Here is a 144179-nt window from a genome sequence, read left to right as displayed (position 1 = left end):
GTCTCTATTGCAGAGCAAATATTGTGCTTACAATATTAAGAAATATTAATAACAATACAGTTGTCAGCTGTAAAAAAAAAATTGATTACAAAGTCTGGTCTGAATTTTGGCTTCAGCTTCTACTAATGCATTTGATACTTCTTTGGGTCTAATTAACCCGAAAAAGAAATGAAAATTCTGTCTGCATTCCTTGTTGTTTCAAGCATGTTAAAATTGTGACAGTACAAAACAAGCTATGGAACCACTGTTGCATTCGATACAAACTACCACATAAGTTCTGCTGATATCATAGGAGGGTCAGTCTGGGTCGGTTTATTTGCTTAATCCCTTAGTGGGGAGATCCTCTCTGGGTACTCTGCAGTTCCCACTGCAAAGGGTTTAGTATTAAACCTCGGACATTTCTGAACTTGAATCTCGGTCACATTAATTGCCTAACATGCATTTTCTTTTTTTTTCTCTTTTTTTGTTTTCCTCTCCATATATAAACTGGTGTTTGTGCTAGAAATATATTAGGCGACTTAAGCTTTGGCCAGTCAAGATTTCATCTTTGATATGCCAGGGACTTTAAAATTGGTAAAATATTTTAAAGAGGAAAAACAGGGCAACTCCTACATATGAAGCAGTTGTAGCTCTGTGATGGATGGTCGGTGCTGCTTAGAAACCATTGGTGTTGCCTGTGCGCAGTGCCGAGCTGCCGGGGCTTCCTGTGGGGCTTCCTCCTCCAGGTCCTCCGGAGAGGAGTCGGGGTTGAATGTCTTGTGCTATTAATGACACCAGAACTGAAAGAACTTATTTCTTTATACATTTTTGTATGGTTGACGGAGTTGTTCTCTGTTTCAAATGCTTTTGTTCTTACTTTACTTACTTTAATGATACTGTTCATATGGCCAATTTGGCCCTCAATAGTGTCACACCAAGATCAAAATTAAGTAAAAAGAACTCTCTCTCTCTCTCTCTCTCTCTCTCTCTCTCTCTCTCTCTCAAAACAGATATCTAGATAATCAGTAAGAAAATTAGTACTTTTTATTTTATTAGTACTGCTAAAAGAACCCTCAAAGTATCCAATTCACTGATTCCCAGATAAAAGGTTTTATCCAATGCTTTTGTTCTAATGGTTTACCTTTTTAAGCTGCCATGCGTGTCGTTGACCATTTTTAGTACAAATATGCTTTTTAATGCAGAATATCAGTAAAGATACTTATGGCACCTTAAAGACTTAACAAATGTATTATCCCATGAGGGCAAATGGAAGAGATGCATTTTCATCAGATTGAGCTCTTGGTGTTTACTTATCAAGTCCCAAGTTTATATCCCACGTCTCAAGTCTGGACCCAAGTTTATACCCAATGCGTGTCCACCTTCACTTGTTATCCACTGGTCTCTAGGATACTGTTCTCCGTACAGACCTATATTAAAGGTGAGTGTGAGAGAATTCCTCTATTCATTCTTATTTCTGAGTGACTTATATGTGCTCCAAATTCAAATGGGCAGTCAAAAGAATTGTGTGAATATTACCTTTCATGTGACAATACTCTGTGCATGTTGTTCAAATGATACCCTGATTAGTTATCAGCTAGAATATCTCTCTCTTCATCCCATTTTTTAATATCAAGTTAATCACAAATATGATGACTCTCATAGAAATGCCATTACTGTGTGTTTCCCTTTTGAACAGGGTAGCCCTCGGCACGTGCCTCACCAGACCACCTTCTGTCGGCCTCTCAGTGGCCTCTCAGTGGAAGAGCCTCTGCTTGGCATGCAGAAGGTCCCGGGTTCAATCCCCGGCATCTCCAGTTAAAGGGACCAGGCAGTAGGTGATGTGAAAGACCCCTGCCTGAGACCCTGGAGAGCCACTGCTGGTCAGAGTAGACAAGACTGACTTTGATGGACCCAGGGAGGTCTGATTCAGTAGAAGGCAGCTTCATGTGTTCATGCGTATGTTCCCTGAGGCTCAGTCAGAAACATGATGCAATTCTAGAATTGTTATAAAGTCTTTGATCGTAAGACCTCAGACTTTTGCATCCTGACTTCTTTAGCTTCCTTGTCCTTCCATAGTGCTGGACAGCTGCATACGCACAGAGAATGAGGCTCTGGGAACATTATTTTCAGATCTACATGTTTGAAAAAGGATGCATTTCATCGGAAAAAGGAACATGGCTGCAGGCGGGGGCTTGAACGGGTCCACCCCCCCCCCACTCGTGCCACAGCCTTCCTTCCCTATGGCTCTGGACTTGGCCAGCCCTGCCACCAGCTTCATGGCTCCAAGCCTGCTGAAAAGGGCCCAGCCTTGTCTCCCTCTGGCCACAGGCTACATGGCTGATGCCCCATGCCCCGGACGCCCCTCCATTGAACAACAGGCTGTTTGGGGAATGGCCCTTCATCCCGAGGGGCCTCAGGGCGCTTGCAATGAGCCCTGCCTCTCTTTTAACAGCATGCACGATTCCTGCCAGCCCGAGTTATGGCCTAACCAGTCAAGAGACCAGGCCTATTTATAACACAAACACACCCCAGCAACAACATACATGGAGCGGGTGAAAGAATATTGCCCATGAGGTAGTTTGAGGGGAGTAAAAAAAAAATCCCTGCTTGGCCCTGAAAGATGGGCAGCTAAATCCTGGGCCTCTGGGGTTAGGGTGGGGGGCAGATGGGTCAGCAGCACGTGGGCCAGTCCCTGCGAGAGCCAGGCAGAACCCGCTCAGAAGCCTCTCTGTCAAGCCTTCCTATCGGCTATGCTCCAGCCCCTCTCTGCCAATCATCTCTCGTGCCATGTTTGGGGATGGTCCAACGCCCTCCCTGCAGGACCAAAAGAGCCAGGAATGAACTTCTCAGCTTCCCTCTGTTGGTTTTGCAGATTTGTTTGTGTTGTGTATGTTTAATCACTTTTCCAGAGTCAGAAATGGTCGGGGGTGCATTGTGTACAATGGCACTAATGTATATAATTTTGGTTTATGTAAGCGTACGTAACGTTGGAAAACACATACACCAACAGTTTGGTGTGAGGAAACACAAAATACTGGGAAAACAAAAACTATGGCCACCAGAGGGGGGTGGGGGGGTAGGGTTGCCAGCTCCAGGTTGGGAAACTCCTGGAGATTTGGGGTGGAGCCGGGGGAGGACAGGGACCACTTCAGTGGGGGCACAGTGCCACAGAGTCCACCCTACAGAGCATCTTACCACCTTCCTATCATAACAGCTGTAATTCCAGGGGATCCTGAGGTCCCACCTGGGGGCTGACATCCCTAGCCCCCCCCCCACTTGTTCACAGTGTGTCCCCTAATTCAGCCCTCATTCTTGCAGCTAAGCAAAGCCCGTCAGAGGAACCAAATGCCCGTCTCCACCAACGGTCTTTCTCTCACTGCTCGCCATACCCACAGCTGCCGGGGGCCTCTTCCGACAGGCAGTCTGTTTCCTCTTAGTCTGCAGATCTTCTGCCAAGTGGACCCCCCCTTTTTTCTTGCCACGAAGGACCAAAAGTCCCTCATAGCAGCCTCAACTTTCTCTAGCTCTCACGGTACTGTGATAGCTGGGTTTTTTCTCCCTCTGAAAGAGAACCGTCATCCCCACAAAGATTTTTCAGCAAGCGGGAGGAGAGTTCAGCACAAAACCTGAAATCCCTTTCACATCTGACTGTCACAGTGATGTTATTTCAAAAGTCATTATAAATAATTAACAGATGCCTAGTTTATAGGTTACAGTTCAAAGTATTGTAACCTGTGGATCCTCCCCCCCCCCCCGCAAATTAAAATGTGATCCCTCAGTCACAGCGTAATAGAGGGTTGCCAAGTCCAGCTGGGGAAATTGCTGGGCATTTGGGGGCAGATGTTTGCAGAGGGGGGATTCTGTAAACCTAGGGGATACCACACCATTTTGCCCTCCAAGGTGGCCATTTCCTCCAGGAAACTGACCGCTATAGACTGGAGATCAACTGTAATTCCAAAGGAAGGTTTTGGAAGGTGGGGCTCTATGGAATTACACCCTCCCCTCCCCAAATCCTGCCACCCCCAGAAACCACCCCCACATCTCCAGGAATTTCCTGACCTGGAGTTGGCACCCTAGCACCGCTCTACTCTCTGTGCTTCAGTGTACCACACCCCCGCCCATCCAGCTCTTTGCTTCCAAGAAGGCCAAGCAGTGAGTGCGTCAGGATCCCTTGCGAGTGCAGCCTCAGCCCCGGCTCCGGCCTCCAGAGGAAACGGTCAGCTCCCCCTGAGCCCTCACGAGCCCCCCAAGCCACGCAGGAGTAGAGTGGACTCGTCCCAGGACGACGCAAGGTAGTTGCTGGTAGGGTTGCCAGGCCCCTCTTCGTTACTGGCGGGAGGTTTTTGGGGCAGTGTCTGAGAAGGGCAGGGTTTGGGGAGGGACTTCAATCCCATAGAGTCCAATGGCCAAAGTGGCCATTTTCTCCAGGTGAACTCTGATCTCTGTCAGCTGGAATTAAGGTATAATAGCAGGAGATCTCCAGCCACCACCTGGAGGTTGGCAACCCTAGTTGCTGGGCTGGTTTCTGCTGAGATAACAAATGCCAGTCCTTCTTGCCTATCCTGTTTTTCAGAGAATAGTAGCCAGCTCGTGCCCAAATAAATTAATCGTCAAATCCTCCAACTTTGCAACACGCTGCTCGTGTAACAGAGCAATTTTATCCTCATCCGTCCACAGAGTAGCACCGTAGTCCTAGCAAAAAAGTGACAGCTAAAGAAGCAATGTGGTTTAAAATTCTCCCTGGGATCCTTTCACTGTTGTCACTTGCTGTCTGACTGTGAGCTACCAGGCAAAAAAGGCCTGAAACCTTTTGAGTGGTTAGTGGCTCTCTCCATTTTATAATGGACACTCTCCCACCTTATTGGGACTACACTGCTAACACACTTATTTTGGACCGGCAGTGACAAATAATTTCATGCACAACAGTGACAATAGCAATGCAGTACGGAGTTCCTCATGTTGGTGTGGCTGAGACATCCCACTTGCCATTTATTCTCCCAGAATAAGTTCATTTCTTCCCATCCAGCTCAGCCCTGTCTGTCCTGGCGGACGGCGGCTCTCCCAAGGTTCAGGCCAGAGTTTCCCCAGCATGGTGTAGTGGTTAAGAGCGGTGGTTTGGAGCGGTGGAGTCTGATCTGGAGAACCAAGTTTGATTCCCCACTCCTCCACATGTCGAGGCTAATCTGTTGAACTGGATTTGTTTTCCCGCTCCTACACATGAAGCCAGCTGGGTGCCCTTGGGCGAGTCACAGTTCTCTCCAAACTCTCAGCCCCACCTACCTCACAGGGTGTCTGTTGTGGGGAGAGGAAGGGAAGGCGATTGTAAGCCGGTTTGAGTCTCCCTTAAGTGGCAGAGAAAGTCAGCATATAAAAACCAACTCTTCTTCTTCCCATAAACACAAACACAACCCATAAATGGGAGGTGCCACTGCCAAGGATTAGACCCACAGTTAGGGTTGCCAACTCCAGGTTGGGAAATTACTGGTGATTGGGGGTGGAATCTGGGGAGGGCTGGGTTTGGGGAGGGGAAGGAACTCACTGGGGTCTGCCCTCCAAAGTAGCCATCTTCTCTAGGGGAACTGATCTCTGCCTCCTGGACATTAGTTCTTGGAGATCTTTTCCCTCACCTGGAGCTTGAGAACCTTATATAGGGTGGCCAACTCTGGGTTGGGAAATTCCTGGATATTTGGAGGTGGAGCTGGGGAGGGTGGGGTTTGGGGAGGGACCTCAGCAGGTAGGATTGCCAACCTCCAGGTGGTGGCTAGATATCTCCCAGTATTACAACTGATCTGCAGGAGACAGAGATCAGTTCACCTGGAGGAAATGGCTGCCTTGTATGGTGGATTCTATGAATCCCCTCCCCAAACCCCGCCCTCCTCAGGCTCTACCCCTAAATTCTCCAGGTATCTCACAACTCGGAGCTTCCACCCCTTTCAGCAGGTATAGTGCCATAGAATCCACCCTCTCGAGCAACCATTTTCTCCAGGGAATTGATCTCTGTAATCTGGAGATGAGCTGGAATTCCAGGAGATCTCCAGGCCCCACCCAGAGGTTGGCAACCCTATAAGTTGCTGCTGACTGCATGGAAAGCTCGGGTGACACTAAACTTTGTAAGGGAGACCTTGTTCTTTCTGCCTTTTCCCTGCCCTACTTTCCTTCTGCTAGGATGTACAGCTGGGTTTTCTCTCTCCCCTTGACCAGGACTTTTTCATTTAGCCATTTTACGCCACTTTCCTCCCCAGCGAGACCCGGTCCGTATTACTGGTTGTCTGCTAAGGAAAGAAGGAGGGCCTTCCTTGAGCATAGAAAGAACTTGATTTTTTGTGCCGTCAGCCTATGGGCATGGAAACATTTCTAGCTGTCCCCTGTGAGGGAAATGATGTGCCAGTCCCCGAGGAGCAGCCCCCCGCCCCGCCCGGCTGTCTTGGCCCTGTGTTGCTGAGGGCCGTTTCGCAGTGTCAAGGGTAGGCGCCTGCCCTTTGCCATTCAGTCTGCTGGGCAGCGCGGGACCTTCCCTGTGTAGCGAGACTACATGAATGAATGCTTTTACAGCCCTGAGTTAATTGTCGCCATGATTGCTATGATTTGAATATTCTGCTGTCACTAAAGGTAACACACGCACAAATCTAAGAGCAAGATTAGAATCACACAGAATTCCCCCCCCCCAAAAAATTTTGCAGCTGCAAAACTTATGTACTTTACTGTAAATACAAGGAGGCTGCTGCAACTCTATGCTGTACTGTGGTTGGGAGCCTCATAGGCTTTGTCAAAAAGAGCAACCACTACTGATTCCCTATGGCGGTGTTATTGTCCCAAACAATACACAAACACTTCTGGACCCATTTAGAACTGCCTTTTAATACAATTTATATTGTTCCTGTTTGCAAATCTTATTTACTCTCTCTGCCATAGTGTCAGAGATTTTCAGTCCAGAGGGCTATCTAGAATACTAAATGCAGACAGACGTTATGCTCAGCTCTTGCCTGCTCTAACGGCTTGGGGTGGGGGGCGGGGGGGGGCGGGCACACCCTGTCAAGGTCTGAAATCGCCCCCCTGGGCAATACCGTTGCATTTCAGAATTTTCCAGTTCTTCATCATTGCTAGTTCTGCTTGTGCTGCAAAGAACAGCCGCTGCAACAAATCCTACTCACAGGTCGACAGCATAAACCTCACGGCACTTAATGGCATGCAGAATTGTAGCCTGTATTTTTAAGAGCTTCAACTTCCTTCTATTACCAACCAAACTCACATCACAATATCACTCTACAAATGGCCAAGGGCTGCTTTTAATAACAATTTCAGTCCATCCACACTGCTCAATTCCTTTGCAAAGAATTATTCACAATAAGCGTAAGTACAAATAAGTATTTGTGTGGCCACACGACAGATTAGTATGTAAACATGTTAAATTAACGTTTAGTAGGTGTTACATCTATGCTACTTTAAAAACACAAATAAAAATGTAGCCAACAATATACTTGCTTGAGTCGTACATGGATCGGCTAAATGTCTGTGGTTCTTGGGGAAACCAAATGACCTCTTTCTACAGATAGTAAGATCAAAGCACTCAGTTTAGATACTCCAGCTGTCTCTCCCATTGGCATTTGACAAGTAACGGGCCATTTAAATTCAGGGGGTATGTAAACATTTTAACCCTTGGCAGTGGCATCTGAAAAACATGCAGGCAATAAAGGGGGAGGCCGGCTTCCTTGGGCTGGATGTGCGCTTGGGGGCCTCCGCTTTGAAGTCTAAGGAATGACGCCAGCCAGTGAGCTCGGCTAAATGACTTTAATGGAAACTATCTGATAACAAAGTGCCTCCCTGCAAAAGGAAACATTAACATTTGGAAAGCACGCATGCACCCGCCATTATAGCCTTCATATTTTGGGAGGGAAATATATTGCCGGGGACACTGTATTAAGGCTAGTGGTGCCCAACAGAAATAATTGCTTGGTGGCTCGAGGGAGATCCTGTCAGTAGCCTAAATCCAGTTCCCAGACGACTGACCCAAACGAGACCACGCTTGGTAAATGCACCACTGTGGTTGCATAAAGCCCTGCTTGATAGACCAAAGATTGAGTTTACAACAGTGGCAAAGGGACCATTGCTGTGTAGTGTTTGCTTGTGTAGAACGACTTTTGGACTGATCCGCATGGAGGCAGACACGTCCAAGATATTACCCTGGAACTGGCCCTCTACATATTTTATTGTCCTGGAAAGATCTCCTACTGTTCCTGCTAACAGATCTTTTACAAATGACACGTGGAAAAACAATGTTTCACTTCTGCACACCCATGATCCCCCCATGGAGCACATTATATCATGAGAAGCACAAAATTTTCTTCACACACACACACACACACACACACACACACACACAATACCTGTAGCTTATTGGAACAGATCTTAGAAAATCATTTTCTTCTAATCAGCTTTTTCAAACAGGGCGATCTCCACCTAATATGCCACAGTGAAAACAACAAGGAGTTTTGCGGCACTTTAATGACTGATAGAATTATAGAGGCACAAGTGGGGACCTGCAAGAAACCTGCTGGAGCCACCCCATTCTGCCCCCTCCCCCCATGGTGTGGTGGGTGAACACTGGGGATGGGGTTTTTCTGTTGTGGTGCCTAATCTGAGGAATGCCTCCCCCTCCACCACTCGATCACCGAGGTCCAAAAGCCTCTTGAGCTTGAGGCTTCCCTGAACCGTTTACTTGTTGTTGATTTGGTGAGTTCTTTATTGTGATGGGAGAGCTTGCTTGGCTTGGCTCTCCTTCCGTCATACTGACAAATTCATCTTTTTTTCACTGTTTTGGTCTACGATAATTTCTGCTGTGGTTTAATGGATGTCAGGGCTGGTTTTGTCCATTTGGCCTGGGATTCTGCTGGCATTTTGGGACAAATGACTCAGCTGCGCGGGTGAGCTGCATGTCAAGGTTTCCCTGACTGTCCGCTGCTTGTTTTCTGATGTGGCTCGGTGGTAGAGCATCAGCTTTGGGCACAGAAGGGCCCAGGCTCAATCTCCAGTTAAAAGGACTGGGTAGTAGGTGAAGCGAAAGACCTTCCTTTGCCTGGCACCCTAGAGAGCCGCTCTCAGTCTGAACAGACAGCCCTGACCTTGCCGGCCCGATGGGTGGATCTGATCCAAGGGAGTTTCAGGTGTGAGTGTTCATGTGTCTGGTCACAAGAGCCAATTCTTTCTCTGCCTTTCCTGATTGTCGGGGTCCTCAAAAACAACAACAATAACCCAGTCCTTGGCCCTCTGTAATTCTTTCTTCATCTTGTCCTTGGATAACATCACCCAATCCCAGGGCTTTCACTACACGTTGGTGATGCCTCTCAGCTTTCCCTGTTCCTCCAATTCTGCATTTTCAGTTAGTTGCCTTTCCTCTTTCTCAGCGCCCTCTTGAACCGGCTACGTCCAGTACTGAATTTCTCATTCCTGTCCTTGAACACGTCCCCGTATCCACTGACCGCATCATCCGTCCACCCAAAGTAGCCTCTTTCATCATCCCAACCCTTTCATGGGCCTCTTCAAATCGCTATTTGTACACACTTTTAACACTTTAACCACCCCCACCCCACCAATCTGCTGCTTTCTATAACGTTTATACTGCTAATTTTATTGTTTATTCTTTTACTGCTGAGGATTTTATTGTTGAAATTTTATAACCACTTCTCATTGTTTGGATTTAACGGTATGATTTTATTGTTTATTTTTGTTGTTAGCTTTTTTACAGGGGTGGGATGGAAATACTCTGTATACCCCCTCCCAGCTCCCGGTCCACAGCACAACTCCCGATCCCCACTTTCAAAGCCCTCTCCCGTATGCCTCTCCATGCCCCCAAATGGGGCCATCCCTTTCCCAGGAGGCCTCGGAAGTTCTCTTTGCACTTGTACCTCACAAACCCTGCGCAACACTGCCTCGGTCCTTTCCCATGAGACCTTCTTTGAAACCTCTCTTAGGCCATTTATGCAGGGCTGTTTCCCTCATGGTCACCCCTGCCAACTGCTTCGGGGCTTCCTTTTGATTATGCCTGCCCTTTCCTGACTGTCAGAGGTCGCCACGCTCTCCCTGCGCGCTTTTGCGTGTTTTCCCCGTGTTTTCCAGATGCTGTTTTAGCAAAAATCCACCCCCAAAGTTAGGCAGGATCTGCCATCTTGTCTTAATGTTGTACACACATTGCAGTCTGCAGAGTACAGACAGATCACAGTGCCCCAGCGGGAATGGGCTCCACTCACTCAAAAACAGACAGGCAAACTGTTAGCCAAAATGCTATCCATTTCATAACAAAACGGCCTTGGTTCATGTGATTTTGCCATTAAGGAAAGATGAGAAATTCATAGAGCAGGAAAAGGGTTTGGGTGGTGGAAATGCCGCTGCCTGTGCCCATTTCTGCATGCCCAATACGAGATATGCTCTCATTGATGCCCAACTGCATATTATTATTTTTACATGTTATTTGTGGCCACTCTGCCGTGCTTTGCTTGGTTGCCAAGTATCTGCTTCCACCCAATGCATGCCATCATAAGCCTCTTGGAGGGGGCATGGGCTACAGATAGTATACAACACGTGAAGAAATCAAGAGCCTCCGCCCACCGTGTAACATGCGGCTTTCCACCCGTGAACCCAGAAACACTTTTCCCATCTAGGGTTGCCAGGTCCCTCTTCACCACCGGTGGGAGGTTTTTGGGGTGGAACCTGAGGAGGGCAGGGTTTGGGGAGGGGAGGGACTTCGATGCCATAGAGTCCAATTGCCAAAGTGGCCATTTTCTGCAGGGGAACTGGTCTCTATTGGCTGGATATCAGTTGTAACAGCAGGAGATCTCCAGCCATCACCTGGAGGTTGGCAACCCTATTCCCATCCCATTAAGCACCACACAGCAGAGGCTCACGAAATCCACGCTGCCACCATGCTAACTTGATCATGGGAATTTGTCCTCAGCCTGTCAATGTCAGATGCTTGGTGATATTTCTTTTTCTCATTTGCGGAATGAAGGATTTAAGTATTTTTCCCCCTTGTCAAGGTCATGGAGAGACTCAACCTCTGAAATCCTTTTATTGTCCTCACTGTTCCACGACTCAACTATTTCAGCCATGCTGTCTGATGCATCTCCAACTGTTCAACTTTTTGTCTTCAAAATTACACCCAAAGACAAGTGGAGGGCCTTTAATCCAAAGAGACCTCAATCAGCTTTTGCTATATTTGAGTTCTAAAGGCAATGACAGCCCCTATTAACTATAAATAAAGCTGTTACTGTTATCATAAGTGCTGGGGAATGCATTTGCATTCAAAGTCTATCATCAGTAGTCCAGAAAACATTTTACGCTGACAAATGATCTTAGGGAAACTTGATCCAAGGTGCACCCTGAATGGGTGTGAACGTAAAATAGTATTAACATCGGACATTCTTTAAATTATTCTCTTTGAACAATTGGAGCCATAAAAATGTATTCTTTGCAAGTGTAGGTTTAAAAATAAGTTTTCACCAAATTACATTTGGGCACATATGTAAGTAACCACTAAGGTAATCAGTTGCAAAAACAAGACACGTTTATCCGATTTCAGAAACTGATCAGCTTGAGACCTTTTCCATTAACAACATTATTCTAGTTTGTCTAACTATTTATACCTATGCTGTTATTTCTGCTTTCATGGTATGTTATACTAATGTATAGTCTGTGTGGATCACAGCTAGGGAGAATTGACTACAAGTGTGCACAGCCTGCATGTGATGAGAGCATTTTGTTTGTTCAGCCAAAGGTGATGGCCAGGAGCAGTGCAGTCTACCCAGCATTCCAGGGTCCTCCTGGTCAAGGGCGAGTGGCAAAGAGGGAGGATGGATGGGGGAAATGGTGGCCTCGGGAAGCTCTGCCTGTCGCTTTCCTAGGAGGACACAGGCTGCGCTCGGGTATTTCGGTTTCATGCGTGCAACATGAAACAAAATAGGAAATGGTGCTGTCATTATTAGTACCGATATCATCATAAACGTTTTTATGTGCCTAGCATGAGTGGAAATGGAAGGGAAGGGAAGGGGCCTCTCCCAGCAGCCCTCCTCCCACAAGGTAGTAGCAGGGCATGTTCTGGGCAGGGGTCAGCGGTATATTTCCCTCCTGGAGCCCACTGAGCCAAGGAGAATGAATTGGCTGGCCCAGCATTCCTGATCAGATTGGGTAGGAGAGCTTTCTCACTTTCCCCTATCCTCTCTGTCTCCCAGGAAGCAGGGAGAGGAAGCACGCCCTGCCCCCCAGCAGTTCCATGGCCCTTTCCAAAGCAAGACCTGGCATCTGGAGGCCAGAGGCCACCCAGTCACCCACAGAAGCAATGGCCCTTGGAGGTTTAAAGGGCCAATGTGTCATGGAACACCTGGGGGCCACCTGGGGGTGTTCCCCCCCCCCATCCCCGCTCTTGCTTTCTCCCTGGCTATTCCCAATTCTGATATTACTGAGAGTGGAAATATCAGAATTAGGAACAATTGAAGGGAGGGATTTCCACCATCTGATTTTGCTGATCTGATCTGATCCTGGAGTTATCGGGCAATATCCGACGGCACACACACACATACACCCCAGCCTCAAGGCAGAAGTCAGCACAGCCAGCTCTGAGGATTCTGGTGGGAGAACCAGAAGCACATCCACTTTCCCCAGGTATGGTGTGCCTGGATTTTAGTGATGTGGGGAAGGAGGGAGGGGGCCCTGTTTGTTCTTTGGGGGCTAAATGTGATGGTGGGAGGAGGGATGGGCCAAGCAAGCCAGTGAGATGCCGCAGCAGGCGGTTTCAGGAAGGGGAGTGGGAGTTAGGGTTGCCAGGTCCCTCTTTGCACCCTCTTAGGGTGGGAGGTTTTTGGGGCAGAGCCTGAGGAGGGTGGGGTTTGAGGAGGGGAGGGAGAGTCCAATTGCCAAAGCAAATGAAGAACAGTAGGGCTTAACTGGATAAAATAGTCACTCAGGCCCTGTGGGGAGAGAGTACAGTAGGGTGGCATCCCAGCACCAGGGGTCCACAGAAGGCTTATGGGCATCTAGCAGCAATCAGGTCAAACTGGCACTTGTCTCATCTCTGACACAGCTACTCCGTATGCGGTGTGGTTTTAATACTCCCCACCTGAACAAGATCAATAAGGAGCTTCACTTCCCCCTTCTTTATTTGGAAGAATTTTGTTAAGGTCCACAGGAGTTCAAATAGCAGAACCAGAATCTAGTCTTTTAGCATAACATTTGAAACCAAGTCTTTGTAGTCGTTATGGTAAATAGTTAGATTTATGGTAAATAGTTAGATTTATTCCTGATGTAACTCTTTGGGCGTTACACCCGGGGGGGGGGGGACATACTTGAGCCAGAGATTCTTGAAAAAAGGATTTGCAAATGAACGCACCACTTTCAATTAAGTGCAACATCCAGAGATTTCCTCACAATATTAATAGTTACTTAATCCTAACTTATTATTTCCCTGTGCCAAAACTCTGCAGTTATGACATGCCCTCAACAGCTCAGCATTAGTAATTTTGGAAGGCTGGGCTGCCACCACAATGGAGTTGGAGCCAGCTCCAGAGTACAGCCAGCTCAAGAGCTCGTTTCTCTGCATCTTGAAGACGCTGGAGCATTCCTTTCCATAGCTGAGGACTCTGGTTCTTAGAGCAAATAACAAAACATCTCCCCCCCCAAGAACCCCCCCCCCAAAGAGACAAGGACTACCCCTTGCCAAAAACATATGCTGGAGAAAGTGCTGGTTAAGTAATACCTCATTTTCTGACCTCCTACACAGATGAGAGTGATGTAAATGAGCTTGGTGGTTTTAAAATGCCATGTTCACATTTTTGGCAGGCCTCGAACCAAAGGGAGATGGCCACCAAGATGCTAGAGACATTTGCTTGGAGGAATATAGCCACAGTTCCAGAGAAATCTGGTGATCTCAGAGATGTGCAAGGTCAGACTACATAGGAGCATGTCACCATTTTAGACAGGGAAAAGCTGCCTCTAGAGCAGTGATCAGGAAGGGGAAAGCAGCTGGTCACCACCTTCCATTTTCCCACTACAAATTCCTCCCCCAAGTCATGGGGAAGCTGCCTTCTACTGAATCAGACCCCCCTCGGTCCATCAAAGTCAATATTCTCTGCTCAAACCGGCAGCAGCTCTCCAGGGTCTCAGGCAGAGGTCTTTCACATCACCTATCTGCCTAGTCCCAGTTTAACTGGAGATGCCGGGGATTGAACCTGGGACCTTCTGCATGCCAAGCAGATGCTCTACCACTGAGCCACATGCAGTTCCATGTGCGTTTTCCCTTAGAACCGAAGGCATCAGAAAGAACCGTATAATTTTTGATGCCAGCAAAGTAGAAGCATGTCTGATCCATCTATCCATCTATCTATCTCTTCAATTTCTAGCCTGCCCTCCCTGGCCAAAACCAGGCTCAGGGTGGGTAACAGCAATAAAACCCATACATCTTACAATATAAACACCAATAGAACATTTTAAATGATGAAAACATAATAACAACAATCACCCGGAATTATTAAAACCTATAAATGGCATACAATTATTATAGCACTCACCGGGGCAAACAGGCTTGCCTGCTCAAGGGGCAGCCCTGGCTCTTGTTGAGGACAGCCGTAAACTCTTAGGGTCGGGGACCACCAGCAAATTATTGTCAGAGGAATGTAACGTCCTTTGTGGGGTGTACCTGGAGAGGCGGTCCCAAAGATATGGGGGTCCCAGACTGTGTAAGGCTGTAAAGGTCAAAACCAGCACCTTGAACCTGATCCGATACTCCAGCTGGAGCCAGTGCTGTTGGTGAAAGACTGGCTGTATATGATCCCGCAGCAAGGTCCCCATGAGGAGCCTCGCCGCCACGTTTGGTACCAGCTGGAGCCACCAGATCAGTCTCAAGGGCAGCCCTACATAGAGCAAGTTTCAGTAATCCAGCCTAGAGGGGACCGTTGCATGAGTCACCGTGGCTAGATCAGGGCAGGATAGGTAGGGCAGCAGCTGCTGGGCCCGGCGGAGATGGGGAAAAAACCACCTTGACCACGGTTGTTACCTGGGCCTCCGTGAATAAGGAGGCATCCAGGATCACACCCAGGCTCTTGACGGCAGGTGCAGATGTTAATTTCACACGGCCACGAGTCAGGAGCCGGCACCCCACCCGGAAGCTGCCCTGACCTCTGGGCAGCTTTTCTATTGTGGTTTCAGTATTCTGGACCACAGGACCATCTGGAGAGGGGAGGGAGAGAGGATTATTAAAGATACGGAACAGGAAACACCCCCCATCCCAAAAGGGCAGGAAAAGAAAATGTTCCTAATAATCCTGGCTATTGTTGGTAACAAAGAGTGTCATGGGTTTATTTTAAGTTCCATAAAACAGGGAAACTATTTTTATCCTGACCAGTATAAACCTAGAGGGCTCTGTTGAGGATATAATTAGATCTAAGCTTTCTTCTGAAGTAGACACTGGGCTACGACTTAATATCACCCTACGCTAAATATAAGACAAGTCAGAAGACACGTTCACGTTGTATCACATGTGTGTGCGTGTGTGTGTATAAAATGTAGTGGGTTTTTTTTTTTTTTTTTTTTTTTTAAGATTTCCATGTCTACCTTAGTGCCTTTGGTCTAAAAATTCAGATCTATTCAAATCTGTTCAAATCACTACATTTTTTACACTCGAGTTTTAAAATTCATTTTATAGTCACTGATAGCACTAAGGACAATTGTTTTCTGTGATGGTTACTGAAATCCTTGAAAACTTTCTCTGCTTTCATTTCCTTTTGATCCCTCCGTGATACCACAGACCTTTCTGATATGGTTACCACCTAAACACCTTCTTCCAAGGGGGAAGGAGTATGCGCACATACCAGAAGGCAACACTTGTGTCTTCTTCCTAGTCTGGCTAGCATTTCATAGGACTTTCTCCTTCATCCATCATCACCATGACAAAATCTGGAGATGCTCTCAGTGCCATAGACTGTGAGGCATTGGCCCATTGGTTTTGTCCACCAGTTATAGTACAGCTCTGTTTTAGGAGACCGAAAAACACACATTAACATTTATTTGTGTGTGTGTGGGGGGGGGGAAGGAGTTCTCACTTCAGGAATGGAAATTGTGCTTCACCATTCATTTTTGTGATGTGGTTTGTGCCCAGATATTCTGCTTTATCTGGAAAGTAATACATTTGGCATAAAATCCTGGTATCTGGAGGCCAGAGTGGGAGTTAGGACTTTGGTGTCTGTGTGGATTCTTTTGTTTTCGATGGCTGGTGTTCCTGGGTAATGACTGCCCAAATGGCTCTTTGTGTTAGGTACTCATTAAAGTACTTACCCAATAAAGTATTTGCCCTTCATCCACCCTGCTAAGTGGATGCTTGTAGTGGTCCTAGTGGTTAATGTGCCTCAACAGGATCTGGAGACCCAGGTTGAAGAAGAAGAAGAAGAGTTGGTTTTTATATCCCACTTTTCTCTACTTTTTAATGAGGCTCAAACTGGCTGACAATCTCCTAACCTTCCTTTCCTCACCACAGACACCTTGTGAGGTAGGTGGGGCTGAGAGAAAGAGAGAACTGTGACTGGCCCAAGGTCACCCAGCAGGGTTCATGTGTAAGAGTGGGGAAACCAGTTCTCCAGATTAGAGTCCATCGCTCTTAACCATTACACCACACTGGCTCAAATCCTCCTCTCTGCCATGGAAGTTTGCTGGGTGACCTTGGGCCAGTCACTCTCTCAGCCTATTTTACCTCACCAAGTTGTTGTTGTGAGGACAAAATGAAGGCAGGGAAAATAATGTTGGAAGCCATTTTGGGCTCCATTAGGGCAAAAAGTGAATGAAAAGTGTCTACACTTTTATAAATAAATACTACTTATGAGGCTCTAAAGAGGCCTCATCTTGGTGTCATCCTAACTATCCCCAGCTGGTCAATTTATGCAAACATTACCAGACTCTCTCCAGTAAGTCAGGGCCTATTTTATTTTATTGGAAGCCAAGCCATCTATGAAATTGTTTTCTCTTTTGTTATGCAGCCATTTTGGAAATGCAAGTAATAATTTCCAGGCCGTGTGACTGCCAGGAATAGAAACACTTTGCAGGGATGTGGAAATTCGGCTCCTGGGCAGGGCTCTCAGCATCGCTACAGCCTACTAAACCTTAAATTATTTGCAGCTTCTCAATAAACTTATAGGGAAAGGGAAGGGAAGCCTCACTGAGCTTTTGGAAATAACTGCATTCTGGTTCATTATATCCCATTTCACATCCTAAAGGTCTGTGCAAATGAGCTCCATCGCTCTGGCATTCGGGTCTTGAGCCTCTCCTTCTGCACAGCTGTGGCCTTTCATACTGAGACCACATCTGAATAGTCCCTCTAGTCATGGTAGCTTATGTGGCGGAACATGACACAACTTTATGAAGTGGTCCGTAGCGCTGAGAGCCGTTGCTGAGCCTCGGGGCTTAAAGCCTCCGCAGTTTGTGTCCTCTGGATGCTGTTTCAACACCAAGCGCACATCTGAGCGTACTTATAAATTCTTGCGAGCTGCCTGGCATGTCCATATTTTCCCCCTTTGTGACGGAGGCTCACGTCTGGCCTCCTACCAGGTCCTTTCCTCTCATCCACTCAGTTGTACTTAGAGGGAAAGTTTCCATCACTCAGCTGACCCACCAGCCCCCTCCTGAAAGACGGGTGGCTGGGGAGGCTGGGAGGTTCTCCTAAACCCTCACTCCTTCATCTGCGCACCTGACCCTTTTAACTTAAAGTGGGTTAAAAGCTCCACTTCTGTGGCAGGAAAGCTATTTATACATTTTTGAAAGTTTAAACCTGCTCTGAAGTTGGATTAGCAGCGGCAGATTCCCCACTAAACTCAGGACGGGCAGCTGTCCCTGGCTGGGAATCCGGCTCGAAAATCCACTTGATGTACATACATGGCATCTTGGCTAGCCCCTGGGCACCCATCTGTCATGATGGCACGGTGCCTGCTTCGCCGTTGGTCGGTCCTTTGCCCTTGGGTAATGCGCCCGGCAGTCCACAATGCGTCACATGGCCAGAAGCCTCTCCTTGAAGAAGCCTCCTCCTAGGTGCTGGTGAGTACTACGGGCCCAACCATGCCTCCTCGCCCTTCAGCCACACCTGTTCACAGCAAATGCCCGGCTACAAGGAGAGGCAAACAATAGCAGCTCTGGAATCCACGGGAACTCGTGGCTGTCAACTCTCAGACAGGTTCCGTTACGCTGCATTCTCGAGATGCACACAATTACCAATTGGGACGGTAACATTAATATACCCACCCCTAGTCCGGCACCGGGGCCACCAAGACAAATCAGATTTCAAAGGAGTGAAGGCAGCTGACGCTCCAGATACCACTTGTAGAGGCGTCTCAAGAAGAGGCAGAAGAAAGGCCCACACCTAACGGGCCCTTCTGCATAGCGGGAAGATGAACGCAGATTATCTAGGGAGAGATCAAAGGCAGTGGGGACCGTCAATGTACCTTTAAAGGAAGAGGCACGTGAGGGAGGAATCTCTTTCGGCCATTTAGGACCTGATCCAAAGGCCTGCAAAGGTAATGGAGGACTAAATTTACTGAGCTTTGAAGAAATAAAGCACCTTGCACGTCCTCTTCAAATAAACACAGGGTGTTAACGAAGAGACTGACAGCTACGGAGGGGGGGGGCGCACCTTGCGTTTGGTGACCCTGGGATACAGCAGCATGAGCCCGAGGGTCTTCTCTCTCCAGCTTCTCTGTCCCGTTGCCCGTTTTCCTCTGGCAGCAGAGGGAGATCATCTCCTTTATGTCCTTCTCGCTGGATGTTTTAGCAGCATAGTAAGGTGTCTGGAGGAGGGCAAACAAGCTGAATCCAGTCATGGTGGCTGAAGGGCCCCAGGACATTCGCACTGCAGTCCTGTGTGAGAAGTTTGGGCCTGGGGGTTGCCAACTCCAGGCTGGGAATTACCTGGAGACTTTGGGGGGTGGAGCCTGGGGAGGGCCGGGTTTCAGGAGGGGAGGGACTTCAATGGGGTATAATGCCATAGAGTCCACTTTCCAAAGCGGCCATTTTCTCCGGGTGAACCTGGTCTCTGTCGCCTGGAGATCAAATGTAATCCCAGGAGATCTCCAGCCACCACCTAGAGGTTATACAATTCCAAAACGGGGGGAAGAACCGCTGCAGCACGTAGATATATGAAAACAAACAGCAAATCAGGCTGCTACATACAGCAATGCCAAGAAATTGTATTCACATTAAAGAATCAATCACGACTCACAAACCAATGATAAGCAAGACCTTATAAATATTAAACTCCTTGTCCGACTTTTGTTATAAGTTGTATTCCTATACTGTTCCTATAAATCCCATAGCTTATTATTCTGTGTAAATACACATTGCCCCGGTCCATCTCATGTTCCAGGTTCCTATTATATGCGTCAAACAGCTTTGGACTTTCCTTCTGCATCCATTCACAGTAACAACTGAACTTCCTTTCTGCTTTAGCGCAGTTGCATCATTAAGAAGAGTAGCGCTGTCCTCCACTCTTCCCCAGTAGCTGACTGAGTGCCGTCCGACCTGGGGGGGTCCCACCTTCCAGCACTCCAGCTTTTTTCTTTTTGGATTGTTTCATCATAGGGTTTTTGAGGCAAGGGTTGGTCAGGTCTACCGTAATTATAGACTGGAGAGAGAAAATATGGTTATATATGAGGACGGCCAGATCAACGGAATTTTTACATGGAAAGGATATGGAAGAATTTAAACAAACATGGTTTAAGGCCACCTCATATTGGGAAAAGATGGCAAAAATGGATTTTATGATGTTATTTAGTGAGTTATAGAAAATAATTTTTTGAAATAAAGTTAAATTTTAGACAATCGATACATAAAACTACCAGACACTTCTTCGGAAGTCTGGTGATGGGTCACTTTTTTTCCCCCGGTGGGTGGGGGGGAAAGGGTATTATTGAATACTTAGATTGACGGTATTGAATATTGAATTGTATTGAATATGTTGTATCAATACCCTTCTTTAATTCTCTTTTTTCTTTTATTATTGTATTTTTACTTCTTTTTTCTCTCTTTTATATTGTATGTTTTGTTAAAATTCAATAAAAAATTATATAAAAAAAAGAAGTGGTCTACCGTTGCCTTTTTCTGCACGGTACTAACCAGGGTTAGCGGAAGTGGGGCTGCTGTTGCCTATGAAAGATCCTCCGCCGGTGACAACTTATGCAATAAATGGAACATCTGGAATGGAATCCCCAGTGTCTGTTCTAAAGACAGAAGAACAATGAACAAGGCTCAAAGAGAATTAAGCATGCACAGACAAGTTGGCTGCCATGGTCAGAATCCAGAACAACAAAGTAAATATATTTCATTGGATATCAAGCCTTCATTAAGGGGCACAAGACAACCAAATAGAGTTCCTCAAAGACAAAATCCATCCCTGAGGAACACACACTCTCTCTCTCTCTCTCTCTCTCTCTCTCTCTCTCTGTGTGTGTGTGTGTGTGTGTGTGTGTGTAAACCTGGTACTGTCATCACCAGATGAAATTGCTGTATTGCTTTCATGCAGAGTTGCTATTAAAGACTGTTCAAAAACTTCAGCTGGTCCAGAACTTCAGCTGGGCAGAATTCTCTTCCTGACGGTTGTGCTTCCATGCAGCCTGAGTCCACAGCCTCTAAAGGAGCGCCTGCATCTGCCCGACCCCATCCAATCTCCATTGTGTGGTCAAGTTAAGCCTTGTATCCTTGCCCAAGAACTATAAAGATCCCCACAGCCCAAAGAAAGCTTCAGTGAAGTGGGAGCTAAAACAAACCAATTACGCCACCTCATTTGTCTCCTAACTCTGGGGTTGGTGAATGATTCCACACCAAGAAGTATAATTGAGCTTTGGCAGGCTACCAGATCATCCTTGTTCATGTGTTCGTTCAAACCCACTCAAAGACCTCCAAAAGGTTAGTGAAGCAGAATCTCTTGATACAGAAGTCGTGCTGATTTTGCCTCAGTAGGCCTAATTTCTATGAAGTGCTTAATAATTCAGTCTTAATAATAGTTTCTACCAATTTACCTTGATCAGATGTCAGGATCTCTCTGGATTCCTTTCTTAAAACTGGTGCTATGTTTGCTACCTTTCAGTCCTCTGAAAGGGAAGCCAGTTTTAGTAACAAATCACACATTTTTGTTAGATCAACAATTTCACATCTGAATTCCTTGCAAATCCTTAGCTACATATTGTTTGGGCCAGTGGCTTGTTAGGATGTAATATATACATTAGCCCTAAGAACTTTCCCCATTGGTTGCACTCCTTATTTCTTTCTTAATTTCATGCTCACCCCCAGAGATAGCCATATCCTACTGGTTCTACTGTTCATATCCTACTGTTCTAGCATCTGCATGTCTTTTGTTTCCTCCTTCATCCCTTCACCTTATGGCCCTTAGTTTCCCTTAAACAGGTGCCAACTTCTGGCACGTTCATGACCTCTGGCCTATTCCTTCTTCATTACCTGGACTAGTTAACTCCCTTAGGGCAAAGTCACCGCACACCGGATGCACTCCAGCTCCTGTCAGCTTTCCTCCAAGAGTAAATTTGAAAGTTTAAGGTTCAGATGGAGTCCGTCTCTTTTGTGCATGGTTAGCTTGTCTCAGAATGTCACACAGTTCCTAACACATCTAAACTCTTTCTCAAAGCACCACTATCTCCTCCCCACATTGAGATCCATAACCTCTGCCTGTCCAGTTGACCCCACATGTGGGATCTGTAGAATATATGATACTGCTCCCTTGGAGGTCCTGGACTTTTGTCTCCTGCCTACCAACTGACAGTTTCCCTCTAGAAATGCACAGCTGTGGTTCCGCATCTGCACAACCTTGCCACCAATCTATACCGCACATACCACCAGAACCTTTACCACAAGCAGGCAAATCATCATGCAGTCAAAATATATTTCACAGACTCATCCCTCGATGTTCCTAAGGATACAATCTGCCTCTGCCTCCCCCCATGTTCTCTTCAGCATGAGAGGATATTAGCTCATCGTCTGAGGAACCAGTTGCCCTCCACATTCAGACCCCCATCTGGCCCAAGACCTTAATTCTCCTTGACAGCTGAAGGGCTGACGCTACAGAAGAAAGACACCTTTACCAGATCCCTGAAAAGTCCTGTCTTCCTGTTTCAGCTTCTCCAGGTTAGCAGCCTTAGCCTCTGAAGTACAAGCTCGTTCCCTGAGAGGTAAGCACTGAGAATGCCCTCAAAATGTCTGACCAGCACACCGATAGTAAGACATACAACACACAGTTCACTACTTTAGATCAGTATTCTAGGAAGGGTACTGTCACAAACTCCTCTGGCCAGCTCAGTGACTGTGACTCATGGAGGGTATTGAGGAGTCGGCGGCTGAGAGTCTGGTTGTTGAGTTTGTGAGGGTGTGACCGGACTAAGGTCATCAAGCAAACTTCTGTTGCAGACTGGGGTTGCACATCCCAAAATTTCTGAACCAAAAATATACAGTACATGAAAATCACTTGGGTCATTACTGTGATTTCCAGGATAGTAAACACATATCTGGGAATCTTAAACATTAGGAACCCACCTGAGGATGGACCAAGGGTCTGATTCAGTATAAGGCAGCTTCATGTGTTCACCCAAATCCCTGTTTTTTTGTATGCTCAGGTGCTTGCTATTGCTGTCAGCAGCAGTGTGGTGTCTTGTTTTTCTTTGAGTCTCCTGATTTCCAGGGCAACGGCATTTCTCCCTTCCAGCTGGATCCTTGCACAAGATCGAGAGTGCTCCCTGCCAATCACCATTGGAGACAAACCCCAGGGAAGGAATTTTTAAGCCCCGCAGCTGCTGCTCTGAGCTGGATGACACTTTCCAAGGAATGAGAGACCCCACCCACCAGCAGCTCCTTTACAAAGTAGTAATTAAGGTACCCTTTCAGCGGTGCCCAGCATGAAGACGTGTCCCAGAATAACTGGACAATTGATATTGTGTTCAAAGATTCCTGTGATGGTGTGTGTGTGTGTGGGTTTTTTCCTTGAAGGAAGTCTCCTTACTTTGTGAAAGAAGACAAGGGACCACCCAGGGAAGGGAGGGTTTTTCTGTGTGAAGGTTTTTTAAAAAATCCAGTCCCTGTCCAACTATGTAAAGATCCAGCTTGCATAAGCAAAATGTACTCAATTTGCTTAAGGCTTCAATCTCATGGACACTTACCTGTGAGGAAGGCTCCATGTGTGGGGTGGTGGTGAGGCTGTCAGACTCGGATCTGGAAGCCTGCTGAGTGGCCTTGGGCCGGTCACACACACTCAATCTAAGCTACCTCACAGGGTTGTCGTGAGGAGAAAATGGAGGAGAGGAGATGTAAACCATTTTGGGGCCCCATTGGAGGGAGAAAGGCAGGGTATGTGAAGTAAATAACTACAGTGTGATGCATTTCTTTTGAGTAATCACACTGATCAGACTGCAGGAGAGAACAAGATGCCAGCATGGTGTAGTGGTTAAGAGCGGTGGTTTGGAGCGGTGGACTCTGATCTGGAGATCCAGGTTTGAGTCCCCACATCTCCACATGAGTGGCGGAGGCTAGTCTGGTGAACTGGATTTGTTTCCCCACTCCTACACTCGAAGCCAGCTGGGTGACCTTGGGCTACTCACAGCTCTCTTAGAGCCCCCTCAGCCCCACCTACCTCACAGGGTGTCTGTTGTGGGGAGGGGAAGGGAAGGTGATTGTAAGCCAGTTTGATTCTCCCTTAGGGGAGAAGTGGCAGAGAAGGTCAGCATATAAAAACCATCTCTTCTTCTTCTATTCACAATCTCAGCCAACCCAGAGACAAATGGCTGTCTAAACCACCAGTCCACCACCCAATAACCAGTTAATCTGCTTGACGCTGCAAAGTCTTCCAGCATTCCCTTCACCTCATGAGAACCCTTGTGGAGTTAATTTGCAGCTAAGAGTCAGTTGGAGGTGAAGGCAGATCCAGGCATTTGGAAGGGTTCTTCCTTCCTGGAAATTGGAGGCCAGGTTAAGAGTTTTATTAAGTATTGAAGCCTATGGCTTAAATAGTTTGTAAAAGGGATGTTCCCCATGATGGGTGTGGCAGTGTAGGAATAATACAGAACGCAACCACCACCTTCACAATAACAAGGAAAGGTGTGGCTAAAACACCAACAAACTAGTCTGTCAATTAGCCACCGTGGCTTTCTCTTCTGTTCCTTGCCTATTTCATTGGCTCTTGCTGGAACCGTTTAATGCTTCAGCTGGGCACCACCATTCTGTAATCAATACAACATCTATAGGGTGACTTTAGAAGTATGTAACTCAGCCCCACAGCCTGGACCTGAATCACAGCTAGGAAGCCCCCCTGTGAGGGCAGGATCTGGTAATAATTCATCCAAGATCTCCTACCTTCCCCTCATTTTGAGTTCAAGGGCACAATTCTGCGCAGGTCTCACCGAACTGAATTGGGGTGGTGGTGGAGAAAGAGCACGGTAGTACTGAACTGTGCACTAATATAATTGCATCCACATAAAAACTCTGTAAATTCAGATGCTCAGAAATTCTATTTAGGAGAGGCAGCATTAGTGCCAGGTGGATTCAGCATCCATTCAAGTAAGGGAAGCGCAAGAACTAAAACAGCAAAGTTTAATTTGAAATTCAACCACTGCTTAAGAGTTGGCCCACCTCTAACGTAAATCACTGTGGAGGTGTATGAAAAGCAACAGCCAATAGCTTAGAAGGATGTCTGCCTCAAGCAAACACGGAGCTCAGGTCAACACTAAAAGTGTAATGGGGGGCCCCAGACAGACACACAGAAAGGCACTCCAAAGACGGAGGGGGTGATGCTGCACCTCGGTGTGGCCTTCCACATTTTGCCTTCGCTTTAAACAGCGCAGAGATGACATGTATAGCAAGAGAGCACAAATCCCTCAAAGAATGTTGAAAAAGAACCCTATAAAATAGAAATGTCACAAAGTTGTTTTGGTCAGCGGTCTGGCGGAGGTGATGCATTACTCATGGCTCGCGATGTCAGATATCCTGTCCAAACCAGGTACTTCTCCCGACACTCAAATGCCTCTCAAGTTAGGCAAAAATTGTATTTCCTCAGCATCAAGATACTGTTTAAACACTGGAAAAATGAAATAGCCCAACAGAAGGGCTAAAATATGATCGGGTGGCTCTGTGGCAGTAATTAATGGCACATTTACGGCGCTATCCTATGCAGGAAGGCTGTAACTCTGCACAGGATTGTACTATTATAGCACTTAACAAAGAGTCTTCTAATGTGAGCCAATGGTGCTAAGTTCCATACAGATTAATGGATCATCTCTTATGCATCCTTACAATCTTAGGTGAACCAAAATTTTCTTATCTTCTTATCTTCTTATCTTCACAGCAATAAGCTCCTTTTTTGGAGTGAAAGCATTAAGCATTAAATTCTTCAAATACGTCTTTCTGCTTGAGGCTGAACAACGGTGATTACTTTGCTTTCACGGGCCCTTCTTTTAACAACTTCACACAGCCCACACCAGTACTACAAGAGAATCGTATCATTTTCCTGGAACGTTTGCAGAGCAAACTTTTGTGAAGACAAACGAACGCAGCAGAAGAAAGTCGGAAAAGGAAGAGTGACGGGACAGCTGCTGATAGAATACGGTAGATGAGATACAACAGAACTGGGGGTGGGGAACTACCTATTTTATATTTCAGAGTGTGGCACATATTAAAATTGAACAAAATCTTTATTTTTGATCAAAAATAGGTATTGAAATGCCTGTTCTTGATGAAATTATACATTTTTCTCTTTTTTTGTTTTAACAAAATAAATTAATATACATGTCTTCTGTTTAAACTCTATATAGAATTAAAAAGATTTTAGATTTTTGACTGAATTAACTTTGAGTCCAGTTGGGTATTTAATATGGCCCTACTTTGCTTCCTTTTCCCCTTGAAACTAGACTGAAATGAAATTGCATGAATCAACAAAACAGATTGAATCCCCCCACCCCCACCCCATCCAGAAGTGCACATTCAGCAAATTTATTTTTCTCTGGAGACAGGTTTTGTTCCTCTTTCCCAACTGGCTTTAGCCAGCTTGGCGCACCCCCTCGCTCTGTGGCCCAGACGTTCGCCCCCTGTTAACCATGAACTGGTTTTTACTTCAGGGAAGGGCAGCAAGATGGGATCCATAAAAAAATCCAGCAGTTTATTATTATTATCATTATAATAATTAAATATAAATATAAAAGCAAGTTGTACAATGTCCTTTGTGTTTTTGGCAGTTGGGGGAGGGAGAGCTCAGTCCTTTCCAGGAAAGCCCCCCGGTGAAAAGTCATCACTAGCTTGGTTATTGCTAATTATCAGGCAACACTGGAAAAGTTCACAACTTTAAATAAAAATATCCCCCCCTCCCGGGAAACCAACAAATATGGTACTTTTCTTCTTTGGAAGGCCATTTGAAGGCTCTTGACGTTTTGGCTCTCAGCAGCGGGTGCCTCCTTGCTCCCATCCCCTGGGAAGAGGCGCCCCGAAGAAAAAGGATCCTTGGGGTTGGCCCTTCCAGGAGCTGACCGGAGAAGAGAAGCAGCGGCGGACAAGCTCCTTCTCCCGCCTCCTCTCGTTTCCATGCCAGGAGTTTCTGACTTCTCAAGGGGCGCAAGAGGTCGCCGTTGCCCTTTGGGAATTCCTTCATCATTCCTTGTCACAGTAGCAAAACAGCAGAACACCCACGTTCCACGCCTGTCTCCAAAACGCTTTTGTTTTTGGTTTGCTTTCACGTTGGTTTCTTTCCCTCCCTCGGCGGTGCACGCTGCTGACTCACATGGCCCAGCACGGAGAGGGGCTGCCCCTCAACACTGGAAGTGAATGTGTTGGTGCCGGTGAACTTTGCCTTCCACATGGGAGTGTGTGTGGCTGTGGATGTCCGTGAACGTCTTTGGGTACATTTTGGATGCCACAGCTGAGGCCAGGCCAGGCCCCTGGGACAGCAAGTGCTGCTGCTGCTGCTGCTGCACGACGTATTCCTCGTAGTTAACGGAGGACAGGCAGTCTTTGTCTGGGACCGGGGCCACGCAGACCCTCTCCCGGGGGTGTGACCTGTGGATGGGGGTGGCCACTGGAGGAGAGCAGGGCTTCTTCTTGGTCTGGCACAGCCACAGGAGAATGGTTCCAAAGATGAAGGCCGCCCCAGAAGGGATCCCAATGATAACGGGCCACGGAAGACTGCTGGCGGAGGAAGGAGCTACAGGCGGGCTGGGCGGCTTGGGATCTGGTAAGTCAGGAAGAAAGAGAGCAAAAAAGTTAGCAGGAACCAGTCATGGGAGATTCTTACCAGGCGCCAGACAGAATGCTGGATTTTGGAATCTGCTGTCATTATAGAATCATAAGAGTTGGAAGGGACCACCAGGGTCATCTAGTCCAACACCCTGCACAATGTAGGAATTTCACAACTACCTCTCCCTCACACCCCCAGTGACCCCTTACTCCATGCCCAGAAGATGGTCAAGATGCCCTCTCTCTCGTGAACTGCCTCTCATGAACTGCCTAAGGTCACAGAATCAGCATTGCTGACAGATGGCCATCTAGTCTCTGCTTAAAAACCTCCAGGGAAGGAGAGCCCACCACCTCCCGAGGAACCACTCTAACTGTTAGAAAATTCTTCCTAATGTCTAGATGGAAACTCTTTTGATTTAACTTTAACTCGTTGGTTCTGGTCCGACCTTCTGGGGCAACAGAAAACAACTCGGCACCATCCTCTATATGACAGCCCTTTAAGTACTTGAAGATGGTTATCATGTCCCCTTTTAGTCTTCTCCTCTTCAGGCTAAACATACCCAGAGCTCCTTCAACCTTTCCTCATAGGACTTGGTCTCTAGTGCTGGCTAACCTTCACCCCAGCAAGTTGGAGTTTGGGGTGAAAGTTAACCAGCACTGGTAATAAGCAATCCTTGGTGCTGGTTTCCTCTTTGAAGCATCCCAAAACGATGACCAGACCATTGTCCTTTGCCTTGAGAAGGTGGATTCAGAAAAGGAAGAGGCACCAGAGGCAATATTGCAAATTTATGTTGGCTACTGGAGCACACAAGATAATTTTAGAAGAAAATCAGCTTGTGTTTCATACAGCAAAATTACAGCAAAGCTGTACAGCAAGATTACAGCAAAGCTGTAATGGATTATAAAAACTGAGTGGATTATAAAAGCTACGGTTGGTTTTAAAAGAAATGGGTGTGCCACAGCATCTCATTGTTTTGATACACAATCTGTACTCTGCCAAAGGTGTCAGACAAGGATGTGTTTTGTCTCCCTGTCTGTTCAATCTGTATGTAGAACATATCAAGGAAAGATGGATTAGGTTTAGATGAAGTCGGACTGAAAACTGGTGGAAGGAACATTAACAATTTGAGATATGCAGATGACACCACATTAGTGGCAGTAAATAGTGAAGATGTGAAATTACTATTGATACTGGCAACCAAGATAATTCATACCACAGTATTCCCCATTACTAATTAATTCTCATCTACATTTCCAGCCAACTATGCATTTAAAACATTTCATTTTCCTGAAATTCCAATCTTGATCTGTTATGTATGTAAGACATGGCAGCATGTTTAGCTAATTTGTTTATCCATTCTTTTAGAGTTGGGCATTTATCTGTTTTCCACTTTGCTGCAAATATTGTTCTTGCTGCTGTCACCATATATTTGAATAGTTCATTATATATTGTTGGTATATTACTTGGTAGTATAATAACATAATTTTAGGGTCCATCATAAACTTAATTTTAAAATCTTTTGCATTTCATCATGGATCTCTAACCAATATTTTCTTGCTCTCTTGCAAGACCACCATCTATGACAGAAGAATGCATCCATGTTTTGACATTTCCAACAGTTCTCTTTAGGGTTACTATTAGTTTTCACTGAAATATACCATCTGTAGAACTTTTTATACCAACTCTATCTTAATATTTGGCATTCTGTGAACTTTAGCCGATAAATCCTCCCATGGCTTCATATGTATGTTTTCTCCGAAATATTGCATCCATTTTATCATACAGTCTTTTACCTGCTCCATTTCAGTATCATATTGCAGTAGAATTTCATATTTTTTCCTTGCAAATGTCCTGTATTTGTGGTTATTAATTGTTCAAAATCTGTCTTCCTTCTTAGTTGGCCTCCCTCTGCAGCTATTTGTTCCTGTAGTGTGGTCACAATTTGATAAGAGCCACTGAATATTCTTTCCTACTTCTTGATTTTTTGCCAGGTTTTTATTTTTCCTTGATTATCAATCATATTCTCATAAGTTATAAGATTAGTTATCCTTCTTATGCTTCTTTCACAGTAAGCATCAACTGGGGATATCAGTGGCGAGATTGGGGGACTCGGTTTACTTCTGCACTGGTACCATATTCTTAGCAGACTATCTCTCAAAACATGTTTCTCGCCTTGAATTTGAACTGTCCTTAATGATTTCTGGATCCAGAGATCGTTATGTATACCTTCTGTAACATCTATTATTTCCAATTTTGCTGTCCTTTGGTTGGGAGCTTCTTGTGTGGCTGTCTTGGGTCTGTTAAAGCTGAATTAAATGTTATTGTGTTTTAGATATTAAACATATTTGGTAATATTTTAATCCTTTATTTTTTATTTTTTTATTTGTTAGATTTATAACCTGCCCTTCCCGGCCAAAGCAAGGGCTTTTACCTTTGGTATTTGGATGTCATTTGTCTAAAAATCACTGTACTCTATAGACAATCCTAAACAGTAAGTAGAGCTCAGTAAAGATCTAACCTGAAAATTTCAGCGTCTTAAACTTGGGAGCAGGAAACATGAGAAACTGGCGAAATAGGCGTTACAAGGAATGGCCGCCTTGGCTAAAATTAAGTGAAAGTGGAACAGGAACCAGGCACGTTGTTAGGACCTGGGCTTACCCCGCCCTCTGCCCCCTCCCTTTCCACGCATAGCGCAATGAAGGAATCCTGGGTAGAAACTAACTCTGTTTCCTTGGTTTTGGAAAAAAAAGTTCTGCTCTACACAGTCATGTCAAGACAAAACAGAAGGGAAGTTTAGTAATCCAGCCAATAAGCAAAAGCGTTTCCCCCTCACCTGGCAGCACCGTCAGGAAAGCGCTTCGGAAGCTGTATCCCATGGTGTTTGCACCCAGGCAGATGTACATCCCGGCATCCTCCTCCTTGGCTCGTGTGATCATGAGTTTGTTCAGGTAGGAGCCATCCGGACGGGACCAGACCTCCCCAGTCGGCAGCACTACAAACTTCTGTCCCCCGACATCGATGGTCGAATTATACTTGTTCTCGGTCCCGTATTCCACCCTCTTCAGCCACTGGATGACGGGCTTCACGTCACTCCTCACCTTGCACTGGAAGGAGGTGGTCCCCCCATAGTCCACCGTTGTGTTCACAGGGTGTGTCCCTGTAAGAATGGGTTTGGATCTTGTTCTTTCTGGAAAAAAGCAGTAACCCCCTTTTTTAAAAAAAGTCTTTCAGAAATTCTCTTTGTGCAGGCTAGCCTGACCTCATCAGATCTCAGAAGCTAAGCAGGGTCACCCCTGGTCAGTACTTGGGTGGGAGAATACCAGGGTTGCTACACACAGGCAGCCAATGGCAAACCACCTCTGAACGTTTCTTACGTTAAAAACCCTATGGGATTGCCTTGAAAACCCTACAGGGTCACCATAAATCGGCTGCAACTTGACGGCAAAAAAAAAAAGTATAATGACACCCCAGAAATGCTTTCAAAACCCTAATAAATATGGGATTAATCCAGATGGTTCAGGGCACCCTTTTGCCCAAAAGTAAGGCCTTTTGAATCTCAATAAATGCAAAGGAAGAACAATTGACATACATAATTTTCCCATTGAAGAAGGGAGACTGAAACTACATTTGTCTGATTCATGTCCTCTATTATTTTCTGTAGAGTACTTATTTATAAAGAAACAGTTATAAAAAAAGGTATGAATGGTGTTTTGCTGGGCTGTTTTTTTTTGCATTCCAGAGATAGTTATTTGTGATATGTTAATTTTTTTTGGTCTTTTCTTTCCCCTGCCTGTCAGTTTAATTAAAGCAGCAGCTCAGCTAATTCATTTATTTCCATACTACATTTTAACCAAGTGTGCAGTTTGGAATATGGAAATATTCTGTACCACTGTATGCCCTGGGGGCAGCCACATCAGCATACATAGAACTGTAATGTTGGGATTGGCCCCCTGGGCCTCAGAAGACCGTCAAAAGCACTGTGAGTCCAGCATCCTTGTTCAACCAGGAGACCATCAGGTGCCTCCAAGACCCATAAGCTGGCCACAGAGGCCAAGCCCCCCTCTGCTGCTGCGGCACCCCCCTCCAGCCAGAGGTGTTCAGAGGTGCTTATGAACATGGCCCTTCTATTTAAATATCAATGGCTTCTGATGAACTTTACTCTCTGAGAAATGGGCCCTGATCACTTTTTAAAGCCCTACGACAGTTGTGTTCCATAAGCAGATTCCACTAGGTGAGTGAAGAATTACTTCCTTTTGTCTGTCCTGAATCTAACGCTCACGTTGGCCCCCATGTTCTAGTATTCTGGGAAATAGAGAGAAAAAAATCCTCTCTCCCCACTTCCTCTATATCATATATAATTTTAGAACCTCTTTTATAGAAACCTAAAATGGAACACACCTTTTTTACTAGAACCATGTGGGATGAAAGGCAGCCAGAATGCTTACCAAACCATGGAAGGGCCCTCCCTGAACCATGATATGTTGGTGAGAACATGGCATAAAAACATTTTCAGTTTATGATCCCTTATATTACAGTGTTTCCATGCTTTTTGTTTAGGGGATCTGCTTCCTTCCCTCCCTTCCCCAACACAATTTTGCTGATGGTTACGAACTCCTTTAGAGACCTCCGATATGGCCTGCTGCTGCTCCCAGGCGTACGGCCCACACCCCATGAGCAAGTTCCCCAGGGGCCACCACTGAATGTCACCAGGGTCAGCTCACTTCCCACCCCAATTCTCCCTAAATTAGAAGCTGGGGAGGACAGAATACAGCACAGCGTGGTACATTCAGCAATGATGATAGTGAACGCAGGAGGAACTGTCAGTTTGGGGTGAGAAACAACAGTGGTCCTGACCTCTGGGGCCTCTCCCTCCCACCAGCCACCCTTGTGTGGGAACCTGTGCATGAGACTCAGAAACCACGTGCCTGAACAAGAGGGGGAGCTGCGAGGGCTTCGACTGTCCCCCTCTCTCCTGTGCCACCAGCTCTGGTTTCCTGGCCGCCAGCTGCCCCCCAACAGCTCTAGTTCACCTGCCCTCCCCCTTCCCGTTTGTCCCTTCACAGCCCTCACCACTGCTTGCATGCGGTGGCAACCAAAAATCCCATCTACGTTGCTTTATGCCATCTCGGTGCCCGTCCAGACATCCCAGGTCAGGCTTTGAAGGGTTTCAATTCCAAATTAGTTTTTAAACCATAAACACAGAGTTACCTGCAAGCCCTGGGTAGCCTCAGATTTGCAGAGCTCTGCCTGGCAACCCCAGCTGGCTTTGTTGCATGACTTTGGCCCTGTCTGCACAGGGGTTGGACCTTCCCTACTGGATACAGCGACAGTCTCTTTGGTCACTGGCGTGTGCACATTTAACACAACCCCCATCACAAAGAGCTCAAGGAGTGGGTGGTGAGGTGGCAAATTACCCCAGCGTGTCCTTGGCAGACTTAGGGAAAGACCAAGCAAGGGGTAAAGGAGGAAAAGGGGAAAGAGCTACGTTTTGAGCCACAAGTGAGCAGGAGATGAGAGGGAAGATTTAACGGAGCAAATGGGATAAGCGCAGAACCGCCCCCCCCTGGCCTGCTGCTCAAACAGAAACCATTTGGAGCTTTATCTGCCTTGGTCTGGCACGCATTTACGCCTTAGCCTACAAAGACTAATGAAAACAATGGAGAGCTTTTGATAAAAAGAAGCAGCAACATAAATGGGGACAGAAAATAACTTGTAGCAAAGTTCTCCCTGGTTTTAGTGAAGTGGAAACGCCACATCTGACATCGAGATGAGTCTTGATTCCTTTCCCTGTCTCTGCTCCTGGTTTTAGTGTAAACACATGTTTCTCCTGCCTCCACACAGCTGCTTCTTTATCAGTCCCAGATGTCCAACAGGTTTGTACACTCTATCCACCAACAGAACCCCTCCAGATGTGCTTTTCATTCCCATTTTTCTACAGAAAGAGAGTTACTTGAGGTCGATTAGGGCCTGGGGAATGTAGGACTAAAATCCAAAGGTGCAAGTCCAATCTGTTGAGATCAATAACCGTTTTGTTATTAACTTCAGCTGCCCTGACTTGGATGCCCATGAGTGGGGCTGTCCAGCCCCTACCATTGGCTCTCCACCATGCACATGGGATGCCCTTGGGGTGGGCTGCCACGCCCAACGTAAGGCCATGCGGTGCAATGGTGGTGGTGGGGGAAACTAAAACCATGCTCCACCTGAGACCTGGGCTCTAACAGACGGACAGCATGATCTTCAGGGGCTGCCTGTTTAAACATACCAAACATCCAGCACTGCACTATCATAATAACTTTGGAGGCAACATATGCCAAAAATGTTAGATTTTGTCTTCAGCATGGAAGAGGAATCAAGCGGAGGAGCCAGAGGCAGCACACAGAACCACGAGAGCCCAGGACGTAGAGAGGCTGGAAGGCCAAGACGGGAGGAAACTGGAAGCCTTGAGAGGCGCTGATGACAGTAGGCAAGAAATGTTATTTCTCTGCAGCCATCACATCAGCTGGTTCCTATCCATCGCCACTTTTTAAGATATTTCAGTATCTGCTGAATCCTAAATCTGAGCCTTTATTGTCTCAGGAACAGACAATTAGCTGTGATGCCCCAGGCCTTTTCCAGGCCGGGCTGTGGGACACAGAGATGGCCCTGGTGGCCTTCGCTGACAAACTGTGCCTGAAGGTAGGCAAAGGCCACGCCTCTTTGCTGCTCCTACTGGATCTACCTGCAGCCTTTGATACACCAGATCATGCCATCCTGTTGAGGTATTTGGAGGCAGGAGGAGGTCTCGATGGTGGTGGCGGCTTGGACTGGTTTAAATAGTTCCTCATGGATCAGACTCAAAGGGCGGCTGCTGTAGATTAGCTATGGGTGGGTGCTCTCTGGTGCAGTTCCCCAGGGTGCAATCCTTTCCCTCCTGTTATTCAACTTCTATGTGAAACCTTTTGGAGAAATCATTCGTAGATTTGGAATTAGATGTTATCACTATGCGGATGACACTTAGCTCTGTGTCCATCTGTCCCGTGGTTGAGGAGCCACCTGCCAGGCTGCTGTGGTCAAATGGTTTGAAGTGAACAAACTGAAACTGGACCCAGACAAGATGGAAGTGATGCTGGTGGGGAAGGGGGAGACCTCGAAGGACAGACACTGTGCTCCCCACCTTCGATGGGGTTCAGATGACCCTTGCTGACTTGGGGAAGGGAAGCCAGTTAATGCAGCTGTAAAAAAAAAAAGTCTTCTTCCAACTTAGTCTAGCCTGGAAGTCTTAGCCTCTACCTCGATGGAGCTGATCTGCCCACCTGGATCCACTCCACAGTAACCTCCACAGCCCTCCATGGCCTGGGTCCATCATATCTGTGGGACTGCCTCTCTCCCTATGTTCCACCACAACAGCTCTGCTCATATGAGCAAGGCCTTTGGCCAAGTACCACCCTTCCAATGGGCAAAACCAGCAACTGCCCGTACACCTGCCTCCTCTGTTGTGGCCCCCACAAGAGGAACGGCTGGCTTGACGAAGTCAGGAAGTCTCACACTCTCCTGGCTTTCTGCAAATTATGCAAAACTGAATTATTCAAGAGGTCTCTTCAGTTACTTCTACCCATTTCAATTATTTTTCTGTAATTTCCTCCAGTTTTCCTACATACATTACTAAAATTACAAAATATCAAGAATGTAAGAATGTAAGAATGATTTCTCAATTTTATCGATTAAAAAAAATCAGTAGTAACGATTACCAATTCTTCACAGAATTTTTAAAATAACCACTTCATTTGTCAATATTTTGGTAGAAATTTTAATCAGAAAGCGGTCCATGACTGACGTTTCTGTCTGCAATTCTCATATGGCCCACCACACTTTCTGCTACTTTGAACGAGGGGAGTACTGGAGCCGTTCCAGCCGGGCCTCTGCCAGTTGCTCAGCTCCTCTTCATGGTCAGGGGAGAGCCCAGAAGCTATCCAGGTATCTGGTAGACGTCACTCTAAATTGACAACTTGGACTTAGTCGATAAACCTGCCTATTTATAGGTAGGGTCCACTCTACTACTTACATTACAGAGTTGTGTGACGTTTTTTGGGGGAAAAACCACCGTCTGTATTCTGCTGCTCAGTCCAAAATGCTGACTTGGGAGCCAGCCCACCTGGGTTCAGTTAGGGTCGGAGCCTTGGCCAGTCTAAGGAGGAAAACTGCTTCCCACCTCCAATCTGAATTCGGTACTTACGGATCACTTCGACCTTGTAGGTAGCGTTGATCTCCCCGATTCTGTTGAAGACTCGGCAGGTGTACTTTCCGCTGTCTTCAGGCTTCAGGTTCTTCAGGTTTAGAGTCCATTTCTTCCTTTTGTTCTCCCCGATCTCCTGTGGGGTGAGGGGCTTGCTATCCTTTAACCAGCTGATATCAGGCCGAGGATTTCCACTCGCCACACACTTCAGGCGCACGGAGCTTCCCACGGGTCGGGCGATCACCCTCCGTCTCATCTTGGCCGGCTGAGTGAACCGAGGTCGAGCTACAAAGATGAAGTCAAAGGGCTGTGAAAGGGAACTTGGTCAGCCGATGCCAAAAAAACAGAAACGGCAGTATTAAATTGCTATGATGACTCAGGAGCAGGAATAACTATTTCTGTACTGGGCCAAAGCGTTGTGTCTCTGGGTCCAGTAGGAATGGGTAACATGTGTGCTCGCCATACACACTGCACCACCTCTGAACTGGGAGATGTTTTCAGTGCCGGTACTTACCTTGAAAGCCAGAAAGGGCTTGGGTCCCGGCATTTGAAAGGTGGCCACCAGACGTATTGTCCAACCTGCCCCACAAGCCCTGCTCTCGGTGCCCCCACCTTCAGAGGTGAGGCGGACAGTAACCAGAGAAGGGGCTTTTTCAGGAGTGGCACCTACGCAATGTCCTTCCCCTTGAGACATCGCCTGGCACCCACTGGACTATCTTTTAGGAGCCAGGCTAAAATCTTTCGGTTTATCCAGGCTTTTAATTAAGAAGCTGGTTTTTAAACACCTTTTAATAGAGGTGTTTGCCTGAAAAATGTTAAATTTATTTTAGCTGCTAAGTATTTTTTTTTATGTGGTGGCTGGGCTTTTAATGATAGATTTCAATTAATAACTGTTAATTTTTTTGTTGTGTTTTATTTTGTAAGGCATCTTGGGCAGGTTCCCTGGAAGCTTCATGTGTTCATGTGATCTTATCACTCCAGTCTTGGCCCAACTACACTGGTCCCCAATTTATTTCCGGGCACAATTCAAGATGCTCCTGCAGACATGTAAAGTCCTACCTGATGATGGACCAACATAGCTGATGGGCCACCTCCTCTCTCATGAAGCCACCCGACCACTACACTCATCTTCGGAGGTCCCTCTTCAGGAGCCCCCATCTTCTCGGATTAGAAGGGTATCAATCAAGGACAGGGGATTCATGGTAGTGGGCACCAAAACTGGGGAACTCTCTCCCCAGGGAGATTCGTCTGTTCCCTTCTGTCGCCATCTCCCAATCATTGGGTGAAGACTTTTTTGTTTCTATGTGGAGGCAAGCCCCTCACCTGCAGCCCCTCACTTGGCTTGGGGCTGCCTTGCCCGACAGACCTTCCTTCTGAAAGAGGCCGTCCCATTTTAAACGCTGTATTCTGGATTCCCCAGTTTTAACTGATGTGCGCGTATTACAAGCAGGTGGCCAAATGTCCTTGAGGGGCAGGATTCTGTCCGTGGGCAGGGCCCGCGCTTCCCTCCCCACCCCCCGAGCCCTCTTCCGTGTCTCCGGCCTGCCTGCCAAATCCTCCTGGGAAACAACACACAGCTGCCGGCGGCTCCTTCCCAACGCAAGACACGGAAGCGGAGAAGGATCCGTGTCGCTGTCACTATGGGAGCAGATTCCGGGCAGCGGACTTCTCCTCCTTGGCTCACCCCAGTCCCCTTCTCCCAGAGCCTCGGTCTATTCTCACACCCTGGCCTCATATTTCAAATGCATTTGATGGGGGGGATCCAGCGCAGGCGCTTCCCTCCTGGACATGGTCCTTTCAGGGATTTTTTTTAGCCTGAGCATCAAGTGCCCAATTCCACCCCCCCCCCCCGCATTCTGGGCCTCCGCCACATCAGGATATTTTATTTCCGTCCCTTTCTTGTGCAGCACAGAAATGCTTTGCTCTCCGCTCCGGGGCTTTCATGTGTAACCCAATGAACGGGAGTGACTCGGCATCCAACGACCCTGCAGAGACAGCTGGAGTGACAAGTGTGATATCCGAGCTCACTCTGGAGGGACCGGTGTGTAAATGTCTCGGTATTCCCCGGATCCTCTCCTTGAAAGAGAGGCATCCCATGCAGGGAAAACAAGCGCACTCCGAGGAGCCTTGTTACAGCCCGTCACCCCTTCAAACAACGGCCACTCGGCCTGCCACAGTTATTAGATGTGTGAATACCGAGAAACCCACTGGGTGTGGAAAGCTAAAATCCCGGCGGCATCACATGAGCTGACAAGAAAGAGGACACAGCTGGCTTGTTAGAAGGCTGGACTCTGTGTGTGTGCGTGGGGGGGGAGGGCCCCCCTTTAATTTAGGCTGCTCGTCGGCCTTTCCAGCTTGCTTCTCTCTCTGCAACTTCAGACTGGCAGAACTTTGGCTCATGTCCCCTGGTCCTGGGTATCTGGCCACATATAAGACCACAAAAAGGGCCGGCGGAGGCCGAGGCGAAGAAGAAGGAGGAGGAGGAGGAGGAGTTGGTTTTTATATGCCGACTTTAGGAGGAGGAGGAGGAGGAGTTGGTTTTTATATGCCGACTTTCTCTACCACTTAAGGAAGAATCAAACTGGCTTACAATCACCTTCCCTTCTCCTCCCCACAACAGACACCCTGTGAGGTAGGTGGGGCTGAGAGAGCTGTGACTCGCTCAAGGTCACCCAGCTGGCTTTGTGGAGGAGCGGGGAAACAAACCCAGTTCACCAGATTAGCCTCCGACACTCATGTGGAGGGGTGGGGAATCCAACCCGGTTCTCCAGATCAGACTCCACCGCTCCAAACCACCGTTCTTAACCACTACACCACGTTGGCTCTCCAGAGGTGCCACATTGGCTACCCAGAAAGTCATGAAACGGACAGGGCGGGTCCCATCTCAGTCCAAGTCCAGAGGTTTTCAGAGGCCAGGAGCGACTCCTTCAAGATACACAGAGCAGCATTTTATCTTCACAGCCCTTCGTAGAGGGATGTCCTGTTCAGTGCCAGCCAACGAGCTTCGAGCGGGCATCTGAACGTGGGTTTCCAACAAGCCAAGCGCCACACGCCAGCCACTACAGCCATGGCTTTTTGTTACTTCCTGCGACCCTGAAGCTCCCTGCAAGGCATCAGTAGGCTAGTGAGGCACGTAGGTTAGGGATCACAGGGAGGTCATGAACCCCTGCAACCATTCACCCCTCACCTCCACGGCTGCTCCCCTCCCGCTCATGTTCAGGCCCAAACGGGACTTTGGCGCCCACCTCCCTGAACAACTAGCACTACTGGTCACAATGGGCATGCGAGGTACAGAGGAGTAAAGGCCTAGAAAAAAGGAAAGATTTGGAAAAAATATCTTTGCCAGTATTTTTTCCAAGGACTTAATGAACTCCAAAACCTTCCAACAGAAAAATTGGAAATTTTTGGAGATTGCTACAAATAAACAAACTCCTAGGAATGTTTTTTTCTTTGAAACAAGAAATGCTTTTAAAAATACGGTTTTACTCATTTGGTGAGTAGCATTAAAGCCTGATGTTTTCATTTTTTATGACAGCAGGAACCCAAGGCTTCCTAAGCCTACGACTCAACCACGAGAAAGGGGGACTCCAGCGCAGCCCCCGTCCTGTGCCGACTTTGTGGCCCCAGAGCCTCCTCCTCCTCCGTCTCCCCGGCCTCCTCCGAGAACGGAAGCTGGAAGTCTGCCAGAGCCTGGGGGACGATGCTGGACCTGGGCTGGTGAGGCCTGGGCTGCTAAACCCTTGTGTACACCTCGCAGGGCAAAGGAAAGTTCAGGCAATTTCTCAGCCTAGCTTAACTCACGGGGCTGATAGGCAAATGTACTGAAACAACTCCTCTGGAACGTGTCCAGAGGAGGGTGACAAAGATGGCGAGGGGTCTGGAGACCAGGTCCTATGAGGAAAGGCTGAAGGAGCTGGGTATGTTTATGTCTGGAGAGCAGACGACTGAGAGGATACGAGAACCATCTTCAAGTACTTGAAGGGCTGTCATAGAGAGGAGGGTGCTGAGTTGTTTTCTGTTGCCCCGGAAGGTCGGACCAGAACCAACGGGTTGAAATTAAATCAAAAGAGTTTCCATCTAGACATTAGGAAGAATTTTCTAACAGTCAGAGCGGTTCCTCGGTGGAACAGGCTTCCTCGGGAGGTGGTAAGTGCTCCTTCCCTGGAGGTTTTCAAGCAGAGGCTGGATGGCCCATCTGTCAGCAATGCTGATTCTGTGACCTTAGGCAGATGATGAGAGGGAGGGCGCCTTGGCCATCTTCTGGGCATAGAGTAGGGGGTAACTGGGGGTGTGGGGGGAGGTAGTTGTGAATTTCCTGCACTGTGCAGGGGGTTGGACTAGATGACCCTGGTGGTCCCTTCCAACTCTATGAACCCCCCCTCTCTCTCTCGTTGCTCCAGGCAGACCAACAAGATTCTTTTCCTCTTCCTGCCCCTCACTCCCCCCCCTGCTCCATTTCCTACACAGAAATGAAGTACAGTTAGGTACCCTTCCGTCCCAGAGACGAGAATCAGAAGGTAAAGAAATACTTCAGGGACAGCCTACCTGCCGTGCACACTCTCTCTCTCTCTCTCTCTCTCTCTCTCTCTCTCTCTTTTCAATAGGTTAAGTGATTACCCAAGCTGGTCTCCAATCCTCTATGTGATACACTGAAACCAGATCCCTACTTAAATACTTGTGAAATGCCTCCCTTACAGGGGAGAAAGTGTGTGTGAGTGTGTGTGTGTGGCAGGGGATAGAAATTCCTGATCTGGGATCACAGAGACACACGAACAAAGGTGGAAGGAGGAAGAGCCAGAAGAAGGTGCACGGGAGAGAAGGATGCGCAGGGCAGGGACTATCTCTTTCGTAGACGCCTGCGCCCACCGCTGAAGCTCCACCGTTGAAGCCCTGCTTCTTCCGCGGACGGGCCCCGGAGGCTCTTGAACAAAGGCCCCTCTCTGTCCTCCCGGCTCTTGGCTCCGAGTGTTCCATTACACATCCTCCACACTTTGCTTTGTAAACATAGGCAGCATATTTATATAATATGAAGTTGTGCCATATGTCAAGGCTGGGGGAAATGTATGTCAGCAGAGGGAACCTCCATCCACCAGAACGATCAAAACCCACGGGTGGCTTTTGTTAAATTTTGGAAGCACAATGCCCTCCTTGGGAACGGGGCCTCCCTGTTCCAAGATGACCCGGCACTCCTTCCCCCTATTCATGAGTGGAGACTGCTGGGCCTACCTGCGGGCTCACTCCGTCTCACTGCAGCTACGGTCACACTGCCAAAGAAACAAAAGAATCCCTTTTACCTCGGCACAGGGGCCTTTTGGATTATGCCGAATGGCAGATGTCTAGACATCAGGAAGAACTTTCTAGCACTCAGAGCGGTTCCTTGGTGGAACAGGCTTCCTCGGGAGGTGGTGAGCTCTCCTTTCCTGGAGGTTTTTAAGCAGAGGCTGGATGGCCATCTGTCAGCCATGCTGATTCTATGACCTTAGGCAGATGATGAGAGGGAGGGGCATCTTGGCCATCTTCTGGGCATGGAGTAGGGGTCACTGGGTGTGTGTGTGTGGGAGGTAGCTGTGAATTTCCTGCATTGTGCAGGGGGTTGGACTAGATGGCCCTGGTGGTCCCTTCCGACCCTATGATTCTATGATTCTTCTTACCTGCCTTTTAGAAAGGAAAGAACAATTCAGTTCTCAACCCAGTGGAGAGGATACCACCAGAGATGGAAACCAACTGAGCATGGGGGGTGTAGAAAACAGAGAATGGTGACAGGTATTTGTGTGTTAAGTATACAAACTAAGGAACGCCCTGGCACTCGGTATAAAAGTATTTAGAGAGTGGAAGATGCTGCTCCATTTAGAAGGCATCCAATAAATTGAACCAGTGGGCTGATAGCAAAAAAAAAAAAAAAAAGTGGGGGGAGAAAAATAAATTCAGTGAGGACAAATATATTGCTCTGGAAGAGCAAAAGTAGAGGTAAGCTGTATAGGTTTTCATGGGAGAAAGGTGTTAGTTGAACACCTAAATGTAACTCTGTGTATGCCGTCAAGTCACAGCTGACGTACGGCGATGCAGTAGGGTTTTCAAGGTAAGAGACCTTTGCAGATGGTTTGCCATGGCCTGCCTCTGCGTGGGCTGAGAGAGTCCGGAGAGAACTGTGACTGGCCCAAGGTCACCCAGCAGGCTTCATGTGTTTTATTTTTTTAGGCGAGAAGAAACATCAGAACCAGTTGAGGAACCAGAAGGTCGGTCCTCTAGGGAGGAGGAGGCATTCTGCTGGATGGCTTTTAAAAATGTTTCCTCCAGGGTCATCTGCCTCATTAACAATGGTTGTTGTCTTAGAAGTCCGGTTTTCAGGACATGATGGTTTTTGGATGTCTGGTTAAGGGATACTCAACCTGTACGTGTGTGTGTACACACACACACACACACACACACACACAGAGTGTCAGAGACAGAGAGAGACAGAGAGAGAGAAGCAGAAAGATCGCTGGGGCAAGTTTATGCATCTTTGCTTACCCCATAGCTTTCCAGAATGATCTTCAGCGTCAGAATTGGGGCCTTCAGGCACTAAACTCTCCCTTCCGGTGCTGGCATCATCTGAAGGAAAGAAGAGAGGAAGGTTAAAACCCAACCACGTGGCCATGTTTGGGCCACAATGCATTCTGTGCCTGTGCTGCAGTTGGAATGGTCCGTTCCATCCCAGCACACTGAAAAAGCGTTTTGTTGCAGGGCCCTGTTTAATTTCTTTGCTGTTCTCGAGCCTTTCAGCTGTCTACTGACACTATTATAGGAAATAAATTCATGCTTCTTTTAATAGAGAATCCAAGCCCTTTTATTTATGTTTATGGGAGGCCTTAGAAGGAAGAGATTGAACTATTTTACACTCCTTACAAATGATGGCATAGATCAATATTATAGTTGAGAAGGCAATAAAGGTTTCTGGGTATCAGGCTTGGGAGAAGCAACACCCCAAAGCTTCTAGAAAGATCCAGGATGCTAAATGTGTTTTATTTATTTTGAAGGCAGCAAGGTCGAACAGAGGCTTAAAAAATATTCAAGTTAAAAGAGACACACTGGCAGTATCGAGTCTTCCTTCATCACCATTATTATCGTCTTTGTCATGTGGATATTGCTCATCTGTGCTGAAACCCTGAAGCCCTGCCCCAGGCGTCTCCGTCAGCCCAGCCTCCGCCAGTGGGAAATCTGGTGCACGGGGGCGGGGGGACGGCAGCTCCCCCCAAATCCAGCTCAGGAGCTCCAGGGGCTCCGGCATTCATCAGCGGTGGACACGGAAGTGGGCCAGGTCTGTACTCCCTTGATAAGAGGAGGCAGGGGCCTCGTGTCTGGCAGCGTGACCGGCCCCTCCCACACAGAACAACCCAAGCCACCCTTACGGGCGATAGGAGAGGTCCCTCCGCAGGCACCTGAACAAGGCTCTGGTTTCCATTGGAAGCCGGAAATCGGGGCTTGCACAGTGGAAGCTATACTTGCCTTCCAAGTACATGAATTGATGTTCTCTAATTAGTACTGATTTTGTCACCTGAGAAATTCCAGGGGAGGGAGCCATGCCAGTCCGTAACCGCCAAAACCACAGAGAGTGTTCCGGCATCTTAAAGACCAGCACGATTACTGGGGCAGGCTTTTCTAGGCATCAGGTCAGATTTTTGAGCAGTGGAGCCTGACTCACAAAAGCCGATGTCAAAATAAATGTGTCCAAGGCAAATCCATGCTACCATCGCTTAAGAGGGAAAAGAAATGCTGCAGGTAGCATGTAAAACCTGTGTTCCAGGTCTCCCAAACTCTTTGGAAGAACTGCATGTTGATCACCCTTTGTCCACAAACGAGAAGCTCTCGAAAGGGACGGCCTCTCTAAACACCACTCAGGAGGGTGTGTTGCTTTGATGCTTCCAGCGTATGGCAGCAAAAGTATATCCAATGAACTCCTTCAAAACTTGAGTTCTCTGCATATTCACCAAGCGCCACTGGAATTTACTGCTTCTCATACCTAAACCAAAACAGATTCATGAGAAATAATTCTGGACACATGTGGAGCTAATTCCTGGTGGCAAAATCACACATCAGAATAATACCAGAGGTGAAATTTTTGAAAATCTCCAACTGAGCCCAGAGCATTTTACCCAGGCCGGCAGCAAAGGGCTCAGAGGACGGCTGGCTGCAGGTTTCTTCGCCAATGAGCAGCGATCCCTGCCGTACCAGGACTGCCGCTGCCCGGCCTTTGTCTCCCCCCCCCCCCAAACTCCAGTCATGCACACCAACTAATTGGCATTCTCAGCCGTGCTCAACAGCCTGCCAAGCCTTTCATGTGAACCAAACGGCTGTGAATATGCCGGACCCTTTGAAGATGCATCTCTCCTCATTATCCAGCCAAATCCCCTAACTGTGGACCCAAATATAAGAAAAAACTTTTCTCTCTCCCCCCGCCCCAAATAAATCAAGGGAAGTGGCTGAATTTAAAATGGACTTAACTATACAGAAGTGGAAAACATCTTCAAAGCAAAAAACAACAACAAAAAAACCACCAGCCTATTACAGGGAAAATATGGCAACTGAAATACAGGGGAAATAGCCCCCCCACACACACACACACTTTTAAACTCCACAATTGCCAAGCAAACACCTGCGAACTGCATGGAGGAGTCTGGAATTTCACGCTCCTCATCTTCATCTCAGGGTAAATAACTAATTCAAATCGAGAATAGTTTCAGAGGGTAGCCGTATTGGTCTGCAGTAGATGAGTTAGGGTTGAGTCCGATGTAGCACCTTAGGGATCAGCAAGAGTTTTTGGGGCGTGAGCCTTTTGAGAGCTACCTGACAAAGGGAGCCGCCTTGGACTCTCTCAGGAGCCCGGACTCCTGGAAACTCTTGTTAATCTCTTAAGGTGCTGCTGGACTCAAATCTAACTGTTCAAACGGAGAATGTGTCTGATCCTGTAGTAAAAATATAGCCTGTTCTGGACAGACATGTCCTCAGAGGTGGAAATACAATACGTTCCTTACTGGTACCGGCTTTCTCGGGAGGGAGGCAGCAGGGAATAGCCTGGGTCTGGTCAGATCTCAGAAGCTAAGCGGTGCTGGTACTTGGAAGGGAGACCATTCAAGGAATGTTTTGCAGAAAAAGGCACTGGCAAATCACCTCTGCCCCTCACTTGCCTTGAAAACCCCTTGCTGGGGTTACCATAAGCCGGCTGTGACTTGAGGACACATAGGTACGTACCGTCCTTCTCCGGGGTGGAGCTCAAAATACCGGAAAGAGGTTAACACTTTGGCCATTTTCTTACTGGGACTTCAGGCCAGCCTGCTCTGGACTTCCACCCCTGCTCTTCTTCCCCTTAAGACTCCTCTTGGCAGGTCAGTGAGCTCATCTGCCCGGGGGGCTGCTCTTGGGGGTCCATTTCGTTGCAGCCATTTTGTTGCTGCGCCCACTCTGCCGTGTCAGGAATCCAAATGTGCCCGCAGGCTCAAAAAGGTTGGGGACCCTGGGTTTAAAGGGTTACTGGGAGGGGAGTGAGGAGAATAGAGGCCTCTAAGGAGATGGGCTGTCAAGCGCTCATTCGCTAAACCCCAATGTTCCATCTTAGGGGATATTTTGAAAAGCCAGGGGGGGGGGATCCCTCGTACATTTCCCTGAACATGGATCGTGATGGAAGTGACCTTCTCCCACAGTCAGCAGACCAGACGGTTCAGCTTGGAGGGCAGGGCACCAACTCTTCTTAAATAGGAAAACAAGTCCCAGGAATAACTAGTGAGTCTGAATGAAAATGTTGACCAGCCGTTACTGAGCTGGGGTCAGTGCGCATTTGCACTCAACTTCAGGAGGGCACTTTGCCCCTGTCAGCAGCAAACACCTTGCTCTGAGCCAGCCATGGATTCCAGTCAAGGGTCTACACGCCGGCCCAGTGACTTCAGTCTCCAGGGCATTTCTGCAAGGCCCACAGAGGAGCTCCCCTTGGCAACGGGGCATAGCCAGCCCATGCACTGGCTCGCTTGGTGTGCTTGAGGTCAGAGGCCTTGAAAACCCTGTTTCGCAGATGAACCAGCTTTGTACAAACAAACAAAGTGACCTTTGAACTAAAGCTGGAGACCTGAGCACGCTTCAAAGACCGTGGGGGAGACGAACGAAGGGACCTCCTCGTGTTTCTTAAGAAGAAGAAGAAGAGTTGGTTTTTAGATGCCAACTTTTTCTACCACTTAAGGGACACTCAAACCAGCTTCCAATCACCTTCCCTTCCCCTCCCCACAAAAGACACCCTGTGAGGTAGGTGGGGCTGAGAGAGCTCTAAGGGAGCTGTGACTAGCCCAAGGTCAACCAGCTGGCTTCATGTGGAGGAGTGGGGAAACCAATCCAGTTCACCAGATCAGCCTCCGCCGCTCATGTGGAGGAGAGGGGAATGAAACCCGGTTCTCCAGATCAAAGTCCACCACTCCAAACCACCACTCTTAACCACTACCCCACACTGGCTCTTAAGGCAGCTGCTGGCAAAAAGCACCACTCTGTGGAGAACCAAGGGAGGGGGGTTAGCAATGGAGAGAGTGGACGGGTAGGGGGCAGGCAGTGTCAGGAGAGGAAAGTGAGGGGACCTGGTCAGGCTCCGAGAAGGATTGATTAGATTTTCCACCAAGGATGCATGGAAAAGATTCACCTCAACTCCACTTTAAAGATCTGTTGCAAAACTCCCCAGAAGGCTCCGCACCACTCTTGCTTCCCCGTTGCAACTCTAGCAGGGCGACCTTGAATCTACGCGCATATGAGCAGTTCAGCGTAATTCAGGCCAAGATTTCGCTCATGTGATTTTCAGTTCTCTGAGGGCAAAAGAAGAGCAGGGCTGCAACACAGAACCTTTTAAATTGCTCCTAAGAACAGAAGAGCAGCCCTGCGTGGTCCATCCAGCCCCATAGTCTGTCTCACGCAGCCATCAAAAGTCCCTACGAGGCCCTACAAACAGGTGTTGGAGGCCAAAGCCTTCCAGCACTGGGATTCAGAAGGTGACTCTGCCCCTTTACCATTACGACTAATAGACATTGTTAGACCTGTTATTTTCTCTCAATTCCCCCATTAAAATCATCAAAGCTTGGTGGCCATTGCTACATTTTAGGACACTGAGTCCTGTAAGTTTATTATGAAGAAGTACTTCCTTTCAACTATTCTGTATCTACTGCCTATCCATTTCATTAAATGTCCCCCAAGTCTAATATTTTGGGAGAGGGCAGAAAAAGCACTCTATACCCATTCTACACACGAGGAATTACCAATGGTGTCCATGGAATTAGGGTTGCCCATGGGCACCGGAGATTTAGGAGTAGATCTTGGGTGGGCTGTGGTTGAGGAGGGGCTCAAAGGGGTATAATGCCATAGAGTCCACCTTACAAAGCAGCCATTTTCTCCATGGGGGCTGATCTCTGTTAGGTTGGAGATCTGCTGTAATTCTGGGAGAGCTCCACATTTCACCTGGTGGTTGGCAACCCCCAGGCTCAGGAGCCCCGTGGCGCAGGGTGGTAAGCTGCAGTACTGCAGTCCAAGCTCTGCTCACGACCTGAGTTTGATCCCAACCGAAGTTGGTTTCAGGTAGCCGGCTCAAGGTTGACTCAGCCTTCCATCCTTCCGAGGTCGGTAAAATGAGTACCCAGCTTGCTGGAGGTAAAGGGAAGATGACTGGGGGAGGCACTGGCAAACCACCCCGCAAACAACGTCTGCCTAGTAAACGTCGGGATGTGACATCACCCCATAGGTCAGGAATGACCCGGTGCTTGCACAGGGGACCTTTACCTTTGCCTTTTTATCTTGGCAACCCTACGTGGAATCAATGGAGAGATAAATAACTGTTTCAACTGAGAATCTGAATTTACCATACTTTCCTCTTCACTGTTCCTACAAAAATGAAAGAAAAATTACCCAGGGTTAGGCTGTCGTTTTCTTATTTACAAGAGAAATCACTCATCACTATGACAGAGTGCATGACCTTGTTCTCGGAATGCTTCTCCTTTGTGGGAAAGGGGTGCGCGCACCATGTCTTGGTTGAACCACAGTAAGAACCACGGAAAGAGAAACAGCTGGAGAGAATCAGTTAACTTCCAAAGCTCCTCACCACAATCTAATTGGGTTGCTGATCCCCCCCCCAACCATGCTCTGCTTCCTCCAAAGCCATTTTGAAGAATAAAGAGACACAAACATGTTTTCAGTTCCTGATGAGCCAGTTTCTTGTCCTTAGCCAGACATAACCTTGACCAATTAGTACTATCATGCTTACCTATAACTTGAAGGGGTAAAAGAAGAGAACAAAGCAGAGCATGGCTAGCATCAATTTATGGTTATTTTTAAAAAAGGAAGAAGGAGCAGTGGTCTGGAAAATGTAGCCAATCCGAGGCAAGAAAGGAGCAACGTAAAAGGCTAGACAGAACATGTTCTTGTAGCCTCTGCCATGTGCCCTCGTGCTCATACGGCCCCAACGCAGCCCTCTTCCTGGCCTCCTGAGGACTTCTCCATTATAGATATTGGTTACAAGTAGACTGAGCAAAATGAACACATTAGGTGGAGAGAAAAAAATACACAAAAGGTCTTTTCAACAACTAAGCTCCAAATGACACACAAGGCCACAACTGACCCTTCTAAGCCCCCACTGCAGGGCTCAGAAGGTTGTAAATGATTATGATGGCAGTGGCGATAAATCACAAAAACATTCCTTCTTTTTCTTCTCCCTCAACCATTTTTATGACACCTCTTCACTCAACTTAGCTGTGTGTGTGTGTGTGTGTGTGAAGTGCCATCAAGTTGCTTCCAACTCATGGCGACCCTATGAATCAAAGTCCTACAAAATGTCCTTTCATTAACAGCCTTGCTCAGGTCTTGCAGACCGAGGGCCGTGGTTTCCTTTATAGAGTTAATCCATTTATAGAGTTAATCCATAATTAAAGTTGAAGGCAGAAGGAAAAGAGGAAGACCCATCTCATGTTGGGTCTTCCTCTTTTCCTTCTGCCTTCAACTTTTCCTAGCATTATTGTCTTTTCCAGTTACTCTTGTCTTCTCATAATATGACCAAAGTACGATAGCCTCAGTTTAGTCATTTGAGCTTCTAGGGTCAGTTCAGGCTTGATTTGATCTAGAACCCACTGATTTGTTTTTTTGGCAGTCCACGGAATCCATAACATTCTCCTTCAACACCACATTTCAAGGGAATCTACTTTCTTCATTGTGCAGCTTTCACACCCATACTTAGTAATAGGGAAATATTATGGCATGAATTATCTTGATTTTGGTTGTCAGTGACACATCCTTACACTTCAGAATCTTTTCTAGCTCCTTCATGGCTGCCCTTCCCAGTCTCAATCTCCTTCTGATTTCTTGGCTGCAGTCTCCCTTTTGGTTGATGGTGGAGCCAAGGAATAGAAAGTCTTGAACAATTTTAATTTCCTCACTGTCAACCTTAAAGTTGTGTGATTCTCCTGTAGTCATTACTTTTTTCTTCTTGATTTTCAGCTGTAATCTTGCTTTGGCATTTTCTCCTTTAACTTTCAGCAGTAGTCCTTTCAAGACTCTGCTATTTTCTGCCAGTCATGCAGTATCATCAGCATATCTCAAATTGTTAAGGTTTCCCCCGCCCCAATTTTCACTCCACCTTAATCTAAATCTAATCCATCTTTCCTTATGATATGTTCTGCATACAGATTGAAGAGATAACACCTTTGCCAATTGGAAACCATTCTGTTTCTCCATATTCTGTCCTAACTGTGGCCTCTTGTCCAAAGTACAGGTTGCACCTCAAAACAATCAGATGCTTTTGTGCACCCATTTCCTTTAAAACCAGCCGTAGCTTTTCCTGATCCACACAGCCAGATGCTTTGCTGTAATCTATGAAATACAAGCTGATTTTCTTCTGAAATTAACTTAGGTGGCACTGTACAAAAGGCTTCACAAAGTTACTTGGATAAATAATAATAATTATTATTATTTAATCATTGTTTATCTGATGTCCTTCCATCTTACTGATTGTATTGACTCACTCTGTGTAATCCACCTTGAGTCCTGGTGAGAAAGGCGGACTATAAAGAATGTAAATAAACAAACAAATAAACTTCGGGTCCCAAAGATAGTGAACAGTCAAAACATTATTAGCATTGTTAAACACACAAACACACAGAGATAGGCTGCCTACTTGTTTTAAACTGTTTATATAGATATAAGCAAAGAATCAGGCAAAATAATGCCACCTTACTAATAATAATTTCCTCCTTCTGGAATATCAGTCTGTTTTAGTAAGAATGTTTTTTTTGCCCTGTTTTTAAAGAGCCATCAGCTACCACAGTCTATTATTACGTTTCCACTGCTGAAGTTGTTTAAAAGAGAGAAGGCCTCTGTATCCAAAAACAGCAGTTTGCAAGCCATAGGCTCATACCGGTCTGATTAATGAGACACCCGAGAAGTGTTTTCTTTCGAAACTTTCAGGAGGCCGAGGGACCGGGAGTGCCAAAGCCGAGGAAGGGTGAGGCGGGAGAAGGAGGGTTGTCGACACCCTTCCCCAAAGGCCACTCAAAGGAGCAAGAGCACCCAAAAGGTTGGACGCTGGAGTAGTGACGGTTTCGGACGTCCTGTCAAACTGATCTTTGATGACTAGGTCTAGATTTTGTTCAGAAATCCACTGTTGTGAACGAAGACCTGCGTGCTTATTCTGGCTACTAAAATACTTCAAGCAATCTCATTGAAGATGGCTGACTTGGCCAATCATCTTCGTAGGACTTATTACTGGCCCCTCCGCATTGCTCCTTCTTGGCAAGGGGCTGCTTGCAGTCCAACACACCATACCACACTGGCCACGGAGAGGGGGCACATACTCCTTAAGAGAAGCTGCACAAGTGTTTCATACTATACCAAATCTTTTCAAGCGGTGAATTTTTAAAACAGCTCAGTCCTTAAAAAGGCCAACCAATAATATTTACCAAAAACGACACAATTAAAATATTTAAAAGCTTCAGATGCTCAGGTGAAACCAAATTTCTTCTTACAACACAGCTTCAGTTGTCATGGTTTGCTCTACTGCTTTTCCTCCAAAGAAACTCAGATGGCTAAAAACTAGGGTTGCCAATCTCCAGGTACTAGCTGGAGATCTCCCGCTATTACAACTGATCTCCAGCCAACAGAGATCAGTTCCCCTGGAGAAAATGGCCACTTTGGCAATTGGACTCTATGGCATTGAAGTCCCTCCCCTCCACAAACCCCGCCCTCCTCAGGCTCCGCCCCAAAAACCTCCCGCTGGTGGAGAGGGGGGACCTGGCAACCCTACTAACAACATAGAGTAGCACCACATCCAATTAAAACTAAAATGCAACATAAACATGCATACAAGACAGCCCATATATACAAAACATGAATATGCAGAGTTCAATACAAACAGACTAAGGTAGCCAACTCCAGGTTGGGAAATTTCTGGAGATTTGGGGGCAGAGCCTTGGGAGGATGAACTTGAGGGAGGAGGGAGAGCTCAGCAGGGATGTGATACCAAGGGAGTCTGCCCTCCAAAGCTGTCCTTTTCTCTAGGGAAACTGATCCCCTGTGGGCTGGAGACCAGTCATAATTTCCAGATCCAGATCCAGTTGCAATTCCAGATCCAGAATAGATCAAATTTATCTGGTTGTAAAAAGAGTTCATCTACCACAACACTCTACTTTATGTCAGAGCAATAAACGGCTCTATTCCCCATTGCCAGCCTGAAACGATTCAAGAGCAGGTGCATCAGTTCGGTGGGCCTGAGCCCACCAACCTCGGTCAGTTCGCATACAGATTGGAGACACACCCATCAGTGGCCAGATCTTCTTTTGCTAGTGATGGTTTCTACTTTTCGAGCGTCTTGTTAATCAGACTGAAGGAAACAACATTGAAGGGAACTTTCTCCCAACGAAAGACGAATTCCTCAGAAGTTTCCCAGCGAGTTTTAGCAAGCCAGCTTAGACTAGGAAGACACCTGCACACTGTCCCCAGGGGTCAAGGGGATAAATCCACCACTATCCGTATACCCAAGACAAGTTGATTCTTCTGATGCTTCTGACAAAGTATCTGCAAGCAAATTGGCTTCTCCACACAACCTGATCAAGCATCATAGTACTCAACTGAATTTTCCTTCAGAAGGGGTTGCCCCTTACAGGGACTGGGGAGGTGCATCGGTGGTCACTCAGCACAGGCATTGAACCACAAGCGGACTCTGATAGCAAAAGCAACATTAAGATGCTAGTATCTATTCCTGTTTTTACTTCTACATTACCTATTGATGCTCAAAGAAATGCATGCCTTTAACCGAGCAGGGGGCTTGATGCGTTGTACCACCATTGTGGGGCTCTTCCCCTTTGCACTTCCCATGCCTTTTTGGGGAGTGGGGCCTGGGCTGACCAGGGATAGGCCGACAGCTCTGAGGCCTCACGTGCCCTCGGCCCTTCCAGGCACAGTCCAAAGGGAAAGGCACTGCTGTGCTCTGCAAATTCACAGAGACCAGGTTGCCTCCCCGCGTCCCTTCCGGGCAACCCCAGAGGTCTATCCTGTGGAGACCCATTCCTCAGCCTCTACTGTATTCTCCAGGGTCAAGTGCAGCAGTACTGAGAATGATGGAAGTGGATGAACTGGTTCCTATGTCAATAAAACAAAAGGAAACTCAGCACTAGGCAAACGTTTTTATCTGAAGGAATGAAAATAGCTTCCCATGCAGTGGGGAAAATGACACATTTTAACCCTGAGGTATGACAATAAGACTACCACACGGCTATGCATTAGAAGTCTTATACATTCCAAAACATCAAGGCAGGGAGAACTGCAGCAGAAAAACACACGCAGCAGCAGCAAAAACCAGATTATTTTGAAAGGCACTTCTGTTATAGTATCACTGTGGAGTGGATGAAAAAGCTGAGACACTTTTCTAAATTTCAAGCCCACCCCAAAGCTGTGGACTCAGCAGCTGGCCCGTCTACACCAAGGAATGAACATTTTGGTATTCCCTGTAGGATGATATGCAGTGGACTCCTCTGACACACAGAGAGCCAGCCCTACGCAAGGCAACACAGGGAGCATGCCACCAAATATCCCGAAGCCGCCTTCAGAGAGAAGGGGCATCGAAAGGCCCAAAAGGGAAGGGGCATCAGTTCCTGCCATTGGCCTCCTGGCCACAAACGCCGGGCACGATCTGCCTCCTCAAAGGGAGATTTATTGGCCCGGCAGCAGGAGGAAGGACATGGGGTCTCCTCCAGTTCCTTGTGAGCATTCTCGCCTACAGCTGCTGGACGTAACTTTAGCAAACATCAAGGAGAACAGGGGGCTTTGCTGAATTAAAATGTTTAACATACTGGCGAGTCATCATTCCCTTTGAAACTAAGATCCATCTGGGATTTGACTGGATGGAGGCTGCAACGGCCACGCCATCCCCAAGCGCGCGGTCCTTCCCTCGCTGTGGACTCCCGGAACGAGGGTTCAGGGCGAGCGGCAGCCTTGAAAGGCCCCTCACTCTCCCGGGATCCAGCCTTGACCAGCGACTGCGGTGAGCGGCCGGGTGCTCGGCGTTTGCGCATCTCCCTGCCACGGCGAATAACCTTGCCCATTCTCGAGCGATCCATCCCAAACAGATTTGTACTTGCTGGCTCGGATTTGGATTCCGGAGGCCCGGCCAAGGCCGCCTTCAGAAAAAGACTGGAACAGTGTGGGTAGAGTTACAGTCTTATTTTGTTGGGAAAATGTCCTCAGAAGGTGAGATTTCCCACACATTTCCTATGTCTGAGATTTCTTATGAATGTCATCCTATATACTGGAAAATAACTGCAAGCGAGGCTTTCTAGGATGTTGTTGATCATAAAGGAACAGTAATAACTAATACAGTTAAAGAGAGAACAGAGAAATGTCATGTCATGGTGACTTTTGCCCCCTCCGAAACGTTAGTATAAATATAATGCTTGTTGTCCTTGGGCTGAGAATGAAAATGCCCAGCTAATCATCAAGATCAATCATTTTCTATAACGGCACTCCTACTACTATTTATGTTTTGCAGACGGGGAACTGAGTTGGACCTAGATATATGGCAGGTATATGGCAGATATAAGTCAGCCCTGTTATTTGTGCCTAAGGAAAACATGGCAGAGCAGTTTTGCTCAGCACAGAAGCTCCTTCGCCTCACCCTCACAGCAGGGATGTCATTGTGCCAGAATCAGACACAGCACCATCCCTGGACTGATTTCGGAGCAAAGAGACCATCAGCCATGTTCTGCTGAACACACCTCCTGCAAGTGCCTCCAGTCAAAAGGCGGGGCATTGATGCTTGGCACACTCAGCCCAGGAGGCAGATGCAGAGGGAGGCTGGCTGCACATGCTGCGCTCCCACCGGAGGAGCAGAAACCAATCCATCCTGCCCCCCCCCCCTTAGGTGGAGCCGCCTCTGTGGCCAGAGGGTGATGTAGAAGTGGAACAGGGCTGTGCAAAACACAACCTCTAGGCCACAAAGACAGTGTGCCTGGCCAAGTTCAACCCTCAGCTCCCTTCTCCTTCCCGTTGTTCACTAACACACAACATTTTCAGAAGTGCCATTCCCCCCCCCCCCCGTACCCTGACCATCGTCTCTCTGAAGGGGAACTGAGAAGGCTCACCCACTCTGGTCACCACCCCTCCCCTTTCAACAGAACATTTCCCTCACCATCCCGAACCCAAATTAACTGTGGTTGGTGCTAACCAAGATTCAGAACTATGGTTTGAAGTTGGTGTGATGCCTTCACTACCTCAGCCTTGCTTGACAAGTCTTCTCTTAAACGAGACACTCACACGTACTGGTGACCACCAACTGGTTTAAAGGCAGGCTGCATCACTTGCCCCCTTTTCAATGCTGCCAAATGACACCACGCTCGTGACGTATGATCTGTTCAAGATAAATAAGCACTTTCTATTCCGTATTCACCCATCCATCAGAGCAAGGGAAGCAGAAAAGAAGCCAGCCAGCCAAGAGGGGCTCTGTGGCCAGGAGCTAGTGGGGTTGCTGTCCAGGCTCGTTCTGAGAAGGGGGCTCTATAGTCTACCAAAGTTGGCTCCCTCTGCCTGGGATCCCACCTGACGTCCACTCGGCCCTCCGTTCCTGTCTTCCCTGGACTCTCCCGAGAGTGGTCTATGGCCACGCCTGGGCTTCTTTGGTGTCAGATCCCTCCCAGCCAGTGGACAGAAAGGAGGCACTTCCGGCCGTCCCCAGTTCCACACCACTCCCAGCATGCCTATGGCTACATTTGGGCAAGCTAGGTGTGGCCTCTCTCCACAGCCAGCTCCTCACCGCGGGTTTTAAACACTTAACCATAATTAAGGCCAGTGCCAAACTATGCGTGTTAAGTGCCATTAAGTTGCTTCCGACTTATGGCGACCCTATGAATCAATGTCTTTAACAGCCTTGCTCAGGTCTTGAAAACTGAGGGCCGTGGCTTCCTTTATAGAGTCAATCCATCTCCTGTTGGGTCTTCCTCTTTTCCTACTGCCTTCAACTTTTCCTAGCATGATTGTTCTTTCCAGTGACTCTTGCCTTCTCATAATATGTCCAAAGTACGACAGCCTCAGTTTAGTCATTTTAGCTCTAGGGTCAGTTCAGGCTTGATTTGATCTAAAATCCACTGATTTGTTTTTTTGGCGGTCCAGGGTATCCGTAACACTCTCCTCCAACACCACATTTCAAAGGAATCTACTTTCTTCCTATCAGCTTTCTTCACTGTCCAACTTTCTCACCCATACATAGTAATAGGAAATATGATGGCATGAATTAATCTAGTCTTGGTGGCCAGTGACACATCCTTACACTTCAGAATCTTTTCTAGCTCCTTCATGGCTGCCCTTCCCAGTCTCAATCACCTTCTGATTTCTTGGCTGCAGTCTCCGAGCTTAAGGCAGCTATAACTGAGCTTAAGGCGGCTAGGGAAAATGTATGAATGCAGGGGAGGGAATCCTTGAGTCCACTCCTGACTCCTTAACCCTGAGCAAAGGAAGCATCATCCTGTTTCTCCAAAGGTCACTAGAAAAAGGGGGATCTGAACCCCAGGATCCATCTCGCTTTCCTTGCTGTGTCACTGGCCCTTAGTGGCTTCTGCTATGAGGTTTGTTCCACTTCCAAAAAGAGCACCTGTATGCAGGTGAGCATTTAGGCGTAACTTGGTTGTAACTGTTGGCATATCTTCAAGGCAGCTGTTAAGTAATAAACTACAGATAGAGTAACAGCCTTATCTTTACCAGACAGCTGATAAAATAAATGATCACCATGAGAACAAAGAGGAAAGTGTGAAATCAATGGCGTGATAAAAGACGATCTTAAAGAAGTATGAGGTTAGTGTAGGGAACCTATTTGGTCAATATAGGAGATGAAGGGCCCTAGAATATGAGTTGGGGCGGGGCACAAGTATGTCTACATATCTGCGGCTGTCGTCATCCTAAAGGACATCTGCTGTGACTTTCTTCATAGCCTGAGAAATGCGGCTTGGACTTCTCCTCTGATCCACAACAGGAAGACTCCAAGGACGGAGTCAGAATTATATCCATTAGCACTCGTCCAAAATAATAAAACTAAAATCTGGAAATGCGCTCAACAATATAAAACCAATAACAAAGTTTTCCTTGTACCCTCATTTTTTGGAAAGATTCGCCATTTCTTTTTTATTCCAACCCTGGCAAGGAAGGTAGCTAAAGCTTCACCGAGCCCCTCTCTGCCCCCCAACTCCCCCCTCTCCTCTCTTCCCTTCTGTAGTTTTCCTTACTGTGGAAGATGATTTCCTCTTTGCAGCATCAGAAGAGGTGAGCTCTGATTCACAAAAGCTCACGCTGGAATAAAAGTTGTTATTCTTTTAAGGCGCCTCTGGACTTCTATTTTTTTTTTACCAAAGTTGTGTCTACCTGAAACAACAAAACCTTTTCTTTAGATTTCTCCCTTACTTATTTACAAGCAGGAACTTTGAAAATATAAATTCAGATTCCTTCCAAGCTAGGTAGGAAAGTAGCTATCCCCCGCCCCCCACCGAAAACAGAAATGATGTCTGCTGCCCGAAGACAAAGAGTACTTATGTGATAAAACGTAATTTGGCATAAGACGTGATGGAAGTAGCAGCTTTGCACCAGGGCAGACTGTATTTCCTAGTGAAATATCGACATGAAAAGATCGATTTCTGCAAACAGAAGGTACAAACACATTCCACGGTTCCCTGTCATCGCTGGTATATTAAACACAGAAGTTTGAGTGTTTCTATTCACATTTTTATTTGTGTGGGGAGGAATGCGTTCAGCATTACTCATGTTTGCAGACAATTGATATCTGGAGACAGGAAAGGATCGGATTACATTGTTTGCATGCGTTTTTTGGCCGTACCAACTTTAATATGATGCCCAATATTCCTGTGGTGAAAGGCTGCAGAACTGATGATAAACCAGCTCTCCACAATTCAAAGGCTTGAAGGACCCCACCAAGAACCCTCTTCAGCTCTTCTGGAGAACTTATGTTAAAAATATTAACGGAAAACCTGATGTAAATCAGTCTTTTCCCTTGGTGATTTTAATAGTTATTTGAATTAAATTGATTTAAAATAACTCAATCCACCCTATTTGCACTCTTGATGTCCCTCATTTCTGACTTCAGTCCTAAGAACTCCTAAGGGGGGGGAAGGTCTCAAGGAAAGCAAAATTAGAATTGCAAAACGGCAGCACTTGCAGCAATTTGGGGCAGAGTGACAAAGAGTTTATAATTTATCTCTCCGTTTCCCTTTGCATGTTTCTTCTCAAGAGGGTAACATTCTCAGGGTTCAATACTTCCAAATTAATTGGTTAAGAAATTTCCCCTGCACAGTCCCTTTTTCTCCTTCAGCTTAGAATTAAACTCTAAGCCTTCGCTGTATCCCATAATGAGCCAGCATGTAGACCAAAAAAAGGAAAAAAGGATAAGCCAATCTGAAGAGTTTGTGGGGAGGGAGCCGAGCCTATGAGTAAGAAAAGAATCTCATACTTACAACATGCCCCAGCACAGAGAAGCCATTAAAAACACACCGGACAGAATAGGAAGAAAGCTTTTGCACGGAGAGCGAAAATCCGCCCCCCCCCCCAATCTCAAGGACCTTCTTTGAGCAGAGTCCTCAGCAAGACTAAGCTGATGCCACTTAAAAAACTACAAGCTTTCTCTTCTCTTAGACAAAAGTGTCTTTCCTTTCTGGAAATGATGTGTGAACATTGCCGTTCCTTTTCTGATGCTAAGAGGTCGGAGGAAGAGCGCTGGAAGGGTCGGCTACCCAACAATCATCTCCGTCACAGAGACCGGCTCCCGGAGGCCATGAACATAAGAAAGGCCATTGCTGGATCATCAGTGGTGCGCGGAAGGAAATTGCCCAAAGCTGTATTTTTCCACAGAAAAAAAATCTGCACCATGGATGTTAACAGAGTGGGCTTACCTATAGTTGCCAGAGCTGTTGTGCTCCAAATCAATCTTGTCACCTGGACTAAATGTAGGGTATGAAGCATGGACAAACCCCAGTGCTTGTGTGTGGCCCATGGCTTGCACAGGGTGTATTTGTAGGGTTGCCAGGTTGATGGGAATGGTGGGCAATTACCCGCCAATCCACCCTGCTCCCAGGAGTGGCAGCTGCGTGTGGGGGATTGCCGCCCCACCCCACAAACCTCCTGCTGGTGGGGAGGGGGGACCTGGCAACCCTATGTATTTGCCTTCTTTTGCTAATATTATTTAAATTTTACTAACACCATTTAAATCAGAAAAAAATCCAGAAATCAGAAAATGTTCCAGTTCAAATTTTTCTGGAAAACCCACATGACTGCATCAACATCATGATCTTCACTGCTCCATCCAGAATCCCTTTAACCTGCTCTTTCATTATTTACTTAAACTGGTGGTGAAAACAGCCAGCCCTGTTTGCACTGGGGCCGGGGGACCTTATCTGCTTCAAGCCATGTCCTCTGTACCCTTATCAAGACAAACACTGGCTGGTACGAAGTCTAAACAGCAAAGAGCTTCCAAGTTTTCCAAGACCAGAGGAAACTATTCTTGCTTTTGCCCTAGAGTCCTAACAATAATACCACATTTTATTTACTATCACATGTGCATCTTCACCAGTTCTCCGGACAACCTAAGGTGGAATTCATGGGTGCCACCCCTGCCGCTTCATCCTGCCACTCTGTGAGGTAATTAAGCTAAGAGGGAATAACGAGCCAAGGTTTGTGAGTTTCATGGCTTAGCAGGAATTTTAACTTGGGTCTTGCCCAACTGAAGGTTAATTCAGCTACTGGCAGAAACACAAATGACGCAACGGGGCCTGGCCAACCTCCAGATGGAACCTGGATACCTCCCGGAAATACAACTATCTCCAGACCACAGAGATCAGTTACCCAGGAGGAAGCGGCTGCTTCAGAGGGTGGGGCTCTGAGGCACATTCTGCCCTCCACAAGCTTCAGCCCCAAAGCTCCAGGAATTTTCTCAACCTGGAGCTGGCAACCCGAGTCACATCAAGGTTTTGGCAGTGTGGAAGGGTTTGCATACATCTAAATGCCTGCAACTGGGAAACCTCTACCCATTAGTTGTCTCAGGCGTACAGGCGTGTTTGTTCACTACATTGCACTCTATAATCAGCAGAAGTCAATAAAATAAGAACGCTGTGGTATACTTTATGCAGAATAAAGTGGCAAAATCCTGGCTTGTACTACTTTGGAATGCAGGCAGGTGATTACATAAGAACATAAGAAAGGCCATGCTAGATCAGACCAAGGTCCACCAAGTCCAGCAGTCTGTTCACACAGTGGCCACATTCCCCCCCCCCCCCCGCCCCCGGTAAAATCCTCCCTGCATTTAGCAAACCGGCATTGCAAAGATATAAGGTTTTCATATAACCTCTTTCCAAATGGTTCTAGACAATAATATGCTGGGAGTTATTTTAACTGAAGGAACATTTATAAATCCCAAAACTGGGGGTTAGCGCCAAAGGGATGAAGAGGCTCAATGTACAAGCAGGTTTAGACCCCAGAACCGAAAAAAGAAAATGTGGACAGAGGGAAGAAGAATTAAGAAGCTCTGTCCTGGGAGGCTACCCTAGGATCCAAGAACTGAAACCGGAAGGGAAGAGAGCCCGGAAAGGAAAGCCGCTCGTTTGGAGCCTTTTTCACAGACACTGCTGGGAAAGCCCAGGAGGCGAGGCACAGGCTGCGGGGCCTCTTTACTCTGCCAGGCTTTGCAATCTTGCACAAGCCACACAATTTGGGAATATCTGCAAAGTTGACCGGGGTGGGGGCAGTTAGTCTAAGTAATCTTCCACAACATTTCCATTTCTATTGCAGGACAGAACCTAGAAATGCAGAGAAGTCTGAAGAAATGAAAGGAAAAAAGTTTTGTCTAATGAAATATTCTCCATAGGATGTCCACACAATTTCCAGGATGAAGAGTGAAAAATGTCTTGCCCACCCAGTTAAGAAAGCCTCGCCTACAGCGTCCTGAGGAGTAAAGAACTGACTCAGGAATACAGGCGATGAGAGCCAGGGGCTTCCTACGCGAGGAGGTCACCTGCCAGCCCCACAAACCCTCCTGAATTTCACAGCACACAATAGGAACAATTTAATAATATACATCAATGGCGCAAACCCGCAAACCCCTCGATTTATGCAGGAGGATAATAGATGTCACATAGCCGGATCCTAACTTTATGGAGGATTTAGTAATTATATGGGAAAACGCAAAATAAAAGGAATTCTAGTTATTTCCTGTTTGAAGATGAAGCAATGAAAAAGTGACACTTGAGCCTTTGGTGTGGAATTTCACGTAATTACATTCATTTTCCCCGATGTGAATAATACGTTACTTGAAACTGAATATCTTTGCCTAGTAATTCACCAACAAGACAAAGGGGGTAATGCCTAGTCTTCAGTTCGAGCCAAAAGCAAAAGAGAAATCACACTGCAAGGTATTTGTTCCATGTGAATTCTTTCAAAGTACCAGAGAGGGTGACAGAATTAATTCTAGACCTGTGATGTGTGAGAACTCTCCCTCACTGTAACTGGGGTGCCCAGTTCCTGGCACCACCACTGAATGCTTGGAGGGGAGCTATAATGTAAAATGTTATATTCTACGCCCAAGTTGTGGCCATCGACTGCAGCTCTGACAGAGCTAAGCAAATACCTGCAAAGAACCCCCCCCACACACACACACACACAAAATGGCAGGAAACCCAGTGCTTTGCAAAAATACCCAAGGGCAAAAAGGTATTGCTCCCGAATGGCCAGAGATTCCTGGTGCACTTCATGAACAGGTTTTTGGGATCCCCTCAATCTGTGCATGATATAAGGATATTACATGAAAGTGTTTGTTTGTACAGAGCTGGGGGGGGGGGGAGAATTGGTAACTGAGGAAATCCTGAAGGGGGAAATTGAAATATATGAAATTGAAATATATACTTTCCTAGCACACCTAACCTATTTTGCTGCTTTAACAACTTAAAATGTATTATTTATAGCTTAGCTAACATGTAACATTGTACTCATTGGCATACTTATAGAATATGAACATATAAATGCCCTAGTTTTCTACAAGAAACCCTAAAACCTTATCTTAAAAAGCATTTCATTAAAAAAAAATCATGAGTTCTTTTAGTGCTCAAATTTCCATCCAAATTTCCCAATGGAAAATTGGGGAAAGTCCCCCCAAATTAAAAAAACAAACAAACAGAAAAACACCCACTAATCCTTGATTTTTTCCCCTTTTCTGGGCCTTTGCATGTCTATTTAAGGGTCTCCACTCGATAAGCAGAACCCAGGGCCAAACTAGCCAGAGTCACAAGAAAACCAACAGCTCAACAAAGACGAAGCAGAGACTGGGCTGGAGCCGGGGGAAACCTGGGTCAGAGAAGAGGAAGGAAAGCCACTACCCCCAATGGCAACCAGCGAAACTGACAACTGCCCGGGCAGGGGGTTTCCCAGCCTCCCTTCCGGCGTGGCCCCCCGTGCTTCCCTGGGCTGCCCACGGTTCCTCAGGGCTCCTGGTAACAATCGTACTCATTGCCTCTGTGGGCTCATCCCTTGGGACCAGCAGCTCCTTCGTGAGCACCCTGGGCAGGGCGCGAGGGGCTGGGGGGGGGGACGACACACCCAGTGAAGCACACCGGGGGCAGCTGCATGAAGGACAAAAGGAAGATGTTCTTCAGCTTCTGAGAGTGACAAAATGTGGTCAGTCTGAGACAAAAAGGCTTCCTGGAAGGATTTGATACACTCATAATCCATGATTATTGGCTCTGATAACTAAATGGAACCAGCTCCTAAATATTTGATTACTTGGGACGAGAGATGACCAACACTGATGGCACACGACACTACAATCTGGCCATGTGCATCCATGCCACAGTAAAGTCAAGGCGAGACTACTGTAACTTACTCTAAATGGGTCCGTCCTTGAAGACAGCACAAAAACCTCAGCTGCTACAGAACAGCACAGGCAAATTACTGTCAGGAGGTGGCCAAATCTGAAGGCTCCCGCTAAAGCTGCTCCCCTGCACTTAGGCAAAGAGATGGCTGAAGGGAGGGGAGGAAAACGGCTTCGTTCTGCCAACCCAGGTCCCAACCCAGGGTCCAAAAGAAGAGGTCTGGTGGCACAAATGACACACAAATGGAGCGGGTTAGGGCTGGTTCTGCACCCCAACTTCTGAGAGGAGGTTGGCTAGATTTCCTGGGGCAGCAGTAAAAAACTGAACCCTGACTGCGGTTCCCCTTTAAACCCCCTCCTTCGCCCATCTCCATTTTTACCACTTACCACAGGAGTCCAACTGTTTCAGAATACATATTCTCCCAGAAGAGAGGCCAATCTTTTCGAATTTGTGTAATGGAAGGACCCAAAGAAACGAGAGCTTGCAAGTTTACATTGTGCTTCTGAGCATGTGCTGATTGCCTTTGTTTCACCCCAGCTGGCCTCATGCTTCAGGGACAAGGGGCAAATATTTGAAGACCAGCTGAGCTCAGCTATTCCTTTTGGGCAAATCCGGTTCTTGACCAGGCAGTAAATGCCAGGCCGGTCGCGACAGCTTCCACCGGCAGATAACATGTAGGGTGAAAAAAACCCCCCAGATATGCATCCTCTGTGCACGGCTTTTGTTTTGGGGCAAAGGACATGTGATCAAACCACACCAGGCCACCCACAGAATGTCTTTCTCTTGACGTTTTCACAAATCCCTTGCCTTTTAGGTGCTCCTATCAGGAGACAATCGACCACTTTAAGTCCTTTTGCCGCAATTAGAGACCAATATTATAGGCTTGAAAAGTATTTCTACAAGTTGCACCAGGAGTTTGATAGTTAAACATTAACTGAAAAATGCTTCTCCTGAAGCTCTGGCCTTGAACTTGCCTCTAGCTAAAGGCTGGCCGGTTGTGTTTGGAGCCGTAATCAGCTTAGCAGAAAGTTTATGGCACTTTAAAGAATAAAATACCCCCCCCACACACACACACACCTCTATATTTCTGCTGCAAAGCTCTCTGCAGGAATAGCTACTCTCAGCCGAGGAGGACAATGGTGTGACGCCTCGGGAAAGGCAGGAGAGCCCCCCCGGGCTGAAAGACTCTCAGACGGCGGCAGGCTGCGCAGGGAAAACCCCCCCCCCGCCCCGCTTTCTTCTCCAGACAATCGCCACAGAAAAGGACAAGGTTGCTTGTCACGCTGATTTGTCCTTAACCGGTGTCCTCCAGAACTTGGGGCAGAACTGCCTGCCAAATCAACTGTGCCTGCTGTTGTCTTATTTAGTGCACAACATGCTCCACTCAAGTAAAGCCACACGGGAGCTTGGTAACCATAAAACGACTCCGCACACCTTGCTTGGCCCCTCCATGCTGGGGGTCCGAACATCAAGGATATGCCAGCCATTCAAGCAAACACGTCACTGTGTCATGTGCTGCTAGATCGCGGCTTTTGCAACCCAGCGGTGTGTACGAGAACACACAAAAGACCAGAGGCTCAGGGTTTTTCTCAGGCAGTTCCGTTATCCACAGGCCGAGTTTGGGCTTCGTAGTATTCTGCGGTCCCCTTTCCCTTGCTCCGTTTTTATTCCTGCCTTGGCCGTGAATTGTGAAATCGCCTGCCTGTGGACGGCAACCAGACATGCTTTTTGAATTTTCCATGTTCTCACCTCGAAAGACTGTTTTGGCTGAGTTTGTACAATGATGTAAAGCAGAACCGAGGCGTACGGATTCCTTTCTGCTACCTGCACAGCAGCTCCCCACATTGAATTCCCAGGGGAAAGGGGGTCCGGTTGACGACCCTTTCTCTTTGGTCTGTGGTGCTTTTGCATCGTTTTCTTTGCTCCCTCAGCGCAACGTGCAGGTTCCTGGCTGAAGAGGAACTGGAGGCAAGGCTTCCCCACGGCCCCGCTCTGCCCCTCGTGTTATCCATGCGCCTGGGAGAGCAAGTGAGCCAGGTTCGGGCCAGCATGGTGTAGTGGTTAAGAGCGGTGGTTTGGAGCAGTGGAGTCTGATCCGGAGAACCGGGTTTGATTCCCCATTTCTCCACATGAGCGGCGGAGGCTAATCTGGTGAACTGGGTTTGTTTCCCCGCTCCTACACACGAAGCCAGCTGGGTGACCTTGGGCCAGTCACACTCTCTCAGCCCCAACCTACCCCACATGGTGTTTGTTGTGGGGAGGGGGAGGGAAGGCGATTGTAAGTTGAAAATATTGTCGAAGGCTTTCACGGTCAGAGTTCATTGGTTCTTGTAGGTTATCCGGGCTGTGTAACCGTGGTCTTCCAAGACCACGGTTACACAGCCCGGATAACCTACAAGAACCGATTGTAAGTTGGTTTGAGTCTCCCTTAAGTGGTAGAGAAAGTTAGCATATAAAAAAACAACTCTTCTTCTTCTTCAACCAACCCCAGCAACTGCTCAAGCAGAGGCAAGGCCCAGGACTTCTCTGCTGAGATTTATTTTCCTACTGTTGGGGGGAAAGGAGGCGGGGCCCAGGTGCTTCTGCAAAGTCTCCTTGCATTGAGGAATCGCACAGTTGTCACAGGCAGGCAGACGATTCTCAGCCAGGTTTAGCCCCTTCGGGATGCTGCTGAAACGGCCCCCCTCTGCGCCCTCCTTGGCTGCAGAACAGCGTCCTGCCCTGGCCAATCCAGGGTCAAAGGTAAAATCACGACATACAATCTGCCAATTGCCGGCTCTTTTTAATTGCTGCACAATTTATTTGTCCAGAGGGCTGAGGGGAAACATGTAAATCAAAACCCCGGTTACAATGGGGTTCTGAAAAACATCAAAAGAGACCTGCTCAGTTGCTTTGTTTCATTCACAATAAAGAAAAGCAAATAACTTCTTAGCAAATCCAACTTAAATATTTGCCCTCTATGTTGCAGAAAGGGTGAGGTTTCTCTCACCTGTTGGGCTGGCAATTTGAATTGCCTCCCCCCCCCCCCGCACGTAATTTTATCCTCACCTCTCATCAAAGCAATGTGAAATCTTGAATCCCTGGCCTTTGTTTGCTCTGCTTAAAGAGGATGTATTCCAACTATTCAAGTTGTCCTCTTAAAATCAATTTTAATTTCGAAACGTGAAGGGAAAAATTGTAAAGGAAAGAGGATTGAAAGAAACCCCCACATCTCACCATACAAACATTGTGGGTTGGATGCTCTGGATTCGTTCTGGTAAAAGCCACACCTTCCTCAGGTGCAAGGGGCCGCCTCTCCTGAGGCAGGATCACCTTATGCCAGATATGTGTCGTCTCAGCCCTGCTGGCCCTGAAGAGTGCTGCTGATGGAAAGAGGGGGAAGGTGGATTCCTTCGTGCAAAGACCAGCCACGGATTTCCACAAAAGCTCCCTGGCCCAGTATTCTAACCACTACACCGCAGGAGCTCTCCACTAAAATACAAATGTCTGAACAAGCACTGAGATCGTTCCCAAGAGCGAAACTCTGAAGTCAGTTTGCAATTTGTTTACTCACCTCGACAGGTAGCCATACATTCTGCACAAGTAGCTTCCTGGACTAGCTGTGGAGCAGCAGAAGGTAAGAGGAGCTTGAGGAAGGAAAGGGTTTTGTTTTTATTTCTACTTCAGGTCCAATTATTCATGGCTCTTAGCACCATAAAACTGGTAGCATCATGCCATGGGAATGGCACAACAGAGCAGTTAGGGCCGTCTCTCTTTCTGTCTCTCTCGGGAATTATCTGGCCATTAATCCATGAGTGCAAAGGAAAGGCATCGGCACATTTGCAGCACTGGCCCGCCTTCTCCACCAGCCTTGAGGGACACCACCGCATTGGCCTGACACACTAATGCCATCAGGCCAGACACCAAACGTGCAAGGACCCCCCGAAGGAAGTCTTGGGGGGTGGCTGAGCTCTCTGCATGCACATGAAGCAGGTAACGCAACATATCTCAGCAAAAGAACGATTGCTAAATCCACAACATCATCTTGTTGTATTGCAGAATTCTTCCACAAGAGAGAGAAGCAACAAATGTGTCGCCAGAGCGACGGCGGTTGATGCAGCGGACCAGAGGGCCCTTCAAGTGTTCCCAAAACCGACTCTCTCTCTCTCCTGCCACGTTAACCAGCTAAACCTCAGAGCCGGCACCTCCTCCACGCACCTGCTATACGGACTCTGGGAGCCCAGTTTTGTGATTGTTGTGTGATTCCTTGAAGGTCTGATGTTATGTTGGAGAAGGGAAGGCGAACGTAAGCCGCTTTGAGACTCCTTACAGTAGAGAAAAGCGGGGTATGAAAACCAACTCTTCTTCTTCAAAAAAAAAGGGGGGGACCACACCAAATTTGGACGAAAAAAGTTGAATACCAGTCTAAGCCACTAATTGTAGATATTCACTCTTAAAGGAGTTAATAATGGAGGTAGTATAATATTGAGGGCAGCAGGAAAAGAGGAAGACCCAACAAGAGATGGATGGACTCAATAAAGGAAGCCACGGCCTTCAATTTGCAAGACCTGAGCAAGGCTGTCAAAGACAGGACATTTTGGAGGACTTTGATTCACAGGGTCGCCATGAGTTGGAAGCGACTTGACGGCACTTAACACACACACAGTATAATATTGTGGCTATTCGTTTTTTGTGGTGTAACACTTTGCCACTAGTGATAAGCTCCATCTCCAACTGAAATGGCTTCCAGTGTATTTATTTATTGCATATATTTTATGTACATCATTTATAGCCCACCTCTCTAGCTGAGGCTCAAGATGGACTGGTGGTTGGAAGTGCTGTCAAGCCACAACCGAGTTATGGTGACTGATGAGTCTTCAAGACCAGAGGTGGACAGAGGTGGTTTTCTCCACTGCCTGCCTCTGCGTAGCAATCCTGGATTTCCTTGGTGCTGTTTCTCTCCGAGTTGCGACCAGGGCCGAGCTGACCCTGCGGAGCTTCTGAGATCTGACAACATCAGACTGGCCTGGACCAATCAGGTCGGGGCCAAGATGGATTATAGAATACAAAACAATCAGCAAACTCAAATTAACTGTGTAGTAGGACTAGGATGGCAGAACTGGACAACAATGCTATTAAAAAAAAACCTGCCTAAGGCATGACATGCCATTAACACAGACAGTGGGTAACCAAGGTGGAAAACCGTGCAGTCAAAGGAAGGTGTGTGGGGTATTCTGTTCTCGGAGGTGTGGGTGTTGAGAAAAGGGCCAGCCGTGCCTCTTGCCACTAGTTTCTCCTTCCCTCATAGCATTTGCCATCTCCCTAGTACAGAAAGCAACAGCAAGTCTGCGGTCCGCCATAAACTGTCCCCATGACTGCAGAGGCTACTGCAAGCCAGTGGCACAGAGAGGAGATCGCCTCGAAGCCTTGAGACCCAAAGACATTTTTGCTCAGCCACCATTTTGATAGATCGTTTGAACAGCCCCACAGCACGAGATTTTAAGCGAGGCAGGTGATTAACAACCAAGTCGCTTTCTAATCACCCTTAAGACAAGCTGTTAAAAACGCCAGGCTCAGCAACCACAGCACCTGTTCCAAGCAGCACCGAAACACAGGATTCAATAGCACGGGACCAAGCCAGGGAATCAGGTTTACAGCCGGCACAATAGATCTCCCTGCCATTCCAAACTTTCCTCATCTCACACCTGCTCGCCCAGGTCAAAACTGTCTGCTGCAACCCCGGCTCTGTCTCTAAGGGGGGGGGCTGCCTTACAGCGGAGCTCTCTTGGCACAGGTCAGGGGTCCAGGAAGCGAGTAAATCACCAATAAATAGCAAGTGTGGCGGTGTGCGTGCATGTGTGTGTGTGTGTGTGCGCGCGCGCAGAGGGAGGAGGAGAGGAATCCCAGCAACCCTATTGCTTTGATGGTGAACAAATGTGTGTGCTTGCCGTCTCAAGCGCATTCTTCTCTCGCTGAAATCTTACTTGCAACCCACTTGCCTTATCTGCTTCTGGAGAGGGTCACCTCCACTGGCAGGAATCTCCAACTTAATCTGAGAGATCTCTGGATGGAAGCTTAAACCGTAGCCACTCTGTTCAAATGCACAATGGCAAAAATGCTAGACTGGCGCAGTTTAATATGGCGGGGCCCCCAAATGATACATTCGGCTTTGTGTCCGGAGCATTTCCTGCTCCTCCTCCTCCCCCCAATGGTTTTGCTTAACGGCCTGAAAATGGACCCAGCCAAACAACATGGGGTCTTTTTCTGAAACCACAACGTGGAGAATTCCGTTCCTTTAGATCACCGGCACTCAAACCACGGGGCTCAGGACCCAAAAGTGGCTCTGACCCTCTTGTGGTAGGGCTGAGACAGCAGAAAGGAGGAAGTGGACAAAGGGGAATAGGGACAGAAGGCTCTGCAAGTAGGGTTACCAACCTACAGGTGGGGCCTGAAGACCTCCCGGAATTACCACTGATCTCCAGATGTCAGAGATCAGCTCCCCTGGAGGAAATGGATGCTTTGGACGGTGGGCTCTGAGATATTACAACGTCCTGAGGTGCTGAAGTTTTAGACCCTCAACGTACCCAGGTAACAGGGATTCCCATCCCCATCCCCCCCATCAAGAACCCTGGCCTGAAAAGCTACATTGCAACCTTCTTGCAGTCTAAGAACAACTTAAGAACATAGGAAAGGCCATGCTGGATCAGACCAAGGCCCATCAAGTCCAGTAGTCTGTCCACACAGTGGCCAACCAGGTGCCTCTAGGAAGCCCACAAACAAGACGACTGCAGCAGCATTGTCCTGCCTGTGTTCCACGGCACCTAACGTAATAGGCATGCTCCTCTGATCCTGGAGAGAATAAGTATGCATCAGGACCAGTATCCATAAGAACATCAGAAAAACCCTGCTGGATCAGACTCAGGCCCATCAAGTCCAGCAGTCTGTTCACCCAGTGGCCAACCAGGTGCCTCCAGGAAGCTCACAAGCAAGATGACTGCAGCAGCATTGTCCTGCCTATGTTCCACGGCACCTAATATAGAATCATAAAGTTTGAAGGGACCACCAGGGTCACCTAGTGCAACCCCCTGCACGATGCAGGAAATTCACAACTACCTCCCCCCCACACCCCCAGTGACCCCTACTCCATGCCCACAAGATGGCCAAGATGCCCTCCCTGTCATATATTAGGCATGCTCCTCTAATCCTGGAGAGACTAGGTCTGCATCATGACCAGTATCTGTTTTGACTTAGCCGTGAATAGCCCTCTTCTCCATGAACATGTCCACTCCCCTCTTAAAGCCTTCCATGTTGGCAGCCATCACCACATCCTGGGGCAGGGAGTTCCACCATTTAATTATGTGTTGTGTGAAGAAATACTTCCTTTTATCTGTTTTGAATCTCTCACCAACTCACCAAGAACTCTCACCAAGTTTTAGACCCTCAACGTACCCAGGTAACAGGGATTTCCATCCCCATCCCCCCCATCAAGGACCCTGGCCTGAAAAGCTACATTGCAACCTTCTTGCAGTCTAAGAACAACTTAAGAACATAGGAAAGGCCATGCTGGATCAGACCAAGGCCCATCAAGTCCAGTAGTCTGTCCACACAGTGGCCAACCAGGTGCCTCTAGGAAGCCCACAAACAAGACGACTGCAGCAGCATAGTCCTGCCTGTGTTCCACGGCACCTAACGTAATAGGCATGCTCCTCTGATCCTGGAGAGAATAAGTATGCATCAGGACCAGTATCCATAAGAACATCAGAAAAACCCTGCTGGATCAGACTCAGGCCCATCAAGTCCAGCAGTCTGTTCACCCAGTGGCCAACCAGGTGCCTCCAGGAAGCTCACAAGCAAGATGACTGCAGCAGCATTGTCCTGCCTATGTTCCACGGCACCTAATATAGAATCATAAAGTTTGAAGGGACCACCAGGGTCACCTAGTGCAACCCCCTGCACGATGCAGGAAATTCACAACTACCTCCCCCCCACACCCCCAGTGACCCCTACTCCATGCCCACAAGATGGCCAAGATGCCCTCCCTGTCATATATTAGGCATGCTCCTCTAATCCTGGAGAGACTAGGTCTGCATCATGACCAGTATCTGTTTTGACTTAGCCGTGAATAGCCCTCTTCTCCATGAACATGTCCACTCCCCTCTTAAAGCCTTCCATGTTGGCAGCCATCACCACATCCTGGGGCAGGGAGTTCCACCATTTAATTATGTGTTGTGTGAAGAAATACTTCCTTTTATCTGTTTTGAATCTCTCACCAACTCACCAAGAACTCTCACCAAGTTTTAGACCCTCAACGTACCCAGGTAACAGGGATTTCCATCCCCATCCCCCCCATCAAGGACCCTGGCCTGAAAAGCTACATTGCAACCTTCTTGCAGTCTAAGAACAACTTAAGAACATAGGAAAGGCCATGCTGGATCAGACCAAGGCCCATCAAGTCCAGCAGTCTGTCCACACAGTGGCCAACCTGGTGCCTCCAGGAAGCCCACAAACAAGACGACTGAAGCAGCATTTATCCTGCCTGTCTTCCACAGCACCTAATATAGTAGGCCTGCTCCCCTGATCCTGAAGAGAATAGGTATGCATCATGACGAGTATCCATTTTTACTAGTAGCCATGAATACCCCTCTCCTCCGTGAACATGTCCACTCTCCCCTCTGAAAGCCTTCCAAGTTGGCAACAACAGTAAGTAGGTTGGATGAGCCACAGTTTTCACTGGTCTTGCCAAAACTCTGGGAGCTGCAGCTCACGTTTGTGGAGAGCCTTTCTAAGGGAAAGCACAGGGGGAAGGCAGCTGTCAAAGCTCTGGGTGCCTTTGATCAGCAAGGCCGGCCAGCCGACACCCGGGCAGGCTCCGAGGAGGGCGGGGGGGGGGGGACCCCAGACAGTGAAGAGAGGAAAGAGACCTCACTCCCAATCCAGCTGCAAAGCGTTAACTTGGAAAAACAGCAATCTGTCCTAATTTGACTGAGCCCCGTAAAGTGAAGACCAATCTCATATTACAAATGCTCAACCTCTAAAAGTAAGCCCTGTGAAACATTCAAAAAATGGCTGGAAAAAATACGAACAAATGCACACTGTCTGCCCTACTAAAGAGAACAACTCTGCGGAGAGTCACTCCACATTTTTCTTCTTTGCAGGGTATTTTCTGGAAGGTGTCTCAGCTGGCCACATCACCCAGCCAGACAATTCCACGTCTTAAGAACGACAACAAAGTCTGAGGATAAATTATTTATTTATCTAGGGAAAAATTTTTATGCCACCTCTCTAAGGAACCTGTCAACAGCTTACAAAATAAAACATAATAAAAAAACAAAACATTAAAACTTGTTAATTAAAATCCAGCATAAAAACGTAAATCACTGAAAAGCTTAAAATGAATCTAACAGTATTCCCCTCCCCAAAAAAGATCCCTACTCATTCAGCCCCCCTGAAAAGCCCTGGCAAACAATCAGGCCTTGCAGAACCAGGCTCAAGACTCACGCCTCTGCCCCTCTTTGGAGCAGCAGCAGCAGCAGCAGCAGCAGCAGCAGCAGCAGCAGCAGCAGCAGCAGCAGCAGCAGCAGCAGCAGCTCTGATTTCCCAGCACATGGCCTGGAGGAGAGGAAAGCCACGTTAGAGCAGGATCAGGCCCACTCCTTCCTAGCCTGGGGCTCTGTGGATCCCCTGGTGAAAATACTGGAACGAAAACCAGGATCCTTGTCAAGGGTGGATTCATCCATAGCAGAGTAGGAATAAAATGGGGCAGTCCTGGCAAAAGAGGATGGCTGGAGGATGCTCATTAGATGAGGTGCCGTGGAACACGGAAAGGATGCTGCTGCAGCCGTCTTGTTTGTGGGCTTCCTGGAGGCCCTGGTTGGCCGCTGTGTGAACAGACTGCTGGGCTCGATGGGCCTGGGTCTGATCCAGCAGGGCTTTTCTGATGTTCTTATGCTTATTATCTTAGGTGCTGTGGAACGCGGGCAGGACAATGCTGCTGCAGTCGTCTTGTTTGTGGGCTTCTTAGAGACACCTAGTTGGCCGCTGTGTGAACAGACTGCTGGACTTGATGGGCCTCGGTCTGATCCAGCAGGGCTTTTCTTACATTGCTATGAGGATAGGGCTATCCACGGGTACTAGTCAAAATGAACAGTAGTCATGATGGATATCTATTCTCTCCAGGATCAGAGGAGCAGGCCTATTATATGAAGTGCTGTGGAACACAGGCAGGATAATGCTGCTGCAGGCGTCTTGCTTGTGGGCTCCCTGGAGGCACCTGGTTGGCCACTGTGTGAACAGACTGCTGGACTGGATGGGCCTGGGTCTGATCCAGCAGGGCCTTTCTGATGTCCTCATGAGATTCAGCAGGCCTGCTATGCAGAGTTTGCTTGGGTTGTAGATCTCACCTTCCGCCACAATATGAGCAACAAGGCCCATCTTCCCACTTCAAAAGCATGACTTGATCTTCCTGGTTCAAGGGATGTCTACAGCCACTGCAAGCAGCATTTAGCTATTTCCCTAAATGTTGATAGGAGGGAGGTGGGGTGAAAGAGGGAATTGCTTCCTCAGTAGAAAGGGAATTATCGCAAAACGGTCTGTGGATAAAATACTCTTTTCTGTTATATGGCTCACGGCTTGTTTTTCCATCTGCACAGTAAAAACCAACATCATCTTTTCCTGGCACTTCATACAAACGCCCGACTGAGCAGTCCTCATCTTTGCAAAAGTCACAAACCAAGAAATTCTTCCTTGACTGGCAAAACGCCGCAGACACTCTGGCTGAATCTGGGAGCTGACCCTTCTGTGAGTTTGTACGGCTTTCTACTTCTAACTCCCCCAACCCCAAAAGGCGACATTTTTCTTTGGGTTTTGAGAAATGTACTGAAACCAAAGTAAAATTCAAACCCACAAACAGCAGAACAGGAAAGAGACATTCCCGGAGACAGACGTCCTTAGGGTTCTGCAGCCCTTAAATGGTGACATGTCTCTCCTGGGTAATGTATTAGTTAACTGATTGCCAGATGACTTCTCTGCCACTCCTCTGTGATTCACCAGTCTTTTGGACTGAAACGTCAGACTCAGTCCCTGCTCACGGACAAGCATTTATAACCCCACTGCTGCATTCCTCACAACCCATAGAGCAGCTCGTACAAATGTCTCACGAGGCCTCCTTCTATCCCTCCTTCACAAATCTGCAGCTTCGATGAGACAACAGCCGAAAACCAAGTCCTGGTGTAGTCATGAAGCCTTTAGACAGTTTCAGCTGGGTCAGCTAAAAGGTTTTTTTAAAAGATTGAAATCACCCAAAGGGGTGGTGGTCTCAGGGGAACATTTGCAGTCATGCGTTTGCCAGTCAGCCCTCGGAGAGAGTCAAATGATGACTGGCCATTGCTAAGTACATGGATGTCAGTGGACAATGCTCAACATCAAATATCCACTCTCAAAATTCATGGGGGTTGAGGGGCACATGTCTTTCAGCTAGTCTAGCATTCCTTTCAAAAGGAGAGGGAAAGAAACAGAATAAGAATATCCTCGAAAGCAGAGGTACATCATATTGACCAATCTTAATGCAGAAGAAGAAAAAGAAGGAAGGAAGGAAGGAAGGAAGGAAGGAAGGAAGGAAGGAAGGAAGGAAGGAAGGAAGGAAGGAAGGAAGGAAGGAAGGAAGGAAGGAAGGAAGGAAGGAAGGAAGGAAGGAAGGAAGGGAGAAGAAGGAGGAGGAGGAGGAGAATCACTGGGATTCTTGCAAAGGTGAACCTCAGTCTGGTCCAGGGATCCCCAATGAGACATCTGTGGGTACCATGGTGCCCACCAACCCCTTTCCAGGTGCCTGCCAAGTGTTTTTGGAAAGTGGGTGGGGCCAGGTGGGGCTTCAGCCCAGCAGGGCTTCAGATTGTCTGGGAGACCCAGGTTCAAACCCCCAGCCTGCTGCGGAAGCTCACAGGGTCAGCCTGGGCCAGTCACGCTACCTCCGCTCGACCTACCCCACAGGGTAGGAGGAGAGAATGGAGGAGAGGGAAGCAGCTCCTTTGGGTCCCCACTGTGGAGGAAAATGGGGTATAAATATCTCAACAAGTAAATAACTGAACTCACCAAATATATTGTCACAGCAAGGGTTGAGCATTGCTCTTTTTTTCTCACTCCATACCTGGGATGAAGGATTTATAATTAGGGTTGCCAGCCTAGAAACCACCCTAGAAAGCTGCCATTTGTACTCTGGAGATCAGCTGGAATTCCAGGAGAACTCCTGGCCTTGCCTGGAGGTTGGTAACCTTTTAGCATCCCCCACTAGGCCAAGCCAGTCACCAAGGCACAGGGTTTATAAAAAGAGGAAAGTCGAGGGACAGAATTCACAACATTCCCTTACATTTTACAGTGTCAAGGAATTGGTAATATGCAAGATTTTTCACTCACTGGTCATATTAAAGTTGTTTTAAGCCCTTCCTGATTCTGGTGGTCCATCTGTACACCCAGCAGCGGGACGGTAACGGAGTTTCCCCTTCACAAGCTCAGCTTCCCTGAAAGCTATGGATGCACTTTGCTGTTATTCTTTCCTTTCCTTTAGTCTGCAAGCGTGCTCCACTCAGATGGCTGAATTCAGACGGGCACGTTCCTATTTCCCTGACCTAGGGCCTCGGTCCCGGCTCTCTGGGGAAGCCTGGGATGGATCAAGCCTTCCAGCCTCCCTGCCTTTTACAAATCCTCCTTTTTCCAAAATCAAAGCCCTGGAATATTTTCTGGGGGGAAGCCAACTGCGGCATCCCAGCCGACGAACGTATCAGAAGCCCGTGAGCTGAACATCCTCGCGACAGAATCCTGGCTTCTGGCCCAGAGCTGCATCCCCACAAGACCAATTTGCCTCAGCAACGGAAACAAGTCTGCCTTCTTTTGGTTACTCACTCCTGACTCTCAATGTAAGTTGGGGGGGTGGGGGGCTGGTGATTCTATTGTGACTTATTCTTTCAAAAAAGTGCTTTTCCCCCTCTAAGATGCTCTGAACAACCATTCACTGTTCTACAAACTGAAGCAACCCTATCAAACATCACCTGAAACAGAGCAGCAGTCTACAACTAGAGAAACGGTGGTTAAGGACCGCACAACAGGTATACAGATTGGAACAGAAGAAGTATTCTGGAGAATTTAATTGTTCAAAATTAATTTTAAGATCACCTAAGTCATCTGGCTGAGCCACCCTCTCCCTCTCTTCTGGAAAAATACAGAACATTCTTTGTCCTCCCCCCCCCCCACTTCACCAAGAGAAAGAATGACATCACTGCCTCTTAAGGGGGTCGGCAGGCCAATAAAAATAACACTTACTGACCAAGAGCCCTATTGCAAGGAATATTTTTGGAACCGGAGCCTGCATTCCTGAAAGTCCCCTGCTCCCTCGTCCAAACATATCATGGCCTAAAAATTCCTCCCGTTTCTTAACCAGTGTTTCTTTTGGGCTTGCACAATGGCGCAGTTCTTTTCCTGAGCTGTGGCTGCGATTGGAAATGGAAGGAAAAGGAGCTCATGCTACTAAATAACCCATAATACAACTTGCAGGGCTCACACGGTTGGGTTGTGGGTTTGGGGGTTTTTTTAGGCGAATGAAGCAGAGGCGATTTTGCTACTTCAGACATTTTTTAAAAATCTGGGACCAAACAAAAGTTGGCATGACTCCTGCTCTCCCTGTTTTCTGAGTAGACCATTTACATGGGTGAGAGTAGTCTCACAGTGCAACCAATCACCTGGTGCTGTATGGAGTCTGCACCTGGGGACATTCATCCCTACTTCTCCCTTACGCAATGTCCCCCTTTGAGCAGCCATCTGCCAGGAACGCTCTACGCTCTCCTGCCTAAAGCGACTGGACAAGGAATTTTAGAAATCTATGACTGCCAATTTCACTGCAGTGATAGGTGTGAAAATCCTACCCTACATTATGCTAAGAACCACAGAGAATAGGAAGCATAGACTACTGGTGCTTCCCGTCCGCCATGGACAGGAGCCAGCGTGGTATAATGGTTAAGAGCAGTGGTTTGGAGCGGTGGAGTCTGATCTGGAGAACCGGGTTTGATTCCCCACTCCTCCACATGAGCGGCAGAGGCTAATCTGGTGAACTGGATTTGTTTCCCCCACTCCTCCACACGAAGCCAGCTGGGTGACCTTGGGCCAGTCACAGTTCTCTCAGCCCCACCTACCTCACAGGGTGTCTGTTGTGAGGAGGGGAAGGGAAGGTGATTGTAAGCAGGTCTGAGTCTCCCTTAAGTGGTAGAGAAAGTCGGCATATAAAAACCAACTCTTCTTCTTCAAAAGTATTCTAGGTGCAGACCCCCACCGCTGTTGGTGTGTAAGTGTGGGGGAGGGGGACCAGTCTCAGATTCAACATCGTCACAAGCCACACATGGATTTCTTGCTAGCCAAACAGCAAAGAAATACTACTGAAGTGACTTTTAGACATGTTCATTCAAATTGCATTTTTATAGATTTTGAATTTGGGGGGTGGGGGCAATTTTTCCCAACCCCGTTGAGATACCTGATCAACTTCCCAATCTGCCATGATAAATGCAACCACCTAGGGAAGCTGGAGTATGGCTTCTTCTATAAACTAGGAATCCAGAGTGGGGTTAAACCAGTTTAGAAACCCAGTTTGTGGGGAGGAAGCAAATTCCAATCTGCCCAGGTTCCTGCATTCAGAACACTACAGCAAACCAGATCTTGATCCTTGCTGAGATGCTAAGGGGTCCTTTCCTTTTATTATTAAGCTCCCATGACCACAGGTCTTGAGCATAAAACCAATAAATACCCCACAACAGAACAAACAGACAAACCAATATAACATAACAAAAAGAAAACAAGATACCAAATCAATAAAATATAAGTCTCATAAAATCTACAACATATTAGACAAGGTGGATCGTCACATTCCATGTATAAAGTGAGGGGGGACGGACGCACGCACGCACGGGGACAAGTGGAGTTCCTCCCAAAGAAACAGTTGTTAGATCATGACATCTGAGCCTCTGTTGTCAGTTCTTCCCACTCCAGGGGCCCTGCTCACCTCCAGAATGAACTTCCCCTTCACTTCATGCAGCTTATAATGTAGTTCAAGAATGAAATCTACCTCCCCAACCCTAATTCAATCTACCCTGAGACAAATGGTTAACCATTTGGGCACAGAAACAGATGGAAGCTGACACATCAAGTGAGAAAAATAAGATGCACAAGGCAGAGAAGCAGATTGAGATAAGAATATTGTCAAGTTCGACTTAAGAGAAAACTCAACCCCACATAACACAAAACTCTGAAGGGAGTCATTCATTATCAGTGGATCACGTCTGTGTCCCTGCAAGACTGAAGAGGTTTCCTGTTGAGGTATTTGGCACAGAGATTCAACACAAGGAAATCAAGTCTCAGTCACCTTATGGCGACACATAGGGTTTTCAAAGCAAGAGACGTACAGAGGTGGGTTGCCTGCCTGTGCGTAGCGACCCTGACCTAACTTGGTGGTCTTCCATCCAAATATTAACGGGGGCTTCGCTTCCAAGATCTAACTTAGACAGTCATCTTTGCACAGGAAGCTTTTAACAGTCATGAGAGGGGCACAGTAATTATCTCAAACAAGGCAAATTTCTCACCACAGAGCAGTGGGGAAAGGAGGCACTGGAACATAACATCTAGTCAACTCCACAGTATACAACTTCAGAAACAAATACTTGAAGAGCTATCATTAAGAAAGGCATAGATGAAACATGGTTTAGCGATAGCTTTGTTTTGTGGCCCTAACACAGCATTAGATATAATGCTGGAATAAGTATCTGAAGATCTAACAAGATCAGGCTACCCTGGGCAAACCCTGTAAAGACAGGGCAATCTTAGCAGAGACCAAACCAACTTGAAGCTGGGACCTCAGAGCTAGGGCTAGCTGTTATTTCTACAGGCTCTCGGACTGCGTCCACACCTTGCCCTGCGAAGGAGCATGGACAGGAATCCTCCTCTGATGAAGGGAAGGGACTGGGTGACCGGAACAGACGGCAGGGCCTGGCACCCCCCTGCCCCACACTCTGTGAGGAGGAGACCTCAGGAGGAGTTGCTGCTGCTGGGGAGTGGGGGAAGATCAGCTGCAAAGGAGGGACTCTTGCTTTCCTAAGACAGATGCAGCTGTTGAGAGCGACTGTGAAGAGCGGGCAATCTCCTCTTCTCCCAGAGCATGAAATGGGGCCGGAGCACGCCAGTCCCTGGAAGCTTTCCAGCCTCTGCCTCCAGTCAGGTAGGGGAGGGTTCCCACCCCTGCATTCCTTCATGGGAACATGTGAAGGACATCTCAGGCCTGACTTAATGCATTACTCGAGTGGATGAGCTGCAGTTTCCCCACAGCCAGAGCCCACAAGAGAGGGGAAGACGGAGCACCTAGGGAGGAGGGGCTCTCAGCCCTCACTGCCCCGGGAGGCAGCAATGCTGAACGTGCCGTTTTGTTGCTCAGACGTGAAGAGTCGGGTGGAATCCGGCTATGAGGAAGCGGTATTTGCACTAGTCTGGCAGCATACAAACAGCCCTTTATTCAATCTGACAAATATGCTGGGGGAATCGGTGATTTGCTGAATAAACAGGCTTGGCGTTTTACATGACAAAAAACTGAAGATACAGACGGTAAAAAGAAGATGGAGCCTGGATTGCTGCTTTTATATTTTGCTTTGATCTGACAGGACAACACTGGTGAAGTTGTAGTAGCCAGAGGAAACCCAGTGCTGAGGAAATCGACATTGATTTAATGTTTACTTAGGATCTGTTCCACCGATGAATTCCAGATGTGGGCTCTAATTGTCACATTCTGCTATGCTGGAGCAGCATGAATCTGTAAGGGTGCTTTGTAAAACAATCTGCCAGACGCACATTAAATCTTGCGCTTTGCCAGCTATTGCAAGAAAAAAGATGCTCTTAAAATACTAAGGATTCAATTCTCTCTCTCTCTCTCTCTCGTTAGAAACCTACATGTGATTTGAGCTTCCCATTCAAAACAAATCCAAAACCTGTCATGCTGTAGCTCATACTAGACATGAGTTGAGTGATACGGCACAACTCCTGACCATTCGCTGTACAGATGGGACACATGGAAAGCATAGCATGGAAAGGATCCTGACTTCCACCCCCAAATCATCTTCTTGCCAGACTATACGTTACACCCTCTAGGAAGAAAGAACAGCTTCAGGGCATGCTGAACACACGATGCAGTCTGTAGAAATCGTAGTCAAGGAGAAGGGAGAAATGCAGAAAAGAGCTGAATGAGGGATATTTAAGGGAGCTGTTTTGGGACTGAGAGCGTCTTGGAGGACTGCAGCCCTTGTGGCTTAGCGGGCGGAAAGTTGGACGGTGCTTTGGGCAGCTGGCAGTGATCAGCAGGGCAGAGGCAGGTGAAAGGAGGTAGGCAGGCAGCCGTGGAACAAAGATTCATGGGGTATTCTTGGAAACTAACCACTGGTCAGGGTACTGGCCCTCTTTTCCATCAAAATGGGTGGATGTGGCTCTTAGACATAGGTTGGGTGGCTGTAATTCCGGCAGGGAAGCCATCTTAGTCTGCTGTGTAAAAATAAACAGGCGCCTTGTGGCTCTTTCAAGTCCACCAGCATTTTCATGGAATGGAGCCCCCATTGCCAGATGGCTGGCTAGTCTGGCCCTCCCATCCATATGGATTTTATACCTCTCAGTCTTATCCATTACATGTATAGACCACTTGCACAGGCTGTTAAAAATGAAAAGAAACATCCCATTAGGGTTATGATATGAAGGCAGCCTCTGAGAGATTGTGTTGAGGGTCCATCTCCTGGAACCCTGAAGTCATACACAAACAGAGGATGAAGCCCATGATTCAGAAAATTAGTGCTACCTCTTCGGCCCAAAGTAGACATGATGGTACCAGTCTCATCTTTGTAATCATGGGACTGCCCCATCCACATACACAGCAGAAGGCCAAGAAACACACAGGTGTCAGTGCTGAAACCATCCAAATCAACCCCCCAAATCAACAGACATTATAAAATAAAAAATTGAGTTAAAATATTTACAAAGTAATAAACACAGCAAATAAAATATTGGTCAGGACGGGGGGATCACTGAGGGAAAGCCAAACAAAACAAAAAAAGTCTTCACCCGCTGGCAGAAGGAGGGGGAAAGATGAATCTCCCTGGGGACAGAATTCCACGGCTTTGGTGCCATGACCGAGAAGGCCCCTCTCCCAGGATGCTGCCCACCTAACCTCAGAAGGTAGGAGGCACCTGAAGCAGGGCCTCCAAAGATGACCGTAGCGGTTGGGCAGGTTTATAAGGGAGTAGGTAGTCCTCCAGGTATGTTGGTCCCAAAGCATGTAGGGTTTTGAAGGTCCCCATTTTGTGTACAGAAGGCCTTTGATTACAAGGTGGAAATGTACGGGTTAAAGTTTCCTTACTGGAAACTCTGATCAGACCAAAAAGGGAACTACTCCCCAATCTGGGCGAAACCCTGAAACAGAAGATCCGAAGAGTGCGAGTCTTGGCCTCACCTTTGCCACGCCCGTATGTTGTGCTGGGTGAGAGGTGTGATCCATTTCTCAAGGAGGAGAGATGCTCATTCTGATGTAGATAGATTAAGCAACCCGTGCCTCCCAGCATTCTAGGTCATTTGCCACCTATGTGCAGATTTGCCCCACATATCTGATTTTCGTGTGTTTGCTTAGTAATAAAAACTGCAAACTTCATCCCTGATCTTGCAGATAGTCTGGCAGGCCACATTCTTTATTTTCCCTCTCCCCCTCCTCCCCCAAAACAATCCATTCCCAACCCACGTTTTAAGTTTCTCAGGGCAGAAAAGAGGCTGGAGCATTTATATTCCTGTGTCCGAGACAGGCAGGACCCTCAGAATACCCCTGGTCTTGGTGGCCACTTCCTCTCTATGGCAGCCCCCACACCCCACAGCCATCGCAGAAAGGTCGGGATCCACCTTCTCCGTCCAGCGAGCTGGACCCTGGAAGTATCCCCACACGAAGTCAAGTTTTCTCCATTGACTGTTGTTTTCGGTCAAGATGCCTCCTGGCTCCCAGAAGAGGTGGAAGTGGGCCCGCAGTTGTCAGGAGAGACTGCAAACAAACGGCACAAACAGTGGCCTGTGCCGGGGATTGATGAGGCGCCGTTCTTCTTCTCGGGGAGATTCCTAGGATTTCTCTGGAGAGAGCAGCAGGCAGGTCAGGGATTTCCACACCACAGGGATTTCCACGCTGCTGCACGGCTTTGGCCCATCTCTATTACCTGCCAGTCAAGAGAAGAATGGCCTGCCTCTCTCCCTCTCTCTCTCCCCCTCTCTCTCATATTAACTTAAAGATGAGGGGATAACTCCAGATTTTCAGCAAAAAAAAAAAAAAAGAATAAAGTGATCCCTGCTGAAACCAAAGTGGTTGTCCTTTGTCCCTTGGGATGCCTGAATTAGCGTTCAAATGATCGATCACGTTGTTCTTTGTTTGCAGCCTTGCTGTCTTGCTGTGCCAAAGCATCTAGGCAAGGACTGAGATGGGAGCATTTGGGGAAGTCCTGGTCCACGTCATTCTCTAAAGGAGCGGCCAGGTAGACTGCTGCTGTTCTAGTCTTCTGACTTTGAAATGATGACTTCCAGGAATTGTACAGGATCGATGGGTTGTACCTTAGAATGTTTTATGCTATGTTTCTGCTTACGTCTCCTGCAGCCTTTAATGTCTTTTGCTTGGCCTGAGACAGAAAAGAGGAGGGTTCTGCTCTGCGTACACAAGCAAGATGAAGCTGACAGGCTACGGGGGACACACCCTGGGCTTTTGACATTTTGATGTCTCAACTGCAGCATAATACAGCTGCACTATTTTTTTTTAAAAAAAATATTTTTTATTTTTCCATACAATCATTATACATTTCATTACATATTGTAAAAAGTCTAATTCTTTGACTTCCCCTCTCCCCTCCTCTGATCCTTTAATTAACATGTTTTTTCTCTTTGTATTGTTTTTCTAATTCAATTATAACAAAACCGTCAATGCCCAATACATCCGTTCTGAATTAGATCAAAATACATTTGTTAATATCACATTTAAGTTCATCTCTACAATAATTAATCCATGCCTCCCAATCTTTTGCAAATACAGCTGCACTATTTGATGAAGAACAGCAGTGGATGCGAAGTGGGCGCTCACAACAGAAATAAAGCTACGGCTCAGCCGCAGCCAGCTTGGCAGAGGCTAAACAATACCGTACGGCCAGGGTACAGACGTCTGTCATCATGACCAGGTTAAAAAGGTTGTCAGCGCTTACAGAATACCACTGTGTATAATTGGTAGCGCAAGTCGCCTTTGCTCTTCTGGCTCTATTGACACATTAGCTCATGCCCTTTTGGAATGCCGCTTTTACGAGGAATTTCGATCGCACTATATTTCCCCCCTTTTAATATACAAATCCAATGCCTCTGTGACTGACATAATGCCTTTTTTACTAAGCGACAGGGACCCCAAGGCTACATTGTCAGTGGCAAGATTTGTTTCAGTCCTTATATCCCTCCAACACTAGATATATGCTGCTCAAGATCAATTGATCAAGGAGCTTCTAAGGGATAAAAGGAAGGTAAAAGGAAAGGATACATTTTCAGCAGCTGATAAAGGCTTGTGAAGAACTTAAGATATTTAGTATTGAGTTTTTAAAAAGTTTTTTATATGCCGACTTTCTCTACCACTTAAGGAAGAATCAAACCAGCTTACAATCCCCTTCCCCTCCCCACAACAGACACCCTGTGAGGTAGGTGGGGCTGAGAGAATTCGGAGAGAACTGTGACTAGCCCAAGGTCACCCAGCTGGCTTTGTGTGTAGTTGATCTTGTGTATTTCCTTCCATCACAACAACAACAACACCTCCTCCAACAGATCCTGCCAGTCTGAAACTTGCATGGGTGTAGGAAGTAGCCATATACACAAAAGCATCCACAAATGATTGTGGGCTAAAGATCTCCAGATGCCTCAAAGGCTTTACATTTATACTGGCAACGAGCCTGGACTGGCTTGTATTTGTCCACCACAAATGTTGGGGAAACTGAATATACATACATATGAATTTCATGCTTAGAGCCATGGGGCGGGGGGGAATTCCCCATTTCTTCTAAATTATGAACAGGCAGTGTTACGTCTTCAAAGTAGTTCCTACATCACAACTTCATGGAATAAGGAGGGGGAAGTCCACTTGAAACTAAGCTGGATCGCATAGGATGTGCCAACAAACCACAGTTAAACATGTTAAGAAAATCAAATGGAATTAATAAAACAAAAAAGGGGGGAAGTGTTTTAAAGAAATGGACCATGAGTCAATACAAGGGGGAGAACTACCCGCTGGGGACAGGGGATGAATGCCGAGGGTGGCTTTTGACAATGCCCAAGTGGGTGATTCTGTTTCCCCCGCTTAACCACATTCAGTCAGCTGGGCTTGGTGAAGGAGCAGGAAAGAGAGCTGCAGGAGTGTTGAGTGTAGCTGATTGCGGAAGCTCATTGCTTCTGCAAGCAGGGAGTCTTGTGAGGCAGTTTGGCAGGGGAGCTGTCAGGGAAGTGCAGGGAAAAACCGAACCCCTTCTGCAATGGATTGAAGCCGCATGGCTGGTGAGGGAGCAGAGGCAGTGGCATGCTAAGTCTGTGGCATGCTCGTATTCTTACCTGAGGGTAACGGCAGTTACATTTGCAGCAAGTGTAAGTTAGCAGCCCTACTGCAGGAGAAGATACAGGGACTTGAGGCACTCTTGTTTGTGTGTGTGCGTTAAGTGCCGTCAAGTCGCTTCTGACTCATGGCGACCCTATGAATCAATGCCCTCCAAAATGTCCTATCTTTAACAGCCTTGCTCAGATCTTGCAAATTGAGGGCTGTGGCTTCCTTTATTGAGTCAATCCATCTCTTGTCTACCCTCCATTTAATAAGGGAAGGGGAAGAGTTCTTGGACAGAACACATGAAGCACTCTTGAGTGGGCAACAGCAACGGAAGGGAAAGTTATCTCAGGAAGTGGAGGAGCCCCCAACACAGGAGGGTGCATGGAAGAATGTGACCGACAGGAGCAGGAAAATCAGGAGGCATTCTGAATCTCTAGTGATAAACGATTGGGAGGGCATCTTGGCCATCTTCTGGGCACTGGGTGTGGTGTGTGTGAGGGGGAGGTAGTTGTGATTTCCTGCACTGTGCAGGGGTTGGACTCGATGACCCTGGTGGTCCCTTCCAACTCTATGATTCTATGGTTCCAGGAGCTCCCCACAGATATTGATTCTGGACCACTGGAAAAAGGACCCCCAGCTTCCCTGAAGCTTGAAGGAAATTTCTCAGGCCACTGTGGATGAGAAGGCTTGAGCTTTCACTCCTCAGTATAGGAGGAGTGTGCTGGTAATTGGGGATTCCCTAAAGCAGGGGTGGGTAACGTCAGGCCAGGGGGCCATTTAAGGCCCGCAAAATAATTTGTTCTGGCCCTTTGTGGGTCCTGGCAGATCTCTAGCTCAGAAGGATCTAAGACTGGTGATCTGCCCCCTCCCGCGGACAAGAATAGCCTCTATTCAAGGCAGATGTGAATTTGTTTTGCTGAGAAAAGGAACCTTTCCCCCCCCTTGCAGAAGAGTCGTTAGCTATGGAGCTGTTAGAACCGCCCAATAAACTGTGTTAACCCTTTCCCACCCGGGCCATGGAGAAACGTATTCCCTCTGTACTACAAGAGGGCTGGGGGAGGAAGTGGCGACAATGGAGGGGCTAAAGGGGGGGCAAGTTCTTAGCCAGTGTGTCCCCATTTCACCCCTGCAGGCGGAGGTAGAAGGGCTGGCTGTAGAATCCGGCCCCGACCATGCGGAGCAGGAGAAACTCCGGCGTGCAGCTGGAAGGCTACACCCGGCTGGTGCAAAAGACCACCCTGTGCCACCGATTGGATTCCTGCCTGCTTGCCCGGGCGGGTGGGGGGTCATCTGGGGCAGCTACCTGCTTGGGGCTTGGTCGGCTAATTTTTAAGTTGATGATTTTGTATGGCCCACGAATGATGTTATAAATATCCAAATGGCCCTTGGCGGAACAAAGGTTCCCCACCCCTGCCCTAAAGTGTGCCGACAGGACTTGTCATCTTGAGAGGTGTGCTGTCTCCCAGGTGTACGATGGCTTACAATACATTCAATATGGCAACATAGAACTGTTAGAATTTTGGTTGCCATGCTTGGGTATGCTAGAAGATATGGCCTGGCAAGATATGGGTATGTGGCCTGGCAAGCACTGGAAATGGCACCTCCCTGCCTTTTGTGCCCATGACGCCCTGATGCTTTGGCTACAGCAAACCAAATGGAATGCCAACCACCCACCAGCCTACCATGCACATAATTAACTTGCCGAGGGACATCCAAATGTGTACCAACTAGCCTTCAAATGTGGCAGCTTCTCTGTCTAGATATCTGGCATCAGTCTCTTTTGGTGCTTCACTGGTGATCAAGTCAATGAAGGGAACAGCGACACCCAGGGGGGCAGACAAGTTTTGGCCCCTAGTATGGTGGTGCTCTGTATGACTAGGCACTGCATTACAGATGGGCATCAGAGTATAGTCCAAGTTTAACTGAGACACACAGAGAAAGGCAACAAAACATGTTCACCACACTGATCTTCCAAGGGCAACGGCCACAAGGGCTTCCTCGGGAGGTGGTGGGCTCTCCTTCCCTGGAGGTTTTTAAGAAGAGGTTAGATGGCCACCTGTCAGCAATGCTGATTCTATGACCTCAGGAAGATGATGAGAGGGAGGGCACCTTGGCCATCTTCTGGGCATGGAGTAGGGGGGTCACTGGTGTGTGTGTGGGGGAGGTAGTTGTGAATTTCCCGCATTGTGCAGGGTTGGACTAGATGACCCTGGTGGTCCCTTCCAACTCTATGATTCTATTCTATGATTCTAAAACTGCTACACCAATAATTGTGAGTGCCCCCCAAACACACACACAATGCTGGGGAGACCCATTTGATGAAAGCCAGGACTCCTTTAGTAGTGGCAGCTCCATGAGTCTCTTCTCACCAATGTAAAATCCCTTCATCAAGACCAGATTACTTCACCTACAAAGGTGAGAAATCAGAGACAAGCCCTCCCACAAGGAAATTGCCAGTGCAATCCTAAACAACCCCAGAGGAGCCACAGAAAACACTGCAAATTAGGAAGTGGGCTGTGTTCAGGCAGTATGGTTGTGTGATGACTTTCACGGAGGTGGCCAAATCAAACGGAAGCCAGAAGAGAGTGAGGCATGACTTTTATCCAGAAGAGTAAAAAAAGAGTCTGGCCACGTGCTGCAGGCTGGTATCCCTGGAGGACATTTCTGAGTCAGGTCAGCCAAAAATCAAAAACCAGTTTTCTCACATCTTCAGTCGGTCAGTGGAAGACAGTGGAGAACACAGGCACAACCTGCAGAGGGGTGTGGGGGTACTGAGGGCAGATGTTACAGAATCACAGAGGGCAGTGAGGCAGCATCTGATTCAAGAGGGATGGCTGCTGGGAAGGACTATGAAGGGATTGTGGGGAGGCCTGAAGCTGTGAGCTGTGGCTCAGTGGTAGAGCATCTGCTTGGCACGCAGAAGGTTCAATCCCTGGCATCTCCAGTTAAGGGATTAGGCAAGTAGGTGATGTGAAAGACCCCTGCTGGAGAGCCGCTGCTGGTCTGAGCAGACAATACTGACTTTGATGAACCGAGGGTCTGATTCAGTATAAGGCAGCTTTGTGTATGTTCACCCATGTCTCTATCACGGGCTTGGCAGCACCAGACCTCCCTGGTCCCAGAAATGTAGCATTCGAACCCCCACACAGAGGTCTCTTAACGCTGGTCAAGCACGAACCAGCGTCCGGAGAGATGTGATACCGTTAGTGCACTTGGAGGCAAAGGGAACAGCAATAAAGCAGCGCAGAACACACCTATGAACTTAAGCAATGAATGGGACCTTTCTCCAAAGCTCAAGGGGGAACAGAGGGCTTCTTTATGCTCCACTGCCTTCAGCTGGAAAAGTCAATGATCTGAGATACTGTCTGCTCTGTGCAAAGAAGGGAGAGGTGGAGTTACCAACTGCTACTATTTTTTGGTTTTGGTTTTGAAAAAACACCCACCCACCCCATTTAATGCTGCTGAACCATTGCCAGCCCTGGAGAGTCCAGCTGGGTGGAGGAAAAATTAATATGAAAACAGAATTCAACAGTGCCAAAGAAAAGGACTTTGTGGTATCATTCTGACAAAAAAGCTGAAGAAAACACAAAGCCCAGTTATTTTCCTGAACTCACTGATGAAGCTAATTCTGATTAAAGTGGAGTGCCGCTTCTCCATTTCAGTTCATATCACAAATTTAGTGGTCAGCCACAAAAGCCAATCAAGCTCAGGTGCGAAAGGAAATTGTTTGTTCTGTTTAGACTGGTTATGCTTGTGAGGGGAGTTTTTGCACCGGCCTTGGATTTGCGGGATACAAAAGGCCCCCGGACCAGAAGAAGGAGAGTGAAAAAGTTGGCTTTGTTAACCTTCATGAGAGAGGCCAACTTGAGAGGAGGACATGAGTAGCATAAGAGAGGAGAGACAGCTTTGAGGAACAGGGATGAGCCAGGGGATGTTTTGCAGTGGAGAATAAAGAAGACAGCAAGAAGAAGGTATCCTGGAGACAAATATGAATTGTATTCATTTCTCTCCTATTCCACAGAATTTGGTTTTCTGAAACCAGAGACTGGAGAAAAGATTTGCGCCACACCCACCACCTGTCTCTACCCCAGAGCAGGCCTCCCCATTCCTGAAAGGCACCGGTGCCATTTACAGAAGGAAAAGCTTTTGGCTTTCAAAAAGGGCCATTTTCAAAAGAGCCTGGTGCTAGCCCGGGGGTGGGCAACCCCCAACATGCATGCTAAACAGCTGCACCCAAAACTATTTTCCTCGGCACACAGGGCCAGTCCTCCGCCCAAACACTCAAGGTGACGGCCAGAGGCCCTGGCAAGAGCCGCTGGGGTTTGGCCTCCTTCCATGTGCCCTGTGCCAAGTACATCCCGCCCCCTCACTTATTTGAGGGCACGTCAACATTTTCACAGGTAAACATGGCTTTTCTCAACATTCAGGCCAAAAAGGTTGTCTGCTCATGTCCTAGCTTCTGCTACATGTATCTAAAATCTGGAGCCAAAATAAAACTTTTCACTCTCTGAAAGAACCAGACAGACATTCCTTATATTCACTTAGAGGAAATAAAAATGAAGTTTAAAGAAAAGTGCCATTATTAAGAAATAAGCATGAAGTCTCCGGCTGAAGCAATGTCAGGAACCGTATAAGCGAACAGCTGCTACTTGAACAAACAGTAACTGCTCGGACCCTACCACTTCCTTCTGCTAAAGAGAGGTCCCACCAGAGCATATTGAAGAAAGAAGACACAGCATCCAACTGACAGAGCTTTTCCTCCTCAATGTTCCACATTTTACGCACTCAGTTTCCACCCAAGCAGTGGATGGAATATAAGGAAAAACAATCCCATTCTTATCAAGTCCCTGAAAGTTTCAATCTCAACACAATTCAAAAGGTTGTGTACTCTTTTCTAGTAAAAAAACGAGAGAAAGATGCAACTTTTGAATTCTAGATCTTATGTGACCAAGCAAAGATAGAATAGTTTCTTTCTACAGCCTCCATGAGAGCAGGAAAGCTCTTGGATCTCATGATACTTTGGTGAAAAATTTAACCACTGCCACTGCTTTGATTCCTCATGACAACAGCATTCCTGAGCCCTTGTCACGCGAGCAGAAATGCAGGTTTAGAGAACAGGGTTGTTGTAACAACCGCCTCATTCCAACAGAGCGCACAAAGATCAGTGTGACGGGGTCCTTATCACCCAACCTTTCCTGTGAGGAACTCCTTGTGATCTGGGCCTCTGCGATTCTTGCATCATTCCTGTTTACTTGTAACCTTTGGCTAATCTTATCTCAGAGCTGCTGGATGTTCAGCCATGGAAACTGGCCCGGGCCATCCTCAAATGTTGGGACAGACTCGTTTTGCTAGAGGCTGGTAGATTATTTACAGAGTGGATTTGCAACCATTGTCAGAGGCAAAGTAAACCTCTAAAAGAACAGGGTGAACTCCTCCTGTACTCACCAATTACAATGAGAGTGTAGTTTACGCTCATGCTGCCAAATCCATTGGTGGCCCTGCAGATATACGTCCCCGCATCTTCACTTTCCACTTCCTTGATTTTCAGCCCTTGCTGGAGCACCCGGAACCGTGTCCACCCACTGTGGATCGTTCGTCCATCTTTCATCCACATAGTAAGAGGTGGAGGATCCCCCTCCACTGGACAAAGGAGCTTGATCGTTCTTCCCAATCTCACAGATTGCCGGTGAATCACTTTATCAGCAATTCTGGGTGGGCCTAGAAAAGAGAAGAAACACAGAAGTTGGCATCTTTAGTTCCACTGCTAGAAGTTAAGGATACTACCAGTTAGTGAACGCACCATTTTATTATAGATTTTGTAAACATAAATCCAACAACTCACTATCAGAGACTCTAGGGCTTCAAGCGGGAACAGCATTTGGGTGGCACTGGTTGCCTCAAGGGAGACCTCAGAACGTGTGCACTGTGGCCTTAAGAGTTCCCATCAAAAACAGAAGAGGCCGGGGGTGTACAAGACAGCCCCCATACTGGCAGATAGTATCAAGCCTCCAGTTTGGCCAGGCCTGCCGGGAGTGACACCATACATTTGTCTTCTCAATGCAGTAAAGCTCATGCCATGCGCCTCAGACAGAAAGTCCCAGTTTTGTTAAGGCCGACCACACAGCCCCTGGCTGCCCTTGACATTCTCAACATTTCTAGCTTTTTCAAACCATAGTTGCTGCAACATGCACCAGTGGAACATAGTCACCACTGGAAGGTAAATGGATTTCTCCTTACTCAAATGGGAGGGAAGGTGGCATGGTATAGCCAGATCTCGACAGATCTTGGAAACTAAGTCGGGTCGGTACTTGGAAGAAAGGAAGTTTGCAGAGGAAGGCAATAGCAAAGCACCTCTTCTTAATCACTTGTCTTGAAAGCCCTGTGCCGGGGTTGCCATCAGTCGTCTGCAGCTTCATGGCACTTTACATACACAACCTTACTCAAAACACACAGGCCATTTATGCAGGGTCAATTTTGAAGCTCGCTCAAAGCTTTTTTAAAATGCACCCTTTAAAATGACTATTCACAGTCCAGATGCAAAAGGAGAAATTCCACCACCACCTCACTCCCCTGCACCTTTTTGCATAGCCATTAGCTATGCATACCAATCACCAGATGCATAGCTAATGCGCAGCTGTGATTTTGCATGTTCCCTTGAGGGGATTCTTCAAGGTGGCAGTGGAGCAAACACAAAAGGTAGCGTTAAAGGGGCTCTTAAGTAATGCAAAGTAGGTCTGCGCCTACTTCGCAGTCACTTCCTGAACGAGGGTTCACCTTGAAAAACTCAAAAAAATATGCGGGCCAATTCAGCCTGGAAGGCATTGCTAATTACCAAGCAGAAATGGCCACAGGGAACCAATTCCTTCCTTCATTTATTTACTATTTCCCATAGTGCTTGAAGTGGTTTACAACAGGTTAATTATACACGTCTATTCTGTCTCCCCACCCCTTCCAATATTAGTCTTGACTGCTTTGTGCCAGTGGTTGTTCTTCTTATGCCTCCAGCAGGATGGCAAAGGGCTCTTTGGCACAAAATTACCAGTTGTTTGAAATATATATATATAAAAAATCTTGAAACCAAAATTAGTAGCAGCACTGGCAGCTAAAACTGTGTGGAAATGCTCTAATGTTTATATGTATAACAATTCCATTTAATAGTTACCAGATGGGCTTGTTCATCCAATGAAAGGAATAACATAAAACTAGTAGAATAGCTTTAGGTCACAAACCGCGCAGCCCTGAGCAGGGGGAGACCTCTGCTCAGGACTGCGTTAGAGAGAAAATTCCTTTGTCTAAAAAGGGTACAGGACAGCCTAATCAAATTTACATCTTCCATTCTCACAAATGGGTTTAAATTACGGGCGGAAAGGTACTGGCTGGATATTAGGGGATTTTCTTTTACAGTAAGAGTAGTTCAGCAGCGGAATCAGCTTCCTAGGGAGGCGGCGAGCACCTCTCCCTCTCTGGCAGTCTTCAAGCAGGGGCTGGACAAACATGATTCAGGGAAGCTCTAGGCCAGAGGTTCCCAAACTGTGCTCCATGGAGCACTTGGTGCTCCGCGAAACATCTACTAGTGAAGAAGAAGAGTTGGTTTTTTATATGCCCACTTTCTCTGCCACTTAAGGGAGAGTCAAACCAGCTGACAATCTCCTTCTCTTCCCCTCCTCTCAACAGACTCCCTGTGAGGTAGGTGGGGCTGAGAGAGTGTGACTAGCCCAAGGTCACCCAGCTGGCTTCATGTGTAGGAGCGGGGAAACCAAGCTGGTTCACCAGATTAGCCTCCACCACTCCAAACCACTGCTCTTATCCATTACACCATGCTGGCTCTCCATGAAGAGATTGGAAAGAAAAATACTACCGTTGTTCGGTTTAGTAAATAGGTGCAGGGTGAAAATTAGTGCTCTGTGACCAATTTCTCTCCTGAAAAGCGCTCCGTCCATCAAAAAGTTTGGGGACCTCTGCTCTAGGCTGATCCTGCATTGAGTGGGGGGTGGGGGGTGGGTGTTGGACTGGATGGCCTGCGTGAGGGGTCCTGCTTCCCTTTTTGAGCCCTCACAAATTTTTCTGCTGCTACCAATAACTGCGAGGGTTTTTTGTATTGTCACCTTTCTTTGTGTGAGGAGAAAGCGTCCCTTTCCTCCCCTCCCCCCCCAGGTGAAACGGAGAGGTTTAGAGGCTGTAACTGATTTTATAATAATTAAAATAAATGGAAGCTTATTATTGACAGAGAGGTAGTTCGATTGTTTTTCTTCAAGAGAGGCACAAAGCTTAGCTGGTTACGAGCAGTTAAAATCTTAAACGGTTTCAGGCACAGTACTTTGTTCTCAGTACAGTTTCGTCAGGTTATTCAGTTAAATACTCAGACTTTGTTCAATATATTCCTTACACTCAATATACTCAGTGTGGACTCAGGTCTACCCTAGCACTCAGAATACTAGAGAGTGGAGGTTCATCCACAACCTTTCCCACTCCTCAGACGTGCCAACCTCCTGTGGAAAACCAATCTTTCTCACACACACCCCAAAAAAAACCCCTGAGTGGGGAGTCTCCCTATTTCAGGAGCCCCCTCCCACTGAGGGACTGCAGAAAGGGTTTTCTCTCTCTACCCCAATCTTCCCCTGGTCGCCACTCAGGTTTGGTTTATACAAGCTAGGTAACGTATGAACACGCAGGTTCTCAGAGTCTCTCCACACAACCGCCCACTTCGGGAGCTCAGAGCGAAAGGATCAAGAACGTCTCCCTCCCTCCCTCCCTCCCTCCCAGAAGGCTCCTGCCAGCTCCCCAGACTCTGCCCACAGCCTGCTGGCATCGGCTGGCAGGACTCCTTCGTCTCAGGGCTGACATTTAACCCTGTATCCGTCACAGCCTGTCTGGCCTTGATTCCAAAAAGGGACCCTATGATGTATTTCTTGCTTTTATTTGCGCCTAAGAGCTGCCTCATATTTTCAATACAGACACATGGCAAAGGTCTGCCTGGCATGGCTGTAGGGCAAAAACTAATTGCATCCTCTTAATAACTTATGTGAACAAGCTAACACCAAGCTGCAAGTTGGTAAATAACCAAAGATATCACTGGTCTCACGGAAGTCAAAAGTCCTTCTCCGTTCTGTAATCCTTCTTTGAGATGAACATCCCTTTCGCAGATAAAATCTTGGCAAGAAGTCAAAAGTCCTTCTGTAATCTTTCTCATAGTGAAATTCTTGGCAATGACCCATTGAATCTGTAACCTTTCTTCAGGGTAAACGGATAAAAGATGGGCTGCCGGCTCTCTCCCCATTTTGGTGTTTTTGACACGGTTATTGGGCATCGTCCTGGAGAAAAATTATTTCCATGTACAACATCAGTTTTATATCCAGATACAAGGTGTGGCGATGGACAGTCCGCTATACAGTAGCTAATTCGTTTATGGCGCATCTCGAGCACACCTATATTTTTCATACTTTTAATCCGTATTTGGATAGGATTCCAGTATATTACAGATATACTGATGACTTTTAGATTTTTAAGGAGCTGGAAGATTCTTCACAATTTCTGGAATGATTAAATGATTTACAGAAATATTTATGCAGAACAGGAGATTAGCACTTGAATTTTTTCTAAACCTACAGCTAGGAATTCATTATTACATTATAACATTTACCATCCTAGACATTTGAGACAAAATGTACCACACGGTAAATTTGTATTAAACTTAATTCAACCAAGTTCAATGTTTATATAGCTGATGGGGATAAATTGTGTTCTAAATTGCTAGCTAGGAACTATCCACAGAGCATCATTAAGGATGTATGAACACATGAAGCTGCCTTATACTGAATCAGACCCTGGGTTCATCACAGTCAGTATTGTCTAATTCACAGTGGGTAGCCGTGTTAGTCTGTTTGTAGTAGTCAAAAAGGGCAAGAGTCCAGTAGCACCTTAAAGACTAACACAAATATTTTCTGGTAGGGTATGAGCTTTCGTGAGCCACAGCTCACTTCTTCTATCTGAAGAAGTGAGCTGTGGCTCACGAAAGCTCATACCCTACCAGAAAATATTTTTGTTAGTCTTTAAGGTGCTACTGGACTCTTGTCCTTTTTGACTAGTATTGTCTAAGACCGGCAGCGGCTCTCCAGGGTCTCAGGCAAGGGTCTTTCACATTGCCTACCTGCCTGGTCCCTTTAACTGGAGATGCCGGGGATTGAACCTGGGACATTCTGCATGCCAAGCAGAGGCTCTACCACTGAGCCACGGCCCCTTTTTGTATGAAAGAGATGCAGATTCTAAAAAATGACAGGACTTACTGGCCACACATACAAAATCTGTAAATTATAATTCATTATATTTTCTATGGAATTCTCATCTTTGTCAGAAAAAAAATTAGGATTATACATCATACTGGCATATTGTACAACAGATTCCTGGATGTAAGGTATTTTTCCAAAATAGGCTATAGGAGATCTAGATCCATTAATGATGGTCTGATTCATACTGACTCACGAGTAGTTAGAACCCTGCCGAGGAGAACAGATCATTCTAAGGGTAGAGGATGCACTAGTTGTAACCAAGCATTGGTGGTGCAAGAATTTATATATCCAAATGATGGACGCAGATTTCAGCTAACACATTTTTCAGACTGTGGATCAACTGGTATAGTTTATATTTTGATTTGTCCATCCATCAAGCCTCCAGTTTGGCCAGGCCTGCCGGGAGGGACACCAAGCATTTTTCTTCTCACTGCAGTAAAGCTCACGCCAAGCGCCTCAGACAGAAAGTGCAGATTTTGTTATGGCTGACCCCAATGCGGACTGTCCTGGTTGGTGTTCTGACGCCGTGTCTCATGTTGGGCCAGCAGGGGCACAGAGGGGCTTCGCGCTGATGGGTGGGCATGGGGGGGAGCTGCCTCCACTAACCCTGCTGGCCAGGCTAGTTTCGAGAAAGGAGGTTGCAGCCAGCCCAGCAAGGTCCTTTTAGGGAGGACGGGAGCAGAAGAGACTCTGTGTCCATGTGTTGGTGTGCATGTGTGCGTGTGTGCGTGCGTATGCATGTTCTTCTACCACCAGAGGGCATCACACATTATTAAAATTATCAATTATAAACAAACCAGGCCATAAAGCAGCATTAAAAGTGCCTAAAAAATGGATACCGATAAAACAGTCCACAGGCTAGAAGCACACCATTAAAACAGCTACAACGGAAGGCGCATGCTGACGTATCAGCCAAAGGTTATCAACTTGTGCCTCCAACTGTAGGCCAGGGAGGACCCAGCAGCACCCCACAAGCTGCCGGCCTTCTCTTTCAAGCCCCAAAGGACAGATGGACTTCTCAGCCCTCCAGTGGCTTTGTCATTGACCGACTGCACCACAGTCGGGTCTGGACTCAGATCCGTTTATGCACCCGCACCGTCACCTTCTCCAGGCACCTTGTCAGTACCATCTGGCTCGGCAATGAAGGAGAAACAGAACTGGGGGTCACCCACATGTTGGTGGCACTTGACTCCAAATCCCCTGATCCTCTTTCTCTGTGGCTCCACATGGATATTAAACAGCATGGGGGCAAGGGGGGGTGACCCTTGCTGGATCCTATCGTTTCACAAGGCTGAGCAGCAGTCCCCCCAGCACCACCTTCTGGAATTGATCAGCCAAGTAAGAGTGGAACCGCTGCAGCAGGACTTCACTCCCAACCAGACGAGCATCTCAAGATGCTCAGTGGTACTGGAAGCTGCTGAGAGGCCCCGGAGAATTAACAGGGATGCCCCACTGCTCTCCTGGAAAACTGAGGACAATTTCATCCAAAACCCCTGTTGGAATCCAGGCTGAAGTCAGTCTAGATGATCCTTCTCCTGCTTAACACAAGAAGGGTCCTGCTGGGTCAGACCAGAGAGCCACCTGGCCGAGCTTCCTGTTACACACAGAGGCCAACCATCACTTGCCCTAGAGGGCCAAACATAGGACAGAAGTTGAAAATTTCCCCTATGTTGCCTCCTAAAACTGGTATTCAGAGGTTTGCTGCCTCTGAATATGGAGGTTCCCTTTAGTCACCATTGCTAGCGGCCATTAATGGGCCCTGTCCTCCATGAAACTACTGTAATTCCCTCTTAAAGCCATCTATGCTCATGACCATCATTATGTCCTTTGGCAGGTGGATTCCACAGTATCATTCTCTGCTGAATAAAGAAGTACTTCCTTTTGTCTGTCCTGTATCTATTGCCTACCAATTTCAAGACCACCTCAAGCTACGTTGCCACCACCCACTCAAACACCTCGCCAAAGACGGGAATGTTGGCCTCCAGATGGAAGCCATTTAGGCCCTTTGGGCCAGGGACGCTTTCTTCAGAGGGGGCCACTCTTCAAAACAGGGTCCCCAAATCTAGTTCTGCAGTTTCTGTTTATCATGCTTTAGAGTACGGGAAATAATTCAGATCAAAATTCTTCTTCACATATGCTCAAGATAAACTACTGAGTTTGCCTGTGTTTTGTGGCAGGCGGTCTAAAGATCTAATTCCACGCCGTCACAACACTGGCAGAAAACACAGTGGGGAGGGGCCTACCTGATGAATGTACAGATTCAACCAAACTGGAATATCATTTAATATGGCTTTGTTACCTCACAGTCTAGTAATGCAAAATCCCTGGAGCTGCTTCCTAAGTAGGGATAGGAAGTTTGTAACAAAAAGCTTTAAAACATGCATCTGGAACTCCTACAATGGACCATCAGGCTTGTCCTGAACCACTGAACATATAAATATATCTGCAGGCCTTTTTGCTTGGCCAGATAAACATAAAGCAAAGGCGCATACTTGCACCTGCTATTAGGAATATGCACAGCTTTTTGTATTAGGTACATTTAAGTTTCGTTTAAAAACGGATATGGATTTGTTGTTATAGGGATTAAAGGCAGAATCCTTTAATTTCTGACATATGCAAGGGGAACCTGATTTGCAGAACAGACGTTGGGAGGCGTGGCAGCATCGGTGTGTAAATTTCTCCTTTTCCGGTATCCTCAGGCGGTGGCTAGCAGATTATCCATTTCAGAACAAAAATAGAGCATGGGGAAGAAGGGCAGCCAAGCACACACCTCCGCCTTCTTCTCCATCCCCCCCCCTCCCCAAGTCTGTCTTCTGAGAAACCCCTCTGCCTCTCTCCCTGTCCCATGTGGGAAGGACGCAGCCTCTGCCACTCGCCTTCTACAAAAAACACCCCACAACATGCCAGTGGTGATGATGTCTTTTATCCTGGCAACGGGAACCCCCCACCCCACCCCCCAACAAATGATGCCCTGTGAGGGTAGGCAAAATGTGGATTGATCTACCAGGGCATCCAGCTGCTTAGCAGTACTGAAGGGAGGTTTCATTCTCTCTATTCAAGTGTGACTTTCCTTTCCCCATTCATGTGCAAAGCTGCCTGCCCCCAGACAGTCTCTCTTACTAGCCGAAGACAGGCTGCTAATGCTCGGCCTTTTTCTTATGAAAGTAAAACAGGAATCCAGCAGCACCTTCAAGGCTAACCAAGTTCATTCCGGTATGAGCTCTCAGGAGCCAGCCCGCCTCACTTATGCAGCTGTGGGTGAATTTTAAGCTGGCATAAGTGAAGCCATCTTTATTTTCTGCAGGGTTCCTCTCTGGCTAAAAAATGAACGTTTGAACCCTGACAAGTGTTTCTGCTAGCCGTACTTTTCTAAAAAGACTAACTCCCAAAGAAGACAGGGCATCTGTCCTTGAGTGCTGATAAGGGGGTACAAAGTAGAAATTTGATGATCCCTCCCTGCAGCTTTTAGAAGCTAGATACAATTTCTAAGCTGCAAATATATATCAATCCTTGCTTATGTGTAATTGGATTATATAATTTTTCTTCCCTAGTAATGCTGTGATGTCATTAAAGTTATAAAAATTCTATGAATAATTACCTTAGCAGAACTTCCCTTGTGTATGATATAAGTATTATGATTTGCTGTATATATTATCCTGTCTCACTGCTGTTTTTTAAAAAGGTAAAGGTCCCCTGTGCAAGCACCGGGTCATTCCTGACCCCTGGGGTGACGTCACATCCCGACGTTTCCTAGGCAGACTTTGTCTGCGGGGTGGTTTGCCAGTGCCTCCCCCAGTCATCTCCCCTTTACCCCCAGCAAGCTGGGTACTCATTTTACCGACCTCGGAAGGATGGAAGGCTGAGTGAACCTTGAGCCGGCTGCCTGATACTGACTCCCGCTGGGATCGAACTCAGGTTGTGAGCAGAGCTTGGGACTGCAGTACTGCAGCTTTACCATTTTTCTGCATTGTTTAACATATCATTGTTACTATTTTATGCCTTTGAGATTACTCCTATAATCCTAGCCCTATTACATTGCATGTTTGATGTTTCATTGTATTGACTGCCTTGACTTATACTGGGTAATCTGTCTTGAGGACTCAATAAGAAAAACAGGCTATAAATAAAGAAAAGAAATAAATTGAGTAAAACCGTGTATCAAAAACCATTTTGCTCATTCCAAAATAGAAAAGATTTCTTCTGTATCACAACAGCGTGGTGTAGTGGTTAAGAGCGGTGGTTTGGAGCAGTGGACTCTGGAGAACTGGGTTCGATTCCCCACTCCTCCACAAGAGCGGTGGAAGCTAATCTGGTGAACTGGGTTGGTTTCCCCACTCCTCCACAAGAAGCCAGCTGGGTGACCTTGGGCCAGTCACAACTCTCTCAGCCCCACCTACCTCACAGGGTGTCTGTTGTGGGGAGGGAAAGGGAAGGCGATTGTGAGCCGGTTTGAGTCTCCTTTAACTCTTCTTCTTCTTTCCATTTGAAAAATGTATAAAGTTCTCAGGGAAAAAACACCACTGTATTTTTCTCCACGTTTTTCTGTTCCCCATTCCCCCCCCCTTCACACTGCTGTATGTAGGAAGCCTCTCTGGGAGAGACCAGGGTGTGCCAACAGCAATTAAGCCCCACCAGGCAAGAAGACAAAGATGCCTCTCCCTGCATTGTCTTTTACATGAGATGCAATCACTGACCATTAACGCCATTCAGATGTTTAAGTGCTCTCCTGTGACAGTCTGACACCTCCTCTGCCTCTAAGCTTCCCCCATTGTCCCCAGAACTCCTGCCCAAGGCGTGACTCACCTTAGCATCTCCACCTTTTGTCATGCTGAATCATAATCAAATAAAAAACTGCCCTTCCTGGAGCTGTTTTGTCAGTTCTATAGTTTTCTCTTGATTACTCTCAAGTATTCCCTTATCCGCTGTCTTAATCTTTTGTTTCCTGGAAAGAACCGCATTTTATGCTATGGGCCCAAAACTAATCTGGCTTTAGAACCAGGAGAAAAGGGAGTCTGATCCTGGATACCAGATGGACTGCTACAAACTGCTCAAAACATTCTGGATCCCTCTCCTTCCATCTCATTTCTTCCCAGGATAGGACAGGTAATCTTTGCTCTCCTCCTGATCTACCCCCCCCCCATTTTCCAACCCCCATTTCCCATTTTCTATACCTTTAGCTCAAAGATTAACTCCTGCTCCAGATTGGAAGAGCTCTGCTGTATAGTTGTAAATTGTTGTTATATTAATTGGGATGGGGAATGTGTGCCTCGGTTTAGTATTTGCTTAGGCTAAGTCACCCCCCCCCCACTATTGTACCAAATCCATCAATAAACTCTGTATATTCCTTTTTAAATCAGCTCTCTGTCATCCTTTTCCTGCTAAAGAGTTGCTGCTCACATCCACCTCTTTAGGTAAAAGATCCTGGTTTTCTGTGCCCTGCACAAACACGCAAGCTAATTCCCCATGTTAATCTGAATGTATGTTCACATGTTTGTGGGGCTTCGGTAACACGGCTGGAACTTTTTTAGGTTATGTGCCTCAATTTCTAGCAGCAATTCTGGGAATTTATCATGCCCAGAGTTCCTTTTAAGCGACAGATACATTCCGCTAGGGGCTATGCACATAGATATTTCTGAACCTACAATATGTTATGGTCAGCCAAAACAGTATTAGGGATTCCAGAATACCAAATATGAATTCCCCAAAAGCCCTGGAAATATTTGGGAATATCCAGTATCACCATTTTAAGATTCCCAGGACTTTCTCAGGGTTCACTGGCAACAGGAAGAAGAGTTGGTTTTTATATGTCAACTTTCTCTACCACTTAAGGGAGACTCAAACCAGTTTACTATCATCTTCCCCTCCCCACAACAGACACCCTGTGAGGTACATGGTGCTGAGAGAGCTGTGACTATCCCAAGGTCACCTGGCAGGCGTGTGTAGGAGTGGGGAAACCAACCCGGTTCACCAGCCTCCGTCGCTCACGTGGAGGAGTGGGGAATCAAACCCGGTTCTCCAGATTAGAGTCCACTGCTCCAAATCACTGCTCTTAACCACTACACCATGCTGGAGCAAAGTCGGGGGTGGGTGGGAAGGCAGCTGTCCCAGACAATATGGTCAGACAGTGTCTGTTCTCTCATGACTATTCTCTCATCCCTCCATGAACACATTTGGGTTCTTAACAAATTGGGTTTGTGTTTAGGTATTCTAGGCTGCCTTGGATTCTCTGGTTTCACACTGGTTCTGTTGGGCTTCTTGTTCTTTTTGCATCAGAGGCTTCTGACTAGGAGCTGCTCTTCTGCGTTTGGCTACCAGCTTCTTTGAATCCTCCCCACCACCCCGTAGGAAGCACTGGAGACAAATATTGTTATTAATCAGGGGCCTGTAGAACTGGACCCCATGGTCCAATCCACTTGAAACATGGAGAGGGCAGGCAGCATTCACTCCCTTCCAATTTTGGTGTCATTTGGGTGAAAAACAGCAATCCCCCCCCCCAAAATGGGGAATAATGAAATCCAAATAATTCTGAAATCCCAGAAAAAACTGAATCTCAATCCCAAAATGCTACTGGGGGGCTTGAATACCCCCAAATATCACTATTTACACCCTTCTCAAAAAACAGAATCTGAAAAAATACCAGGCTTTCTTTAGGTGCACATAAATACATTCAATCTTGTTTACTTAAATTAGAACAAAAGGTTTTGGTCTCTGCATCTTTAGTCGTTTATGTATTACCTGAAAAGGAGTTCCCCCCCTGGAGCTATGGCTCACGTCTGCCAATTTTTATACATGTTTATATTCTTCCCACTTTGAAAGAAAGGGGAGGGGGGACACAAAGCCTGGGAACAGCTAAAGATTTTCAGAGGTAGCCCAGGGCCCAAACAGATGTTACCAGCCACTTCCGACAAATTAGAAAAGGAAAGTAACCCTCCGGTGAATTCCCAGCAGAGGCCCACACACAGAGCCCAGCCAGAGGAGACTCTCGCGCGAGCGCAAACACAGCAACCAAGCGTCTGACACTGTATTCTGAGAGATGAAGCGTGGTAGGGCCGGGCCGGAAGAGGTGGCACAAGTGGTGGATGACAGACACCACCGGCACCTTCAGCCAACAGTCAATTTGTTGGCATGCCTAACAGTTCAGGCATAATCAAAGGACATCCGAAGGATGCGCTCTGAGCTCTCTTTATGGATCACACCTTCATCTTCACACTTTTTTTCCCTGGATGGTGGGCCTCAAAGGACAACGTGCTTTTTTGTGAGAGATTCCTACTAGGAATTAAAGGAATTGGGAAGCTCTCGTTCTCTGGTCGCTTGGGTTTTAGTCCTTCAAGAAATGCACTTGATTTTTTTTGTCCTGTTTTGTACATTACAGCTGCAAAACGCCTTTCCTTTCATTTTTTAAGGCAAACTTTTAAAGTGTATTCAACACATTTTTATCAGGCACCCATTCCGCCTGCTTACCTCAGAAAGCACTTTGCCACAAAGGCAGAGAGAGGAGCCAGCTCTGCCATGGGGGCAAGTGCCAAGCAGCAGGCTGGGGTGGGGTGGGGGGGCTGCTAAAAGGGAACAGATGGCCAGTTAATTTGCTAGACGTGGTATAATATACTCAAGGACACCTACAGAGAGTAGAAGAATAACTTTCTTCACTGGGTTGCCATCCAAAAGGCAACGGGTGGGTTGTCTTATCTAGGTTTTCCACCACAGACTACAAGATGACTTGGGTCTACCCTACTTTTCACAACTGAGCAATCACTATGTGTAAATCAGGTTTTGGCAGTTTTGACAACGCATGCAAATGCTACCTATGTGAGTAATGCCAATTATGGCCAAGCAGGCAAAAATCAGAAAACAGGCCATCTCAACTGGAGAGGCTGAGAGAAATCAACACATTAGAAAAGTTACCAATGTGAAAAAAAACAACTCTTCCAAAAAGAGTTTGTCCATAAAATATAAGAATTCTGTTCTTAAATAGAAAATAAGTCCCATAAGAAAAAAAATCTTATTCTGTGTAGACTATCTAGGTGGATAACTGGGTGGAATTAGTAGAACAGTCAAGCAAAAAACAATTAGCATTTAATCCTGGACTCAGGTTCTGAGGTGTAGAAAAGATGGACCATTCTGACAATGGATTAAGGAACCTTCTACAGCAACCGTTTTGGCACAGACAGGCTGTAAAGACCCATCTCAGATACAGTGGCGTCTGCCCTTCCTTCCAAAAATGAGTTTGATGACTGTATTACAAAATAAATAAATGAATCATCAGTGATAGTTTCATTGAAAACTTTTAAATAGATTTGAACTACTGAGGAAAGTCTGATTTTAGCAAGGTCTGATAAAATTAACAAGGGTGGTTACAGAAGCAGGTGCTTAAATACAGGCGGCAGCAGGAACAAGGTAGTGTGCCCACCCACCCACCCCCGGCGGCATAATGCTACCTGATACTGGGCTTTAGGGATCAAATGTGAAATTTGCAGCAACTAAAGATCAATTTATTAAAGTGTGATTTCCATTGCAAAATGGGGGCGGGCACAGAAGACTGCCCATCTGAGTTGTGGCTTATGGGATGTTGAAATGATAGAATTGGTGCTTCCTTTGTTAGATGTTTTATTTTAATCTTCAGGCTGTACACTGCTATGGTTGCTCTATTAAAAAACAGCAACACCCAGAACCAAGCATGAAAGGATTCTCCACACAGATCCAGCGGGTTATCAGTTCTTTACTTGCCTGGCGGTAATCAATCCTGGGCCCTGATCAGTTTCACAGGATGGACCCAACAGTGGAACAAAAAGACCTTTATTTCTGCCACTGATTATAATAAAACCTAATTCACTGGGAAGGGCCGGGTGGAGCTGGGTACAAGTCCTATCAAGTGACATTAATGTTCAGCCAAGATATGGATCCTGTGCTCGAACAAGAGGAACAGTCTTTGAAGAACATAATCTGGGCTGCCACAATGGTCACTACAAAACTCGCTGCTCCAGTTTCCTTATGGGATGGAGGCCTTGTAAAGTGTACCTGGGCCCTTATCAAGATGCTGCCGGGTTTTTATTGATTCAAATGGTAATTGCTGAGAATACAAAATGCATTGTCTTCAAAGGCTAGGAAACAAGGAAAGACAGGTTGGGTTTCTTCAGTTCACATGAAGGTTGCCCATTTCTGTTCAGTTCAGTAGGACCCGCCCACTCCTAACCATTTACTGTTTTATTCATCCTCTGCCTGTCTTTTGTTTCCTGGTTACCGCTTTGTAAAAGACTCACTAAATGCACAGTGCCCGGCTAGATCGCTCTGTGTGTTGGGGTGGGGGTGGGGGGAGAGAGGCTCCTTTTGTGACTTCAGACCAAAAAAAAAAATCCTCTGCTTCAGTTCCCTGTCTGTTAACTGGGAATAATACTCACAAAGAAATCTGTAAAATAATAAGTAGCCACTTTCCACTTCATTATGGCACACAGAAAACATCACTATCTCTGTCCCATTTCCCTAACTTTGGAACAATTTTGGCGACAGATGCATCTCTGTACAAGAACGAAGGGTTCTTTATCTTCATTCCTGTTGCTGATAGGCATAAACACCCGCCCATTTTGCATTTTCCAAGATTAATTTCTTGGGTGTGCAGTTCTTAAGTAGGGACAGTAAAATGGTTAATAAACTCTGCCAAACTTGTAGTGCCTTCAGACTCACCAGGTAGCCTGAAAGCAGAGGAAGGCTGGCTCCCCGGCATTTTAAAATTAGTATCCCTACTACACTGTGTCAAGAATCTGGAGGATTCCATTAATCACCTGTCCACCCCTCCCCCCACCTCAGGGCAGTGTGTTCAAACCAATTAAATCATGTGTCGTGCGGTTTCACTGCACACCTTTCATCTACTAACATGCTGAGCACGCATGAACTTCAATGCTCTTTCTGAAAGAACGGCCATTGCTGAATGTCGCTGAACACCCTGCAATCCACAGGGCCCATTCAGGACGATGGAGGCCACCTAAGATAAACACATGAAGCTGCTTTCTGTGGAATCAGACCCCTGGCCTATCAAAGTCAGTATTGTCTACTCAGACCGGCAGCAGCTCTCCAGGGTCTCAGGCAGAGGTCTTTCACATCACCTACCTGCCTAGTCCCTTTAGCTGGAGATGCCACTGGGGATTGAACCTGGGACCTTCTGCTTGCCAAGCAGAGGCTCTTCCACGGAGCCACAGCCCCTCCACAGGAAGGGGAATTCGATTCACAGCTGAAGCTTAACCGCACGGCCACTGAGTGATGAGACCAGCTTTGGTATAAGGATTCCTGCTAAACTCATCCAAAATACTACCCCGTGGAAATAACAATCAGGGGTATGGAAATGAGAGATACCCTGTGTGTGTGTGCGGGGGGTGGGGACACTTTCTCAACCAACTAAAAGTTACTTTAAAGACATGCCAGTGAGTTCCACAGGCCAGCCATCTGCTTTTACACGTTGGAAACCCACTTGGAGTTTCAACCATGCTCCTTTTGGGGGAGTCATTTTATTTACTGTCAGCCCTGCCTGTCGGAGAGAGGGAAATCAGACCAATTGCCAAAATTACTGGATCTGTGACTTGTTTTTCCCAAATCCCGGCTGGAAATTCAGAGTGGCGAGAGTGTGTGAGTGGGGGTGGTAAATTTAATTTTATTGTGATGCCAGCTTCCCCAGTGGTTACTGCCCAGGTATGAGCCTGTACAGCTTGATCCAGCCGGCCCAGAGCCCAACAGTTCTGCCCTATGAAATGTTGTGCGTTTGTCTCGGCCTTCTGCTGCTATCTGGTGTGTCACTCGTGGGCTGCACACATTTAGTTTACACCAGCTCCCTTATATGTTCCGTTGAGGGGCCACAGGTCCAAATGGGCTAACTCTGCTCATCTATTCCTCGATGCAAACTATGTTAAAACATCCTTTTAATCATGCACTATAGAAACAAACTTTGTGGGAAAGACCCAAGAAGAGTCTTCGTGGCAACAGAAGGGAGTAATTTAATTCTGAGTTGGATTCTTAATCTAGCAAGGGAGACTACCATGCCTCTTCAAAACACTGACCTGGACTGGACCACATGTAACTCCCCGGCTACCTAATCTGTCCTTAACTGGTTGGAAAGGAAAACACTGCACTGCTCAGCACCTGATGAAGTGAGCTGTGACTCTCGAAAGCTCACACCTTGAAAATCGTTTCGCTCTCTAAGGAGCTACTGGGCTCAAATCTAGCTGCCAGCCCATTTTGCGGGGTGTGTGTGTGTGTGGGGGGGGGGGAGACGGCTTCACCACAGCAAGAATTCTTCCCAGGATGCAACAACTGGACAGGCGCATATCAAACAGAAGACAGCTAAAAGGAAGCGAAACCAGGAAAGGGCCTGAGCACAAATTCCTGCTGCCTCTAATGCTAAAACCAATCGGTACGTCTAGGTGAGCAGACTGTTCTCCACGCTTTGAAGCAAAAGATTATTGGAATCTTAGTTATTAATAAATACAACTGGTTATAAAGTTTGATACTTTGAACACACTAGCAACACCCCCCCCAATTGTTTGAGACCATTAACACTAGAGAATCCAGCTGTTCTTCAGATGCCCCAGACGAAGTTACCTTTCAAATCCATATTTCATTTCTCTGAGACTTTTCACTCACAGGTCATTAAAAAATATTATTTTTACTTACAGGTTTTGCCAATAGCCCCGCAACTCACAAGCCCTATTCTGAGATTATTTCTTTTATCCCAGTCACAGAATACTGAAGGCCAGCCACAATAAACAATAAAAAAATGTTTTATGGCATGATAAAGAATTAGGAGTTATTTCTCTTTTAAAGCCAGCGTCTAATCTGGGACAAAGAGGGATATAAAACTACAGCGCTGACCAGGTTCACAAGATTACTTTAAAAATTATATTTGCTTTTCATCATAATAGAAAGGTAACTTGAAATGTGTGGGGTTATTTTTAACGTAGTAATAAGGAAGCTACATCCTGTGTAGACAGATACCGGGGGGGGGGGCACATTGTTAAATCCCTAAAAGCTTGCATGTGGTTCCCAGTGCAAGAAGGGAGGGAGGGAGGGAGGGTGTGTGTGTGTGTGTGTCACAGGCGACTTGTGGCAACCCACTAGGGTGTGAGGTATCCCTTCTCAATAAGAGTCAGGGGTCTCCTGGAAATCCTTCCCTGGTATCAGAATTGCAAAGGTACCCACAGGATCAAAAAGGTTGGGGACCCCTGACCTAAATGTAAGGATGAAAGTTATCTTGAAAAGTTCACCCTGAGCTAGAGAGAACTGCACCTAAGCAGAGCTGGGTAGGTCAGATGGGTGAAAGTTCAGGGGCTACTACTACCATTTCTTAATAACAAACAACCCCCCCCCCAATGCTAGAAGCTGTTTCCATTCTCCCAGTCACAAAGTTAAAACGGGCTTTCAACAAAACCCTTTCCGTGTGGTCAGCGTGGGCAGGCTGCCCTGACCAGCAATCCACCTCTCTCCTTCCTTGGCCAGAGGCCCTTCAGCCCTGGGCACCCCGGAGTGGACGGAAGTCTTCCCCAGATCAATATTCGCATTTCTTGAGCACTTAAAGGTAGTGCTAATTTTACAGGCTCCCTCGCCTTTCATAATGCTTCCTAAATTGAAAAGTTATTTAGCAGGTACTCCCAAAAAGATGATCATGGTATTTCAAACCCGATATTTACATTTCCTTCCCCCTTCACAAAGCACGTCGTGTCCCCTTGCCCTCTAAACTACTACCAACACTTTCTCTTAACCATGCATGGCCTTTAGCTTGCTATATCTCAACTGATAGCAGAACTATGCATGGCAGACACGCTGGCATTTGAGCAATGGCAAAAGTTATCAAGCGCAAGAGAGCCATGAGGCTGGGGAACACGCGGGAAACTGCCAGAGACAGGGTGAGATTCAACAGGGCTCATAGCAAGAAAGCCAGAAATCTAGAAGTTACCTGGAGTCTCCTTTTTGGCCTTGTGCCTTCAGACCAAAAAAAAAAAAAAATCTGTTTTCTACCTCTTTAGGGGAGGAGCCAGTGGAAGAGCCTCTGCTTGGCATGCAGAAGGTCCTGGGTTCAATCCCTGTCATCTCCTGTGGAAGGATCTGGCAGTAGGTGATGTGGGAGACCTCTCTGCCTGAGACCCTGGTGAGCCGCTGCCAGTCACAGTAGACAATACTGACTTTAGTAGACCAAGGGAGAGCGAATATGGTGCAGAGGTTAAGAGTGTCGGACTAGAGTCTGGAAGGCCCAGGTTCGAACTCCCACTCCTGTCATGCAAGCTCACCGGGTGACCCTTTGGGTGAGGGAACTGGGCAGCTGCTGGTCCGGGCCTTGCACAACTGGGGGGGGGGGGGCTCATTCGTTGGACCACCTTTTCATTCACAAGGGATGCCACAAAGGTTTCCAGCATCATCAGTAACTGCCTGGTGGGCTTAATGCAGCTCAGGAATGGGATTCACTTTCCCCTCAGGAGTCTCACCTGCCTGGCAGGGACTGATCAAGCCACTATATGCTGCTGCCAGGACAATCTGCTGTCTTGGCATTCTATGGCAACAGAACTACTGTTTATTAACAACCAGTATTTGGCAGCAAGCAGGAAGAGGTTCTGCTACAAAAAGCTCCCCTTGAGATTGCCCCTGTAGCCCCCTGCTTCACACATCCTAAACCGCCATGCACAACATGCCCCAAGGATGAATTCGCACCCATCGTTCGAGCCTGGTTGCCCAGCTTAGCAGCACAGGGGCACGTTCTTTCTCAGCTGCCAGAGCCACAGGGGTTGTTTCCTGACAAACCCCAGTGTCCGTGAGCGGCCCCCCGGGGTGGGGGGCACAACAGTTCTGCACATGAATTAGGGACGCATTCTGAGTGTCTGAACCAGTCCAAGGAGTGCCTGAGGAGAGGTGCCACCCTGCTTCTGCCAATCTCGCTTCTCTCCTCCTCCGTTCTCCTCCTCCTGCCCCAGCTAACAGGGGGCTGCACACTGCAAAACATTTCCCCAGCTGTGCTCCGTTATAATGTGGTAATGGAAGCAACATCCCACATGCTCAGATTCTTTTCTCATTAGTCAGGTGACCTTTGTGTTGATTTAGCTTTTTTTTCAGCCTCCAAGATTGATCTTTCCAACACAGGCCCCATTCACATTTCATCTCAGCCTCCGTTTAACACATCCAGCCTTCCAGTAAAGCCAGGCAGCCTAAGTCAGCACGGCCTGGTAAGGTCCCTCCGGCTTAAAGTCACTGCTCTTATTTGTTTGTGTGTTTTTCTTTGTTTACAAAATTCATATCCCGCCTTTCCGCCTTTTTAAGGGCCACCACGGTAGTTAGCAATTTAAATATATGGTAAAATATATCATAAAACCACAGTTGTCTGCAGTTCCTTTCCCTTACCTGGCCTGCTCTTCTCCCACCATCATCTCTCCCCCTACCCCACACGCTAGGAACTATCATGGCACCGTCGCTCATTCCATTCTGGGCCCCCCCAAAGCACCTCCCTCCCACCAGCTGGCAAAGGGGAAAACAAACACAAAGACAACACCCATTCTTAATACACAGACCCACCTCTCACCTGGGTCTTGGAAACATCAAACATAAAGCATCCTCAAATCCAGGCCCACCTGTCACCTGGATCTGAGTAACACAGAGACACACACAGAACCAGCCCTCACCTGGTTAAACAACAAGAAAATACACACAAAAAAGTGACACACCCATAAAATGTCATCTGATGATGAGACACCAAAGTCCCCGTGAGAAAGTGTTACTCTCCATCAAGGGCTTGCCTTATGACTCCGTGGGATCCTCTCACACCCAGACCACACTGAATGACTGCAGAGCTTGTGGGACAATCGCCAAACTCTGCCTTCCACTCCAAGAGCACACAGACATACCCAATAAACTCACCGAGATCTCAGTCAACACAATAAGTTCATCTCCTGCCCCATCAGCCTCTTCCCCTTGAAGTAACTCAAGCAGCAAGAAAACCCTCTTAAGAACATAAGAACATGAGGAAAGCCCTGCTTGGATCAGACCCAGGCCCCTCAAGTCCAGCAGTCTGTTCACAAAGTGGCCAACCAGGTGCCTCCAGGAAGCCCACAAACAAGACGACTGCAGCAGCATTTATCCTGCCTGTGTTCCACAGCACCTAAGATAATAGGCATGCTCCTCTGATCCTGGAGAGAATAGGAATGCATCATGACTAGTAGCCATTTTAACAAGTAGCCATGAATACCCCTCACCTCCATGAAAAGGTCCACTCCTCTCTTCTCACCACAGGCAGTGAAGGGCCTGGATTCTGTGTATGAAGGGACTTCTTTGAGGTCGCATGTCAACCCAGGACCCTCCCTCCACTACCCAAGTATCACGGCACTTGGCAACATCCACCCTTCAGGTCTGTGACACTTGGCAATAGAATCATGGAGTTGAAAGGGGCCATACAGGCCATCTAGTCCAACCCCCAGGGTAATGCAGGATCAGCCTAGAGCATCCCTGACAAGTGCTTGTCCAGCCTCTGCTTAAAGACTACCAGGGAGGGGGAGCCTCACCACCTCCCTAGGCAGCCAATTCCACTGCTGAACAACTCATACTGTACCTCTCCGCCTGCAATTTAAACCCATTATTGCGAGTCCTCTCCTGCCAGCAGGAACAGCTCCCCACCCTCCTCTAAGTGACGGCCCTTCAAATACTCCAAGAGAGCAATTGTGTCCCCCCCCCTCAACCTCCTCTTCTCCAGACTGAACATTCCCAAGTCCTCAGCCTTTCCTCATAGGGCTCGGTCTCTGCCCACCTTATCTGAATCCCCCCATCTTTTTCTCTTTGTCCCCCCCCATTCTTATACCAGCTGCCCCACACTCACCTCCAGTTCTCCTGCCTGCTCCCCCCTCTCAGTCACTCTGGTTCTGAAGGGGCTTCCTGACAATCCACACCATTTGGCATCTTACTTGGCTGTGCAGCGCAGAAGCCGTGTTTAAGTTTTAACGGACGGATGCACTGACTTGGATCCACACGAGTGTTTTTGTGCATGCCAGGCTCTTGCGTCCAGAGAGCCTGATTTTCCCACTTTTGCACTTTGCCCTCCCACAGCAGCTCAAAAGCCCCCCCCCCCAAAAAAATCCTGTTTCTGGAGGAAGGAGACCCCCAGGGACAGGATTTTAGGTGGGCATTTCAAGCTGCCATGGGAAATGGGGAAATCTTGTTCCATGTGTCCAAGAGCTTGTACACTCTTTTGTGAGCAGGTGAGCCACTCTGCCATGGAAGACTGCTGGGTGACCTCGGACCGGCCATGCTCTCCTACTTCACAGGGTTGTTTTTGTTACAAGGATAACATAAAGGGGGTAGAACATGTTGTAAGTAATTCTGGGTCCCCATTGGAGAAAAAAGTGGAGTCTAAATGAACAAAATTTTCTTGTGAGCTGGTACTCAAAGGGTCAGGATGTCCTCTCTTCCAGAGAGAACGGTCTCTGTATTTTTCTCGATTCGATTTTGATTTCACATAATTAAATTTCATTCGGTGCCTCCTGCCTTCCACAGCCCCTTGACCCAGCTGTTTTTCATACCTCCTACATAAACTGACTGACCTGTGAGGAGTCACTCAGTGCCTCTGACGAAAGCTTATGCAGGGACAAAATTTTATTTTTCTAGGAGACAGAGAACAAGTATATAAATTGTGCCAAGGCTTGGAGGGAAGAGAAGCCTTGAAACCTTGCTCTGTGCACCACAGAGCTCAGCAAAATCTGTGAGGCCTCCGTAAGTCCAGAAGACACAACACCAAACAGCTGAGAATTAACTAATCCACCTACAATTCTTGTGTTCCCCAAGAGTGTTTATTTCCTTTTGGCTCTTTAGTAATTATTGTTACAGGCAAAGATACATTGGTGACAGGTTACTTAGCCGACAGTCTGCACATGTTTAGCTGCCCAGTAAGGTAACTCCTTCTGTTTGGAAGGCAGAGAGACTCGGGGAACAAGTTCATGCCTGGCTGCGTAGGTCAGCCTCTCTCTCTGTGTGTGTGTGTGTGTGTGTGTGTGTGTGTGTGACCTGCATTAGAGTTTTTGTGATAAGACGAGATAAGGACATTCCATAGCCTCCCTGGGCCCTTGGAATAGGGTTGGTTCATACTGTTCACACAAAGCTCCCGTACGTCAAGTCAGATCATTCACCCGTCTAACTGGGCATCACCAACTCTGAGTAGGAGAAGCTCACAGCCCTACTTCTCAAAGTCCTTCCACTTAAGATACCAGAGGATGAACCGAAGCTCCGACACACAAGCCTGCCTCACTCCGGGAGCCTTTTCTCCTCTCCCCGCAGGGCCCGGCTAGGAAGCTGAGGGAGCTCCCGGAGCTGTGCCCGCCTCCCCTGGCCAGCATGCTCGGTCTGAGCCCATGCGAGCCAGATCCGTCTGGCTCTTCCCTCTTCTGCTGATGAAGACAACATGGTGCGTTGCACCACTTTCCACAAACTCCCTATCTTGGCAGAGGCCTCCCAGAAGGACAGCGCTGCAGGCAGCCGTCTGTCTCTTCCGGAGACACTCAAGTACGAACACTGGCCAGACAACACACCTCGCCACCGGGAAGCTGAAGCAGAAAATGCCTCCACAGACACCCCCCAGACTGTGGAGAATTCAGGAGGTCTCTTGCTTTAAATAACACCATTAACACATTCCTTGATAAATCTCCATATGCATCAACCCGTACATACTGCATCCTGAGGGAAACACCACTGAGAAGAAGAGGTGAGAACTGAGCTATTTTAAGGAGGACGGGAGGTTTGCTCAGCAGCTGCATCTGCTTGAAAGCACTTTTAAACAGTGTGGAAACTCAAGAACAGAACAGGCAAGGGAAAATGTACAAACTGCAATATTTTTCCTTGGATGAACTTTAGCAGGAACAGAAATATTGGCAAAAGTGCAAACATACAAAACACAAGAAGCTGCCTTATTCTGAACCAGACCACTAATCTAGCAAGGTCAGTATTGTCTACTCTGAGTGGCAGCTGCTCTCCAGGGTCTTTCATGTTACCTACTACCTGACCCCTTTGACTGGAGATGCCAGGGATTAAACCCGGGCTAGAAGAGCGCAAGAGCCCTGAAGGGCCAACAAACAGGGGAGAGGGGCCAAGAAGGGCCAAGGCCTTTCCCTGACGTTGCCTCCTGGCAGTGGGTTTCAGAGGTCTACCGTCTCTGCATATAGAGGTTACCTTTATTCATGATGGCACAGAACATAAAACCTGCTATCGCCACTGGAAACAATTATGGCAGTCGCTGCCAGGTGGACATGGAGTAGGCAGAGATTTAAAAACAAATATTAACAGAGCCTACAAGATGGAAAGAAATATTGGGCAAGGTTGTTGGATGTTACCTTATTCCTTGCCTCAAGAGGTTTTCATTCCAATGAGATAATAATCCGATAGGTGATCCATATACAAGTTATAGCTCATTTATGACAGCATCACTTGCGACTACTGGCTGAAGTCAAACGGAAGCAAAGTGAGGGCAGAACAACGGAAGGGCAGGGCTCACCTGCTGTCGCGCGAGAGCCAGGAGGCGCTTACTGAATTCAGTGGCAAGACTGTGTGCTGCGGAAGGCCAGACTTGCAGAGAGACAGATATGTCTCTAAGCATGAACAAGATGTTAATACTGTGATTTCTCATTCACAGCAAAGTCAGCAGCATGTTTAACATTAAAGAAAAGTTTCTTACGTTTATCTATTTTGAACTTTAAAAAGGAGAACTGACAGCTAAAATGCTAACTGGCAACTTGAAGAATCATAATATTCCTCTGGATGACTATAGAGGTCAAGGATTTGATAATGGCTCTTAACATATCAGCGAAAACCAAAGGCGTTCATGGCAGGCATTACATTGCAAAATGAACATCATGGGCACTCTCTAATTCACCCAGTCATGTAGGGAACTAGCCGGGCTACTGCAGCCTGTTCTGAAACATTAACTTTTTTGGTTGTGTTCAGCAACCGAAAAGGTACTTCAAGCTCATTTTTATGCCTTTTGATAGCCATCTTCTGGTACAAAGCTTTTTCAAGTACTGAGGACAGACAAGATTTTACAAGCCAGAGGAATCTCTCTTGAATCAGAGGTAGCTCTCATTGCTGGTATTATTGAAGAAATAAAACAACTTAGAGATAAATGCCCCCAAATTCTACAGGATGCATCTCTTGTAGCAGAAGGCATGGGAATTTCAGCACAATTGCCAAAGAAGAAAGGGATGAAATGGAAATGACTTCATGATGAGAAATATGAGCCTAAGGAATCATGTCCTACCATCTCTGGTAAACCAGTCTTGATTCAGAAGGAATGTTTTCAATGCAACTTTGGACAATGTTACAGTGAGGGGAAAAAGTATTTGATCCCCTGCTGAATTTGCCCATTTGCCCTCTGACAAAGAAATGACCAGTCCATAATTTTAATGGTAGGTCTATTGTAGCGGTGAGAGACAGAACAACAACAGGAAAAACCCCAGAAACCCAGAAGACAAAAGTCAGAGATTGATGTGCATTATAATGAGTGAAATAAGTATTTGATCCCTTTGCAAAAGATGACTTAGTACTTGGTGGCAAAACCCTTGTTGGCAATTACAGAGGTCAGATGTTTCTTGTTGGTGGCCACCAGGTTTGCACACATCTCAGGAGGTATTTTGTCCCACTCCTCTTTGCAGATCCTCTCCAAGTCAGTAAGATTTCGAGGCTGATGTGTAGCTACTCGAACCTTCAGCTCCCTCCACAGATTTTCGATGGGATTAAGGTCTGGAGACTGGCTAGGCCACTCCAGGACCTTAATGTGCTTCTTCTTGAGCCACTCCTTTGTTGCCTTGGCCGTGTGTTTTGGGTCATTGTCATGCTGGAATACCCATCCTCGACCCATTTTCAATGCCCTGGCTGAGGGAAGGATGTGCTCACCTAAGTTTCGACGATACATGGTCCCGTCCATCGTCCCTTCGATGCGGTGAAGATGTCCTGTCCCCTTAGCAGAAAAACACCCCCAAAGCATAATATGTCCCCCTCCATGTTTGACGGTGGGCATGGTGTTCTTGGGGTCATAGGCAGCATTCCTCCTCCTCCAAACACGGCGAGTTGAGTTGATGCCAAAGAGCTTGATTTTGGTCTCATCTGACCACAACACTTTCACCCAGTTCTCCTTTGGGTCATTCAGATGTGCATTGGCAAACTGCAGACGGGCCTGTACATGTGCTGTCTTGAGCAAGGGGACCTTGCGGGCTCTGCAAGATCTCAGTCCTTCACGGCGTAGTGTGTTACCAACTGTTTTCATGGTGACTATGGTCCCAGCTGCCCTGAGATCATTGACAAGTTCCCCCCGTGTAGTTCTGGGCTGTTTCATCACCGTTCTCATGATCATTGCAACTCCACGAGATGAGATCTTGCATGAAGCCCCAGACCGAGGGAGGTTGACAATTAGGGTTAGGGTTAGGGTTGTCACCTTCTCACCAAGCTGCTTGGCAATAATCGTGAGCCCAGTCCAGCCTTGTGCAGGTCTACAATCTTGTCCCTGACATCCTTGGATAGCTCTTTGGTCTTGGTCATGGTGGCTAGTTTGGAATCTGATGGATTGATTGCTTCTGTCGACAGCAGAACCCTAACCCTAACCTTAAACCTAACCTGGCTGGTTGATAGGGGATCAAATACTTATTTCACTCATTATAATGCACATCAATCTCTGACTTTTGTCTTCTGGGTTTCTGGGGGTTTTCCTGTTGTTATTCTGTCTCTCACAGCTACAATAAACCTACCATTAAAATTATGGACTGGTCATTTCTTTGTCAGGGGGCAAACGGGCAAATTTAGCAGGGGATCAAATACTTTTTCCCCTCACTGTATCTGCGCATTAGAGCACAGACACAAGGCAACAAATAGAACTAGTCTTACATTCTGTTCAATCCTAAAATATGTGGCACTAGAGCCTGGGGAACTGGAAGAAAGTTTTAAATGTCTACTTCACAAGAATCCTCCAGATCTTTCTGAGAATTCTGCACCTGAAAAAAACAAATCCAAGCCTACTTTTTGAAAAGAATATGAATGACCCCCACTTATATCACTAAATGACATTCAAAAGAAACCACTGAAACTAATTCACAGTGGGTAGCCCTGTGTTAGTCTGTCTGCAGTAGTAGAAAAGGGCAAGAGTCCAGTAGCACCTTAAAGACTAACAAAAATATTTTCTGGTAGGGTATGAGCTTTCGTGAGCCACAGCTCACTTCTTCAGATACAGCTAGAATGTGAATCCATCTGTCTTTAAGTAGAGGAGAGTGAATTCAGACAAGCATTAGTATGTAAATGTTAACAGTATGTAAATGTGAATAGCAGGTGTGATGGGATTAGGTGTGGTATGCAGAAAAGTCAGCTTCACCTGCTGAATTTCTCCCCAGTCAGGCTACTGTTAATGGCCCAGGAGCCCGCAGATCTGATTATTAGCTAAGGAGACCAGATGCAAAATGGAAGAGGGGGTTTTAGAGGGCCAATCTTCTGCTACCTCACGCACAGCCACTGACTAAAGCTCAGTCTCCTATACAATGATTAAAATACACACCACAAAAAAACACACCTCGGCTGCTCTTGTACCTCTTTACCAGCAGTGTGATGTGCAAAAATCAGCAGATGAAGCTTTTCCACAGCACGGAAGTCAGAGTAAAAAGGGAGCCTTGTTTTAAAACTCAAGGAGAAGACCGAGTTGTTCCTGCAGGAAAAAATACTGACTCCATGTTAAAAGGTTCTGAGATCACAAGACGTGCAAAACACACACATACACACACACACACACCCAGGGCTTCTTGATATCAACAGCTCTTAATGGGTGATAATGGAAGGTTCTTGACAATGGAAGATCTAAATGGAGGCTCCAGCCTGTTTTCTCTAAACTCAGCCAGGCATTAACCGCTGCTGCCACAATCACTCTCAGTCAAGCTTTTACTGCTAAACAAAACAAAGGACGAAGTAAAATCCATAGGAAAGCTCGGAGGAATACTTAAAAATACTTGTGAGGGATGGAGAGGGAGGACCGAGAGTAGAGATGACTTCTAAAAGCTGGTTTTTTGCAAACCACCATTTAGCTGATCTCTGGTGATACATGTGGGAGGCAGAGCAAAACAAAAGAGAGAGACAAAAGAGAGAGAGAGAAAGAGAGAGAAACTTTGGAATCTCACTGCTCAATACTTGGAACTCAGTACATATATGGGGTGTGGAAGGGGAGACGTTTATGATACTGATACATCAGCTTCTGCTCTAAGCCACAACACGTGGCTGCCAGGCACCTGGCTACTAGTAAAAATGGCAACTAGTCATGATGCATAGCTATTCTCTCCAGGATCAGAAGCAGACCTATTATATTAGGTGCTGAGGAACACAGGCAGGATAAATGCTGCTGCAGTCGTCTTGTCTATGGGCTTCCTAGAGGCACCTGGTTGGCCACTGTGGGAACAGACTGCTGGACTTGAGGGGCCTTGGTCTGATCCAGCAGGGCTTTCCTCATGTTCTTATGTCAATTCATGCACTTAAATGCAATTTGTACAGTTTACTGGGGGTGTTTAATCCATGAGGAAAGGCAAAACATAAATGTCTGAATAAATAAATACATAAACACACATGTCAGTGTCACTATACACCTCACGTGACTAACGGTGCATGTGGAAAGTCACAAAACCTCTGAATGCACAGGGAACACCTGTTTTTATCTCCTTCCGCTTTCTTCCCTTATAAATGGGGGGGGGACATTTGGCAAGGGACACAATCTGATTTGGTTTTCATGCTCCTGAATAACTTGGACTTGTCTACAAATCTGGCCACTTCATTGTTCATCCCAAACTCTAGCTCAGCACTGTCTCAAAACTCCCACGGGGACCCCTAGCAAGAACAGTCCCCTGCTTCCTGTAACTGGTTCCATGGAAAACATGTCAGCTGATCTGATGACTAGATAGGCTGCTAAGTAAACTTGCGCACGTCTGGGAAGTGCAGGGCCTGATGTCTACCAGCTCATCCTTATCAACATAAGTAACATTCTCAAAACTCCAAAAAAAAAAAACGAGTAAGGCAAGACTTTCCTTCAGAGAAGCTATGCTACTCTATCTCAGCAGGGACTGGCCCGGGGATGGAGCTCGAAAGATTCGGTGCCAAGTCGGAGAAGGCCCTTTCTTGGGTTGCCACTCATCTAGCTTCAGGTGGCGAAGGCAAGTGAAGAAGCGCCTCCAAGGATGACTGGAGTGAGCTGATAGTTTTGTATTGGAGGAGGCGGTCTTTAACGTATGTTGGTCCCGGGCCCTACAGGGCTTTAAAGGTCAATACCAGCACCTTGAATTGAGCCCAGATGCAAATTGGAGGCCAGTGTAGATGGGACAAAACTGGAGTGATTACCATGCAGAGCTGACAAATCAAACTGTTTGCTCAAGTCTCAGATCGGCTGTGCTTTTGGGTCAGCATCATTATCTCTCACATGTTCAATTTTTTTTTTTAAAAAAGTAAAAAGACTTGAAATGCTTAACTGAAGATGAAAGCTAAGTTTAAAAAATGCTATTCTTCATTGCTCAGCAAACACAGGGTTTTCAGGGTAGACTGATTTATGGGACAAAGGGTCTAACAAAACCACCTCAAGGAGAGTTCCTGTCAGGCCTCATAACCAAAGCAGTACTGGTATAGATCTGCTGGCAACTTCCAAGATAAAACACAGCCTGTCCTAAGCTGAGATATCATGGTTCTTTCACACTTTGAATCTCAGGTTGGAAAATTCATGCCATTACCATTTGCAGACTGACCGTCAGATTGAGTTCAGGAAGAGTGCAAAAGAGGGGATGTTGGTTAAAACTCCCCACACCTGTCCCCAGGGATTTGCACAGTTCCCAATTCCTCATCTCATATGAAAGATCTTGCGCCTCTCACTGCCACCATGTTACTGTCCTACTGTGCACAGGGATTTCATGCCCACTGTTGTTGTTTTTCTCAGCCATTAGTAGCAGTGGGAGAATAACATTTTTGTAAGGGTGCATGCTTAGCAGCCAAGTCCCTTCCTTTGTATTGTTTGTCCAGTATCACTGGTATCAAGATGGGGGGACTCTTTATGGTAGGCCCTATGACATCTCTTGCCGATTTTTATTGGTACGCCATTCTAATAAAAGCAGACTTTTTAAAACACAAGTTGAACGGAGCCTTGGCGCCTACATAAGCCACAAATTGGATCCTCACGGGGGCAGAGGTACTGGATTCCTCCTCATCTAGGGGTTACTGCAAAGGAGAACACACCACTACAAAATTCAAACACAAAACCCCCATCAAACATTGAATTTCAAAAGCTCATTTTTGCTTTGGCTGCAGTATCATTTCCCAGAGATTTAGTAAGCGAAGGGTCCCTTCATATGGTTTGCATTTATATGGCTTGCAGATAACATTTCATGCTGTGAAGCTGGCCGGCTCTTTGGCCCTTTATCAAGGGTTACTGGGAAGCCGTGCATCAATGGTCCTTTCATGGGCAGGACTGTGAAATAACAGTCAGGATTCACACATAAAACACACTGCAGGAGCAGAGAGGAGCTGCAGCCAACCACACTCCCCCCCCCCCGAACAGATGGCATGACACCCATTGTGCCGGCCACTTTCAGAGCCCCCCTGCGAATATAAGCTGTTGGAAGCATCTCAGGCACCAACCTTGAGAGAGACACAAGACAGTGTGGTGTAGCAGTTAGACTCAGATCTGGGAGACCCAAGTTCAAATCCCCATTCTGCCATGGAAGCTTGAGCCAGTCATAACCTTTTGGCTTTATCCTACCTCACAGGGCTGTTGTGAGGATAAAACAGAGGAAAGAATGATGTAACCACTTTGGGTGCCCAACAGGGAGAAAAGCAGAGTATAAGTAAATAAATAAAAATTTAATGTAGGAAATGATATTAAAGCACTGGTTCTATGCTATTTTCTTAACAGATAGTTTCTCAGAACCTATAGAACTTCTATAATTATCAAGTGTTTCGTAACTTTCTCCAACCTAGAAACCTTATTTGGGATGCCTGCTCATTTCCCACATGCATACCACTATTCCTGCTAGCCCCACAGACCCTTCTGATATATCGTTTTACAATGTAAAGTGAGATATCACACAAAAAGCAGAGACTAACAATCCTATAAAACCCTTCCAGGAACCCCACTGCCGTTTGTACAGCTGAGACGTTCAGTTGTACCCCTACTGCCATCAAGCACCGCCAGGTTGTCTGCATCCTTCCTGCTAGTATTTGACACCCTAAAGAGGAGCTGGCAGCCCAGTTTAAGAAAAAGTGGATCCCGCTTATGTTTCAATTCAATCACAGAAGCAGCTCATATACTTGCTGTACAGCCTGCAGGGGCCCCCTGCACAGCACAGCGAGGAAAGCAGGGAGCCGAGGCTTGAACCGAGGCTAAGAGAAGCAGATACCTGTCAATGCGCTTCCTGTGAGTGTGTTGCAATTTTTACTTTCAGAGTGACATCCAAGAATACTTCCAAGTGAGATTCTTGTGGCACCTTGGAAACTGGCACATTTACTGTGGCCTGGGGGCCACACACCTGAAGGTCTCCCTCTCTCCATAGAGCCCGATATGCCACTTCAGCAATCCCTCCATGTGCCAATGCTGTGCCAAGAGCCGAGGCCAAAGCTGGACGAAGAGATTTTTTACAGTGATGATGGCTCTAAGTCTTTGGAAATTGCTTCCAGAGAATGTTCAAAAAGCTTAAGTTTTAGATAGGATGCAAAACATCCTTTTTCAACAGGGATTTTACTCATTTAAAGTTCTGTGTTTTTATTTTATACTGCTGCATTATTTTCCCCACTGTTGGTGTCTACTCAGCTTTCCAACTTAGCAAGATCCTACTGAATTTTATGTCTTGGAAGTTGTTAATTCATACGGTCACCATACATTGGAAGCAACTTGACAGTACTGAAGACACACCTTTTCTATCCCTTCCAGTGGTGTATAATCGTTATAAGAGCTACAGCTTAGCCCTGCCCTTTGAAGAGCATTGGGGCCCAGGAGAAAGCCCTGAACATTTCCCCCCAAGACCTCCCCCAAAACTGTAACTGAGTTCCACTGATAAGCAGCACTCTGAGCATAGTTCACCATGCGGTACTTCATGATGCTATAATCTAGCCAACAATTAACCACGTTTCTAGCCATGGATGACCGTCAAAGGTTTTGCTGAAATGAAAGTAATATTCCACCCACTAGCGCTGCCTCCACACATCACTGGACATTATGCTCTGCTACCATCACATTATAGCAATGATTCATAACTGACTCACCCAATGGCCAGGACAGCATAATAACTTTCCAACACCCAAGGATGTGTTGACAAGGCCAAGGTTAGTAACCCAATTAAAAAACAGATTACTTTCTCGACATTTATCCTTGATAAATCCATGCCGGCTTCTCCGAATCCCCCAACGTCCCCACCACTTCCACCTCAGCAAGGGAGTTTTCCCTACTGGTTGGGATCAAATAGGACAGCAAGGGATCCCCTCAGCCTCCACTTGCTGAAGGAAGAAGCCGTCAGCGCGGCATACGAGCAACTCACAGGACTTTCTATTCTATTCTCCCAGTGGACGTCACTGAAGGCTCCCATTATAATTCTTACTTCCCTGAAACATCTGTAACTTGATTCAAGGAAACATCATCCACATTGTCTCCTTCTACAGCAGAGCAGGTTCCATCCACAATACTGTCTCCACTTGTATCCATATACTCTCTGCAGGGCTACCATATCAATCCTTCTGGACACAGAGGGGCCGGAAGGGCTAACGATCATCGGGTGTGATGAGTCTTGGCAACCTGTCAGTCACATCCCATTCTACGCATCAAGGAAATATCACTCTTCACCCTCTAACAAGACCAGATAGTGTAAAGCCATCTCCACATGTCTCGTTAGGGGTCACCAACCACAATGACTCTTCTCTTTCTGCAGGTGACAGCTGAATCATCTCTGTCCTAGAAGAGCCAGCATGGTGTAGTGGTTAAGAGTGGTGATTTGGAGCGGTGGACTCTGATCTGGAGAATCGGGTTTGATTTCCCACTCCCCCACGAGTGGCGGAGGATAATCTGGAGAGCCGGGTTTGATTCCTCACTCCTCCATGTGAAGCCTGATGGGTGACCTTGGGCTAGTCACACTCTCTCAGCCCCACTTACCTCACAGGGTGTCTGTTGTGGGGAGGGGAAGGTGATTGTAAGCTGGTTTGATTCTTCCTTAAGTGGTAGAGAAAGTTGGCATATAAAAACCAGCTCTTCTTCTTCTTCCTTCCCGCGTGCCATAGCTTGCTGTAACTGTCCTCCATCAAGATACTCAGAGATGTTCCAATTGGAAAGATACTGAAACCAAGTTCTTCATTCAAGTTGTTTAGAGTCTTCTTCTGATTCTCTTGCATTCGCTTTTGTCCATGCATGGAAAGGATGAAAATCTGTCCATCTCTTCCTGCTGCTGATCTGGACCCAGCTCCTCCTGTGCTGTATCCGAGAACCCCCTCCAATGAGGCAAAGGGAGGAAACTTGCCCCTCAGGTCCTCATGCCCTCTCTTCCAACACAGCAACAAGTTTACACATACCACAAGGGTAGTTTATTATTCTTTTAGGCAAGAAATCAAACACGGAACCAGCTTACAGGGAACCACCATCAGAGTGATCCCCGCCTTACCTCTTGCTCACATCTAAATGTCTCTTTCTACCAGTAATATGACTCTTCCTCGCCTTAAGGTTTCCAGAAGCTCCAGTGATATCTTTCAACTTGAAGAAAAGTGGTTTATTTGGAACTACGCAATGACTGAATAGGGAGAGGGCCAGGTCCCCCCCAGAGGCCCTCATCCTGCTCCTGAACTTGTGGAGTTGCATCCAGCATGGCTCAGATGCTTTGCTGGTGGTTGGGAGCAGCAGAGAACCCACTCGCAAGCTAGTCCTAAATGCGTACATCTGGCAAAACCTCCACCATCCTGTTTTAACAAATCTTTCTGGGCTGGGTAAAGCCTAATCAATACCATGTAAGCCTAGCAGTTCCTGATTTTTCTCAGTTGCTGCAGCTAAGCAGGCTACGCAGTTACCTCCCGGAGCCTCTTTTCCTTCAGACCCAGCGGAAAGACTTGAAAAGTTGATCCCTTTGAGCTGATTAAAACCTGGCCTCCAGCCTTAAGGTTTAACCGTTGACTACTACTTCCGGTTCACATTATTTGAGAACACACAAGAAAATCTTTCTGCAATTATGAGAGAGGTACATGTTAAGCCTGTCCCGTGGTGGAACCGTTATTTGTCAAAGGTATGATAGGAAGTGGCACCTCCTCTCTAAGTGCACAGCTTAGGATGGTCTGCTCTTGGAGACTTACAGATCTAAGAGGCTCTGGGGGATTTTGGGAGCCTAAATGGTGTCTGTATTGAAGCAATGGGTGAGGCCTGGAATATTAGGCTGCTTTAAGCAGCTTATGAGGTGGTTTCCCAGTACTACCCTCTTCCGCCGCCCAATAGCGTATCAGCTCTGTGACTTACTCCAGAATTATGGGAACTAAAAGAACAGCAATGGGAATCGTAAGCAGCCTCTGACAGAAGATGCTACAGAGTCCATTGGAAGGTCCATGAGGTGACAACCACAACACAAGGAGCGTTTCATCACTTCTCTGCCACCACTGCATCAGCTAAGCCACATTACAGGGGTGCAATTGGGGATGGCCGACCAAATTGCCATGTATCGTATTTCCAGGTTTGCACTGACAACATCCAATACAGTGAAAAGCACTCCTGACATGTTCTAATTCTGATATTTTCACTCCTGATACCAGAAAACTTTTTTTTATTTAAAACATTTATATCCACCTTGGAATGGAATAGATCTGCACAAGAAGCAAGGTGTGAGTAGGGAGGGGCAAGCAGTTAAAATGGAAGTAAAACCTTTTGAGCAGAATTCTCCACAAGTCTTGGGATCTTTGTGCGTGCATGGCCTGAGGTTTCTCATATTATTCTTTTCCTGGAGGAGAAAACCAATAATGGCAGCAGGCCATAAAAGAGATCCAGTTTGGGAATATTTTAATGAAGCTCCTCTAAGGTAAAAGTAAAGGTCCCCTGTGCAAGCACGGGGTCATTCCTGACCCATGTGGTGATGTCACATCCTGACTTTTCCAAGTCAGACTTTGTTTGCGGGGTGGTTTGCCAGTGCCTTCCCCAGTCATCTCCCCTTTACCCCCAGCAAGCTGGGTACTCATTTTACCAACCTCGGAAGGATGGAAGGCTGAGTCGACCTTGAGCCGGCTACCTGAAACCAACTTCCGTCGGGATCGAACTCAGGTCGTGAGCAGAGCTTTTGACTGCAGTACTGCAGCTTAACACTCTGTGCCACGGGGCTCATGAAGCTTCTCTACCTATGATTATTCCTTAAGTGGCAGAGAAAGTTGGCATATAAAAACCAACTCTTCATCTACCTCACAGGGTTGTTGTGAGGTTTCAGTGGAGGAGCAAATGATGTCAGCTGCTTTGGGCCCTCATTGTGGAGAAAGGCAAGGTATAAATGACGTAAATAAACAAACAAAACTAATCACTGCCAAACAGCTCCCATCTCAGCACACCAACAAAAAGTACACCAATTGTCATTGACCTATGTGTATTTACATTAGTTATAGTCTGTCTCAGCGTCGCACTACAGAAAGACCCTTCCTGAATGCCGCAACGCCTCACTGGACCATTACACACCACGCTTTTGTAACTGCACCCAAAATGGAGTAATCGACAAAAAGCACCATCCTCAAAACAATCTCAACTATGCTGAAAGGGACGCCCTGAACAGCCTCAAAAATAATCCTGACGTTGTAATCAAGGAGTCTGACAAAGGAGGTGCCATTTCTTGCTCAGTTGAAATGTCTTGATCGAAATACATGAAATATTTACTTTCCTAACAAATCTAAGTTTATTTTACTGATTTAACAACATAAAAAGCTTTATCCATAAATTAGTTAACATGTACAAGCATAGTATTTGGCTATTTATGGAATGTAAAAGCGTAAATGTCTTCGTGTTCTGTAAGAAAAAATGCAGCTATATCCAGTGAGATAGTTGCAAAGTGCTTGGAAAGAGAACTGGGTTTCCTTACTCACTATAATTTATATAGAGGACTCATTTTTAGAGACTCAGAACACACTACAGCCCTTTACTAATGTTAGTTAATTTTTTTCTGCTTCAGACTGCTTTTCCCTTGATTTATTCTTCTTCATTACACCTCACTTATTTGTACCTAATGACAGGCTGGACCTCTGACTTCTTCCCTCCGCCACTACGTACAGAGGGAATCACGCAGGAAAGTTTTATGACAGAATGCACCCACCAGGCCCCTCTGCACCGCAGCTCCTTCCCTTTCTCCTCCCCGCCCCATGATTTTTCCTTATAAAAGTCTCCAAAATGACTTCCTTCCACAGCATCTGAAGAAGTGAGCTCTGACTCATGAAAGCACATGTTGGAATAAACGGTCTTGGTCTTGACTGTGCCCCAGGACTTCAGTTTTAATTCATAGCACCGAAGTGACAGATCTGATTTGAAAAAATCCACAATGTATATTCATGGCCAGAGACATCACTGGATTTCTGCTGGAGAAAGGGCTGAAGCAGCAAAGGGGCCGCTGAAAAGGGGCCGACTCCTTCGGCGTCCCGAGAGCAGGAAGGCGTCTGGGGGTGGGGGTGGCACGCTCTAAAATCCACCCAGGGCCTTGTGCCCATGCTGCCTACTCCCTCAGGTACCCACTTAAGAGGTCTACCTGGCCTCTGGAGGAGCAGCAAAACGCCTCAGACAGGCCTCTGTGCCTCATTATTTGGAGGTGCGCTCTCTCACCAGCCAGGAACCGCGATAAGAGGAATGAGCCAAGCCTTGTGCCTAAACTCCGTCAACCCAAAGCAGAGAAAGAAAAACAGTCCAGCGCCCTTGCCAGGACGGGGTATTTGAATCCAGCATACAAGTCTGGTGCCAGTTAGCTGAAAAGCAGAGAGATTTTATTTTTTAAATTTAGAGTAGTGTCTCAAGGCTAAGCTTAGACATCCTTGGTCTTCCCACAAAATCAGCTTCATATGCTATCTCTTTCTTCAAGGTTAAAATTAACACAGTATGATGTAGAGGGTGCCGTGTTAACCATTCCAGTCCCTTACACAGACATCAATCTATGCCCCTGAATACCCCATAAAAGGCCCATGACCTGCCCACCTACTGGCCATTCAAGGGTTATATGAATATTTCCGTGTGTTCTAGCTCTTTTCCCTTTACATCTTTCAATATCTAAGATCAAGGGAGAAAGTAACACTCCTTTACGAATCAAACCTGAAGCAAAGCCATATGAGTTCAAGGCAGCAAGATTGCTTAATAGTTGCCCATCAAGTCAGCAAAAAACCCCAAACCACTTCTGGAGCAATTCTTACACCACTGCCAATCAAAAGAACATGTTGCCAGATATCCTACTTTGAAAGCTTTGGGGCAAACCATTTACAGCCACAATGGGACTATCATTCCTCTTAGTATGAGTGAAACATCAGTAGCCACAATGTTAACATCCCATTGATGGCTAAATATTCCGAATGGTCCCTATGAGATCTCTTTTGTTGATTACTTAACTGCTTCACACATGGGGATGTCAGGGGCACGGCCATATAGCACAAAGAACCACTGACCAAAAACATCTGCAGGTAAGGATAACAGTGTCTCATGCCAAGGTACACAAGTGCAGTAGCTTGTCATTCCTCCCTCTCACAAGTAAAGCTGTAAATGTGCTAGAAGACACATTTGGGGTTTGGGGTGGGGAGTTGTTTTGTTTTTAGGGGGAGGCTGAAATTTGGTGAAAAACTGAAACATATGCAAAACTTACTTTCCCGTTAAGCCTAAACTTTTTTCCACTGCTTTAACATAAAATGCATCATTTATAACACAGCATATACGGTTGTGCCGTTCTTAAATCTGCCAAAAAGTATCAGCGTCTTAATTTTCTATAAGAAAATGCTGAAGAGCTGCTTGAAGCTGCCCCCCTATGATACCATATCATCTGTGCCTTGATTTCTGCCATCTGAGCAGTAGGAAAGAACGAACGCTGCAGGTTGCAGAAAAATTCTGTAGTAAACAAAAGAAAATGTATTCTTCAGACTGAAACATTCACACAGAAATAGTCACAACGGGTAGCACTACCAGCATATTTGGATATTAAGTTAAACTTGATAGAATTAAAACCACTGAAGTCTTTAATAATGTATTATTAAACACCTTATAGCATAATGAATGTTGCCAAAATTATTTACATTTAAATGGAAAGTCTTTAAAATGATATATATATCTATAGTATACATAGGAATTAGCACTGTAGACTCTTCCATTAAACATTTCCTACTACACAGTTTAACTAAAACCTTGTCTTGCATTTCACTTATTCCAAAACTGGGGAGAAAGTTTCCTGTGTTTTCCAAAACCTCCCAATTTTTCCATTGGAGGAAATTAGAAAGCTGTTAAGACTTTATACATTTTGAGTATGGAAAACCTCGCCTTAAAAAGCGTTTCACTCATGCGTAAAAGAGAAAACATTTCATAGGGATTTTTTTCAGTGCTCCGCCTAATGGCCCAATTTTTCCCATCAGAAAAATTGAAAAAATCCTTGCAACGTTTCTAGGTTCTCCCCCCTGTGCCTTTACATCTCCACTTTACAAATGGTGGCCACTGAGGAGCTGTGGCCAGTGGCCAAATCTGTGGATGGGTCAGCCATGACTTCCCTCCTGCAGCCACCCGGGTTGCTACACAAAGAGCAATTTGCTGGGTGGAGCCAGCCATATCGTCTTGGGTTACCATCTTCGTTGTCACAGCCAGCCCAGCTGACACGTGTCTGCAGGTCTCTGCGCTAAGAAGGGCTAGGAGTAGGACATGAATGGCAGGACCTGAGCAACCATCTGCTAAGCATCCTCCACATTGTGGCATTTCTTACACGTAAGGAGCTTTTCATAAGAAGAAACACCTTTTAAAAATGTACACCCAACACTGGCAGTCTTCGAACTTCGAACCTGCACCTTTAGACGCAAGTATGCAAACCATCATGGCCGCATTCCTCGCACCTGGCTGGGTCCCCAGAAACAGACCTTTTATCACAATCCTTTTAAGGGGACTGTTCAGCTCTATAGGAACCAGCAGAAGGCTCAACAATATGGCGCGGGTGGAGTGGGTGGGGGGGGATGAAAGAGACCTTTCACACTAGACTGAACTGAAAACATTCCTGATGTGTGAACCACTGATTGGCTGGTGCGGTTATTGAAGCAGTCAGCGGAGCAGGAGAGGTGTGATACTTCAAGTGCCGGCCCTGCTGCAATTGACTCCTTCCCGCCATGTCAGCACCCGCACCTGGCCGCATGAGGTGACTTCACTGCCCCTCCCGCCAGCCCCCTCCCCCCCCCCATCTACAGCAACTCCCATTTGGAGGCCTTCGCCTTGGCTGGGGCTTTCCAGCTCAGCCCCCTGCTTCTGCTCAGCCCCCGCCCCAATCAGCTTCCCACCGAGAACAATGCCTTCCCTTCAGTGTCAACAGCAGTTGGGGGTTTTACAGCTCCTGCTACATGTACCTCACTGCAAAAGGGCAGTAGCTCCTTTTAAAAGGGTGATGGATGGTATGAATGGGAGCCCTGCATTCCATAATCAGGGCATTGTTCTCTCTAAATGGACCCAGACTTCACAAACATGCTTCTCAGCACAGTGCCAGGGAAGGGTGTGTGTCTTGTTTTTAAAACAGTAAATTATGTTAATTCATTTCCTCTGGCCAAACAGAGGTAATAAACTTGGAAAGGGAGGAGGGAAAAGTAAACAGGAGTCAATTACAAGGCAAGGAGGGAAGGGGGAAGTCACTGAACAAGGTGGCCAAACGCCCCTCTGCAAAAGGGGGGGGGGAGGCTTCATTGGCCAGAGGTGGCTGGGGCACCCCTCTGGAAGCACACCAGGAACCTCGCTTGTAAGCGGATGGGCAGCTCGTGAGTCCTTAAGAGCCAGGAAAATCTTCCCGTCTGATCCACGAGGCTTGTCCTTCATCCTCGGAGCTTTCTTCCAGGCGCAAGGGTTACCAGAGACAACATGAAGGCTTCAAGCCAGCTGGTCATCTTCCACCAGAGATTTCCCCAGGGCGTTCCCTACGTTGGTCTCCCAACACCCCAATTGGTAGAGTTTGGGAAAAGGGCAACTCGTGGCCCTGGGAATTATCTGGCCAGAACCTTCCCTTTACCAGCGGGCACGGTGAAGAACTGCTGGGATGACTGACTGCACAAAAAGAATGCGGCGGATTTAGGGGGATAAAGGAAAAATAAGCCTCAGATTCCACTAAGTGAGCCTATATGCTTTTCAAAGCAGAAAAAAGCTCCTCTGGCTATATCGAGGCTACAGACTCTGCAGCGGCTGGTGCTGCGGCTTAGCCCTCCAAATGAATTTAGCCATCAACACGCATTAGAGTTCAATTGTTCTTAACTCTCACAGAACTAAGTACAGCCCCCCCCCATTTTCTTGAAGGTATATTAACACAAGTTTCTGTTCATCTGAACTATTTTCAGGGCTGCCCACAGGCAGTAGTAGAATCATACAGTTGGAAGAGACCACCAGGGTTATATAGTCCAACCCCCTGCACAATGCAGGAAATTCACAACTACCTCCCCCCAAACCCCCAGTGACCCCTACTCCATGCCCAGAAGATGGCCAAGATGCCCTCCCTCTCATCATCTTCCCAGTCATAGAATCAGCATTGCTGACAGATGGCCATCTAGCCTCTGCTTAAAAACCTCCTTACTGATGAAGCTTGCTGCGTAAACAGATGGAATTATATCCGGAACCTCTCTTTGGAGATAATTTTTGTTTCCAGTGACTGGCAAAGGTCGTTCTAGCCAGTTATCATACGTAACACCATACAAAGTTGATCTTTAGCTAGATTAGGTACCAGATTTAACAAGAATATCTCAGGTTTACATGGAATATCAACCTCCATTCCAACCGTTAGACATTTCACTATTTCAGACCAAAATGATATAGCTCTCTCACACTTCCACCACATGTGTATAAAATCTGCTTGTTTTCTGTCACAGTGCCAACAGCTGTCGTTTTCTGACTTACGGATTTTTCTTAGTCTAAGTGGGGTTCCCCCAAAGGGACTCTTGCGGCCCTTTCAAGACTGTTGTAGCTTGAGTTTCGGTGAGCTACTCGTGAAGCAGGATCTGGCCCACAAAGGCTCCTGCGGCAAGATATATTTTTGTTGTTGTTTTTGCTGCAACAGACTAACACAGCTACTCTGAGAATTTTTTGGCTCGAGAACCTGACAACCTCTCATAAACCAACTGCCAAAACAGATTTTTCTTTCTACTTCTCACTCATCAGGGAGGCCCAATCTCATTAAGCCTCCATGAAATTGGCAGGGACGCTGCCATGCTTCCTACTGAGTCCGTTACTTCTATTGAACACATAAGCAATATGAGGAAGGAAGCCTGTGGCTACAGGTCCGTCTTACCTCCACAGTGTCTAATGTCGGCTTTCTGTGCAGCCAAGAAAGGGAAAGGGAAAACAAATCCATGCCTTTGAGCCCCCCCCCCCTCGGCTTGTTATATGGCACATTTCTAGAGGCTTCTTTTGCTGGAAGTCTCTCAGCTCACACCAAGGCCCACCCAACATCCCATCCATGCTTCCAATAACAAATTCTGACTTAACAATAACAATTTAGCCAAAAGGCTGAAAAGACTTGTGTAACCGCGTTGAAGAGACAGATAGTCCACCTACTGTAAATCAATGGATTGTGGACCTTACCACTTTATTTTATTATACTAAACTTATAGCCTGCCCTCCCCAGCAAAAGCGGGGCTCAGGGTGGCTCACATAAATCTATCAGTATTTGAACGCACGGCATAGACTACAATATAGTTCTATTTTTAGATATTTGGAAACCTTTTATAGAAACCTATGAGTGAAAGAGATCCAGAGATTTGCCCATCTGTGTTAAAAAGTGGTTAAAAATCTTCTGTAAACCTCTCTGCCAAAGAACATTGATTAAAAATGCTATAGTAGAGGCACCTGTCGCCCCTTAAATTGGCAAAAATATATCAAGGGGCTAATGAGGATTGTTGGATATGTGGTGCCGCCAAGGCAAATTTTATACAGATATGATGAGAATGCAGTACAGCGGTAGAACTCTGAAATATGATTGCTATGGTGATCTCTCAAGGTATAAGGAAAGAATTACCATCATCCCCATAGGTTTTCCTGTTGTACCACATGGATTTTCTTCCTAAAGAGGTCCGTGAGTTTGTGCTCAGTGCTGTAACATCGGGCAAAGTTATTACTTGCCCAAAATTGGAAGAAGAAAATAATCCTGAAGAAGGAGGAGTGGTTGGAGAAATTAGCAGAGTGCATTTGTCTGTGTATACTAACCTATCACACGGCCAAACGTCCAAAAGGTTTGCAAAATGGAACGTTCTTCATTCCAGAATGAGAAGTTAAGTTTGAGTTTGCATAATTTGATGTTGATAGCAGTTCTTTATTCAGTAATTTGCATTTTAGATCCTTGTTTATATTTGGTTTGTGTTATTACTTAATAAAAAATTAAAAGAGTTTTTTCTTTAATTTAAGGTACAAACTAGTCCTTGTATGGTTTGAAAACACTAAAGGTCCACGTTGTGGAGGTCAGCCTCTATCTCCATTCTCTCCAATTAAACTTTGAGATAGAAAGTCATGGAAATACTTCCTGCTGGTGGCCAGGGCTCAGACGTACCAAAAGCTGGGATTTGTATGAACTGAGCCCCCAGTGGGCTGGGGGGGTCTCCACCAGCTCCCTCATGTTTACCCAGTAGGGCAAATAGTGCCATTTCAGACTGGGAATATGGGATGGGAGAGTTAGTTCTACCTCCAGCCATGTTGGAGTCCTACTTTGAATCAGGTCCCAGATGCCTGATTTTCACAGGAAAACCCACTGGGAGCTCCATTCACAAGATCTCCAGCGTCTCATCCATTTTAGCTCTCAAGATCAGACAGTAGCGGGTGAGACGGCTCAACCATTAAAAAGTTTGTATGTCACAAAGACACTGCAGCAGAAAGAATGAGGGGTCCTGGACCGGCACCCTCTCTGAGACAAGCTCCCCTCTGCCAGGACCCTGGGCAGGAGGATCCTAAGGTAATAGGTGTTTAAATGTTCCCTTAACAACAAGCTCCAGATAGCTTAAGGAACATCTTGCCTCCACGATTGCCCCACAACAGCAAACATCCTTCCTTAGGCATCACCTCTGTACACACTAGATGGCCCTTCCCTGATCATAAAACTAGATTTACTCAACCAGCTTTCAAAAGCAGCTTTAAAATGCACTCCAAGTGAATAGAAGGAATGTGAGCCAAACATCACAAAGTACTATTTGGCCAGACTTCCCACAACAACCTCTATTTTGACTGCAAGACAGACCATTAAGTAAGGTAAATAAAACACCAGAATCAGTTTTCAAGCTGTACAGATAGGCAGGTAAAACCACAGCAAGGAGGTCTGTTGGTCTTTCTCCAATTGTTATCAGCTCTCCAACAATACTGATAGGTCCAAAGATGCCCATCAAAAAGCGACAGAAGCTGAGAGCCATCTAGATTATGACCTTTCATTCCTTCTGCAATCCCTTGACAGGGTACCCAAGATTGAAAGAGTTCCATGAAATAAATGTATCAAGAATGGAGGGAAATGATTTTGTTTCCTTCTCAAAATGAAGCTTTGCTTCAGTGAGTTATGAGTGACGGGGGAAGGGGAGTTATCAGGGAGCAGGAAAAAAATTATCCAAAGAGATCTCTGTTCCCAATTTATATTTCCCCCCCTCTCACGCAGGCTCAAAACTAAGTTTGAACACTTAATGGAAGAAATAGCCTGGAGTCATTGGCTGGATTTCTTCCTGAAAATTGGATGGGTTTTGATGAAATAAAACTGTTCAGTTATTCAAAGCAGTGCTGTGGATGCCCCCCACCCCCCGTTTCTACACAACCACCACGGGGGCAGACTGCCCAGCCAGGGCCACTGACCAGATGCAAGGAAGGCCAATGCTTATCAGATTTGGGAAGGGCAAAATTCAGGGAGGGGCTTGGATTTGGGGGGGGGGGTGCGATGTCTTACCTCAATATGTGAGACTGAAACTTTGAACCACCCCAATCACATCTTCAGAAATGCCGGCACAGAAAGAGCATTAAGTCCCAAGTCCTAAGGTGGTCTCTTCAGAATCCTACAGAAACTGTTCAGAATCCTTCAGAAACCTATTCAATGGGGCTTTATTTCCTAGGGAAGGGTTCTTAGGATGGCACTGTTATTGCAGCATAAGCTTGCGTAGGCCTGTCGTGGGTGTGAGGGGCCACGTGGAGGTTTGCCTAAGAGGGGCACCGCCTCTCAGGAGCCCTCTCAGGAGCCCGCACCCACACAACCCTCCCTCCTGCCCCTTCCAGCCTCGAACCGGGCAAGGGCCTTGTGTAGCTGCCCCCACTCTGGTCTGGGGGTTCAAAGCAGGGAGGGCCCAGAGTGCCCCCCTCCCTCCACCCTTCCAAACAGCACCCCTCCACCAGTGAGGCCGCTGCCAGCTGAACGGGCGAGCTCGAGGCAGGTGAGGACCCAGGCAGATTAAAACAACACGTGGGAGCAGCAGCTTTAACAGGGGACGAGTTTTCAACCAACAGGGAAAAATTAATGCCTCAAGGAGCTGGCAAGAAAACCAGCAAGACTCCCAATGCAGCTGCCTCACCCACCCCTTCTGCGCAGGGGGGCCCCTTCCCCAGGGCCATCCATCCCACCCTCCTTGGGGGAGGGGGCCTCTCCTGCCAGCAGCAGCCGCCTCCCTGCCCCTCCGCTCCTGGGAGAAGGCGGCCTTCCCTCTTCGGGGGTTTGCATGTGTGTGGTGTAGTGGTGAAGAGCAGCGCTTTGGAGCGGTGGAGTCTGACCTGGAGAACCGGGTTCGATTCCCCACTCCTCCACATGAGCGGCAGAGGCTAATCTGGTGAACTGGGTTTGTTTCCTGTACATGAAGCCTGCTGGGTGATCTTGGACTAGTCACAGCTCTCTTAGCCCCGCCTACCTCACAGGGTGTCTGTTGTGGGGAGGGGAAGGAAAGGTGATTGTAAGCTAGTTTGATTCTCCCTTAAGTGGCAAAGTCGGCATATAACAACCAACTCTTATTATTATTATTTGTTTGATTTATATCCCACCTCTCCCCAGCCGAGGCTGGGATCGGGGCGGCTCACATTGTCACACCAACAACGATAAAACTCTTGATTTATACAGCAACATAACAATATGTAGTATCCTCTTAAAACTTTAAACTGTAAATATTATTTCTCTCCTGGCCCAGCCTCCTTGGCAAGGACTGGCCTTCCCTTCCCTGCCAATTTCACCCAGTTCGATCACAAGGCTCGGAGGGTGCCTGGGAAACGTAGACCCAGAGGGGAAATTCCTGCGTGAGAGAGGCTTCCCTCCAGGCAGGCGGGCCGGTCACTCCTCAGCCTCAGGGCCAGGATCGGGACCGGGCCAGAGACCACTTCGCCACAGGGACGAAGGGAAGCCTCTGCATGTACATGAAAAAGAAACGCTGCAGATGCTGGCAGGATTCAGCTGTAAATGAATATTTACAGACACCGTTTTGAATCCCAGGAGTGTGCTAAGTGCCGCCACACACTATTTCCTCAAGTCCTTGTACCTCCTGTAGAGACAGTGGGCGCCTCTTCACGTGTTTCTCTCTGGGGTGTTCGCTTGAGCAATCGAAGAATGTTAAACTACAACATGAAAAACAATAACCTGGCATTTATACAGCTCTTTCAAATGTTTCACCTACATTACCTGGCAATCCTCCAAGCCCTGTAAGGTCGCCGCTGTATTGTCATCCCTGGAGCCCAGATGGAGGGAAGGGCTCAAAGAGGGCCGCATGCCTAAGGCCACCCGGGGAGTTCACGGCAGAGCCAAGGCTTAAGTCTCTTTGGCCATTATGCTAAACCAGCCCTCATGCTGGGAAACACAGAGACGCTCACCAGAGAGCCTGGACTGGCAACAGCCCCCAGTTGACCGTACAGACAATGGCAAACAAAGTTTTGGTTGTGCGTAGTATGCAAAACAGTGCCAAGAATCACAGTGCCACATCACAAGGGCGAACAAGAGTGAAAGGAATCCTGTTCAAGCAATTGTAAGCCAAGATTCTGGTCCATATGGCTAGGCTGAAACCAGTTTAGCAAAGTAAAACCTATAGAAGATGAACGGTAAGGAGCAGAGACTGTGCTAGAGGTACGCATCTCCATACAGACTCTGTTGTCTAACAAGAGGAGCATTACAGTAGGAGATCGTTTAAGAAAGAATCCGCACACCCCTGAGGAGGTACGTGAGCCCTCCTTGACTGGACCAAAGGGCCAGAATGCTGCATCCAAATAACTCCAGACAGTCACATTTGTACCGCACCCATCCATAGAATCATAGAGTTGGAAGGGATCACTAGGGTCATCTAGTCCAACCCCCTGCACAATGCAGGAAATGCACAAATACCTCCCCCACACACCCTTAGTGCCCAGAAGATCCCCTGCCAAGTACATGAGTTTATAACATTTTATCCTCTCAAAAATGTTGTTGGGAAGCTTAGAGACTGGCCCGATATATACCCTGGTGGTCCCTTCCAACTCTATGATTCTACAGAGAAGGGAGGGACTCCACCCCCACACTCTTTTTGTCAGTCAGGGAGATTTCCTTGCTTCCCTAGCCCAGGAACCAGATCCATTTCAGACTTGTCCAATCTCTTCTGCAGGAGCAGAGTAAGCAAGTTGGCCGTGGGATACCTTGTCTGATGCACCAGCCCATTTCGCTTTAGTTATGCTTGGGAAAATCGGACTCTGAGTGGCAAGCCTGAGGACCCCCCTGCAACGCTGAGGATCCCAGTGGCTCTTCTCAAGCTGGTAAAATCTGCGGATGCCATTCCCACAAGCCTGTGCAAAGCAGCCCAACCGTTTCCCCTTTCACCTGCATTTATACGTGGAAATCTCTCCAGCTGCTGCACAAGGAAACAATACATAATAGCTTGAAAGAGTACAAAAATATTACAGAAACATGCTGTAAAACAATCTGCTAAAAGGAAGAGAGAGATAAGGTGTCAAGGTCTGCACTAGATCAGTCCGCACTGATCCAGGATGTAATATATTTGGTTATCTAGTTCACACCAAAGTCATGGTAACAGCTAAAAAGGAATGTCAACCTCTGGGTGAAACACTGTCTTACAGGCAGGCAGAATTTCACTTGTCAAAATTAATGTCTCGCTAATAACTCTTTCTCCTAATTAGGAGGAAAAGAATTCTTGGGAAAGTTCAGCAAAAAAAATCATTCTGAGATTTTAGCAAACACTCATCTGGAACTTTATTTGACAACGGGGTTTTACACAGCTTAGATCCCCAAGAAAAGAAAATACTATCCCCAAGAAAAGAAAATGTTATAAAGCTGCTAAACGTATTATCTGAATGGCTAGTTGCATCACCCCACATTCCATAGATAAGAATAAGGCGTGTGTGTGCGCGTAAAGTGCCGTCAAGTCGCAGTCGACTTATGGCGAACCCTTTTGGGGTTTTCATGGCAAGAGAGTAACAGCGGTGGTTTGCCAGTGCCTTCCTCTGCACAGCAACCCTGGTATAGATGCCATTAAAATATGTGCTGTGCTATATACAAAATATACAAAGCAAAAGACACTTTATGTCCAAGGGCACTTTCACACATGCTGAATAATGCACTTTTAATGCACTTTCAATGCACTTTAACTTATTGCTTGCAAGTGGATTTTGCCATTTCACACAGTAAAATCCAGCTGCAAAGTGGATTGAAATTGTATTATTCAGCATATGTAAAAGCAAGTTTCTTACACAAATCAAATGTTTACCCACACTTCTCACCTGGGATAACAATACTGTCGCTTCTTCTCCATCATTTGATGGTCACAAAGTCTATGTAAGCTCTACAATAAGGTAACAGAATAATCTCTTCTGATTCCATTCAAGCCTGGCTGGTTCCATCTAAACACCAGTGGTATAATTCTTTGTAGCATACCCTGTGTGAAGAACTGAGGAGATGCTTGAACCCTTGACAGGTTTGGGAAGTTTTAACCACACTACAGATACTACTACTACCTTTCTGATTCTTGAGATATTGAATTTTATTTTAAAAAATTAATAAATATCAACCAAATGGGAATGTGTTCGGGACATATTGTTTTTTGTAAGACCTAGGAACATAAAATGAGCATAAAAATCCTCTACAAATTAATAGTATTTAATCCTTTGGATCTCACATCAAACACTACAATGTACAAATACTAAACACTCCAGGAATTGGCGGGAAGAAGAAGAATTGGTTTTTATATGCTGACTTTCTCTACCTCTTAAGGGAGACTCAAACCAGCTTACAATCACCTTCCCTCTCCCTCCCCACAACAGGCACCCTGTGAGGTAGGAGAAGCTGTGAGAGCTCTAAGAGAGCTGTGACTAGCCCAACGTCACCCAGCGGGTTTCATGTGGAGGAATTAAACCTGGTTCACCAGATTAGCCTCTGCCGCTCATGGGGAGGAGTGGGGAATCAAACCTGGTTCTTCAGATCAGAGTCCACCGCTCCAAACCACCGCTCTTAAGCACTGCACCATGCTGGATCTCTATTTATATGTACATAGAGGATATGGAAAGGTAATAGGCCCTGTAGTGAGGGAGGAACCCCTGCTCAGGCTCCTTGATACATCTGAATTCAGAGACATCCGTGTTGAAGATACCTTGCTAGCGAATAGTCCAGCATATCTGAAGAAGTGAGCTCTGACTCATGAAAGCTTATGCCTGAATACATTTAGTTAATGTTTAAGGTGCCGCTGGCCTCCTGTCGTATTTCACTGCTACAGACAAACATGGCCACCTATCTGGAATCACCCTCGTCGTGAGTATTCTTTAAAAAAAAAAAAAAAAAAAAAAAACTCAGACCATCAGTATTCACTGTCAGGCAACTGAGTAATACACCAGGGAATGTTTTAGCCGACCAAAGTTTTCTGGAATTACACCAAATGTCTGAAAAGTTTAGCTGGTAACTTGTGCTGTGTAGTAAAACTATGCTAAAAGAGTTGAGTCAGAGAAGCATACCGGCACCCAAACGGAGCTGGTGCGACTGAGCAGAGCTCCTTTTAACATTAATAATAATGAAGGAAAAGCCAATTTGAGGACAGTTATCTATCTGTCAAGCACAAAATGTAACCTTTCCAGTTTAACCTCTTATCAGCCGCCTTACTGTCATCTGATGCCTCTCATCTAGTTTTGAAGTGGCTTAAAACACACAGAGACAGAAAAGAAACCCTCCCGAAAATCAGGGGAAACCCATTTTTGCTCTAAGTCTGACGTTGAATTTTCAAAGATGCCAGCAACAGGGCTGTGGAACAAGGCAGATTGCAATATAAGCCGGATCATCAGTAAAACCCAACATTAGACAAAATTCTCCTCTCAGGGACAAACTTCCCATAATTCCCACCCCAAAGGAAGGCCATTTTACGGTGGTTTCAGTGGATGTTGGGGTGGGTGCTCACCAAACTTCTTTGTTACAAAGAAACAGGGATTTTACATTACAGATACAACTGAAATGAACTAAGAGAAACCTAAAAACCAGCTTCTGCATCTCATATGTTCTCTACATATTGACAGAAAATGGTGACCATGCTAAATTGTCTTAAACACATTTCAATATTACTAAAAAAAAGGCTATTGTTTCAACCACAAGGCATGTTTCCATCAGTTAAAGAAACAAAGCCATTTTGTGCTACACAATGGTAACAATGTAACTGACAGCATTTGAGATTAGCTTAATGACAATACAGTTATTTTGGGGAAGGTTTTAATCACATTAAAAGGTCCGTGTAGTAGATCAAAGAGATACCAGCAAAAGTGAAAATAACAACCAAGAGCCCCATCGACTACAGGAGAAATATCAGTTTACAGCCCAAGAGAGGAGGGGGGCCATGTCTTCTCCAAAGCTTCTGACTTCTTGTCTTACCACCAAAGCCAATAGGATGCCAACTTGACAGATTTGGAACATAAGAAGGACCCTACTAAATCACACCCCATCTAGTCTGGCATCCTGTTTCACGCAGGGCCCACCCCGCTGCCCTGTTGGGCCAATGCACGGATGACGTCGCCTCCAAGCCCTGGTTTACTGCCTCTAATGGTGTGTTTGCTTTTTAGTCACTTTAGTCAGGAAGCTCTGATGGGACTGGCTCCTCCATGAAACTGTCTAATCCCCTTTCAAAGCCATGTACGCTAACAGACATCACTACACCCGCTGATACAGAATTTCACATCTAAATTACTCATTGAGTGATTTTTGAGTCCATCAATTTAAGAACATGAGAAGGACCCCTGCTGGATCAGATCACTGGTCCAGGCCTATTTTGGCCTTTGAGGGAGGATTCGCTGGGGCCAGGCCAGACTAGGGTTGAAATGATGGGGTTAGGTAACCCTACAAGATCCAAGTGTTCTTGCTCCAGTGAAGTAACATGAAACTGAACCACACAGGAATAATTTCATGGAGGCAACAGTGGTACATATAAATTAGTTCTTGGTTTAACCAGCATTTCATCGCTATAATACCACATTGTAAAAATTGAGATTTAAACCCCTGAAGCTCTAGACTGAATACGGAGCTGGACAATCACTATGAATCACACCAACAAATAACAGAAAGAGGCAGATGTCTCAAATGGGAGACCAAGTTCATTAGGGGGTGGCTCTGGCAAGATGGAGACCGCCTGATTGGAGACATGGGCCCACGGGCACAGTAGGAAGTTCTCTTGCGCAAGCTTCTTTAAGCAGTTCTCATTCGTTTCAGTGGGACTTGCACAAGAGAACTACCCAGCAGACGGTGTTAATTAGCAGAATGCACTCCACTTGGATTGCCCATCTTGGGTGCCAAAATGTTTTGGACAATCCTAACATGATCAATGAGAAGGGCTGATCATCCCAGATCTACGGCTGGATCTGGTTGCCAGTCAGGTAAACCAGTTGCCCATTTTTAAATTTTGACAAGCAGAGGACTTTGCAGGGCAGGTCTGCTTTCCCCATGTTTCCATGTCTCCCACTATTTCTTCTTTCCCTTTCTTGGCGCCCCCCGCCCCCCCCCCCACAACCCTCTCCCCTTTTCCTGCTTCCTTTTCTCCTTCCCATCTACCAGCCAACCTGCCTCCAGCTTCCATTCTTTCCCTCTCCTTGGAAGCCCCTCCCCAGGAAAAATCTGACCAGGTTGTGCAGTGACCACCAGGCTGGGCCGGGAAAACCCGAGACTTTCTTTGAGTTTGTTGAGAATCCCCGTCTGTCTGGCCCTGGCTCCATTCTGCAGAACTATTGATCCCCACTTTATGGGCCAGATCAGAATTAGCTATTTTTTAAAAATGCTGTTGCCTTAAAACAATATTTTGACATCCTTTTAATCCTGTTTCAAATTAAATAAAATGGAATTCCTAATTTTTTACTCTTTAGTTCAGTGTAAATACATGCCTGCTTCATATGGATCCAATTAACTGTATTTGCCAGGTAAAATGACCACAACTTCAGGAAAAGCTGGCTAGTCTACAAAGCCAGAAAGACGGGAGTGCTGAAAGAATCAGATTCTATATTGTTCCTTTCCTGGCTTGCCATTTATGCACACAAATAATAAGGACAGATTTATCCTGAGGCCTCAGGACGGGTTACAGTAAAGGCTAAAACAAAATCTCTAAATCTCATTTACTCTATTGGCTCTCTTCAGACATATCTCACTGAAGCGTCTCTACCCGTTTTCATTCCCAGGTATCCATTTTCTTCTCACCTCTTTCACTTCCCACAACCCACACTGTTGTTATGCCTAACTGGTAGTGGTGGAAAGGGCCATCCAGCCAACTTCTGGCGACCTCTCATGGGGTTTTCTAGGCAACAGACGTTCAGAGGTGGTTTTATCCATTGCCTGCCTCTGCGTAGCAACCCTGGACTTCCTTGGTGGTCTCCCATCCAAGTCCTAACCAGGGCAGACCCTGCTTAGCTTCTGAGATCTGATGAGACTGGACTAGCCTAACTAGCCATGCCTAACCCAGGGATGGCCACTCTCCAGGATCTCCTCTCCAGGAGTTGTTCCACGTGCTGGAAATTTAACTGGTACACATTGTTATGGCAGCTGGTCATTTGTCAAAGTTGGCTGCATTGAGCTCCATAATCATGAAGTACACTGAGGACAAGACACACCGAAGAAGAAATCCGTAACACCTAGACTCTCTCTCCTTATTACTGCAAGACTAGCTGTTTTCTTCAGGTATGCCATCCCAAAAAAGTGCGGGGGGAAGAGTAGGGGTCATCTTATATTGAACATAACTAACTTCCATGTAAATGTAATTCTTTTGTGTACAACTTTTTGGGGGGTCATCTTGCATTCAGGGTTGTTTTTAAGTAAGTGTGGTATCTGTAAACTGTTCTTCTTTTCCTTCTACATTAAGCGGGGGCTAATTTTGTCAAGCCTGGACTAAAACTTGGAAGCACCACTAAGAAACAGTGAATATTGCTTCAGGGGCTCAGCCTGGGCCCACAGGCTGCTCGCTGGCCATCCAGGCCTTAAGCCTTGGGAACTTGGGACTTCATTACCAGCCCACACACTGAAATGAAACTGAAACAGAATCACTGCCATAGTCCACCTGAGCTGATTTGGGGTGTGTGTGTGTGTGCATATTTTAGAAAACAGCACTTAAATCGCCTTGCTGTGTTTCTAGCAAGTGACATTTTACACATTTATTTATTTTGAAGCTTCGACTTTGGCAGTATTTCCATCATTTAGAAGATGGCCTTTAAACGGCATCAACTTACCATGTACACTTTTCAGATTCACAAGCAACATCATACGGTCTACCCTCCACTGAAATCCTAGATATGTTTCTTTATGCAACTGCAACCGATTACCAGATGTTTTTCACAATTCACGGGATGTAACAACTTTGTACAACCCATGAAACTAACTCCAAAGCAAACTCTAAAAATGCCATTCTTTAATTCCTACTTTCTCTATGCAGAAGCTACGAAGCACAAAAGAATCACCCTGTCCTTTGTTTTTAGTCTTAGCAATTGTGGACAAACAAGAATACCCCCACTTGAGATTTAGCATTCTGAGAAAAGTCACTTTTCTATTCAGACTCTGGATCCTTCCCAGAGTTCCACAGCATCAATTAAATTAATATATTTACATGACCTAATATACACTGGACTTCATTCATTCAGCGCTCTCTGCCGCATCCATCCGAAGATTGTCTCCATTCAGACTGCGGGTCTTAAAAAACTTGACTGTTTGCCTTTCATGCAACATGTAGGAGGGATCATTTTACACGGCTCCTGCCTCTATAGAACATTTGCTCGGGCCCTGAGTGCAGCCGAGGCCTGCCATTGTTTCCACAGCAAGACTCCTTCCCCCCACCCCCAATACTGAGCCTCATGTATGTGGGAGCGAACACGGCTCAGGTCAAATGCAGAGCCGTAAAGAACCTGAGGTCCAACTCTGCTATGGGTGTTCTGCCGTCCGCATGTCTAATTCAGAACCGCTAGCATCAGAGTTTACTGGGAAGTACACTGGACTCCTTATTACTTGCAACAATCCTCTAAATGCAGGGTAAAAGGAAAAGACGCACAGTACACCGATGTTGCTGTTTACAGGGCCTTTTCCGGCACAGGCAAGAAGAGCCCGTGAGAAATGTTCTTCATGCTGCCATGGCACCCTCTGAGAAAGGGGCTGCCCCCTGCGACTGTCCTAAGGAAGGGGGAACCGCTGGAGTTTCCAGAACTGTTCTTTTTCACTCCTCTGTTAAGTTTTTTTTAAAAGGCCCATCTTTTCCCTTCCTTTGTCACCTGCTTTCCCCCCAGTCTCCCCTCTTTGGTAATGCAACCTGTTCAGGGGAATCTGAGCATGTGTTGGAGCACACACACACACCCCCCGCTAAAATATGTGTTAGCTGTTGAGAACTGTCATTTGTCTGTCACTGGAGGAAAGTTAATGGATTTGTTTGTTTAGTTAGCGCTATTGGGAATACACAGAGCTCCGCTGAGAGAGATTACAGCAGGGGAGAGGCTCCCCTGATCCACCAAGGAATGCGATTGTTTTCCTTTTAACCCAGACTGAAATTTGGAAGGCAACTGTGCATTTTCACACCTACGAAATAACAATGGCAATGGGAAGCCCCCCCCCCCCCAGCACACCTGCGCGGCAGGAAATAAGGACCAGGAGCGAAAATAATTGCTTCAGCGGCAAAGGAGTCAGCAAAGTTTTGTGCAATGAGGACCATTCCTGGAAGGGAGGCCGGAAGGGGCCTGCGCCACAGAGCATGTGTTCAACTGGAATAACACTGCAGAAGGCAAACCATTCCCAGCAAGCGTGAAGTTCAATCTCACTCACCTCTGGCTGAGTCCACCAGCACGATAATCCCCACAAAAAGCAGCATGAACTGGACATCCATTTTGAAAGCGGGGGTCTCTCCGGTGCACAAATCCTTGGTCATTCAATACTGGGGGGGGAGAAATAAAGAGGGGGGGAGAAAGAGAGAGTGAAGGAACCACCCTGCAAAGTTTGGGACTCAAAATCAAATGAGAGAACTAAAGATTACCAAAAACAGCAGTAAGGTTAACTAAATCACACAGCATGGGGGGGGGGGGTGTGCGTGTTCAGAAATGGATGCATGGGGGGGGGGGCGGTTGGGGGCAACAATTCAAGGCAAGGACTCTTTCGCTCTTGGACCACCTCGCCCCGGAGGACCCTCCCCGCCCCCCAGCGCTCCTAGCTGCCGGCGGGCCCCGAACTGAGGCGGGGGCGCGGGCGGGGGGTCATCCGGCCAGCTCCGCTCCCACCCCCACCTGGCCCCCCACCGGCAGGCGCTGCCCCGGACGAACTGCCGGCCTCGCCCGACCCTTCGAGGCTCGGCTCCGCGGCAGCGGGGTCGCCCCCCGCTGGGCCCAGACGCCCGAGCACGTCTCCGCAGCCCCCCGGCCGAGCACCGCTCCGCACCCCCCCCCTCCGCTCCGCAGCCCCGGGCCCCTGGCGGGCCTGGCCGGGCAGACGCGGAGGCTCCCCGCGCTGCGCTCCGACGCCGCCCGCCCGCCCGCGCCGGCTCCAGGCACCGGCTGCCTGCCCTCGGGACACGACGCCGCCGCCGCCGCTGCCGCCCCCGAGCGGCTCCGGCGCACCGGCACGATCCGCCGCCCCAGGAGCCGCCCAAGCCGCCCGCCGCGCCCGGGACCGGGGCCGGGGCGCGGCGGCAAGCAGAGGTGGCCCGCCGACCCAAGCCCGCTCCACCCACCCACCCACCCACCCATTTCGCCCCGGCCGCTCCGGAGCCGCTCGGTCCGCGCCGAGGAAGCCGCCGAGGGGCTGGGCCGAGTCCGACGGGGCGGGCGGCCAGCGAGCCGACAGGCGGGAGCCGGCGGCCGGCGCAGCCCCGACCTGCAGCCGCCCGCCGGCCCCGATCCCCGATCCCCGACCCCCGGCGGCGGGGAGGGGCGCGCGCGACCCCCGCCAAGCCCGCCGGCGCGTACCTGCCGCCGCTTCTCCTGCCGCCGCCGCCGCCGCCGCCGCCGCTCCCGGCGGGCATCTGGGCTCCGGCCGCTTCCCACCTGGCCCCCCCCCCGGGCCGCCTCGCCAAAGGAGGGGGCGAGCGGCGGCCCCGGCGCCCTGCCCCCCCCCCCGCCCGCCCCTCACCGACGCCGCCCTCCGCGCCCCGCCACCCTCGCCCGCCGCCCAGCAGCCGAAAGGAGGGGCGGGCGGGCAGGCAGGCAGGCAGGCAGGCAGGCAGGCGGGGGGGGGGGGAGGCAGCGGGGCTCCCGGCGGGGGGTGGCTGCTGCTGGGCGGGCGGGCGGGCGGGGGGGGGGGAGGCAGCGGGGCTCCCGGCGGGGGGTGGCTGCTGCTGGGCGGGCGGGCGGGCGGGCGGGCTGTCCGGCCGCTGAGCCGCCGGCTCCTGGCGGGCTGGGCTGGGCTGGGTCGGGTCTGCCTGGGGCGCCGCCGCCGCCGCGCGACTCCTCCCCGCCCCCCGCCGGGCCGGCCACTGACTTCTGGGGGGGCGCCCCACGCCGCCCCGCCCCCACCCCAACTTTGCGCCAATCCGCGCCCGCCCCCCCCGCGCCCCCCCCGCCGCCCGCCTTTAACCCTTCGCTGCCCAGCCCAGCCCAGCCCAGCGCGCCCACAGCCTCGCGGGCCGCCGCCGCCGCGGACCAGGACGAGGAGAAGGAAGAGGAGGAGGGGGAGAGCCCGCCGGGCCGCCCCCCGTGGGCGGCTGGCTCGGGCCCCCGGCCGAGGGCTCCCTCCCTCCGAGGCCGCCCGGCGCATCCCAGCCCGAGGCCGCCGAGCCGGAGGGGAAGGAAGGCGAGCGGACGAGCCGCTGCCCTCGCCGCACAGAGGCGGCGGCGGCGGCGGGAGGAAGGCGCCGCGGACCAAACCCCTGGCCGGGCTGCTTGTCCGTGGCCTGGGCCCCGGGCCCCGAT

The 144179-nt window shown here is 47.3% G+C and overlaps 1 protein-coding gene across 1 annotated transcript; it reads right to left on the bottom strand.

Moving 5' to 3' along the window:
- Nucleotides 1–26783: 26783 nt before the first annotated feature.
- Nucleotides 26784–142166, bottom strand: FGFRL1 (fibroblast growth factor receptor like 1). The gene is made up of 6 exons (XM_056861891.1): nucleotides 142105–142166; nucleotides 88875–89147; nucleotides 41931–42011; nucleotides 35421–35705; nucleotides 30042–30395; nucleotides 26784–27202 (listed from the first exon to the last, which is right to left on the bottom strand). The coding sequence occupies exons 1-6, from the start codon at nucleotides 142163–142165 to the stop codon at nucleotides 26784–26786; spliced, it is 1473 nt and encodes a 490-aa protein (XP_056717869.1). The 5' UTR covers nucleotide 142166.
- Between the last annotated feature and the right edge of the window lie 2013 nt (nucleotides 142167–144179).

This window comes from Euleptes europaea, chromosome 16 (assembly GCF_029931775.1).
Source record: "Euleptes europaea isolate rEulEur1 chromosome 16, rEulEur1.hap1, whole genome shotgun sequence".
Classification (NCBI taxonomy): Eukaryota; Metazoa; Chordata; class Lepidosauria; order Squamata; family Sphaerodactylidae; genus Euleptes; species Euleptes europaea.
This window is presented reverse-complemented; position numbering and strand designations above follow the sequence as displayed.

Excerpts from the sequence above, each read along its gene's own strand:
- FGFRL1 (XM_056861891.1), bottom strand. The coding sequence starts at position 142,165 with ATGGATGTCCAGTTCATGCTGCTTTTTGTGGGGATTATCGTGCTGGTG. Across the intron at positions 89,148-142,104 it reads GCTGGTGGACTCAGCCAGAG|GCCCACCCAGAATTGCTGAT; the intron begins GTGAGTGAGATT and ends TCTCTTTTCTAG. Across the intron at positions 27,203-30,041 it reads TTTCCTGACGGTGCTGCCAG|ATCCCAAGCCGCCCAGCCCG; the intron begins GTGAGGGGGAAA and ends CTGACTTACCAG.